This window comes from Heterodontus francisci, chromosome 19 (assembly GCF_036365525.1).
Source record: "Heterodontus francisci isolate sHetFra1 chromosome 19, sHetFra1.hap1, whole genome shotgun sequence".
In the NCBI taxonomy this organism is placed as follows: Eukaryota; Metazoa; Chordata; class Chondrichthyes; order Heterodontiformes; family Heterodontidae; genus Heterodontus; species Heterodontus francisci.
This window is the reverse complement of record NC_090389.1, coordinates 68,330,821-68,474,999: the sequence shown is the minus strand read 5'-3', so window position 1 is coordinate 68,474,999 and position 144,179 is coordinate 68,330,821. Positions and strand designations below refer to the sequence as shown.

At 43.4% G+C, this 144,179-nt stretch overlaps 1 long non-coding RNA gene and 1 pseudogene across 2 annotated transcripts; one reads left to right on the top strand and one right to left on the bottom strand.

The window, feature by feature from the left end:
* Nucleotides 1-29,007: 29,007 nt before the first annotated feature.
* LOC137380149 (uncharacterized) lies at nucleotides 29,008-119,706 on the top strand. 2 transcript variants are annotated; one of them, XR_010976986.1, is made up of 4 exons: nucleotides 29,008-29,140; nucleotides 37,202-37,314; nucleotides 44,501-44,564; nucleotides 119,371-119,706. It is a non-coding gene; the product is annotated as an uncharacterized lncRNA (long non-coding RNA). The 2 variants fall into 2 exon arrangements; XR_010976985.1 differs by lacking the exon at nucleotides 119,371-119,706 and adding an exon at nucleotides 50,895-51,544.
* LOC137380458 (U2 spliceosomal RNA) lies at nucleotides 78,626-78,786 on the bottom strand (annotated as a pseudogene).
* Nucleotides 119,707-144,179: the final 24,473 nt, after the last annotated feature.

The window sequence follows — 144,179 nt, the reverse complement described above, 5'->3', positions numbered from 1 at the left end:
GTTTTCTTCTCAATGTCCTCTCACAGCACTTATCTAAACTAAACACTGTGTGAAGTGGTTTAGTCACAATCAGTTAAGAGAGTTCAATTAATTTATCTGCAAAGCAGTTTTTAATGCTTTGTGGACTCCCCACCCCCATGGGTTTTGTTTCAGATCCACCAACCTCCATTTAACATTGACCAGAATCTTCCTGGCCCCTTGGAGGCGGCTTTGGAGGCAAGGGTCTGGGGAAGTAGTGAAAACCCCACTGTGACCTCTCCCTCATGCTGTCCCACCTCTGGGCGAGTTTCCCAGGGGTTGGCTGCCGGGGAATTGGCTTCCCGCTCCACAGAGATGTGCAGCCATTCTTTGCAATTAAGGCCCCACTTACAAGCCATTTTCCCATGCTGATGGAACTTTCCCAGCATTGTACGGGACCCACCCCCCCCCCACCCCCAGACCCCGAGACTGGAGCCCAGCAACAATTTGGAGGTGGGGTCTCCCGATGGGAGGTTGGAGAGCCATTGGTGCCTACCCTCCATGCTCCTATGATGGAGCTGCAAGGCTGAAATGGCCACAGCTGCGGCCAAAATCATTCTGGTGGAGGGGTTCACCCTCCACACTGATGGCCCTAACAGCTCTGGGCCTTCTTTGTTATGGAACCTTTAGCAGCCTTTCAAGAGTATCACCCTCTGACTCAGTATGGCCCACCTCTTCCAGTGGTGCTGCCAGCCAGCCAGTCCTGCAGGCCTTCTCTTGGGCCTTCCACATCCCTGTTCCACGCACCATCCTTAATTGGATGGCCAACACGGAGGCAGCCTCATGTAAAGTTGCGCTGGTGGATGCATGGGCTTGGTCCCGCAAATGGTCCCAATGTCAGGTTCCCAACAATTGAGGAAAATTCAACCCTTTATTTCTCTTTTGGCTTGCATTCACTTCCATTGCCACCTGCTCAAGACGAACTGGGAATGGGCAATAAATGTCAGCCTTGCCAGTGACACCCATATCCCGGCAGCGGGTCAAGAAATGATTCTGCCATTATTCTCAGTTGATAAGTCTCACTGACTTTTGGCAATAAAGTAAAGACACACAATATTGATTGGAGGTCTGTGAACATTGCACCATTGTTTAAAAAAGGTGCGAGGGATAGGCCAAATAATTATAGACCAGTCAGTCTGATCTCGGTGGTGGGTAAATTGTTAGAATCAATTCTGATGGACAGGATAAACTGCCACTTGGAAAGGCACGGATTAATCAGGGACAGTCAGCATGGATTTGTTGGGGGAAGGTCATGTCTTATTAACTTAATTGAGTTTTTTGAGGAAGTAATAGGGAGGATTGATGAGGGCAGTGCAATGGATGTGGTCTGCATGGATTTTAGTAAGGCATTTGACAAGGTCCCACATGGCAGACTGGTCGGTAAAGTGAAAGCCCATGGGATACAGGGGAACGTGGCAGGTCAGATCCTGAATTGGCTCAGGGACAGGAAACAAAGGGTAGTAGTTGATGGATGTTTTTGCGAATGGAAAGCGGTTTCCAGTGGCATTCCACAGGGCTCAGTGTTGGATCCCTCGCTGTTTGTGGTATATGTTAATGATTTGGACTTAAATGTGGGAGGCATGATTGGGAAATTGCTGATGACACAAAAATTGGCCATGTAGTTAATAGTGAAGGGGATAGCCGTAGACTCTAGAATGATATGAATGGTTTGGTTGAATGGGTGGAAAAGTGGAAACTGTAATTCAATCCAGAGAAGTGTGAGGTAATGCATTTGGGGAGGGCAAATAAAGCGAGGAAATACACAATAAACAGGAGAATATTGAGAGAGGTAGAAGAAGTGAAAGACCTTGGAATGCATGTCCACAGGTCCCTGAAGGTGGCAGGACAGGTGGATAGAGTGGTGAAGAAGGCATATGGATTGCTTTCCTTTATTGGCCGAGGTATAGAGTACAAAAGCAGGGAGGTGATGCTGGAGCTGTAAAGAGTGCTGGTTAGGCCATAGATGGAGTATTGTGTACAGTTCTGGTCACCACATTACAGAAAGGACATAATTGCTCTGGAGAAAGTACAGTGGAGATTTACAAGAATGGTGGCAGGGCTTGAAAGTGCAGCTATGAGGAAAGATTGGATAGGCTAGGGTTGTTTTCCCTGGAACTGAGGATGCTGAGGGGAGACTTAATTGAGGTGTACAAAATTATGAGGGGCCAAGAGTGGACAGGAAGGACCTGATCCCCTGGCGGGGAAGTCAGTTACTAGGAAAAACAGATTTAAGGTAATTGGTAGAAGGATTCGAGGGGACATAAGGAAATATTTTTTCACCCAGAGGGTGGTGTGTGTCTGGAATTTGCTGCCAGGAACAGTGGTGGAGGCAGAAACCCTCAATTCCTTTAAAAGATACCTGGACATGTACCTGAAGTGCTGTAACCTGCAAGGCTATGGACCACGTGCTGGAAGGTGGGATTAGATTGGGTGGCTAGTTTTCTTGGCTGGCACGGACACGATGGGCTGAATGGCCTCCTTCTGTGCCGTAATTGTTCTATGGTTCTAATATCAGCTCAGCTGCCTTTCAAACACTTCTCCCCTTCTTCAGTAGAGGCGTTTAACAGGTGTCTGATCTGATGTGGGGCATGTTACACTATCACCAAAAGTCAAAATGACCCCCAGTGTGTATTTCTCAACTGTCTCAATATTCCTGGAACTTGTGGAAATAACATGCATTGCACTTAGCCATCCTTTACCTTTTAGTGGTCAGACACTAAAGGGAGGCAACATGAGTTATCTAGGAACAGTGAGAGATGTTTCCTAATAATTCAGCTGTTTATGCTGCTCTATTCCATGGTCTCTGAATTTTGCTTGCTCCCCCACTGTAGTCACATCAGAGCATATTTTAAACTCTTGTGCACTGTCATTTTTGTCAGTCAGCAGTAATTTTAGGAGTGGGGCAGTGATGGGTGGAAATTGAGGGAAAACTGAAGGAAAGGTCTGAGCAGCACCAAAGCAAAGCTACCAGGTATTTTCCGATTGGGCAACTCTGGGGAACCAAGCAGCCCAAATACAATAAATGTGCAAGCCTCATGAGAAATCAAAAACAATGCAAATGGGGACAATTAGAAGACTGCATTATTGCTAGACAGCTGTAAAAACAGTTGTACATCATGGTGTAGACATGTGTTTCAAAATGCACAGCAACCTGGGGTCAGTAAGTAGCTATGCTTCACAAGCTAGGTGGATTTGCAATGATTTAAGGTGCTACGGCCTTGGAAGATCTGGGCAGCAAAGCTTTCAACTTGAATTTTTCATCTTGAAGGCAGAGTCTTCCTGAAGATGGAATATGATGAGATGTAAAACACTATCTGTAAAGTCATTTAAGAGCTAGGAATAGGCAAGGACTATTGTTGGAACTGGTAAAACTTTGTGACAAATAGTTTTTGACCTATTGATGATATGCATGATAATGGCGGGTAGTGTTTCTTTGCCAGGTTCCCATAAGTGGGCTCCTTTCGCAGGTTCTGCAGGTACTGTGCAGAGCATTGACCCAGCTTACCACCTGCTGCTGGAAATGGTGCATTGATGTCCACTGGAGAAGTTGCCTTGAATGTCTTATCGGGCACTCTCTTTGCATATATCCCATGTAGCTGCATATTCATTTAGCCATCCATCATTATAATGAAAATCAAATTCATATAACAGGAAAAAAAGATGTTTATTGGTTTGTAGCTTACAAGTTTTCAATTAAACAAACAAATACATTTTAAGCTCCCAAGTGTGAGAGTTGTATCTGCCAAACATTCTCACATTTTGAAGAGCTTAATTTAACACAAGCAAAACTCAAACACTTCAAATTATATCTTAGCAAGAATTGCATTTTTAAATATTAATACGACTTAAACCAATCACTGTCGAGGACCTGAATTTGCATAACCATGTCACTTTTTTGAAATGCAAAATTATGAAAAATATCATACTTAGCAAGAACGCGTTCTCCAGCTTTCGTTCAACTTAATAACTGTTACGAGGAATCACTGTCATCAATTAATTTTGCATTGTACATTTACAATTTTGGTGTTAATTTAGGTCATATCATAACTGCTGTGAATATGAATTCAGAAACCGAAATAAGTTCTGTTTGTACAGCCTAACAACAATCTCCAACTGATTTTTAGCAAAGAAATGCAACACTCATTGGTGTGTCACCAAGCTATTAATGGAAAATGCCTTGGTTTGTTTATAGAATGTTATTCATTTTTACAAGCAGGATTCCTTGTGTATTTGACAGGATATATAAGAGGTAACAAAAAGCGTAGGAGGACTTGGTTTGTATCCTTACTCAGCTGCGTGTGCGCATGTGGGAGGGGAGGGAGGATGACAGCATGGTGAGTCAAAACCTTTTATTAGCTTACATTCAATGGCCATGTGGAAGATCTTTCAGTATCGTTCAGGTCCAACAGCAGCTCCAAGTTTCTTAACGTTATCCAAATAAAGCAGTGTCAGTCCAACATTGAAAACTTTCTCTTACACAACAATCCCCTAAAGCTGCACCTTTTAAATATTGAACTAGGGAATGTGTTTGTCACCAATCTTATTATGATAACATAACCCCAGCCTTATGATCTCTACCACCATCACCACCTAGTTTCCCCCAAGTCATGTACAATCCTGATTTGGACATATAACATAATTTCTCCATTGTTGATGAAGCAAAGTCCTTGACTTCTCTATCAAACACCATTATGAGAGCAGCATTACCACTAGCAGTGGTTTAAGATGAAGAATCACCACCACCTTCTCTGGGTAACCAGAGATAAATGTGACCACTTCAAATCGCCTACATCCTGAGAACTAAAAAATAACTTTGGTAATTTGAAGGCCAGGTTTTGTAATATCAGGTATCATCGTACATTTGATCAAACCTGCCACGTAAATATAACAGTAACACAATCATCACCGCCCCATTCTGCTTGCAATTTACTGCTTCTCCCTCTCAGCATATACACTATATGAAGCTGATCCACAAATCTGCACATCCCTTTTCAACAGCCAGTCACTAACTCTCTACTTCCCTTTCAGCTGGAGAAGCTATCTTACAATAATAAGGAGGGGATCAGAATCGAAGGAGAGCAGACCCCCCCCCCCCCCCACCCAGTCAGTCCTTCATCTAGATGGAGGTGGAGGCCATAGGAAAGTTGGGGTGGGCAGAACAAGAAGCCTCAGCAATGACAAAGCTGGCAGCTATACTCAGCAGGGTGTCTACCTACTACTTGTACCCTTTCCTTTTCCTCAGGCAATTATTCAATCAGATAGCATGGCAGCTTAGTGCTACATTGTGCTGTCAACCATCTGTTATTGCCTCGCCTTTCCATACTATGCAAACTCTTATCCTTTTTCCCTTTCTCTTGAAGACCTGAAGAACAATGGAGGGGCATTCCTTCTGAACAATGGAACAGAGGAAATAGGAGCAAAAGTAGGCCATTCAGTCCTTCGAGCCTGTTCTGTCAATCAACTAGATTATGGTTGATCTTCTACCTCAGTGCCATTTTCCTGCTCTAACTCCATATCCTGTGATACCTTTAATATCTAGAAATCTATCGATCTCTGTCTTGAATATACTCAATGACTGAGCCTCCACAACCCTCTGGGTCGAGAATTCAAAGATTCACCACCTTCTGACTATAGAAATTCCTCCTCATCTCAGTCCTAAATGGCCTACCTCCTATTCTGAGACTGTGTCCTCTGGTTTTAGACCCCACAGCCAGGGAAAACAACCTTCCTGCATCAACCTTGTAAGAATTTTGTATGCTTCAATGAGATAACAGACACTCGCTCCGTCTCTCCCAAGCACCAGTACAACAATTGGCACCGCGAGTAGGGTGCATTGTTAAAAGGGTCTGTCCTTGGTAAATTACAAGTGAGTAGGGAAGAGGTCAGTGGAAAGGACATCTTAGGAGATGGCTTGTCAGAGGGCAAGCACATATCCTAGCTCTGCTGAGGAGGACAAAGGTACTGATTTCAATGGTCCAGCCTTCAGAAGAAAGCAACTTTCTGCACAAATGCAATTGTATGAGATATTGGAAACTCTGCCTAGAAGCTTTCGAACCATATCTAGAGTGTAGCGGTGTCTGTTTCCAGATTGTGTGCTCTCTGGTGCAAGTCTACAGCACTCTGCAGTCTGGCATGAAGTTTGTGGTCATCTCTATGAGTGCTGCAGAGACCTCCCACCATCAGTCTGTGTCAACAGCTTTTGCAACTTTGATTGATGTTCAAACTGGTGCCTCTCAGTCTCTGGGGGCTATACTGCAGAGAGAGCCCCAGAACTGTTCAGGTAACAGAATCATAGTTTGATAATCTGATTGTGCACTCTATGCCGGTTCTAGTAGTCCCAGGGCTTTTGTTCTATCTCAGTTCTGCAGGCATAGATTATGTGGAGATATCATGAGCAATGTGTGTAGAGGGTAAACCTTCTTGCCTAGCAACCAGCCTCTGACGTGCTGAACTAGGTCGAATAATGGGGCATATTGGACTGGTGCAGTATGAATGCATCGTGACAGCTGACAAGTAACTGAGCTCAGAGCTGTGTGATTTGGTGGATGTATTTACTCACCTGAACATCGATTGAGTAGTAACCTCTCCTATTCATGAAGCCAGCCTGCTCAGTGGGAGGTGCCCTCAAGGCGACATGCATCCAGTTAATGACAAACTGTGTTCGTGGGAAGCTTGCCTTTGCAGCAAAGCTTACAGTCGTTTTGCTGGCATTCATATACTGTAATTGTCAAAGAGGGCATCAGTGACGTGCTTGTTGTAGATATTGTATGGAAGATTGCCTTATGTGACATCTGTTGACATCTGCTGCAGCCTAGCATGAGCCCAGGGCAAAAACAAAACTCAAGGTGCAGTTACTCTGCCTGCTGTAGGCAATGCGTGACCAGTGGGAAGAGTTCATTACAGGTCTTGTAAGAGGTTTTGAGAGAAGGGAAAAGCATAGCCTCCTGATGCACTGCTCCTCAGGCAATTAAAGGTAATTCACTCTGGGCCTATAGATCCCATGGGGTGAGTAAGGATGCCTGCGAGCAGCCCTCAAAATATCCTGTGAGCCACAATGTTAGCTCCTTTTGGTTCCTCACCCTGCTGCATTTCCTGTTGCTTCTTCTGATGACCCCCCCCCCCCACCACCTTGACCCTATGCCTCTTGAAGGTGCAGAAGCAGAATAATAAAATGCAGCAAATTCCAAAGCAAAGACTCCTGAAGAAATTCAGGCAGCTTAATTGCACACAGACACCCATGATCTGAGAGCTTGCAAGTGAGTGCTCCTTTAAATACTAGTTCCAATTTGCCATTTCATGTCGGTGTCATCCAGTAGTAAGAATGGTGTCGGGGTCCTATTGACATCATAACATCTCAATTTACATACTTTAATGAAGCACCTGCCTACTTCAGGCTGATGCCTGGGCCTCCCTTGTGAAGGCCCCAAGCAAAATGGCAATGAGTGGGATTTAAGCAGGAATGGGACAGCAAGTACAGCACTTCAAATATTAGGGCACCTACCATCTTGTTCCTGCCAGACAACTTGGCCCTTTTAAATGTTAGATTTGCTGGACTGTTAACCCAACATGCTTCAGGCTTGAACTGGAGCAAAGCAAGTTTATGTCAGAGCAGTTTGATATTATTGACTTATCCAATTGTAGCGAGGCCTAGCCCAGCTGTGGGAAGCAACTGGAGGATGTAAAGAATTATCCAACTGACTGAGGTTGTTGATTGAAAAAAATTTTTTGAGGAACAATTTATTTTATAATTCTCACCTGCATACATTTTGGAACATTTAAAGTAGTTTGAAAGATGCCCCTGAATGGAAGGCTTGTAGGAAAATTGTCTTTTCCTGACACATTGAACTGACAATAGGAAAAATCCAATTGTTAGATATCTGAGTAGAAATTCAAGACAAAACAGTACACAGCTTTCACATGGAGTCATTTGTTTTTCTTGACAATCTCGCTGCTCTTTTTCTAGAAATAATCAATTTATATAATGAGTGGTGTAGCTTTTTTTAGACATACCAGGGTGCATTTAGCCTTGATTTGACATTGAATGCATCCCACGATAACAATGAACACCATCCATAACGTATCGTTTCTCTTTCTCTGTAACATAACCCATTCATATAAACCCTGTATTTTACAGTGCCTTTTCACATAGCAGAATTGGACCATCATTTCTCAATCTCTGTAAAGTGAAGGCCATTAAGGAGAGAAATGTCTATTTTTGCTTTTAGGCTGCTATTTTTAAACATGAATTTAAAGCACCAGAAGGCCACATTAACAGCTGATAGCTAGCTGCAATACCACAATACTGCTAAAGCATATTCTGTGCTCTGGGAACGTATATGAATGGAGCCAATGTCTCAGGTGCCTTGCATAGTATTGCACAACCGAAAAGATGTCGATAAATAAAACGGCCGATAAGAAATAATTGCTTATATGTATTAACATTTACAGAGTATGGGCCATTATTTGTGTTGGTGTCAACATTGACACTAATTACAACAATAACAGATATTTTCAGAGGCACAACACGATTCAAAGTCCTTCTATGTTCACATGCAAAGAACAATTTGCATCCATTTAATTGTGTCGGTGGATAGAGTCAACATGTTCTGTGTGGAATGTTAGGACAAAGGACTCATTAAAGTGCTGAGAACATGAGAGTGGGCCCTTTCTCCGCCCTCATTCTTTGTATTCATTTCATACTGTAATAGATATTTGATCTACTGGAAGCTGCAATTCTTTCTCAGCTGCTTTATTTGAATCATCGTCCCAATTTAAGATGCATTGGCATAACACTAGAGACTTTTGGCGGTGATTCTCATACATTGTGCAAACTGGACTAGTGATGGGTCTACTCTGCCTGCGCAATGATGTGGTCAGGTGGTTTGACTCATTTACATGAATGGGCCTTATTATAATATAATCAATGACCTGCTTGCTATATCTATATCCTCTATAAGCAGTTCACGGATTGGAAAAGCAGGAAATCAGGCGAGGCTACACTTATTTAAAGGCAGCAAGTACCTCTTAACAGGGAGGTGCACTTTTCATACGCTGGTGACTGGCACTCATTTTTCAGAATCTTTTTTTTTTATTCATTCATGGGATGTGGGTGTCACTGGCCAGGCCAGCATTTATTGCCCATCCCTAATTGCGCTTGAGAAGGTGGTGGTGAGCTACCTTCTTGAACCGCTGCAGTCCATGTGGGGTAGGTAGACCCACAATGCTGTTCGGAAGGGAGTTCCAGGATTTTGACCCAGCGACAGTGAAGGAACGGCGATATAGTTCCAAGTCAGGATGGTGTGTGACTTGGAGGGGAACTTGCAGGTGGTGGTGTTCCCATGCATCTGCTGCTCTTGTCCTTCGAGGTGGTAGAGGTCGCGGGTTTGGAAGGTGCTGTCTAAGGAGTCTTGGTGCGTTGCTGCAGTGCATCTTGTAGATGGTACACACTGCTGCCACTGTACGTCGGTGGTGGAGGGAGTGAATGTTTGTGGATGGTGTGTCAATCAAGCGGGCTGCTTTGTTCTGGATGGTGTCAAGCTTCTTGAGTGTTGTTGGAGCTGCACCCATCCAGGCAAGTGGAGAATATTCCATCACTCTCCTGACTTGTGCCTTGTTAACCAGGTGACTGTAGCCAAGGTCCCCTGATCTTCGGGTGGGGTGTTGGAGATGCTAATTGAGCATCAGGAAGGAGATTCTGCACCCCTATGGTGGGCACTGGATACCCAGGAAAATTTCTCATCAGCAATGGAGAGAGGTAGATGCAACATGGATTGTTCCCAGGACCTCACAACAATGCAGAGAGTAATTTAACAACCTTACCAGAGCTTTTAAGTAAGATTTGCATCTTTCTTGCTGTCTGCACAGCTCTGCACCACTCTACTTTAACTCAGCATAAGCAATCGTTACCTCAGCTGCTCCTCCAAACACAGCAGGGCCCTTCACTCCACCTCCTTTAGTTTGCACTTACACACAGAGGACCTGTTACATCCTTCACAATGACCTTCCCCTCTTGCTGAAGCTCTGCGTGCGCAGACAATTACAACAAAAACTTACATTTATATAGTGCCTTTAACACAAAACATCCCAAGGTGCTTCACAGGAACATTATAAAACAAAACATGACACTGACACACATAGGAGATATAAGGTCAGATGACCAAAAGCTTGGTCAAAGAGGTAGGCTTTAAGGAGTGTCTTAAAGAAGGAAAGTGAGGTAGACAGGCAGAGAGAAGTAGGGAGGGTATTCCAGAGCTTAGGACCTAGGCAACTGATGCCATACCCACCAACGGTGGAGCAATTAAAATCGGGGATGCTCAAGAGACCAGAATTAGATGGGCACAGATATCTTGGAGTACAGTGTTATGCATGTGGGCAGGACCTATGCTATGTACACTTGTGCCTTACAAGCAACCGAATTGAAGCCTGTGGTGTGAGAAAAAGAACTTGTTATCATCATTTATACTCCCTAAATGTTCACGGACAATGCAGCGAAGGTCTGGCTAAAGCAAATAGAGTACTTGAATGGATTATTGGCACCACATTCACCACCTTAAACATTCACTCCCTCCATCACTGGCGCACTGTGGCAGCAGTGTGTACCATCTACAAGATATACTGTAGCAACTTGGCAAGGCTTCTTTGACAGCACCTTCCAAACCTGTGACTTCTACCACCTAGAAGAACAAGGGCAGTAGGCATGTGAGAACACCATCGCCTGCAAGTTCCCCTTCAAGTCACACATCATCCTGACTTGGAATTATATTGCTGTTCCTTCTATGTCGCTGGGTCAGGAGCTCCCTCCCTAACAGAACTGCAGCTGTTCAAGAAGTTGGCTCACCACCAGCTTCTCAAGAGCAATTAAGGATGGGCAATCAATGCTGGCCTTCAATGATGCCATGAACAAATAAAATAAACATTGGATCCACAGGACTATCCATTACAAAACAAACCCTACCATTTTGTCCTTGTACAAGACCTTGGTTAGGCCTCAGTTAGAATAAGGGTCCGAAGAAGGGTCACTGACCCGAAACGTTAACTCTGCTTCTCTTTCCACAGATGCTGCCAGACCTGCTGAGTGGTTCCAGCATTTCTTGTTTTTATCTCAGTTAGAATACTGTGTACAATTCAGGTCGCCTCACCTGGTGGGTGATATTGAGTGTCATGTCCAGTACAGGCATGTCCTATTCATAACTTTAAGCATGGACTATATTCAGCATAGCATCTTCTGGAAGTGAATTTTCCTTTTGTTTGAAATGAACCACAATGGATATTAAAAGTGGACATGGGCTGCAAAGCTGGCCACTGAAGGTCATCTGACCTTTACTTGAGTATTCAAGAACTGACTCACTGTCTGAAAGGGCAAAAGAATACCTTCCAGACTAAGAAGTGTCATCAACGCCCATCCTGCAACCATCAGGAGACATTCCTGAATTGAATGGTTTACTCCTGAAACAAAGAAGGTGATTGTCTTAACCCTCCTCAGAATAAACCAGGATGGGGGCTAATCAACCTATCCCCCCTCATATTTGGAAAAGGAATGGTGAGAAGTCACATGGTAAACAGTGATCCCATAACCAACGGATCAGATCAACGCTCTGCAGTCCTGCCACATCCAGTCGTGAATGGCGGTGGACAATTAAACAGGAGGAGGAATCTCCACAAATATCCCCATCCTTGATGATGGGGGAGTCCAGCACATCAGTGCAAAAGACAAGGCTGAAGTATTTGTAGCCATCTTCAGCCAGAATTGCCGAGTGGATGATCCATTTCAGCCTACTCCTGAGGTCTCCAGCATCACAGATGCCAGTCTTCAACTAATTTGATTCACTCCACGTGATATCAAGAAACAGTTGAAGGCACTGGATACAGCATAGGCTATGGGCCCTGACAACATCCCAGCTGTAGTACTGAAGACTTGTGCTTCGGACTAGCCGTGCCCCAAGCCAAGCTGTTCCAGTAGTGTTACAACACTGGCATCTACTCAACAATGTGAAAAATTGCCCAGGTATGTCCTGTCCACAAAAAGCAGGACAAATCCAATCCGGCCAATTGTCACCCCATCAGTCTACTCTCAATCATCTGCAAAGTGATGGAAGGTGGCATTGACAGTGCTATCAAGTGGCACCTACTCACCAATAACGTGCTCACTGATGCTGAGTTTGGAGTTCCTCCAGGGCCGCTCGGTTCCAGACCTCATTATAGCCTTGGTCCAAACATGGCAGAATTCCAGAGGTGAGGTGAGAGTGACTGCCCTCAACATCAAGGCAGTGTATGACCAAGTATGGCATCAAGGAGTCCCACCAAAATGAAGTCAATGGGAGTCAGGGGAAAAAACCTCCACTGGTTGGAGTCATACCTAGCACAAAGGAAGATGATTGTGGTTGTTGGAGGCCAATCATCTCAGCCCCAGGACATCACTGAAGGAGTTCCTCAGGGTAGTGTCCTAGGCCCATCCATCTCCAGCTGCTTCATCAATGACCTTCCCTCCATCATAAGGTCAGAAGTGGGGATGTTTACTGATGATTACATAGTGTTCAGCACCATTCGCAACTCCCCAGATACTGAAACAGTCCATGCCTGCATGCAGCAAGATCTGGACAACATTTAGACTTAGGCTGATATATAGCAAGTAACATTCGCGCCAGGCAAGTGCCAGGTAATGACCATCTCAAACAAAAGAGAATCTAACCATTTTCCCTTGACATTCAATCACATTACCATCGCTGATTTTCCCCACCATCCTGGGGGCTACCAGTGACCAAAAACTTAACTGGACCAACCATATAAATACTATGGCTACAAGAGCAGGTCAGAGGCTGGGAATTCTGCAGCAAATAACTCACCTCCTGACTCCCCAAAGCCTGTCCACCATCTACAAGGCACATTCAGGAGCGTGATATAATACTCCCCACTTGCCTGGATGAGTGCAGCTCCAACAACACTTAAGAAACTCTACACCATCCAGGACAAAGTAGCCTGCTTGATCGTCACCCCAAACACCACCTTAAAAATTCAATCCCTCCACCACTGTGCACAGTGGGTGTGTACCATTCTCAAGATGCACTGCAGCAACTTGCCAAGGCTTCTTCAACAGCACCTTCCAAACCCGTGACCTCTACCACCTAGAAGAACAAAGGCACCAGATGCATGGTGTTACAAGGTTTTGTTTTTGTATTAAAAACTTAGAATTCTGTGTGTTTTAAAAAAAACTGAAAAAAGGATGTTCAATAGACAACTAAGATACCTGCAAATACTTGGAATTTCATTTAAAAAAAGCTGAACATTATGGGTGCTTTGAAAGGAAGTTGAACTTGTACAAGGACAGGAAAGCCAGCAATTTCAAGGAAACCATAGGGGTTTATCATTCCTTAGAGCAAATCTTTCGAATGACAAGGTAGACTCTATGTCTGGACATGTGACCATGTTCAGGAAGGTTTTTTCACTTTGGACCCTTTAAAAAGCCAGTGAGTTGGACAAAGAGCAGGCATTTGAAATCTTTGCTTTGACCTGCCTGGAGCAAGAAAGGAAGACCCAGAAAAGTGTTACCTTTCTCTGAAAAGGAACCCTACATCTCTTGAGAAGAAACCCTATATTTGAAAGGTGACAGATTCCTATTACCTCCTGTATTTGTAGAATCCCTGCCTCAAGAGTGGTTCCTGCTGCCTCCTGTGTTTTGGGAGATCCTGAAATCTCAAGAAAGCTTCTACTGCTAGACTGCTGCTTCAAAACCCAAGCAGACCTGTTGCTACACCTTTGCTGAAAGACCTGTGTGACGCCTGGTTCAGATAAATTGCGTTGAATGCCTAACCATCACAGACTGTTCAACAACCTCGCCTGGAGTGGCATCTGACTATTCGACTCTGGGGCACCTCACCATACCAAAAACATCCTACCAGAACTTGATAAACTCGATCATTTTATTTTTTCCTTTTTATTCCTAGGAAACAACTGTAAACCAAAAAAATCCTTTTACCCTGGTTAACCTTTTTTTCCCTAAATGTATGTGTGTGCATGAGGATTAAGGAAAGATGTTTTTCATATTTACAGATTTATCTCGTTAGTAGTTAAGACTTATTATTTATTTTTGAATAAATAGTTAACGTTGTTGTTGTTTAAAGAAACCTGGTTTGGTGTGCTTTATTCTGGGGGACAAATAGAGTGCCTAATTTGGCTATTCTTTGGTAGGTGGAGAACCTTCTTGATATGTTGTGACCTGTGGAGTAGTGGGACTGAATTAATAGTGCATTACTCCCAGCTTGGTCATAACAATGGTAACACTACAAGTTTCCATCCAAGCCACACACCATCCTACTTGGAACTATATCGCCATTCCTTCACTGTCGCTAGGTCAAAAACTCGGAACTCCCTCACTAACAGCACTGTGGGTATACCTACAGCACATGGACTGCAGTGGTTCAAGAAGGCAGTTCAAGGGTTTCGCAAGAGCAATTTGGGATGGGCAATAAGTGCTGGCCTAGCCAGCAATGCTCTCATTCCATGTACAAATGTATAAAAAAATGATTTCCCTCTGCATACAAAGCATCAGTGACCTCCCATGAACAATATTGGTTGGCGTACTTCAAAATGTTGGAGGTGTTGCCTACTCCAGACTGGAAGGAGCCCAATACAAAGAAGTTCAAGGTCACCATCACCTTACCTTGCACTGAGGCTGCAGGTCTGCCTGCAACAGGTGGGAGATCTCGGCAGCCAAAGTTAACAACGGCAAGAGCATGACCACCTTTGTGTGCAGCTGCATCAAGCTGTGTGTAGACCCCCAGTACGCAAACTCCAAGTGTCACTACGTGCTGAGGTTCTATCTGTCCCCGGTGTTGCGAAGGATGGGCCTGGTCACATTGCCGCGGAACGCTCCATTCAGTTGGACCGTGCCGTACCACCTATCCTTCGTGGAGTAGTTTCTGCAGGAAAACACCTTTGACCACCGATCCATCAGGCAGTGGTCTGCACGGAATGTCCTCAAGGTCCTACGGGAAAAGGTGGATCCTATCGGATGGTTCCCCGAGCAGACTGCCAAAGTCATTTGGCGGAATGCCTCATCACCAGAACTTTCAAACAAGCACCAAGATGTAGCTTGGCGGGTGGTGAGAAGAGCCCTCCCCGCCAGATCCTTCCTGCACGCCCGAATTCTCGCCCCCTCCGCGCAATGCCCCCGCGGTGGCTGTGGTGGGGAAGAGATGGTTGCCCACCTCCTCCTGGAATGTGTATTTGCAAAGCAGGTGTAGAAAGAGATGCAGTGGCTTTTGTCGAGGTTCATCCCAAGCAGCTCTGTAACACAGGAGTCTGTGCTCTACGGGCTGTTCCCAGGGACGCACACCGAGACAAACATCAACTGCAACTGGAGGACTATCAATTCGGTGAAAGACGCCCTTTGGTCTGCCCGAAACTTGCTGGTCTTCCAGCGCAAAGCGTTGTCCACCACTGAATGTTGTAGACTGGCACATTCCAAGGTCCAGGACTACATGCTGAGGGACGCACTAAAGCTTGGGGCAGCCGCAGCAAAGGCTCAATGGGGAAAGACCACAGTGTAAGGTCCCCCCACCAAGCTGAACTGAGGGGCTGGATCCATGGGAAACCCTTCGAACTGTATCGGGAAAATTTTCATTTGCTGTAAAATGTAAAAATGTAATTGGCATGACAAATGTGAAATGGAAGGGTTGTGAGGCAACTCATGATTGTAATGAAGCAAACAGACCTCCTTTGCACTGTTTGTATTTTTTGACTTGGTGCTGTTTGAAACTGGTAATGTAATTTTTACAGATTTTTATGAATAAAGCATATTTTGGAAATTTAAAAAAAATCTCTTTCATAAATCAGAGATATCACATACTGTTCCTCACTTGCATTGAGATAGGAGAATTTCTCTTTGAAGAGTCTGGGTGGATATGGCCTCCTGCTGAGAGTCTTTCTTCCTCTTCTAACAGCTTGTCCTCCTTTATGTCACCTCTGCTCTTTCTCCTTCTCATGCTAAAGGCCAAGGGGCATAGAAACTACAGCATCTGTCATAGACTGGAAGCAAGTGGTGTGAACAGAACGAAGGCCTTCACCATGTGCCACATCACTCCCTGTATATTTCACTAACTTTCAATAGCAGTGCAAATCTCCAAACATTTCTGTTAACTCAGCAACAGCCAGTAGAGCTCATCAGAAACAAATTTGAAAAACTAATGGGACTAAAGGCTGACAAGTCCCCGAGGCCTCATGGCCTGTGTCCTGGGATCTTAAAAGAAGTGGCTACAGAGATAGTGGATGCATTGGTTGTAATCTTCCAAAATTCCCTAGATTCTGGAAAAGTCCCAGCGGATTGAACAACAGTAAAATTTTTTTTTAGTTTTTAGAGATACAGCACTGAAACAGGCCCTTCGGCCCATCGAGTCTGTGCCGACCATCAACCACCCATTTATACTAATCCTACCCTAATTCCATATTCCTACCACATCCCACCTGTCCCTATATTTCCCTACCACCTACCTATACTAGGGGCAATTTATAATGGCCAATTAACCTATCACCCTGCAAGTCTTTGGCATGTGGGAGGAAACCAGAGCACCCAGAGGGAACCCATGCAGACACAAGGAGAACTTGCAAACTCCACACAGGCAGTACCCAGAATTGAACCCGGGTCACTGGAGCTGTGAGGCTGCAGTGCTAACCACTGCGCCACTGTGCCGCCCTAAATGTAGCATCCCAATTCAAGAAAGGAGGGAGACAGAAAACAGGAAACTATAGGCCAGTTAGCCTAACATCTGTCATTGGGAAAATGCTAGAATCCATATTTAAGGAAGCAGTAGCAGGACATTTAGAAAATCATAATAAAACCATGTTGACTCAACCTGATTGTACGAAAGGGAAATCATGTTTGACAAATTTATTAGAGTTCTTTGAGGATGTAACAAGTAGGATGGATAAAGGGGAACCAGTAGATGTAATGTATTTAGATTTCCAAAAGGCATTCAATAAGGTGCTACATAAAAGGTTACTACACAAAATAAGACCTCATAGTGTTTGGGGTAATATGTTAGCATGGATAGAGAACTGGCTAACTAACAGGGAACAGAGAGTTGGGGTAAATGGGGCATTTTCAGGTTGGCAAACTGTAACTAATGGAGTGCCACAGGGATCAGTGCTGGGGCCTCAACCGTTTACAATCTATATTAATGACCTGGATGAAGGGTATTGTAGGATCATGAAGGATGAAGTGTATTAGAGTCATAGAGTTATACAGCACAGAAACAGGCTCTTCAGCCCATTATGTCTGTGCTGGCCATCAAGCACCTAATTATTCTAATCCCATTTTCCAGCTCTTGGCCCGTAGCTTTGTATGTTATGACATTTCAAGTGCTCATCTAAATACTTCTTAAATGTTGTGAGGGTTCCTGCCTCTATCACCTCTTCAGTCAGTGCGTTCCAGATTCCAACCACCCTCTGGGTGAAAACATTTTTCCTCAAATCCCCTCAAAACCTCCTGCACCTTACCTTAAATCTATGCCCCCTGGTTATTGACCCCTCCGCTAAGGGAAAATGTTTCTTCTTATCTAACCTATCAATACCCCTCATAATTTTGTATACCTCAATCATATCTCCCCTCAGCCTTCTCTACTCTAAGGAAAACAACCCAGCCTATCCAGTCTCTCTTCATTGCTGAAATGCTCCAGCCCAGGAAACATCCTGGTGAATCTCCTCTGCAGTGCAAACACATTCTTCCTATAGTGTGGTGCCCAGAATTGTACACAGTACTCCAGCTGTGGCCTAACTAGCATTTTATACAGCTCCATCATAACCTCCCTGCTCTTATATTCTTTGCCTTGGCTAATAAAGGCAAGTATCCCATTTGCTTTCCTAACCACCTTATCTACCTGTGCTGCTGCCTTCAGTGATCTATAGATAAGTACACCAAGGTCCCTCTGACCCATTGTACTTCCTAGGGTCCTACCATCCATTGTATATTCCCTTGCCTTGTTAGTCTTCCCAAAATGTATCACCTCACACTTCTCAGGATTAAATTCCATTTGCCACAGCCAATTTGTGGCCAAATCTGCAAACAGTACAAAGATAGAGAGGAAAGCAAGCTGTGAGGAGGACACAAAGATACTGCAAAGGAATATAAGTAAGATTAAGTGAGTGGGCAAAAATCTGGCAGATGGAGTACAATGCAGGAAAATGTAAGCTTGCACATTTTGGCGGGAAGAATCAAAAAGCAGAATATTATTTAAATGGAGCGAGACTGTACAATGCTGCAGTACAGAGGGATGTCCTTGTACATGAATCACAAAAAGTTAGCATGCAGGTACAGCAAGTAATTAGGAAGGCAAATGGAATGTTGGCCTATATTGCAAGGAGGATGGCATATAAAAGTAAGGAAGTCTTGCTACAGCTTTACAGGGCATTGGTGAGACTGCACATAAAGTACTTTGAACAGTTTTGGTCTCATTATTTAAGGAGCATATACTTGCATTGAAAGCAGTTCATGGAAGATTCACTAGGCTGATTCCTGGGATGAAGGGGTTGTCTTATGAGGAAAGGTTGAGCAGGCCTATATTCATTGGAGTTTCGAAGAATGAGAGGTGATCGTATTGAAACATATAAGATTCAGAGGTGGCTTGACACGGTAGATGCTGAGAAGATGTTGGCTCGTGGGGGAATCTAGAACTAGACGACACAGTTTAAAAATAAGGGGTCTCCCACTTAAGACAGAGATGAGGAGCAGTTTCTTCTCTCTGAGGGTTGTTAATCTTTGGAAATCTCTTCCCCAGAGAGCACTGGAGGCTGGGTCATTGAATATATTCGAGGCTGAGTTAGACAGATTTTTGATCAAGGGAGTCAAAAGTTATTGTGGGGCAGGCGGGAAAGTGGAGTTGAGGCCATGATCAGATTAGCCATGATCTTATTAAAAGGCAGAGCAGACTCAATGAACCAAATGGCCTACTCCTACTTCTATTTCTCATGATCTTATGAAAGTGTTTGATGATCCCTTTAAATAGTGCTGCTGGGGGTTTCCTTCCTGCTGCTGAACGCATGGTCAGCTGTGTGAGATTAAGAGACGGTGTTAGCTGGAGCATTGAGGTTGAAAATAGCACAACTAGAATCAAATCAGCATTACACGCTGACTGATGCCACAATCTGGCTACGCTGCATACTCCGGTAACATTCCCAGCGTCCTCGCTAATGATCTCACCAAAATGGTGTTCGGCGCTGCCGGCACCAGTAGTGGCTGTGCAACTGAATTTTGCAGACAATTTTTTTATAAAGCCTTGGCTGAGTGGTGTCACCATTATGTATGACTTAGAGGGTTGTGGGTATTTGCCTCATTCCAGAGATTTGAGCACACAATCCAGGCTGACACTTCAGTGAATTATTGAGATATTGCTATATTGTCAAAAATGTCATCTTTCAGATGAGATGTTAAACTGAAACCCCCTGGGCAGAATTTTCATAGGGCGGCAGAGGCAGAAATGGAGGTGAGCGAACCTGGAAAATCACATTGTTTCCTGACGCAGTTTGACGTGCTGCGATTTTGGAAATAGAGCTGGGAAGCGGCAAAGCAACCGAAAATGGCGGGTCTGTAATTTGGCATGCAAACAAGCTAATTGTCAGTTGTTGAAGGGAAGTTTGCAATTTTTGAGAAGAGGTATGGGAAACACCGAGGGTCTCCAGCCCATCCATGAGGAGGAGGTGGCATCGCAGTGGAGAGCCAGTCGTAGATAAAGCTGTTAGTCAGAAAAATGCAGTAGGGGAAGGCTGAGGAATTACTTCATTGGCACACAGTGGCCATCATGTTATCAGTGCTCCCTGAGAGTTTGATTAGTGAGCGCTGGGACTGTTGAGGGTGGGAGGGGTGGGTGGGAAGAGCAGAGAGCCTGCAGGGGTCGTGGGGACAAAGCAGGGGAGACCAGGAGGTTGTATTAATCCACCTGGAGGCAGGTAAGGCCATTCCTGCAAATAAGGATCAACTACTCTGAATTGGAAACAAGCAGCGATGAGGAGCCGCCTCAGCAGCAAATGCAATCCCTTGGGCCATGAGGGTCACAAGGGTGAGGAACCAGTGGCTGGAAGACAACAAAGGTGATACCCTCACAACAGGATGTACTGATTAAGAATAAGTTTCCCACAAATGTCAGAGCATCAGTGCTGCAGGAGGATGCAGCTATCCAGGCAATTGGTCTCAGACCAGTGTGCCCGCCTTGAAGATCACTTCAAGCTTAGAGGTCTCATGGGCATAAAAGTCACAGTGGCTCTGAACTTCTTCGCAGCTGGGTCATTCCAAAGATTGGGTGCTGATCTGCGTGTCATTTCCCTCTTTCCACCACTAGCGCACAGTAGCAGCAGTGTGTACCATCTACAAGATGCATTGCAGCAACTTGCCAAGCCTCCTAAGGCAGCAACTTCCAAACCCGCGACCTCTACTGCCCAGAAGAACAAGGTCAACAGGAGCATGGAAACACCACCACCTGCAAGTTCCCCTCCGAGACACATACCATCCTGATTTGAAACTATATTGCCGTTCCTTCATTGTCAAGAACCTGGAACTCACTTCCCAACGTTACTGTGGGTGTACCTGCACCACATGAACTACAGCGGTTCAAGAAGACGGCTCACCAGCACCTTCTCAAGAGCAATTAGAGATGGGCAATAAATACTGGCCTAGCCAGCGATGCTCACACCCCATGAGAGAATAATAAAATACATTAACCACAGGCTTTTTGGTAGGCCTGACACAGCACCAAGAATTTCTGCATGCATACCCATCAGCCTTTTTCTGTCGGCCGCCCTATTGAAGTGCTCATCTGGGTCCTCTGGCGCAGAAATTGTGACCTCTGGCAAGGTGGCAACTGTGTTAACCTTTCCCCAGCCTTGGCTGCAGGACACTCATGCCCACTGTCTAACCACATACAGATCCTGCCTCAAAGATAGCCTCCAAAAGTACACACAGTGTCAGTATTTGAGCTGGCGGCTGCAAGTGTGAGGCAGAGTGACAGTGTTTCATCTTTATCACTGTCCTCGTACTCTTCTACCACTTTCTCTTTCATCAGTCCCTGGCCAGGTGATAGTTCTTAGATATGTGAAAGGAGAAAGGCACAAGTGTCGAGTTGTAGTGACGGGAGGTGGGGCATTGCAGTGGAGGTGCATGCTTACACCATCTGCAGTTTGTATATCAGAAGAGATTATGGGATGAGGGGGAAGTGGGATGTGAGAAAAAGGAGTAGGTAGAGCATACCGTCATTTTCAATACTTTCAGCCACGCCGTTGGTCGCCACCTCAGTCATAGCCATTCCAATGATGAAGAGCACTGTCTCCTCCTTCGGGATAAGGACCATGCAGCCATGGCTGCCCCCACTGGTTAATTCCTGTTGCCTCCGGTTGTGCGCTACCTAGTCCTGTAGGGGAGAGGGAAGTGTGTCAGTGAGTGTGGTGCAACTTGTTTGGATGATGTGGTTGTCTTGGTCGAATAGCTGTCAGTGTGTGCAAGCTGTGAGATGTGAGTGTGAGGCTTGCAGCAATGCTAAGTGTGTGTGAGTGAGGTGAAGTTATGAATATGATGTGAGCCGTGATTGCTGAAGATTGTTGGTAGGTGAGTGATATGGGTGTGGTGCATTGAGCAGTGTGAGGCTAGTGGTGCAGTTGGTAGGATATGGCATTTGAAGATGCATTCACTGGTCTTGACCACTTGTGTGGAGGTCATTGAACTGCTTAAGGCACTGTGTCCAGGACCTTGGACCCTGCTGCTAATAACCTGCATGGCTTTCTGCTCACATCGCATTCGCAGTGTCTGTCTGGAGGGCCTCCTGGTCCCCTGTGCATTGAGGACCTCTCTCCTCCTATCCACCACCTGCACCAAGGACTCCAAAGCTGCGTCGGAGAACCTTAGAGCCTGCTGTCTCCCCTGCTGTGGAATAGTCACTCTTCTTGCAGGTCAGACACTCTTCCCCAGCCACTTCCAGCACCTATTCCAGTCAAAATGCACTTCCCCCAACACCACCCACCCCCGACCACCATCCTTAAGAGGTGCAAGCTGGCTTTAAGTACTGCAGGCTAGCTTGAACTCATGCTAGCCATTCACGATTTTGCACCCCCTGCTCAAGTGTACTGGAAATACTCTGGTCTGTGAGTTAAATTTTCAAGCATTTACCAGCTTAAGATGCTATGCTATGTAAATAATTGAGACAAGGTAAAAACTTGGAATCTGAAATAAAACATAGAAAAAGGTGGAAGCACAAGGCTGAACTGACAGCATCTGTAAAGAGAAAAGACAGGTTAATGTTTCAAGTGTCGACCCTTTGCCAGATTTGTATAAACTGTAGAAAAGCATCATTCACTGAATGGTCTGTCAGCATAATTGCACCAAGTAATTTATCATCAAGTTTTGAGTGTATGCTCTTTTTCTGCTGGAATGTGGGTGTATATGTATCCGTGAATCTATCTTGATAAAACCTGACTGGAAAAATGTGCTAACCTATAAACATTTCCGTTCTTTTCCCTCCGCAAGGCCTGATTGCCTTTAAGAGTGATGTCCCTTGAAGATCTTAGCATGCGAATAAGCTACGTACCAGGATGTAGTCATGCGACTGCAAGCCAGAGTCACTCTGCAACTGTAACACCTAGATAAATGTTGTGTAAATAGTTTTCTCTGTACTGTAAATAATAGTTTAGCTGTAATAAAGCTGTTTGAGATCTTCAGCATGTTTGGACTACACACATCTTATTTATATTGCATCAGACAACAGAAGGAATCCATTACATGATGGCAGCAGTGATGAGAAGACAAAGTCTAAGTTGAAGACCATAGGTCAAACAGCTTTGAGAACAACCTTTCCTACAGGCACTAGAAAGAAAATTCAAAAGATATACAGGCCCAAAAAGCGGAAAGAAGAAAGAACCTGCCTCCAGCTGTAGAAGGCAGATTACAGAATGACAGGCTGCAAGTAAATCGGGTGAGTCATTATGTCAACGGTCACGGGATATTGTTTTTTAAAAAAAACAAGCTTTCAAGTGCTTAAAAAATTGATTTTTTTCTTAAGACTCCGTGAAAAAATGGGGAAGACCCAACTCCTCCCCCAGGTTGATTGAGGTCAGTGCCATTACAGGAGATATCCAATTTCAAAAGGCACAAGAAAACCCTGATCACTGCAGTGACTTTATCCATGCAGCCAAAGTTTAAAAAATTCATTAAATCACTTGAGTGTGAAGAAGAGCTTCCATTCACATGGGCTCTAACCTAGAATACTGAGGGAGGCAAGGGAGGAAATTGCTGGGGTCGTGACAGAAATCTTTGCATCCTCATTGGCTACAGGTGAGGTCCCAGAGGACTGGAGAATAGCCAATGTTGTTCCTTTGTTTAAGAAGGGTGGCAAGGATAATCCAGGAAATTATAGGCCGGTGAGCCTCACGTCAGTGGTAGGGAAACTATTAGAGAGGATTATTCAGGACAGGATTTACTCCCATTTGGAAACAAACGAACTTATTAGCGAGAGACAGCATGGTTTTGTGAAGGGGAGGTCGTCTCTTACTAATTTGATTGAGTTTTTTGAGGAAGTGACGAAGATGATTGATGAAGGAAGGGCAGTGGATGTTATCTATATGGACTTCAGTAAAGCCTTTAACAAGGTCCCTCATGGCAGACTGGTACAAAAGGTGAAGTCACACGGGATCAGAGGTGAGCTGGCAAGATGGATACAGAACTGGCTCAGTCATAGAAGACAGAGGGTATCAGTGGATGGGTGTTTTTCTGAATGGAGGGATGTGACTAGTGGTGTTCCACAGGGATCAGTGCTGGGACCTTTGCTGTTTGTAGTATATATAAATGATTTGGAGGAAAATGTAGCTGGTCTGATTAGTAAGTTTGCGGACGACACAAAGGTTGGTGGAGTTGCAGATAATGATAAGGATTGTCAGAGGATACAGCAGGATATAGATCGGTTGGAGACTTGGGCGGAGAAATGGCAGATGGAGTTTAATCCGGACAAATGTGAGGTAATGCATTTGGAAGGTCTAATACAGGTGGGAGGTATACAGTAAATGGCAGAACCCTTAGGAGTATTGACAGGCAGAGAGATCTGGGCGTACAGGTCCACAGGTCACTGAAAGTGGTAACGCAGGTGGATAAGGTAGTCAAGAAGGCATACGGCATGCTTGCCTTCATCGGTCAGGGCATAGAGTATAAAAATTGGCAAGTCATGTTGCAGCTGTACAGAACCTTAGTTAGGCCACACTTAGAATATTGGGTGCAATTTTGGTCGCCACACTACCAGAAGGACGTGGAGGCTTTGGAGAGGGTACAGAGGAGGTTTACCAGGATGTTGCCTGGTCTGGAGGGCATTAGCTATGAGGAGAGGTTGGAAAAACTCGGATTGTTTTCACTGGAACGACGGAGGTGGAGGGGCGACATGATAGAGGTTTACAAAGTTATGAGCGGCATGGACAGAGTGGATAGTCAGAAGCTTTTTCCCAGGGTGGAAGAGTCAGTTACTAGGGGACATAGATTTAACGTGCGAGGGGCAAAGTTTAGAGGGGATGTGCGAGGCAAGTTTTTTACACAGAGGGTGGTGAGTGCCTGGAACTTTCTGCCAGGGGAGGTGGTGGAAGCAGATATGATAGCGACGTTTAAGAGGCATCTTGACAAATACATGAATAGGATGGGAATAGAAGGATACGGACGCCTGAAGTGCAGAAGGTTTTAGTTTAGGCAGGCATCAAGATCGGCGCAGGCTTGGAGGGCCGAATGGCCTGTTCCTGTGTTGGACCGTTCTTTGTTCTTTGTTCACATAGCCACAGATTTAAAAATACCATTAAACCACTCAAGCATGAACATAAACAAACTCTAAAAAAAGCAATTGAACTGCCCAGTGAACAGCTGTGTAAACAGACAGACTTAAGTGCTGCAAGCAAGATATACACAGAGCACTATCAAACACCTGCTCCTCTCAATCCAAGCAGCTAGCTTAAACAACAGAGAGTTTCTTAAAGGGGAAACAGTACAGAGTCATAGCACAAGTCTTAAAGCAAGTTTTAAGTAAAAGAACAGCAGGAAGATGGATACCAAATTTTCCAGCGTGAACTGGAAGGCCATTGATATCCTATCTGAATTCAAACTTTTCAAACAAAGAATGCTGTTATGCTTCACTGACCAAGCGACAGTAGAACCAGAGAAATAGGCTGTGAAAATACTAATAGCTGTTGGAAAAGAGGGATTATACAGAATCAATACCTCTGGCTTACCTGAAGAGGACCAGAAATATCCTGCAAAGATATGGAAAATGCTGGGAGATCAACTCCGGTTACGAGTGAATTTTAGAACTCACCACCTGGCATTGATGAGCTACAGGAATCAATAGACAGTTCATCAGTAGTTGCCATAGTAAGGGCAACGAATGCGACTTCTCAGAAGCTGAGCTGTCGGACCGAATAGTGGAGCTGGTGATCATCTCAACGTCCATTGAAACGTTTGAGAAAGACCTCTTGGGGAGAAAGGTCAGAGCATTGATGTGCTGCTAGAAGATGGCAGGAAATATGAAGCCATTGTAGTTGGACAACAACATCTGCACGCACAAAGTGCAGCCAACAGTATCGGCATGATAACCAGGTTGAAAAGAGCAAGCAAGCTATGTGGTAAGTGTGGCTTGTCCTACTCACTACAAAGTTGTCTTGCATTTCAAGGCCTGTGCAAGGCATGCAGTGCAAAAGGACACTGGGCCTACCTATGCATGAAATCTGGCTCTGAAGATGCAGCCAGAAGTCACAGTAGAAAACAAACAAACAGAAGACAGGCGCAGCAACAGGGCAGCAGCAGCAATGAGAGATCCAAAGACCAGCATAAACGCAAGCCGATACACAAAGTCCACAGTGAAACAGACCTGAGGCAAGATTCAGAGAGAAGTAATTCTCAGTCAGAAGATGAACAGGCGTTTCACATTGTGACCCTGACACATCATATTGATGAAGTCAAACAACTGGAAGCTTTTGCTCCAATTAGCATCATGTGCCCTAGAAAGCTGGCAAACGTACACTCAGGATTAAAATTGACACTGGCACTAGTGCAAATATCCTACCAATCCGAATCCTGAAGGATATGTACCAGAATCGTTGTAAATCAGTGATACAACTGACAACTGCCAAGTTATCTGTGTGTAATGGGTCACCCATCCCGTGCAGTGGCACACTGACAGTGCAATGCAGCTATGGCAAGGAGCATGGAAATCACAAATATGTTACCTGGCAGACACGAGCAGAGCAGCAGTGGCAGTGGCAGGACTACCAGCGTGTAAGGATCTCAATGTCCTAACTATTCACGAGGTCACCAAAGTACCAATTAAAGTAGAAGAGACCAATGGTATCTGCATTGAGTCACAGTTCCTCCAGGATCTCAGTATTTCTGGTTTGGAAAGTATCAGCCCCTTATTGAAGATGCCACACCAAAAGAATGAAGAAGTCATCTTAAGAAAAGTAACAGAGTATATTAGCAAGCTGAAGGTAAAGCAACAGAAACTGAATGTAGAGAGGGAGAAACTTCAGAGAAAAACAACAGATGAGATGCAAATTCTGCAAACAAGAGTTATCAACCCAGTGAAACAATATATGGACTTATGAGCCTCTGCACTTGTAAATTTCACAATCCCTTTCCTCATACCTATAAATTTTATAATCTCTATCCTGTATAACTAGTTTTGATGTTTTCTAATGTTTTGTGTTTTAGCATACAAGACTTATCTTTGGAAAGAAATGGGATGTTCATTGTATTTAAGAGTGCCTATAATTACCTTTAAGAGTGATGTCCTTTGAGATCTTAGTATGCTAATGAGCTACGTATCAGGATGCAGTCGTGTGACTACAAGCCAGAGTCATTCTGCGACTGTAACACCTAAACGATGGTTCTGAAAATAGTTTTCTCTGTACTGTACATAATAGTTTAGCTGTAATAAAGCTGTTTGAGATCTTCAGCTTAATTGGACTCCACGCATCTCATTTATGTTGCATCTGAAAACATAAAGAACCCATTACAAGACCCTCACACTATCTGCATCTTACTTCAGCCCAGAGGTTAGGGGGTGCACCAACCTGCAACACACACACCAGAAGCAACACTGTGAGCTTTTGTTTCAAACCATGTAGCCAATTAAAGTAGCTATTAATTAGAAGCTCAATGCTCCAGCCGTATGGTTAGGAAGTGGAGCTCTTGCTCTGAATAAAGTATAGATCACAAAATGGATGCTTATTTTACAAAGTGCAAGACTCAATCTCATCCTACTTTACACAGCCAGTTGAACTTCTAATGAATTTCTGAATGAGTACATTGTTCTCTCCTAGTCCTTCCAGCAAGTTGAGATAACTCAGCTTGATGAAACAATCTGTCCGGGTCACTGACCTGTTGTTTAACTCTGCTTTCTTCACATCCTCACGGCTCACAAATATCATGTCAGAAAGTTTATTGTGCCACTGAATGTGACCAGGTCAAACCTTGTTAAATCTTCTATGGATTGGCTGAAAAACATATTTTAAAACTGATCTCGCCCAATCAAATGCCTAATTTCAACTTGTGTGCTGCTGGCTGTCCTAAGAACCCAGTGAGATACGTGCCATCCCAGAGTCTAATATGTTAGTTGGTGATGCCATTATAAGGGTTAAATACATTGAGAAATTCTCAGTTACATAAAGATAGGTTTAAACTATGCTATTGTTTCTGCATGATATACTTAACCTGGTTCTTTGAATCATTACCACACCAAACAGTGAGCTTACCCTGTCAGTCATTATTTATTGCCCATTCCTCTCCAGTTTGCCCCCGTCATCTCCTGAAGATGTACATGTTGAGACACACTTTCAGGAGCACCATTAGTCCTCTGAGGCATTAATTAAATGTTCCTTCTGTCTGACACCAAACACTGGTAGGCTATTCTCTCATGATTGGTATCACAGAAGTGATAATCTTAACTGCATTTTCTCCTGACCCTAGTGCAAGGACAGTGAGGGCAATAACAGTATACCAACTATGATTGAACCATGGACCTATCTGGCCTGTATGGCTTAATGGCAGACTAGGTAGTGAACTTATTCAATAAGCCATTCAGGAAGAAGAATTGGTCCCAAATACCCAGGGTTTCTTTTCAAAGTCCTGGCATCATCCTACCAGGAGTGCAATGGAAGTTGGGAGTTAGGTTGGGACTGATATATGCCTGTGCTAGTCTCATCATTGAATACCTTGGGGGGAGTGGGGGGCGGGAGGGGGGCAGGTGAACCCATTTGGAGTGGAACAAACATCCTGCCAATATGGCCCCCTATGTAACATTGGGACCTTGGCCTTGGCAAGCTGCTGATATTCAGGGAGAAACAAAGCAAACAGACCTGTTCACTGGAGGGTACGAGACCAACCTGGGAGACCACCCCTGTATCCTAGACATGTTCTTGCTGCATTTTCCTATATTACAATGAGTACTGCCCCTCAAAAGTATTTCATTGCCTGTAAAGTGCCTTTCAACACCCGTTCCATGACTCCATCCGATCGGTTGGCTGGTCATTCTTTCTTGTCAAAGGGGCTCAAGGCTGTGGCCATTTAAGGAGGAATTGCTCCTTTGTTAGTAAATCCCTGGCTCATCCCCAAGCCAAAAAACCAGGAGGAAATGATTAGTTTCCTTTTCCTGTTTTGATACAAATGCTAAACAATCTTTATAAAAGTAAAAAAATGAGACATTTTGAAGTGTGGTGCCTGAAGTGTGTCAAACGTAGTAAATGCCAAACTTTTATTTAAAGATGACAGACTCTGAAATTAAACCACAACATGCAAGGTTCAGGTGACCATGACATTAGTCTATCAGGCCACTGAACCTGAGTTACAGTATCTAAAAAATTTTAAACAGGATGTTTGCAAGAAGACTAAAAGGATGTGGAACAGGATGTTGCATAAAATATATTTTTACAGCTATTGAATAGCTCTGTGCAGAAGGATTGTTCAGGAAATTAGTTCAAACTAAATAACATCAGGTTAGGTTTGTTCAATCACACTATTTTTTAGCTCGTGGTTTAGAGAGTGTCCATATCAGGGAAATCCAGTGGTGCTGAAAAAAGTAGCAAAATAAGCAAAGACATAATATTAACTGGAACTGCCAAAGGCGGATTTTGCGTAAGTAGACCACCCATGTGAAATGTAAGAAAGAGTTATTGTTCTGTGTATAACTTTGGGGGTGGGTGGGTGGAGATTACCTTTGTCCTAGATTCCTGGTTTATGACCGATGATTACCAAAAAATACCTCTTGAACATAGCTTCGGGCTCCTCGGTCACTCAGAGATTTAGGAAATGAGGCAGATGTTTGAAGAGTGTCCCAGGCTGGATCTGCAGTCTGTGCTGTGTTAACTCATTTTAACTGGATACTATAATTGGCCTCAGTGCAGTTTGGTTAAGTAGGATCAAATTTGCCAAGTTCCCACTCTTGACTGATGTTCAGTAATCCTTGCTGGAAGGTGCATACATGTGGAATTGGGTCCAATCTGGATTGAACTGGACTAACTTTGAATAGCCTTCTGACACTGACTACCTGGCTCACACATGAAGGTTGAATACTTGGGTCCGGGACTGGGAGGCAACCCATGCCCATTAATGACCCATTATTTCTAGGTGCAGTCTCACCAATGCCCAGTACAGTTATAGCAAGACTTCCCTATTTTTATACTCCATCCCCCTTGCAATAAATGCCAACACTCTACTTGCCTTCCAAATTACTTGAGGCACCTGCATGCTAACTTTTAGTGATTCATGTACAAGGACACCCAGATCCCTCTGTACTGCAGCATTGTGCAGTCTTTCTCCATGTAAATAATATTCTGTTTTTGTATTCTTCCCACCAAAGTGCACAACCTCACATTTTCCCACATTATACTCCCTCTGCCAAATTTTTTCCCACTCACTTAACCTTATTTATATCCCTTTGCACAATCTTTGTGTCCTTCTCACAACTTGCTTCCCTACCTATCTTTATATCATCAGCAAATTCGGCTACAATACACTCGCTCCCTTCATCCAAGTCATTAATATAGATCGGAAATGGTTGAGGCCCCAGCACTGACCCTGTGGCACTCCACTAGTTTGCCAACATGAAAATGACCTATTTCTGCCAACTCTCTGTTTCCTGTTAGTTAGCCAATTCTCTATCCATGCTAATATATTACCCCAAACGCCATGAGCTCATATCTGGTGTAGTAACTTTTTATATGGCACCTTATTGAATGACTTTCAGAAATCCAAATACACTACATCTACTGGTTCCCCTTTATCCACCCTGCTTGTTACATCCTCAAAGAACTTAATAAATGGGCTTCAACTTTGCTGACAAGCCTGTTATCAGACTCCTTTTGAAAGTCCACATACACCATATCTACCACATTACCCTCTTCAGCCCTGACTGTTACCTCATCAAAAGACTCAATCATGTTATTTAACAATGATTTGCCTTTACTAGATCAGTCTTGGCTTTCCTTAATTAATACACACCATCCTGATGATTGTTAATTTTGTTCCAGATTTCATTTTAAAAACTTTTGCACCACCAAGGTTAAACTGTCTGATCTTTAGTTGCTGGGCTTATTCTCACACCCTTTTTTGAACAATGGTGTAACATTTGCAATTCTCCAGTCCTCTGGAACCACCTCTGTCTTTAAGGAGGATTGGAAGATTGTGGCCCGTACCATTGCAACCTCCTCCCTTACTTCCCTCAGCATCCTCGGATGCATTCTATTCAGTCCTGGTGATTTATTAACTTTATGTGCAGACAGCCTTTCTAAACCTCTTTGTCAAATTTTAACCCATCCAGTATCTTAACTACCTCCTCTATCATTGTGACTTTGGCAGCATCTGCTGCCGTAAAGACAGATGCTAAGTGCTCATTTAGCACTTCAGCCATGCCCTCTGCTTCCATGTGTGCATCTCCTTTTTGGTTCCTAATCGGCCCCACCCTTCATCTTATTATCCTTATTTTTAATTCATTCATGGGATGTGGACGTCGCTGGCCAGGCTAGCATTTATTGCCCATCCCTAATTGCACTTGAGAAGGTGGTGGTGAGCTGCCTTCTTGAACCGCTGCAGTCCATGTGGGGTAGGTACACCCACTGTGCTGTTAGGAAGGGAGTTCCAGGATTTTGACCCAGCGACAGTGAAGGAACGGCGATATAGTTCCAAATCAGGATAGTGTGTGATTTGGAGGGGAACTTGCAGGTGGTGGTGGTGTTCCCATGCATTTGCTGCCCTTGTGCTTCTAGTTGGTAGAGGTCGCAGGTTTGGAAGGTGCTGTCGAAGGAGCCTTGGTGCATTGCTGCAGTGCATCTTGTAGATGGTACACACTGCTGCCACTGTGCGTCGGTGGTGGAGGGAGTGAATGTTTGTAGATGGGGTGCCAATCAAGCGGGCTGCTTTATCTTGGATGGTGTCGAGCTTCTTGAGTGTTGTTGGAGCTGCACCCATCCAGGCAAGTGGAGAGTATTCCATCACATTCCTGACTTGTGCCTTGTAGATGGTGGACAGGCTTTGGGGAGTCAGAAGGTGAGTTACCCGCCTCAGGATTCCTAGCCTCTGACCTGCTCTTGTAGCCACCCTATTTATATGGCTACTGCAGTTCAGTTTCTGGTCAATGGTAGCCCCTACGATGTTGATAGTGGGGGATTCAGCGATGGTAATGCCGTTGAATGTCAAAGGGGGATGGTTAGATTCTCTCTTGTTGGAGATGGTCATTGCCTGGCACTTGTGTGGCATGAATGTTACTTACCACTTATCAGCCCAAGTCTGGATATTGTCCAGGTCTTGCTGCATTTCTACATGGACTGCTTCAGTATCTGAGGAGTCACGAATGGTGCTGAACATTGTGCAATCATCAGCAAACATCCCCACTTCTGACCTTATGATTGAAGGAAGGTCATTGATGAAGCAGCTGAAGATGTTTGGGCCTAGGACACTACCCTGAAGAACTCCTGCAGTGATGTCCTGGAGCGCAGATGATTGACCTCCAACAACCACAACCTACGTACTATTTATATGCCTTTAGAAGTCTTTTAAACAAGTCAAAGGGTATCATGAAGCCCCACAGCGCAATGATAGTACAAGTGGATTGAGGTACAAATGTATCAGTGAAGAAAATGGTGTATGAAACAGAGAGATTGATTTAAGAGCGGAAAGTACAGACTCTGCATCATCTTTACAAATCAACACCACTTCTTTGGAGAGGAATAAAAGAAAGATTTGGAATCTAATTGTATTTCAGACCTCATGCTTCATTCTTTATCCTGGTGAAAGTTGGACCAAGAAGGGAAATGTGAGCCACATTCTGGAAGCAGCTGAGACTAAAGCTTTACATTAGGGCTTCTGTGAAAGCATTTGGGAACAAAAGCAAATAGCACTGGGCATCAGGAGAAAGTTTGGGTCAACTGAGGTGAGAGACACTGAATGCTTACACATATGCTTAACAAAGAAATGACCATTTATCAAATTTCATTTGAAGTATGCGGATGAATTTTTTTTGGTAGTATTTTAGTGGGCCATGTATTGAAGGATAATGAAACAAGAAACCTGCAACTAGGAAACTATTAATCGATCTGCTTTAATATGATGCATTCCTCACTGAAAGGAAGAATGCAGAGATTAACTTTGTCTGCTTATTTTGTAAGCTATTACAAACTATTAAACAGTTAAAAAAGACTTTCATTTATATAGTGTCTTCCACAACCAACAGACATCCCAAAGCGCTTTAAAGTTAGTTAAGTATTTTTGAAGTGTAGTCACTGTTGTAATGTAGGAAACACGGCAGCCAACTTACACACAGTAAACTTCCACAACAGCAATGTGATAATGACCAGATAATCTGTTTTTGTGAAGTTGATTGAGGGATAAATATTGACCAGGATACCACTTCTTTGAAATAGTGCCATAGGATCTTTTATATCCACCTGAGAGGGCAGACGGCACCTTGTTTTAATGTCTCATCCAAAAGATGGCACCTCTGGCAGTGCAGCACTCCCTCAGTATTACACTGGATTTTTCTGCTCATTTCTTGGAGTGGAACTTGAATCCACAACCTTCTGACTCAGTGCCACCAACTGAGCCACATTATGCAGACTATAAAAAGAAAAATCACATATCAGCATAAAAACACTTCACATTACACTTATGGATGTTTATTTAGCAATAATGGATTGAGATTCAGATTGGTGTCTTCGGTTTTTAAGTGTGACCTAATTTGGCGCAATTAAAAGGGCCCATTTAAATCTTGGCTCACCAAGATATTTTGGACTGAATGAGGCAGTTCACTGTGCAATCAATTATTTTACTTCCGTGTAGAAGATATGATGATTGCCATTTTAATCACCACAAACAGAACAGCTTATTTTGTGTATTATATTACCATAACATTAACTATGTACACTTTTGCATATCTTAGTTCAGAATTACAATATCACAGCTTTAATTGAATTCACTGATATCAACAATATTTGGCTTTGAGGCTACATTTTCACCATTTATAGAGAAGTAACTATTAACATTTGTACTCCGACTTTTTCATCTTGGACTATATTAATTTCTGACCTCTTTGACCTGGTAACAGTTTAACTGCTACATGGAAAGAGTTCTGTTTTTCTCTGCAATATATTGGTTTCAGCCTCTGTGGTAGGCCTTCAACAAGATATCTGTAGCTCTCTTCCTTCCTCAATCATCTTCCTCTTCTACGTTCAGCTCACATTTTGCATCACTTTTACTGTTGCAATAGATTTCCTTGACCTTTTACTGTTGCAATAGATTTACTTAAACTGCCATGACCATTATGATGTACATTCTATTTTCTCTCCCTCAATTTCTACCTAAACAAGGGCTATATATATAGCATAGTCACTAATGGGTCCAATGCAGAGTTCAGGAGAAACTTTGTTATCCAGTCTGTGATGAGACTGTGGAACACAGTACCATATGATGTAGTTGAGGAGCACATCATAGATGCATTTAAGGAGAAGTTAGATAAGCACATGAGAGTGAAAAGAATAGGTTATACTAATTGGGTTAGTTGAAATAGGGCTGGAGGAGACTTGTATACAGCATAAAAACCAGCAGAGACCAGTTAGGCCAAAAGCCCTGTTTATGTATTCCGATGTAATTCTTCTGGGTGTTCTGGATGTTAAAATAACTTCTTCTAACTTCTGCTTTGAATTTTGACAATAAAATTAAAACTTTTAAAAATAACATGTAAAATCCTCTTTTTAGCTTATCAAGATAAAAACAAAGCCGTTCCACAGGCAAACTTTTTTTTATTCATTCCTGGGATGTGGGCGTCACTGTCTAAGTCAGCATTTATCACCTATCCCTAATTGCCCTTGGGAAGGTGATGGTGTAAGCTGCCACCTTGAACTGCTGCAATCCATGTGGGGTAGGTACACCGCCAGAGCTGTTAGGAAGGGAGTTCCAGGACTTTGACCCATGACGGTGAAAAAATGGCAATATAGTTCCAAGTCAGGATGGTGTGTGACTTGGAGGGGAACTTGCAGGTGGTGGTGCTCCCATACGACTGCTGCCCTTGTCCGTCTAGGTGGTAGAAGTCGCGGGTTTGGAAAGTGCTGTCTAATTAAAGGTCTAACGAAGACCATATACTATTTAAAAAATATTTTAATATGTACCATGAAAAATTAGCAGCTAGGCTATGCATTGTTGTAAGCAGGACCAGAGAAGTGGAACAGGTGAATAGGTCTTTCAGGAGCCTTTCACAGGGACGAAGGACCAAATGGCCTCCTCCTATGTGGTCAAATTCTATTAGTCTATGATTTTATCTCAGCTCAAGAACTTATATCGTCAATCACTAAGCCTTACAAAAGAAAGATTTTTATCTGATCATCAGGGTTGTTTTGAGGTCAACAGTTGACAACAGTCGATTCTAAAACCTTGTCAGCAAAATATTTGTACAGAAATTAACCCTAAATTGGTAGGTTGAAGCATCTTCCCCGACAGCAATAACCATCATTGAATAGGCCAGGGTTGTTTTTTGCTATGCCAACAGTAACCCAAACTCTCTGTGTTTGGAGTTGTACCATGTTATAATTTCTTTATGATTCCTACTCTCAGTAGGGTACATTTAAATCTCTTTGAGTGCACATTGTAATTATCACTAAGTCTCTTGCAAAACAGCAGATCCATTCATGCTCCAGAATTTTAACTATCTCATTCACCAGACTACTAGCAAGTGAGTGTTGTGTTCTTCCACATAAAAGAATCCATCTTATGGCAACCAGTATATCCAAGAATATCATTTTAATTTTGGCAAGGGCTCATTCCTCAAAATTTAATGGGCACTAAATCCTGATATTCTTCTATAGAAATGTCAGTATCTCCTCTAAGAACCTGGTGATTCTGGAGCATTCAGCAGGACATTGGGCTGGATTCTACGTTGGGCGGATGGGAGCTGGCCACTGATGTAAAAGTCGGTGACGCATCCGCTTCCACCTAGCCTGGGGATCCGTCCCACATTTTACGGGTCCCCAGACTTTAATTGTTCCGAGGCGGGACTTCCACCCTCTTGAGGGATGAAGTCACGCCTTATTGAGCTGCTGGCCAATCAGCGGGCCGGCTGCTCTTAGTCCCAGCAGCTCCACTGGGAGCGGTGGACACTGCTGGGACTGCAGCCCAGCCGTCGGCAGATAAAGACACGGAGCCAGGATTTCAGGTGAGTTTTGGTTGCCTCGCCGGGGATAATCGGTCGGGCCCCAGCGAGGCAAGGGTGGTCATTTGGGGGGAAGGGGGCTGTGTTGGGTCCTGGTGGTGATTGGGGAAGCTGGGGCAGCCCTCAATTGGTCACGCTGTGCCCGATTTTCAGGGCCCACCCCTGGGGCACTGAGAGGCCGCCAGCTTTTACCTGGCAGCTTTTCCCGGCTCCAGGACGCCCACTTGCCATGCATAAATTCCACGTGGAGGTGGGTAAAGGCCCTTAAGTGGCCATAATTGGCCACTTAAGGGCCTTGATTGGCCTGGGGCAGGCGACCCGTTCCCCGCCACCCACCCCCCCCCCAACCGCCCTACGTAAAGTGGGTGGAGGTGGGAGTGGGTCGGGAAGGCCTCCTGGAGCCTCCCACTCCATTTTATGCCACCCCCGCCACCATCTGGCTCATTGGGGTGGTGTAAAATTCCGGCCATTGGCATGCCTATCTCATTTCATATCTCAGACTCTGAGCTGTCTAATACCCCTATGTATACAAATCATTTGGAAATGAATTAGAACTTATTTAATAGCTTTTTAAAATTTTTTATGGGAGCTATTAAAGTAATTTCCCCTCTTTTCATATTTTCATATTTCATTCTTCAACTGCTAAGTCTAACACCGGGTGCCAAGAGGAAAACACCTGGGTTCCTCCCAGACTGCTACCAACAGCTCTTGCAATCTTTTTCTGGACTAGGAGACATCAGGGACCATCCAAAGCTCTTCAGTCTTCTCCAGTAAAAGCCTGCTTGGGTCTGCAAAAAGAAAACCTGACCCGAGCCTGACAGAACTACATCCGACCCAAGCCCGATCCGGCCCGAGTCCATCCATTTTTTCCCGCGCCCGACCCAACCCGACCATCAGTTAACTTACCTTCCTTTTTCATTTTGTTGCTGATCTGCACAAGCTTAAGGAAACTGTAACAAAAACACCTTTCTAGTCCAATAATTAAATTAACATTGGAGCCACTTACTTGTGATAGAGTGTGTCCGACCTGTCCAGACCCAAGCCCGAATGCCGGACCCGAAGTGCAACCCGACCCAAGCCCGAACCCGACACATGTCGCCGGGTCCCATCGGGTTCCAGTCAGGTAGCAGGCCTTTATTCTCCAGTACAGAACCCCACAAATTCTTGGTTGCAGGTACTATAACTAAGGACCTTCTTCATAGCTCTTATTTTTCATTTGCTGATTTAAAGGCCATGAAAGTTTTCTCAGTAAGAGTCAGCAGTGCATGCCCTCTTATTTTTCTCAATACTTATCAGTGAGCCCTCTATCTTAATATAATCTGCAATACATTGATTAGTTGTTTTTTATTGTACATTGACTACTCATCTCACAGTGCGAAGTAAACTTATGAATTGGCTGAACATCAAGGCAGAACACTATGAAAACTAGATCCTTAATTGAATCAATTTCCTCATGTTCCAGCACCTCCCTTTCCTTTCACTGTTACTTTTTCCATTTGCAGGCAACCAGGGTGGTCTTAAAGGACAAGAGGAAGGAGTCTCCTGCCAAATCAGTATTAGAATGGGCCAGTACCTAGCAGTAAAGTTCAGATGGCCAAATCTTCTCTCCTTCCAGGTATAGGAATTTAATTTTCTCTGTGCTTTATTTTTTAGCTCACTAGTTGCGACAATGCTGGAAATTCCAGTTTGGTTATTCTATTTTAATTAGTCATTCTTTTATTTAAAATATAAACTGGTTAATGACTACACTGGAATTGAGCAGACATCCTTGAGCCATTTAATTTAAAGGATTACATAGAAAAGGTTCATGCATGTTTGGCGAACGGACTTCAATGAATTCCCTGTCTTGAAATTCATCCAGATTTCATCACCTGCAAAGAGTTCTCTATAAATTCCTTATGATCAGAAAGGAATGGAAGATTACCTAGATATAGGGAGATCTTGGGGCTATTTGAGATGGACTAGGAACACAAAAGTCCGAGTGTATCAGGCCTGTGTCCTCAGTACCTTGCTCTACGGCAGCGAGGCCTGGACAACGTATGCCAGCCAAGAGCGACGTCTCAATTCATTCCATCTTCGCTGCCTTCGGAGAATACTTGGCATCAGGTGGCAGGACTATATCTCCAACACAGAAGTCCTTGAAGCGGCCAACACCCCCAGCTTATACACACTACTGAGTCAGCGGCGCTTGAGATGGCTTGGCCATGTGAGCCGCATGGAAGATGGCAGGATCCCCAAAGACACATTGTACAGCGAGCTCGCCACTGGTATCAGACCCACCGGCCGTCCATGTCTCCGTTATAAAGACGTCTGCAAACGCGACATGAAATCGTGTGAAATTGATCACAAGTCGTGGGAGTCAGTTGCCAGCATTCGCCAGAGCTGGCGGGCAGCCATAAAGACAGGGCTAAATTGTGGCGAGTCGAAGAGATTTAGTAGTTGGCAGGAAAAAAGACAGAGGCGCAAGGGGAGAGCCAACTGTGCAACAGCCCCAACAAACAAATTTCTCTGCAGCACCTGTGGAAGAGCCTGTCACTCCAGAATTGGCCTTTATAGCCACTCCAGGCGCTGCTTCACAAACCACTGACCACCTCCAGGCGCGTATCCATTGTCTCTCGAGACAAGGAGGCCCAAAAGAAAGGTTAATCCCAGTAGCTCCAACGTGAAACAGCAAGATAGCTAACTCCAATCCAAAGGGATATTAAATTACCTTTACTCTGATAAAAATGCAAATGTTTATGATACAGCATTTGGGTCCATCCAAGAAAGGATTAGCCAAATCCAAATCTCTTTGCGATCTGTCATTTTATTTAGTTAAATGTTTTTTTGATATGGAGGGAACAATAGTACCAAGAACATATGCTAGGACAATATCCAAGATCCTCATAGTGTTATTCACAGATACTTTTCTCCTTTTACAAAACCCTACCTATTGTGGATGGACTAACCAATATATCCAGCCTTGAGGAAAGCATCTTTATCATAATTTATAGCAAGAATTAATGAGTAAATTAGGCTGGTAATTACTACATTCCAAAGAATCTTTTCCTTTGGCAATGTTGTTCTCAGCATTTCAGGTAATTGTTTAGTCTTAGTCTGGTAATAAATACCCACACCCATGCACCACTTACAATTCCCCACCCAAGAGATTAGCTAACTAAGCTGTTTCCAGGCACATGCCTTTCTGTAATCAGTCACTTGCAGCAGAGGGAGAAAATATGGAAAGAGCATACAGGAGTCCCATTGTTGGCTCCCACTGAAGGCCTGTCTGAGGTTGGCGACTTGGTCTTCCACCTCTCCAAAGCAAAATATGTTCATACATCAATGCACAATGTGATTAAATTTCTTAACCTAGATAGTGCTGTTTAGAGAACGCTGTTGATAACAGCCATGGAGAGCTGTCCAAACTGGGCTATGTCATCTTCTCTGCTGTAAGGAAAACCCTTAAAGGCAATCTCCACTATTAGAAAACAATTAAAGAATGACCAATGCTGATTAAAATACCTTTCAGCCCATTGTCATAATTTACTTAAACCAGTGGGGCGTGAATCAAGGTTCCACTCACTTCACCACTGTAACTTTGGCAGACGTTTGGTGGTATTCGCATTTATGTACTCTTTTTTGGATCTAGTTTTATAACAGCAACAAATAACAGCTTCTTCATTTTTTCAGGATGATAATTGACTTCAAAACCTTGTGCAGTGATTGGCTTTTTTGCTGCATGGTTTTCTAATTTTTCTACAGACTGAAAATTTATGTTATGGTGTTCAATGATAATTAACTGCTAAATGATACAGAATTTTAACTTCCCATCTTAATATTAAGAGAACATTATGCAACACTGATGATGTGGAAGGTAATGTGCGATGATGCTGCTCATGAGAATTATTGATGTTGATGGACAACATTGTAAAGCAGGCTACTAGGGAACATCACAAATGCAGCTACGTTTACTGATCAAACCAGTGAAACCAATCTGAAAAAGTGGCATGTTAATGGCTGGATATATCCAGTTCAAATATTTTCTCATGATAGAAATAGAACCACATTATTCAAGTGTGACATTTAACATTACCTCAAGTACAACAACACAGTCCTGTTGTCTAAGTCACTATAATGCTCGACCAGATACAATATTGTCCAGTTCATATTCACAGTTCATGTACAGTGTAGATTATGACCACTTAGAACCTTCTGACCTACTGTCAACAAATTGCAGCAACCCATCCTTCCCAGCAAAATAAGCAAGCTGGTGGTCCACAAATTCCCAGCAAGACCTGGGAATTCACTCAAACCACAGAGGTAGGTTTTAACATGGGCTAAGATGTTATTGGTGAAACACGCATCTTGGATAGCAGGTGAAAGGAAAGATCGGTGTTTATTGTAAAACCACAGCTGCCAACCACATAAATTTTGCAAAAAACTGGATTTCCTCATTGCAAAGTTAATAACAACTACATGGCTTAATCACAGGGGGCCATCAGCAAAACATGGTTAGCAATCAATTCAGCTCTTTTTGTAAGCAACAGAAAATAAGAATGAAAACCCCATAGGTTTTATCTCTGACATTTTGAAAGAATTGGTTTGGAACAACTGAACTTTATGCCCAAGTAAAATTTCTGTTGAAACCTATTCACATTAGCAAGTGGCTTTACACAGCATGAAATCATTTTATCTTGTGCATGAAAACAGCAAATTGATATTAGTGTAGCAAAGTAGATTTATGTCAATGGCAAGAGTACAATAGCCATGTTAACGGTGCATCTATAAAGGAACACATAACATTCAGTTTACTGAAAACATTAAACTAACCACTGTCTCTAGTTTCTATTATATGATAAGGGTAAATGTCTATAGTGAAACACAGGGCTGAATCTTCTGAGCTCACCGCTGATGTCGGTAGTGGGCGAATAGAACAGTAGCCTGCCTGTGCGGGCCGCATGTCACGGAACCACCGCAATCTTCCGTGCGGTGGCTCATTTAAATAGCCGAGGGTGGGCACCTCCTCCCCCCACCCCCCCACCCACCCCCCCACCCACCCCCAGTCACATGGACAGAGCTGGCTGTCTGTCCCCGGCAATGACATCAGCTGCCTGTCCACAGACGCTGAAGCATTTTTAAACGGCTTTGAGCCCTACCGGTAAATTAAAATATTTAAAGATAAAGTAAATTTTTTTAAAAAAATTTCTTTTGCCCCAATCCCAATCCCCCAATAACAATGTGATTAATTATTTGCCCTCTCCCACCCCCAAAACACTGACCTTGTCCATCTGACCTTCTCTCCCAACCCCCAAACTGCATAAACCTTAACCTCAAACACTTCCCACCATCCCCTGCACCAATCATGTTCCTTTGACCCTGTTCCCCCTCCTCCCACACTGATAAACTTACCTCCTCCCCCCTCCTCACCAGTGTGGTGCCTCACTTCCCTGGAAGGGGATCCAAAGGCACAGGAGTGCTGGCCACCGGCCCGAAGAGTGCAGCGGGATATCAGGCGGCGGCGTAAGTATCATTAATTCATTAATTTTAATTGATTTAAATATTCAAATGGGGGTCTCGTTGCCAAGAGGCAGGGTGGCAGGGGGGGCGCCACGAGGCCTCGCTGCGACCAGTAATATCAGCCCGGGCCCTCCCGGCGTCGGTGTAAACGGCAGCCCTCTCCCGTAAGCATCTTTAGGCCCCCACCGCCCACCACGGACTCCAACTCCTGGGAGAGAACAAAATCCAGCCCACAAACTTTTTCTTGTACATTAGACATCACCGATAAACCCACAGACAATTCAATGGCAAAACTGCACAAGTCTATCCACAAGACTGCAGAAGTGCACCAGAGGCTGATAGGATGTAGATTGTCTTTTGCAATTCCTCACATCATTTAAGAAAGCTAGGCTGTGGTGTAGTGGTAGTGTCACTGGACTAGTAATCTAGAGCCCAGGCTAATGCTCTGGGGACATGGGTTAGAATCCCACCACAGCAGATGGTGAAATTTGAAATCTGAAATCAATTAAAAAAACTAATCTAATGCTGACCATGGAACCATTGCCGATTGTTGTAAAAACCCATCTAGTTCACTAACCTTAGGGAAGGAAATCTGCTGTCCTTACCTGATCTGGCCTACATGTGACTCCAGACCCAGAGCAATGTGGTTGACTCTTAAAATGCCTTCTGAAATGGCCGAGGAAACCATTCAGTTCAAGGGCTATTAGGGATGGGCAATAAATGCTGGCCTAGCCAGCGATGCCCACATCACAAAAACAAATAAAAAGGGACGGAAAAGTGGAGAGTGAACTGGTACAGTTCTGTCTGGAATTGGTTCTATATTGGTAAACAGGCCTAAAGAGAGGAAGAAAATGAAATATAAATATAAAGCAATTTGTAACATGCGGCAATTATGAAAAGATAGAAAGAGAAATCCAATGGAAAAAAATGACAAATTGATCCTATTTTCACATTTGAGTTATCAAATTCAGCTGAATTTTGGAACTTAATCAGATATGTAGCAGATCCTTAGTTACTAACTAACTTGGAGCTTGACACAAAGAATGTTTCACGGATTTTAGACTTATTTTAGAAAAGTTGTGTAACTGTCAACCCTTGCCACTCTTGGCGTTGTTTCTTCCATGACTTCATTGCAGAGGATCATAGGTTCAATTCAGAGCCTTTGGTCAATGCTGTTGATTTAGGGAGGTTCTGTAGCTACATGCATCATTCTGTACTATATTCTCTAAATATACCCACCAGTCTGAGAAGTAATTGTAATCCCCTGCCTTTGACCTGACAAACTTTTGTGCTCGTTAATACCCAGAAAATTCCCAACTGGCTCCTATTGTGTTTCATACTTCTTGTCTTGTCTGAGTACTATGTAAACTATACAGGAATGATTGAAATTTTAGTTGCTGCTACATTTGTGTTGCATTTGCAATGTGAATGTAAAAGAGTCCTACAGTTATTTGTTTAGAATGAACCTTTTTGAGTTTCCTGCCCATTTTACTTCTTACATATGTCATGTAACCAGCCCCTGAACGCTGAAACCTCACAGGTTAAAACCAGTTTGATCCTGTTTCTGTTAAATCCATCTTATCTCTAGCAGAGCGTACTTCCTGTGAAACCGCCCTCCCTCCCCAGTAACTTGATTGCTACATAATGATGCTGGGCCTTCGTCCAAGTCTGCTGCTGCAGCCTGCTGCTGCTGTCACGTGACTGTGTCTAAACTGTTCATTCATACTGAAAGAATCAATGAGATAATACATGCATGCTGGTCATGCTTTTCCCTGGCAGACTATCCTTAGCCGAATGAAAAACAGTAAGATCTTCAGCTGAATGCTAGTATTAAAAAGGCCATGTTCACCCAATGTGGCTGAAGTGTGGTTCTGTATGTTTCCTTTTTAATTTGTTAGCAAACACGATTGTTTTCATTCCTAATTTTCTCACCTATGTTCCTGTTTTCTCCTTGCCTCTGATGGAGTTACTCAGATCAGAAGGTATTGATGCTTTTGTGTCAAATAACACACAGGGGATTTTTGAGAATATTGAACATTCCTGGTCTATTCTCAACTTTCTGTTACTGTACCCGTATGAACACATTAATACATGGACAATCATATCTACCAATATATAAAATGTAAATTTTTTCATAAAAATCTTTTATTCACAAATATAGACATTCAAAAACACAGACTTTTCATGGGCTTTTCTTGTGGTAACTCAGGGTAATTAGAGAGACATTTCAGCATGCCACCCTCTACAGGGGATCCGGGACCTGTGTGAGTAGGGTGAGCAACAACATGTCTCTGAAACCAATCAGATTGAATAATCCTTACTGAGGCACACAGAATCTAAACCAGGAAGTGTAAGTTAGAATATTGAATTCAATGTAAAATCATATACAGAAAGCAAAATAAAGAGAAGTAAAGAAAGATGGGATTAAGTGAGAGATAAAAGAGCCAAAGGTAAAGTAAAAAAGCAATTAATTTTTAATGATTTTTTAAAAATATCTAACAGTAATTAAAATATAAAGGAATGCAACTCGACACTTGTAAAAGTAAATAGTCAGTACCAGTGAGAGGTTATTTGGTAGTAATTAAGACTTATCAGCAGCTTAGAATTTGTTTACACTTGAATCAACAAGCCCTAAATTTTTCTTGTTTGTTTAGTGGGTGTCTAGTGGGTAAGTTCTGGAACTTTACGCCCTTCATGTGTTTCAATGCAGAGTCCCTCGGTGAGGTATTATTATAGCAAAGCTTGCCGGGGAGCAAGGCAACACAGTCAGCAACTTCCTGACTTCCATGTTTAACTGCGCATGTGTGGATGCCAGAAGTTGCTGTCTGATTTACTCATTAATAACGGTGAGTGCTGATAGCATCACCATTATCCCTATTGAAAAATTTGAGTCATTAATACTTTGGATCTGATATATTCATAAAATAATATTGTTACTTATCCTTTACATCATGTAGACCCATCAGCAGTTATAATTGAATTCAGTTCTCATGTACGTTTTATGTTTAGATTTCATTTTTATCTGTAACATTCAGGTAAAAACTAAGTATAGTTGATGGAATTAAGAGGGACTGAATAACCCACTCCTGTTCCTAATGCTCCTATGATCCCAATGGTTTAAACAGATTTGGTACAACCTTCTAGTTTGCCATATAACTCAGTTAACTCTCATCAACAAATGCAAACCTACTGTCTATCCGAGGTAGCAAGCTGTGCACATATACTTACAGTAATGTTTTGAAAATAAGGTTCAATATTTCATATAATTCTCAGGGATTGTGAATCTATACTATACTTTTCAGGTTTGCCAAAATATGTTAAGGACACTGAATACAGTGAAGAATTTGCTTGTTTATAGCATTGCATGTAAGTATAACCCAATCAATGCACATGGAAAGGATAGACAAATGAAAGAGAGGAATTATTTTCCTCGTTGAAGGTATGTAAGCCTCCATATTCTCATTGGGCACATGCCCTCGCCAAGTGCAGTGTGTGTGCGAGAATCTGACCATTAGCTCTCTTTGTCCATCCATGTATCGTCAATAACTTAAGAAAAACATTTGAGAACACAAAGTACTATTTCAATAATTGAAGATTTCTCCGTGACCTTGTTGTCTTTCTTAATTCATAGAAATTAATTGAGTGGAATGAAGTCCAAAACCCTTTACTGAGTGAACATTTATCCATGAAAATATAGTTCGATTGACAGAGTATTGAAAGTTTTTCTCCCTCCCATGTTGGTTTCAATTATAAAGCAACAAGCTGCTTTGTACTATTTTTGTGCTATATTAAACCTTGTGAAATTAAGAGGAATAAAGAAGTACAAGGTAGTGAGTCAACACCATCTTTGACGTGGCAAAACTGGTTATTGGGAGGGACAGCACTGAACACTATAATCTTGTAAACAGATTCCAAGGTTTGCAAATGACTCATACTTCATTTGCAGTACAACCCATAGGGTGTACAACACAGGGTTAGAGATTATCATCTGAAAAACAAAGGTTATCAAATGGATTTCAGCCTTTGTTCAATTACACAAACAAGGCTAATCTTCAGATTGCATAGGTCCCATTATTCATATACATTCAAAGGAAGTACTTTTGCACCCAGACACAAATAGGCCAAGCTTAATGTTATTTTCAGTTAGCTGCCTAATATCAATATTCCAAGCATTGTTTTGGGCCTGAGATTTCCTCTGAGGGGTAAGGTTAACATTGCTGTTGAGAGTCTGCTATCAATAATGCTGGTGGTGATTGGTTATTGCCAGTGGCATGCAATTGGATAGACCAGAATGATTTGGCAGAACCTGATAATTTAACATTTTTAAACATAGATAGAGATAAGGCCAATTAAAGGGTGTTTTTGTCATAAGGTTCATCTCATGTCCGGTACGGCCGAAACCTGGGTGGGGTGTGGTATGTGGAGTGGTAGAGTTTCTGCTTTGGGCACAACTAGCAATCTGGGTGTCAATTGCACCTGAAATTTCACTGGTTTTCTGAAATGAAGTTAATGGTACAAGATTCTGCTTAAATTCATTGTATAATCACAAACGTAAAATCTTCCTTGAACCATCACAATCAGGCAGTGTAATTGTTTTTTTTTCCATTGCATAAAAGGTACTCCTATATAGGAGTGATAACCTGGTGCAGTTTTATTAATACAGCTGAAAATTGATTTCTTACAAAAATTAAGCATTTTTAATAAGAGTGTCTAGTCCATCACCTGTTTTTTTTAATTTAGAGATACAGCACTGAAACAGGCCCTTTGGCCCATCGCGTCTGTGCCGACCAACAACCACCCATTTATACTAATCCTGCGTTAATTCCATACCACATCCCCACCATTCTCCTACCACCTACCTACACTAGGGGCAATTTACAATGGCCAATTTACCTATCAACCTGCAAGTCTTTAGCTGTGGGAGAAAACCGGAGAACCCGGCAGAAACCCACACGGTCACAGGGAGAACTTGCAAACTCCGCACAGGCAGTACCGCACAGAACTGAACCCGGGACACTGGAGCTGTGAGGCTACAGTGCTAACCACTGTGCCGCCCCAGTGAGTTACCTGTGAGTAACGTGATTTTAATACACTGCAAATGACTGCAAAAACACTATACTGAACCATTGACTAGTTTCATTGGTGTACACTAGACAGTTTTTTTAGTAAATTGAATATTTCCTAATATTTAAAATATTTTAAAAGGTGCGTACTAGTGCCTATTCCCTAAAGAAACAAGTTTAACTTGAAGAGCCTTCTCAAACAGTCGCAGTTGGTGGAAACTCACCACACTCATTATTTTGATCTGAGGACGGGATCAGTTTTGTGGGTAGGGCCAGCTTCTGGTCCAATGTTTTTAAAGACAGCGTTAAAGTTTACAGAAACCCAAATTATGCTTGCACTTGAAAATCCCTCAATTATTTGATCGATTTCAGGCAAATTGTGCTAGCAGACTCTCAAGGCCCCTGACTTTAGTGAAGATTCAGCCATGTTCTATTTGAGGGAAGATAGAACAAAGTAATTACTGTGTTTGTAACCGATCCCTATTAAGCTCTTGAGAAAACTTACCACTTTCTTCTTACCATGGACGGTTGTGGTTTTCTGGCCTAATCACAGGTAGAAACTGCCAGGCTGTCATTTGAATGTTTAAGCCAGTGGAAAATGGAACAAGTATTCAGGAGGTAGAGATACTGCCAGCAGAGGAAGATCCAGGCTTGTGCCATTAATAGTAACTACATTGGCATCTTGGAGTGTTGAAATCTGCAAGTGGCATGTCTGTACTGGCAATGGATTATTTGTGGATGGTTATCACAAATAGAAAAGGCACCCATTTGGAACTCAATAGTAATCAGTAATAGAGAGAAATGGATTGAAAGAATAGAGATTCACACCATTTTAAAATATACTTTCTACTAATTCTTTCGCGAACAGGACTGATCGTCCAACAGCTATTTATATCCAGTACAAGTTAGAGTTGATTGTTTTGATATTTTATCTGGGTGTTTATATTTGTAATGCAGTGGTCTTCTACAGTCTGGCTGGTCAGTAAATTAATAATGCAAAGAAGGCTGGATACTCAAATATTACATTTGTTACTATGAAAATGAAAATAGTGAGCTTATGTAGTGTAACCAGGGCTTCCATCAATTATGGCAGTTATTCCAGTTATGGCAGGAGATTAGAAGAACCTCCAGCAATTCTGGATGCACTTACCTACTAGACCCATTCTTTCCATATACCACGTAAAATATACCCCAATCACTGACTCTCAACAGGAAACCATAAATATGCCTTGATCTCAGTAGGTACTCAAATGAAATACCAGAATTTTTATTCATCTCTATGTCTCCGCTAACCAAATATTGCTGGCTGTCATCTGACAAGTTCTCTTCTCCCAAGGCTCTGCCCTAGCAATACAGAAAGCATTGTATCTTGTGGAGTATTTGATCATCTCTATCTGTGTTTATCCTGATAATTCCCAACCAGACAATTATTTGGCTCTTTATGAATGAGTTAATCAATCCAGCACCAATTGCTTTTGTTGGGAGCTGCTCCATGCATCCACGATCCAGGGTAAAACAAAACCAAATTTCTCATCATGTAAAGTTTCTCAGCAAACCTGCACCCAATTGCTCAGTGAAGCTGTCATGAAAGTAAAGTGGCATACAGAGATGCTGTCTGTAAATCACTCTTATGAGTTATCAGCTCATGCTAATCAAGGAAATAGTTTTCACATTACACACTAGTCAGACAATGTTCTAAACTCGAACCACTGATGTGGGAAATAATCCATGAAAATACCTTCCACAGTTCCACTCGTGGAACATCAGCCGTTGTATCTGTTCTTATAGAAGCAAGCTGGTGTAAACATGTACATTTTTTCCTGCATTCATTCACAGACAGAATAAATAGGAATATTTGTGTTAGGGTCACACCATCAATAAGAGGTCCAGTGAAATCACACATGTTTATTATTTATAACACAGTCTTGCATGCACTTTAAGAGCCCAGGAAATAGGTACCTTTCACTCACAGCAGGAGTCAACTTAAATGTATGGTCTCAAACCCCAATTTTTCCTCCAACAGTTACTTGCATTTATATAAACATGAACAGGATGACAGGAAAAGATCATCAGACCGACCACATACATCATTGGATCATCCCCTAAGCATGCAATCGCCTGGGAGAGGCAAAAGCCCAGAGGAGGGGAAAAAAGCCTGCAGCCAGTTTAGGAAATTCTTCTCTAATTCCCTAAAGGCCAACCACTACCTTCTCTGGTCAATTAGGGATGGGTGATAAATGCGGCCTTGCCCGCAACAACAACATCCCAAGAACAAATAATAAAGAAGTCAATGAAGGCTGCAGGACACCACTGTAAACCACAACTCCTAAAAATCCCAGCTAACTAGCAAATTACCCTTTATAAGTGGAAATGTCTCTTCCCTCAAGTTCCCTTTTAAATGACTATAGCGAATCCATAAAAAGCTTAATCATATCCCCTCTAAGAAACCATTTTTTCAAAGTAAATAGCCTTAACTCTTTAGGCCTGTCCTGATAACTAAGATCCCTAAAGTTAGAATAAAAGCAAAATATTGCAGATGCTGGAAATCTGAAATAAAAACAAGAAACGCTGGAAATACTCAGCAGGTCTGGCAGCATCTCTTGTTATCTTTTGCCCCACTCCCGCTTTATTTGCTTAAAACCTATTACATTTCTAACATTTGCCAGTTCTGATGAAGGGTCACGTTAACTCTGCTTTTCTCTCCACAGATGCTGCCAGACCTGCTGAGCATCTCCAGCATTTCTTGTTTTTATCCCTCAAGTTAGATGTCATTCTGATTGTCCTCCTCACCTTCTCCTTCAGAGTCTCAAAACCCTTCACCATGAGTGTGGCCCAAAATGATACACAGTACTCCAAGTGATGACGTACCAAAACATTATGTAACCCAAGGATAGTCCTTTTTGTTGAATAGTCGATGACTTCAGCTATACAGTCAAAACTCAGTTTGTCATCCTGCAAATTAGCCTAAAAGCCTATATGCTTTCTCTAGATCTACCTCATTGCTTGTGCACTTTTCATGAATTCAGAACAATTATCCCCAGGTCTCTATCTTAACCTATATCACCTTTAACCTTCACAGGCTATCGCTGCATGATATAAACATACTTGTATTATACTGCATTTGTCCACATTGAAGAACATTTACATGGAAATATTAAAATAATTTAACCACATTACCATGCAACTTAATGATGTGGTCTGAATTGCTAAACTTTGTCTGCACTTTTGGATCATCTGTGAGTTTATGAATTGTTCCATTAATGTTCTCATCCAAATCATTTAGGAAAACAATGAAGACCAATTGTCTCAATGCAGTTCCCTTTGGAATTGGGCGGGGAGAGTGACTGCCCTTGACATCAAGACAGCATTTGACCAAGTGTGGCATCAAGGAACCCTATCAAAATTGATGTCAACGGGAATCAGGGGGAAAACTCCCCACTGGTTGGAGTCCTGCCGAGCACAACCTAAAATGGCTGTGGTTGCTGGAGGTCTACGAGCCTAGATTAAACCCAAGGATTTTCACCATCGATACAGTGCTTCATCTTTAAAATCTGAGGGCACAGCAGCTTAATGTTTAAATGTTTTCGCTGTCTGCCATGGCCAAATATTAAGCATGTATATAAAGGATGGTACACCTAACTTGGCACTTCTCTTAATGCTGCTGAACGCCTTCCACATCTGCTGCCAGGTTCAATAGTTTCTTTGCAAAACAGTCCATTCCACTTTAATGGTGAGCAGTTGCCCTTTAAGAGCTGCTACATCATCCTGCCAATTTCACAGTGAAAACCTGATTTTAATATGTTATGGGAAGAGGCCTGCTTCTCCACAGCAGCCCACTCAGATGCCACGAAACCCAACACTGTGAAAATGGTGGCAAGTGCTTGTATGGCGTGTTTGGGACGTGTTCCCCATTAAAAATTTGAAGTCTCCCCTTGACCCTCTCCTGCCCATCATGACAGGTTTAATATCGAGACCTATGATTCTATGAGCTGTACTCAGAATCTCAGCATAATTACAAGCAAAGGGTTAAAGAGGAGAAATCTTCAGAGTCACTGGTGGTTATGAATGTTCTGCCTCTGTAATTAGCTGGGGGTTGTACCCACCAGTTTGTTGGCCTAGTACAAAATAAAACACTAAGTACTGGACATCCTTTCTAAAGATTAGGTACAAAAACAGCGATTTAACAGAGGGCAGAAGTGCAGGAACAACTAGTTGAGTAATGATGGGTTGCTGCATTCCTGTGAACCAGTAATGTCAGAATGGTGAGGCTGAACTTTAAGGCCATGTTACTGTCTGGCATGACCTGTAGTTCTGAGTGCCAATCTGATTAAAATAGAACAACCCTTGTAACCACTAATGATATAATGGAAGATCTCCTACCCTTTAATCTGCAGTAAAGTACCCTCACTTCCTTGAGGTTACCCTAATTCCAGTTATTCTAATAAAAGCTTTTCTAAAGTGTATAAGTGGACGGCCTCTGGCAAATGAGCTTAGCGGCCACTTAATGAGATGGAAAATATTCATGGATCCTTCGCTTTTAACTTTAAATTATCTCTATGGTGAAACCTCATTATTTTGATCCTTGTTATGCTAAATAAAAAGAACTTGTTCTTCATATGTTCAACACATTTAGAAACCGTGGCAAGGACTTTCACAGGATTTCCTGATGAACAACGGGAAGGGCCTCCTACTGCCTGGTGCCTACCAGTTTCCAGGCCAATGGGAAACACATCTTCTTAAAGCAGAGTGCGTCTGTTGTTTTGTTTTCCTGTCTGCACTATTAAAATTCTGTAGAAAAACTCAGCCTGAGAGTAGAGTGAACATACCCTGACTATCAAGGCTATCACAGGCCTCTGCCCTCTCGAGCAGCTTTATATTTCATTAAAAGCACATGGATTCCGTTTATCAATTCAATGAAAAAGAGCGTAAAAACGGAGCCTTGTGCAAGCCAGCATGCCCAAAGAAAACTTGATGGAATGGGAGTCGCTGACTGTGTTACCCAAACCTTCTTTGTATGATTGTGATTCTGAGCTAAACTCATCTTCAAAGACATCAGCAAATCTACAGTATCTTTACTTTTGCTATTTGATCTTCTTTGTAACAACGAAAATGAAAACAATCCAATCCTTATTCTGTCAACGTGTCCCTTTAGGAAAAATGTGGAACTGTACTGGGAACAATTGCTGCTTCTAATGAGGAAATCCACCCTGAAGGAAAATCAATCAACAAGGTTTCATTTAGTGTATTAATATCACTCAGCTTGCCAGCACAGTAGATCTATTCTGTGCTAGGCTACAGGATCAACGCCCTAACCACCCCTGCACCACCACCCTCACCTCCCACAGCGGCATAAGAACAGCTTATTTCAGCTCAAGCCATGTCACTAGGAGTTATCAACCCGTACAACTGGTAAACTAAGAAAGTTGCATTTGTTCCCAGTGGGGAAGACGGAACTTTGAGGAGAACAAATAGAATCATTCGATATTAAGAAGGAGATGGAGAAAACTGATCCAGATAAATCGATCACACTGACGAACGGTGAAATTAAGAGTAAAAGGGGAATTTGGAAGAATTATTTCTCACTAAGGGCAACAAATCTATGGAAGGAGAAATGAGCAAAGGCTATTCAAGCAAATAGTAAAAATGGGTTCAGCAAAGAATAGAAATGAATCTGCAGAAAGATTGGATTAAAGATTATGGGCTGGATTTTACGTCAGGCAGATGGAAGCTGGCCACCAATGTAAAAAAGTTGGTGGCAAACCCGCTTTCGCCGGCCCGGGGATCCGTCCCACATTTTACGAGTCCCCGGGCTTTAATTGTTCCAAGGCAGGACTTCCACCTGCTTGAGGGAGGAAGTCCTGCCTGATTAGCCGGCAGCTCTTTGTCCCAGCAGTGCCACCGGGAGTGGTGGCCACTGCTGGGACTGCAGCCCAGCCGAGGACATGGAGCCAGGACAACAGGCAAGTTAGAGTTGCCTCGCCGGGGTAATCGGTCACGCCCTGGCGAGGCAAGGGTGGTTGTGTGGCGGGAAGGGGGGGGCATCTTGGGTCCTGGGGGTGGTTGGGGAAGCGGGGTGGTCCTCAATCGGGCATCCTGTGCCCGTTTGTCAGGGCCCACCCCTGGGGCGCTGAAAGGCCGCCAGCTTTCACTGGGCGGCCTTTCATGTCTCCCGGACGCCGGTTTGCCATAGGTAAAATCCCCGTGGAGGTGGCCGAAGGCCCTCAAGTGGCCGTTGTGGCCACTTAAGGGCCTTGATTGGCCTGGGGTGGGCAGCCCGTTTCTCGCCACCACCCACCCCGCAATGCCGGCCCACGTAAAGTGGGCGGAGGCAGGAGCTGGTTGGAAAGGCCTCCCGGAGCTTCCCACTCAATTTTACGCCACCACCCTGCCACCATCCGGCTCACTGGGGTGGCGTAAAACTCCGGCCTATGACAAGAAGATGGGGTTGAGATTAGCCAAAAAGTGGTGAACTTGTTGGGCTAATAATCTCTTCCACTTTCTAAAGTCTCTGGTGTTCATAAAGGTGCCGTTATCCTTTGACATACTAGAAAGTAGAAATACTCAGCAGCTCTGGCAGCATCTGTGGAGTGAGAAATAGAGTTAGTGGCCTGAATTTTAAAAGCTTGCCGCCAATCACGCCTTCAAAAAAGGCACGGCACAGGCACGGCCTGTGCGCCGCTGACAAAATAATAAAAATAATCGCAGAAATCTTTCCAGCCCCTCTCCCACTCCCTACCCCACCGATAGCCTAACAGATCATTCCTGCCCTCTTCCCCCCCACCCCCCAGCAAAATACCTACATTGAGTATTTGATCTTCCACCGCAGCACGGCACCCCTCCCACCATGACGAAGTTCAGAAACTTTTACCTTTATTCCTTTCCATCACCCTCTCGACCAATCAGGTAAGATTTTCCCTCTCCCCCCACCCCCCACACTGAATTACTTAACTCCTCCCCCCTCCCCACCAGTGTCCCACATCGGATCTCCATTCGGAGATCGGACAGCGTGGGCGTGCTGGCCACTGTCGATAATACGGAAGTGGAACGGCCAGCGTGACGAGGTAGGTAACTATTCCTTGATTTTAATAAATTAACATATTATAGAGATGGTTCCATCACCAAGCGATGGGGGGACTGCCACGAGGCCTCGCCGCTGCCTCTGGTAATATTGGGCAGGCCCGTGGCGAGCCTCTCCTGGAGGCATTTTCTAGGGCACCCCCGCCACAATCCCTGATGTCGGGGGGGCTGGTAAAACCCAGCCCAATGTTTCAAGTTGATGACCCTTCACTTGTACTGATGAAGGGTCATTGACCTGAAACGTTAACTCTGGTTCTCTCTCCAAAGATGCTGCCAGACCTGAATATTTCCAGCACTTTGTTTTTATTTCAGATTTCCAGCATCCACAGTATTTTGCTTTTGTACAAGAAACTGGCTTGAGCTTTGCCTGTTTTACTGGCATAAAGCTTGTGCCGATACGGTGAGTGGCATGCACATGGTCATTCTGTGCTGGAAGAACTCTTTGCATCCTCATTGGCTACAGGTGAGGTCCCAGAGGACTGGAGAATAGCCAATGTTGTTCCTTTGTTTAAGAAGGGTAGCAAGGATAATCCAGGAAATTATAGGCTGGTGAGCCTTACGTCAGTGGTAGGGAAATTATTGGAGAGGATTCTTCGGGACAGGATTTACTCCCATTTGGAAACAAACAAACTTATTAGTGAGAGGCAGCATGGTTTTGTGAAGGGGAGGTCATGTCTCACTAATTTGATTGAGTTTTTTGAGGAAGTGACAAAGGTGATTGATGAAGGAAGGGCAGTGGATGTTATCTATATGGACTTCAGTAAAGCCTTTGACAAGGTCCCTCATGGCAGACTGGTACAAAAGGTGATGGCACACGGGATCAGAGGTGAGCTGGCAAGAAGGATACAGAACTGGCTCGGTCATAGAAGACAGAGGGTAGCAGTGGAAGGGTGCTTTTCTGAATGGAGGGATGTGACTAGTGGTGTTCCACAGGGATCAGTGCTGGGACCTTTGCTGTTTGTAGTATATATAGATGATTTGGAGGAAAATGTAGCTGGTCTGATTAGTAAGTTTGCGGATGACACAAAGGTTGGTGGAGTTGCGAATAGTGTTGAGGATTGTCAGAGGATACAGCAGGATATAGATCGGTTGGAGACTTGGGCGGAGAAATGGCAGATGGAGTTTAATCCGGACAAATGTGAGGTAATGCATTTTGGAAGGTCTAATGCAGGTGGGAAGTATACAGTAAATGGCAGAACCCTTGGGAGTATTGACAGGCAGAGAGATCTGGGTGTACAGGTCCACAGGTCACTGAAAGTGGCAACGCAGGTGGATAAGGTAGTCAAGAAGGCATACGGCATGCTTGCCTTCATCGGTCGGGGCATAGAGTATAAAAATTGGCAAGTCATGCTGCAGCTGTACAGAACTTTAGTTAGGCCACACTTAGAATATTGCGTGCAATTCTGGTCGCCACACTACCAGAAGGACGTGGAGGCTTTGGAGAGGGTATAGAAGAGGTTTACTAGGATGTTGCCTGGTCTGGAGGGCATTAGCTATGAGGAGAGGTTGGATAAACTCGGATTGTTTTCACTGGAACGACGGAGGTGGAGGGGCGACATGATCGAGGTTTACAAAGTTATGAGCGACATGGTCAGAGTGGATAGTCAGAAGCCAGAAGGGTGGAAGAGTCATTTACTAGGTGACATAGGTTTAAGGTGCGAGGGGCAAAGTTTAGAGGGGATGTGCGAGGCAAGTTTTTTACATAGAGGGTGGTGAGTGCCTGGAACTTGCTGCCGGGGGAGATGGTGGAAGCAGGTACGATAGCAACGTTTAAGAGGCATCTTGACAAATACATGAATAGGATGGGAATAGAGAGATACGGTCCCCGGAAGTGCAGAAGATTTTAGTTTAGGCAGGCATCAAGATCGGCGCAGGCTTGGAGGGCCGAATGGCCTGTTCCTGTGCTGTACTGTTCTTTGTTCTTTGTTGTTTTGTACACCACCCACCATATTGGTTAGAGCTGCTTACTAGCCCTGCAGACCATGTGCCTGAAACTGTCTGGCCCATTGCATATGCAAATGGGGCGCCTAACACCTGTTTCAGTCACATTTGGCAAATTAGTTTGAAAATAATCTCAGCTTGCACCGTGCATGCTGTAGTCACTTTCATCAGCCGATCAGCAAACCAGTGGTCCTTAAATGGATCTCTGTAGGCTGCCACCGAAAAGGCAAGTTAACTGTTTTGTACTAAACTTATTGTAAAGCCAAGGGGAGCAGAGAGCTGCTCCCAGGTACACATATAGACCACCAGCTGCTGCCAACCACTGCTCATCACACCCATGTGCCCCCCCCAGCCCCTCTTGAGGGCCTCTGCCAGCATCCTTTCCGATTGATTTTTCAAAGAGCTGGAAGGGACTGAGCTGGGTGTTGCTCTCTTGGCAAGTTTTCTCCAACTGTCTTTTCAAACCTTTGTCCATATCCCAACTCACTGTTCAAAGCAAAACCATAAACAATGTCAGGAGCCAAGCTTCCTGACCCCTATAAATCTTGACCTGTCACTTCTCTGTAAACATCTTCCCCAAGTCAAACTCAACCCCTGCTGGATCATTATTTGAAGACAGGTGTCTTCCAGTAACTGTTTACAGTCCAGACCTCTCAGTGAGCCTTGTAAAAAAAAAATCCATGGAATCCTTTTTGGTTTTAAACCTCAAATCATCAAAATTTACCAAAAAAAAGGAAGCACTTGTAACAAGATTCATTTTTTCTTAATCAGCATTTTCTGTCAAATATCATATTGGACATGAATAAGGGAAGGTGTGTGAAACACGAGGATATCCACTACAGCCTAATTTGAAGATGAAAATCCATTTCCTACATGTTTATGAATGCTATACGTACTGAACAGTTACAGGGTGAAATATCCAGTACCCTATGAAGTGCTATATAAATAAGATTGTGCACATAAACCCCTCACAATTGTGGATTTGGACTTTACTAAGATATACTAACAGTGGTGGACAAATAAATACAATGGCTACACCAAGGTCAAAATGTCCATTTCCACCGAATCATTTCACATTGAATCTTATTCAGCAGAATTAATTTCAAGCTGATGACGACAGCATGGTTGCTATGGGCACCACTTGATGATAATGAGAATAGGAAGTGGGAAAATATGAGAAGAAATCGATCATCACATCTTGGAGCAAAGTGCTGTTTCAGTGCAACAGGATTTTCTCAGTAAACAACCTCCAGCCCACGTTTAGGCAAGCTTGGGTGACTCATTTTCCTCATAACTGAGCCAGTGTCATCAAAAGCCTTGCTGATTGAACATCTGATGCACAGTGACAGCTGGACCACTGCCAGGTCAGTATTATTTCATTCACTGTGCATTTCGTTGAACAAGGCCTAAAAATTTAAGTGCTCTTCTTTCACACAGTAGTAATTTTCTTCCAGTTATGGAATTGACCTGAAGAGAGGTTTTTATGATTTCCAGTAAGTCATTCAGTGAGTTGAGTGAGACACGCAAACTGTCACAAGCACACGTTAATGTTTCATGACTGTAAGTTGGCAGTCAAAATCATGGCAGTCACTATGGATATTACTGGTGGCAATATATAATCCAATAATTCCAATTTGTCTGAACCAAAAATAGCCTCCATTTTGCACCCACTGAATAAGAAAAAAACTAAGGTTTGAAAGGTGGTGCAGTAACATGACATTTCAGAGTGCCAACAGGTTGTGCATTGGGGTGGCATGAAGTGAACTCACCAGCATTGTTTGCCACACAAAAGACTTCAGACCTCAGCCATGCTGCATAAGCCAGGCATTTCCAAGGATAGGCAACTTCCTTACAGGGGAGGGATGGGGAAATCAAAGGTAAAGCCACCCATGAGTACTTTTGTGGCCAGCTCTTGAGTGGCTTTGGCAGAGAAGCAGCAGCACCCTCTTGAACTATTACCTATACTACCAGTGTCTGCACCACACATTCCTTTCCAGTTATAATTAGTTAATTAAGCCAATGACTCAGAAACCACTTAATCACCTGATGAAGAGAACTCTGAGGCCATCAATGAATGTGTGAAAAAAGAAAACATTTTAATTACATTTTTTTTAACACCGATTACTTATTTGTGGTATTTACTCCACGCTGAAATGCACAAATACTGCTCTATTTTTACACTCTTGAGTTTGTTCAAAGAAATGAGGAAACACTGGGCAGGCAATGTTTGAGCTTCATACCTTTCTGCATGCCAGTCCTTAGTGTATAGTACACTCATCCTTTGAAAACCTCAGTTGTCAAGTGACAACATGGCTTTTGAGTCATTAATTTTATTGGTTTTAATAAGGTGAATGGGAAAGAATATTTCCTCTGGTTGGGGAGTCAATAATGGGTCAATTGAAAATTGAGACTAAAATAGCGATGATAGATGTTAGGAGAAATTTCTTTCCTCAAGAACTTGTTACAGCATGGAATACTTAACCAAAGGGAATAGTTGAGGCAGAGCCATTGTATCTTTTAAGGGAAAAGTAGATAAACATTTGAAGTCGATGATGAGATGGGATATTGGACGAGAGCAGGGCAATGGATATAGTTTTGGATTGCTGTTGCAAAAGAGCCGGAACTACACAATGGGCTGAATGGCTCCTTCTGTGCTAACCTTGGAGGAAAATCTCAGGGTTTTTCACAATATGTTGTGTAGACACCTATGTGGCAGGTAGAGCTTTATCTTCACACTCTTCTGTATGTTGATTCAGTGGAGAGATTATCTACTGCTCGCATTGGGACCAGCAATGTGATAACATTTTGCCCCTTTCAAACTTACAGCCAGAAAATGGCCTTGTCCAAAACTCCAAGTCAGATGATACAAAGCTCACCCCCATGGATGCCTTATTGCAGGCTTTGAAAACCTGTAGACACCAGATCACCCATCCACAAAGTCCTGAGCAGTCTGTGTCGGCATGACTCATGTTGGACCCTCCCATGTTTAAGGTTAATGAGGCAAGCCGCTGAAGCCTGAATGCGGCCCACCTCCAAACAAAGCAGCCAGCATTCACTTCTCCACTGGTGATTCTCAGCAACTCTGGATAGAATCATAGAATTATAGAACGGTTACAGCACAGAAGGAGGTCATTCGGTATGTTGTGTCCATGCCAGCTCTCGGCAAGAGCAACTCAGCTTGTCCCACTCCCCCACCCTTTCCCTGAAGCCCTGCAAACATTTTCTCTTCAGATGCTTATCCAATGCCATTTTGAAAGCCATGATTGAATCTGCCTTCACCACACTCTCAGGCTGTGTATTCCAAATCCCAACCACTTGCTGCGTGAGAAAGGTTTTTCTCATGTCGCCTTTGTTTCTTTAGCCAATCAACTTAAATCTGTGTCCTTTGATTCTCAACCGTTCTGCACAGCTCTCCCTATTTAGTCTGTCTGGGCCCATCATGATTTGGAATACCTCTATCAAATCTCCTCTCAACCTTTTTTCTAAGGAAAACAGCTTCACCAATCTATCCACATAATTGAAGTCCCTCACCCCTGGAACCATTCTCGTAAATCTTTTCTGCAGTCTTTCTAAAGCCTTCCTCAAGTGCAGTGCCCAGAATTGGACACAGGACTCCAATTGAGGCCAAACCAGTGTTTTATAAAGGTTCGTCATAACTTGCTTGCTTTTGTACTCTAGGTCTCTATTTATAAAGCCCAGGGTCCCATATCCCTTTTTAACCACTTTCTCAACTTGCTCTGCCACCTTCAACAATTTGTGCATGTATACCCCCAGGTGTGTTTGTTCCTGCACTTCCTTTAGAATTGTACACTTTATTTTAATACCCCTCTGCATGAACAGATTGTCCATGACTACTGTTAGCAGTTTGTATGTTTGTATATGCAGCTATTACCTAATAGAGAGAAATCCTTTTTTCAATTCCCTTCAAATTTTGTATTTCATAGTGAAGCTCTAATATTCTTGTATGTATATCTCCTCAGAATATTGTGTCCATTTCACTTCTGTGATGATTGCTATAACTGCGACAGTACTTGTAAACCTATAAATAAGGATGACTTGTGATTTCTATTTGGATTTGGCCTTGAAGATTTAAAAAAAACAGCTTCCTGGTTTGGCTGTAGATGGTTTTCAAAGTTAGCTTGTGCATTCTCATATTAACATTGAAGTTATTTCATAGTAAGAAGTTGAATTTTTTTTCCTATGAAAGATCATTTTGATATTACACACTATAGTGATTCACAGTTCTTTATAGGTTTGTTTATTTGTAAAGAGCTTTCGAAAACATGTGGGAGGATGTATGAAGTAACAATAGTGTGGCGTTGCTGCTGGCTCCACAGTGCATGGATGCTGTTGCCAAGTATACCCACCCAGTGTCACATGTTTTCATTATCATGCCGTACCCAAACCAGAAAGTAAACACTTTGTATTTTTAAATTTCCTTTTCCCTCTGTGGTGGAGTCTAATATTGTGCAGTACTGGGTGGGGCTGGTGTACTCGGCCTGTCATATTTAGTGATTGTTAATTTATAAAACCTTGACAATTAATCATTTATAGAAGCCACCTTAACAGCCATCTTTACAATTGGTCCTTAAATACATGCTGATCAACAGCTCATCAGTAGGTTGATGTCAGAAGCTTGGTTGTGATGTTTAGCAATAGCTAGGACTATCTCATGAAGGCTTCCATTTAAATACTTCCATGTGGGAAAGTAGTCTAAATAGGCAAAATCTGAAGTCAACCAGAGCCTAAGTTCTGAGGGAAGTTTTGGTCGAATGACAGCTGCTTATAAATCTCCAGCTCCTGCATTTGAAGAGATTAAGTTAATAAGAGGAGATCTGCATGAAATGACTTATTTGTACTTTTGATTCTTTGAAGTGTGGCTCTTAAAATGTAAAAGATGCACACAGGATGCAAGACACTTATTGGTAGAGGGAGATGTTCTAAGTATTTCAACATTATTTTTTTAAAGAATGAAGGAAACATACTGAAGCAGCCATTTACTCAGCAGTGAGAACAAAACAACAACTTATATGTATATAGCGCCTTTAATGTAATAAAATGTCTCAAGGCACTTCACAGGAGCATTATAAAACAAAATATGACACCAAGCCATACAATGAGATATTGGGTCAGATGACCAAAAGTTTGGTCAAAGAGGTAGGCTTCAAGGGGTGTCTTAAAAGGAGGAAAGCAAGGTGTAGAGGCGGAGAAGCGTAGGGAGGGAATTCCAGAGCTTAGGGCCTATGCAACTGAAGGCACAGCCATCAATGGTGGAGCAATTAAAATCAGGGATTCTCAAGAGGCCAGAATTGGAGGGGCATAGAGACCTCAAGCTGGAGGAGATAACAGAGATAGGGAGGGGTGAGGTCATCGAGGGATTTGAAAACAAGGATGAGAATTTTAAAATCAAGGTGTTGCTTGACTGGGAGCCAATATAGGTCAACGAGCACAGGGCTGTATTGTAGAAATTTACTGCATAGAAGGAGGCCATTTGACCCATTGTGTCCGTGCTGGCTGACAAGTAGCCATCTAGCCTGATCTCACTTTCCAGCTCTTGGTCCATAGCCTTGTAGATTATAGCACTTCAAGTGCTTATCCAAGTAATTTTAAATATTATGAGGATTTCTGCATCAACCACCCTTTGGGACAGTGAATTCCAAATTTCCACCACACTCTGGGTGAAAAAAATCCCCTCAAATCCCTAAATCTATGCTCCTGGTTATGGACCCCTCAACCAAGAGGAACAGGGCCTTCCTATCCACTCTATTTATTTAGAGATACAACACTGAAACAGGCCCTTCGGCCCACCGAGTCTGTGCCGACCAACAACCACCCATTTATACTAACCCTGCAGTAATCCCATATTCCCTACCACCTACCTACACTAGGGGCAATTTACAATGGCCAATTTACCTATCAACCTGCAAGTCTTTGGCTGTGGGAGGAAACTGGAGCACCAAGTGAAAACCCACGCGGTCACAGGGAGAACTTGCAAACTCCGCACAGGCAGTACCCAGAATCGAACCCGGGTCCCTGGAGCTGTGGTGCTAACCACTGCGCCACTGTGCTGCCTCTTCCATTAGATCTCCCCTCAGCCTCCTCTGTTCCAAAGAAAACCCTAGCCTATCCAATCCTTCCTCATAACTAAAATTCTCCAATCCATACAACATGGGCGGCACAGTGGCGCAGTGGTTAGCACCGCAACCTTACAGCTCCAGTGACCCGGGTTCAATTCTGGGTACTGCCTGTGTGGAGTTTGCAAGTTCTCCCTGTGTCTGCTTGGGTTTCCTCCGGGTGCTCTGGTTTCCTCCCACAGCCAAAAGACTTGCAGGTTGATAGGTAAATTGGCCATTATAAATTGCCCCTAGTATAAGTAAGTGGTAGGGGAATATAGGGACAGGTGAGGATGTGGTAGGAATATGGGATTAGTGTAGGATTAGTATAAATGGGTGATTGATGGTCGGCACAGACTCGGTGGGCCGAAGGGCCTGTTTCAGTGCTGTATCTCTAAATCAAATCAAATCAACATCATTGTAAATATCCTCTGTACCCTCTCTAGTGCAATCACAACTTTCCTATATTGCAGTGACCAGAACTGCATGCAATACTCCAGCTGTGGCCTAAATAGTGTTTTATACAGTTCCAACATAATATCCTAGCTCATTTATTCTATGCCTGGGCTAATAAAGGCAAGTATCCAGTATGCCTTGTCACAGACTTGAAACCTTGGGCTGGATTTTTCTCCGGACGGACGGGAGCTGGCCACCGACGTAAAAGTCAGTGGCGAACCCACTTCCGCCCAGCCCGGGGATCCGACCCGTATTTAATGGGTCCCTGGGCTTTAATTGTTCCGAGGTGGGACTTACACCTGCTTGAGGGAGGAATTCCTGCCTCATTGAGCTGCCGGCCAATCATCGGGCTGGCAGCCCTTAGTCCCAGCAGTGCCACCAGAAGTGTTGGCCACTGCTGGGACTGCATCCTAGCCGAGGACATGGCGCTACAACTGAAGGTATGCAAGGGTTGCCTCACTAGGGAGATCGGCCGCGCCTGGTGAGGTGAGGGTGGTAGTTTGGAGGGGAAAGCGGGGCATCTCGAGTTCTGGGGGTGGTTGGGGAAGCAGGTGTGACCCTGTGCCCGATTGTCAGGGGCAGCACCACCCCCCCTCCCCCGACGCCCGCTTGCCACGAGTAAAATACCCGTGGAGGTGCGCGAAGGCCCTTAAGTGGCCACTTGATTGTCCTGGGGTAGGCCGCCTGTTTTTCGCCACCACCCTCCCCCCCACCCCGGCCCATGTAAAGTGGGGTGGAGATGGGAGCAGGCCGGGAAGGCCTCCCAGAACCTCCTGCTCAATTTTACGCCACTCCCCCACCACCATCCAGCTCACTGAGGTGGTGTAAAATTCCGAACTCCATCTGTCATTGTTCTGCCCATCTGATTAGCCCATTGAAATCTTCCGGCAGTCTACAGCTTTCTTCTTCCTTATCAAGCACATGGCCAATTTTTGTATCATCTGCAAACCTCTTAATCACAGCCCTTACATTCAAGTCCAAATCATTGACATATATCACAAAAAGCAAGGGGCCTAGTACTGAGCCCTGCAAAACCTCACTGGAAACAGCCCTCCAGTCACAAAAACACCCATCAACCATTACACTTTGCTTCCTGCCTCTGAGCCAATTTTGGATCCAATTTGCCACTTTGTCTTAGATCCCATGGGCTTTTACTTTTGTGATCAGTCTGCCATGTGGGACATAACAAAAGCTTGCTAAAATCCATATAAACTATGTCAAATGCACTACTCTCATCGACCCTCCTTGTTACGTCCTCAAAAAATTCAATCATGTTAGTCAGACATGACCTTCCCTTAACAAATCCATGCTGACTGTCTTTGATTAATCCGTGTCTTTCTAAATGAAGATTCATCCTGTCCCCCAGAATTTTTTCTAATAATTTTCCCACCACCAAGGTTAGGCTGACTGGCCTGTGATTACTCAGTCTCTCCCTGTAGTCAGAGAGGATTAGAAAATGATGTTCAGAGCCTCTGTTATTTCTTCTCTTGCTTCTTTTAACAGCCAAGGATACATTTCATCTGTGCAAGGGGATTTATCCACTTTCAAAGATGTCAAACCCCTTATTACTTTCTTTCACTATGTTAATTTCTTCTAATATTTCCAACTCCTCCTCTCTGATTGCAATGTCTATATCGTCCCACTCTTTTGTGAAAACAGATACAAAGTATTCATTAAGAACCATACCAATGTCCTCCACGTTACCCTTTATGGTCCCGAATAGGCCCTACTTTTTTATTTATTTAGAGATACAGCACTGAAACAGGCCCTTCGGCCCACCAAGTCTGTGCCGACCAACAACCACCCATTTATACTAATCCTGCAATAATCCCATATTCCCTACCATTTACCTACACTAGGGGCAATTTACAATGGCCAATTTATCTATCAACCTGCAAGTCTTTGGCTGTGGGAGGAAACCGGAGCACCCGGTGAAAACCCACGCAGACACAGGGAGAACTTGCAAACTCCACACAGGCAGAATCGAACCCGGATCGCTGGAGCTGTGGTGCTAACCACTGCGCCACTGTGCCTTTGGTTATCCTCTTACTCTTTATGTTGTCAGGAAAACATGCTCTACCAAATGAGCATTTTTAATTCATCGGGTGGAAACCTACATTAAACTTTTAAAAAGGAAAGCCGGGATCCTACATTTAACTTTTAAAAAGCTGCCAGACAAGATGGTCAGAACAATTAGAATTGAAATACCTCACAGGACATCGAATTGGAAATGCATGTCTAACGAGACTGCATCCAGGACAATAGCTTGGATCACTGAGTAGATTATCCAGTATCACTCTCATTATCAGGACATTCAAAACCATCTTGAAGCATTCATGAATGGATATATACCTTTGGGGGTAAATATTGAAACAATGAGGCCCAAGAGAGATTGAGAATTCCTAGACTTGAATCTAATTAAATTGCAAACGAGGACACTGGACAATCATGTGACCGCCTCCTCATCTGTGAAAAACTAGCAGCTTTTTGCTACAAACACACAAGCTCCTGAGACTTTGAAGCAGAACCCATGGTGGGGGGGGGGGGTGGGGGGGTGGGGGTGTCTATCTCTCTCTCTCTCTCCCTCTTCCACTCTCTCCAGGTGACCTTGGGGCATTCGAAGCTTGTCTGTTGGCTGGAAAAGGTCTAAGACAAAGACCCCTGGGAAGAAGACCACCCCCTCGACTGTCTCCAAGAGTGTCAGAACTCCAGATTCATCCGGAAGACAACTGAATTTACAGACACTGCATATTATTTTTATTTGTTCTGATATTTAATCCAACCCAGACTATTCCTCATCACTCTGACATCTATGTGAGTGAGTGTGAGAGAGAGAGAGAGAGAGTGAGAGAGTGATAGAGAAAATGAAAGTGTCGTGTAGTTTATTATTTTATTTAGATCGGGCTTTTGGTTAAGTATGGTATGGTCAAGTGAGGAGGGGTTGAAGCCTTCCCACTTTTTCCCATCCTTGTTAGACCACAACAGGTTTAATTCTTTCTTAAAGTGGATGTACTGGCCAATTTTGTAGATGTTTAATTACTTCGTTGCTATGATCATAACAAGAACCAATCGTTTTCTTGAGTTGAGAAAGAGTTTAACTTTATTGTATCTAAACTGAACTAATAAAATAATAATGCTCCAACTTTCACTCACAGGCACACACTAAAGGTTTACACACACACAAATACATTACAGAGTGGGAAAAGGTAGATTGGTTGAGTTAGAATTCATAAAAAGGTATACAGGCTGTGGAGTTTGGTGATTTGGCTGTCTTCTAGCTGAATTCCATGGTCCTGAGGCTTTTAGTTTGAAGAGATAGATGACTGGTTCGATGGGTCTTTTGGAGATAGTAATGCAGATGATTTCCTCCAAAGGGGTTTCAAATTGTAGACAGAATGTGCAAAGGTGCTCAGTCAACAAGCCGGATTTGAAAGCTTTCAGGCTGGAATGGAGGGAGAGAGAGAGGGACCCCCACTTAGGGTCTGCTCATGTCAGAGTCCAGTTGCTTCTCCTCTGCTGCAGAGAAAACACCAGTTTAAAACCACAGATGGGGAGGAGCTTGACACATGACAGTCACTCAGTGATTCAAACATAGCAGTTAGTGGTATTTCTTCTTGCTAAAAGAAAGAGAACAAACAGTTGCTTCTAACTTCCTGAGTCTTGGTTCTTGTTGGGAAATGTTGTCTCCTGCAACACAGTCCTTTGCAATATCAGATACAGTGCTGCAAACTGGGTGATCATCTTAAGCTGAAGGGATGACTTTGCCGACAGCTTGTCTTTTTAAAATATCTTTAAAAAATATAAATTCTGGTCTCCCGTCAGTGGACCAAAGAAAATCACTCAAAAAAACACATTGGCTTAACAAGTACAATAAACTCACCTCTTTCTTGCTTAAACTCAAGAAAACCTGTCTGATTTTAGTTTTTTTCACAAAAGTGAAAGGTAAAGCACTCACTGAAGTGGTAAGCACATCCACTGTTTGAAAAGGAATAAACCCTGTTGTGGTGAAAGAAGGAGACAGACTAGAGGGGAGCCTTGTGACCCCTCCCCACCTGATTGTAACAATGCATTTATAAAAATCTTTGCGTTTTTCTTGGTTCTACTTGCTAATATTTTTCATGCCTTCTCTTTGCTTTCCTAATTTCCTTTTTAATTTCACCTCTACACTTTTTATACTCCTCTAGGTTTTCTGCAATATTGAGTCCTCAGTATCTGTCATAGGCTTCCCTTTTTTTCTTTATCCTCGCCTTTAAGCCCATTGACATCCAGGGGGCTCTGGATTTGTTAGTCCCACCCTTTTTCTTTAAGGGAACATACTTGCTCTGAACCAGGCCAAATGGAATTCAACTTGGAGAAGTGTGAGGTGATACATTTGGGGAGGTCAAACAAGTCAAAGGAATACACGATTAATGGGAAAATACTGAGAAGTTTAGAGGAAATGAGGGACCTTGGAGTGAATGTCCACAGATCCCTCAAGGTAGCAGGACAGGTCGATAAGGTGGTTAAAAAGGCATATGGAATCCTTTCCTTTATTAGCCAAGGTATAGAATATAAGTGCAGGGAGGCTATGCTGAAACAATATACATCATTGGTTAGGGCACAACTTGAGTACTGTGTGCAGTTCTGGTCACCTCATTACAGAAAGGATGCAATTGCACTGGAGAGGGTACAGAGGAGAATTACGAGGATGTTGCCGGGACTGGAAAATGCAGCTGTGAGGAAAGATTGGATAGGTTGGGGTTGTTCTCCTTCAAATAGAGAAGTTTGAGGGGAGATCTGATTGAAATGTACAAAATTTTGAGGGGCCTGGACAGAGTGGAGGTGAAGGGTCTATTCATCTTAGCAGAGGGGTCAGTGAGTAGGGGGCATAGATTTAAAGTGATAGGTAGAAAGATTAGAGGGGAGATGAGGAAAAGCTTTTTCACCCAGAGGGTGGTGATGCCCTGGAACTCACTGCCTGAAAGGGTAGTTGAGGCAGAAACCCTCAACTCATTCAAAAGGAGTCTGGATATGTACCTCAAGTGCTGCAATCTGCAGGGCTACAGACCAAATGCTGGAAGGTGGGATTAGAATGGGTGGATCGTTTTTCGGCCAGCACAGACACAATGGGCCAAGTGGCCTCTTTCCGTGCCTTAAACTTTCTATGATTTTATGATTCTAACCCTAGCTATCTCTTTCTTGAAAGCTGATCTGGTACTGATTTAGTTTCAAGTAACTGTTCCCTGTCCACTTGAGCTAAATCACATCTCAGCTTAGTAAAATTAGCTTTTCCTCACTTGGACACTTTTATTCCTGGTCTATCTTTGTCCTTTTTCATAACTACCCTAAATCTAACTGAATTATGATCACTTCCATCAAAGTGCTCCCAAACTAATACCCCTTCCAGCTGCCCAGCTTCATTCGCTAAAACTATATGTCCAGAACCATCCCCTCTCTTGTTGGCCTTGCTACCTTGCCTTTCACACCAATTCTATCCCAGTTTAATATAAGGGTAGTTGAAATGCCCCACTATGATTGCCCTATTGTTTTTGCACTTCTCAGAGATTTCCCTACATATTTGCTCTTCTATCTCCCTCTGACTGTTTGGGGGTGTATAGTACACTCCCTGTAATGTGATTGCTCCTTTTTATTCTTCACGTCAACCCATATGGCCTCATTAGATGATCTTTCTACAATTGGCTGGATTTTCAATCCCAGGTTGGGAACTGGAAATGGGGGTTGATTCCGGGTCCCAACAGGGATTTTCAAATCTTTAGCCAATTAACAGCCAGGGAGTGGACTTGCCATTCAATCAGGGACAGCAGGCAAGCTCCCGACGCTGAAGGGCAAAGGGGAGGCCCTCCAGCACTCTGTGAGTGTGTGAGTGGCAGCCCCATCGGCTGAGGTGGGAGCTGGCAATCTGAAGATGGAGACTGCGAGGGACAAGAGAAGTTGTTACGACCAGATGAGAAGGTCTAGGGGTTCCCTCTCAGCCTTTGTCTGGTTTAACCGTAACAGGGTTTAATTCAAAAAACACCGTCTTTTTAGCTTCCCCCTCAGTGAATCCTTGTTCACTGCTCCAATTGTAAGGCAAAGAAATCAATTCAGACAGGTTTTCTTAGATTTTAAACAAGAAAGGTAGAAGCTTATTAATCTTAAACTCTAATCCGGTTACCCACTACGAATATGCGACACAACCACCATAGCTTGCATACACGATAAACACACAAGCAGATAGTGACAGAAAAGTAGAAAAGAATAAAGGGGAAAAGTTTGAGGCAATAGATGGGTTTCTATTTTACTGTCCTTTGAGTTTGCTGTGAAGTCTTTGGCTGCCAATCAGACTTGCAATTCGTTGGGGCCCAGTGCACGCTTCAACTTGTTTTGAGGTCGGAGTCTTCTCTCTGTTGAGAGAAGCTCTCAGATTTGTGGATGCCCCTTAGTGACTCCAGCTGCAGCTCAAGCTCCAAGATGTAGAGCTCGAGTTAGCTCTAGCTGGCAACATTTCCTGCACATGTGGTCATCCAGGCCTCAAGAAGCAACCAGGATTTCCCACCTGGCACAGGATGTGCATTCCATGGGGCTGAGGTTCCTTGCATGCCTTTACTTTCTAGACTATTATTTGGAAGCACTTACTAGGTGATAGGTAAACGGGACTTGATGCGAGTTAAGACACAGGCAGCAGTGTTTTGGATGATCTCACGTTTACGGAGGGTAGAATGTGGGAGACCAGCCGGGAGCAAGTTATTCAAGTCTAGGATAACAAAGGCATGAATGAGGATTTCAGCAGCAGATGAACTGAGACAGGGGAGAAGTCAGGCGACGTTATGGAGGTGGAAATAGGCGGTCTTAATGATGGCTTGGCTATGTCGTGGGAGCTCATCTTTGGATCAAACATGATACCAAGGTTGCAAACAGATTGGTTTAATCTCAGACTTTGCCTGGGAGAGGGATGGAGTCAATAACTAGGGAAGGGAGTTTGGAGTGAAGACCAAAAACAATGGCTTCAGTCTTCCTAATATTTAATTGGAGGAAATTTGTGCTGATGTTGGATAGGTAATCTGATAATTTAGCAACAGTGGAGGAGTCAAGAAACATAACTAACATTTAAATGACATCAAAAAACATAAATGAAAAGCTTTAATTTAATCTCTGATTTTGACTTAATATCTTGGAGGTAGTCTTGACTGCATTGATTCTTTTGGGGTGGCACCAGCACCATTATAACTTCAATCTAGCCTGTCTGCCAGGAACCTGACAATATCAGATCAGCTGCACAATTTACACTCCACCAGGCTGAGGGGGGGGACCTGATTGAGGTGTACAAAATTATGAGGGGCATAGATAGGATAGATAGGAAGAAACTTTTTCCCTTAGCGCAGATGTCAATAAACAGCGGGCATAGATTTAAGGTAAGGGACATGAGGTTTAGAGGGGATTTGAGGAAAAAAATTTTCACCCAGAGGGTGGTTGGAATCTGGAACACATTGCCTGAAGGGGTGGTTGAGGCAGGAACCCTCACAACATTTAAGAAGTATTTAGATGAGCACGTGAAATGCCATAGCATACAAGGCTACGGGCCAAGTGCTGGAAAATGGGATTAGAATAGATAGGCGCTTGATGGCTGGCACAGACATGATGAGCCGAAGGGCCTGTTTCTGTGCTGTAAAACTCTATGACTTCAATGGAAGTAAAATTGGACCAGCTGTAAAACAGCCGGCCAATCTGATCCTGTCAATTTCCCATGGACAAGTTAGCTTAAAATGATCCCTCTAATCTAGGCTGGTACTTTAGTTTAGTACTGAGGAAAAACCGTGTTGTCAAAAGTACTGTTCTGATGAAATGTTAAACAGGGGTTCCATCTGCCTTTTGTGATCATTCAGGTGGATTGCAAGGATCCCCCTAGTACCGCTTGATGAAGATCAGGGAGTTCTCCCAGAAACATTCTTCTGCACTACATTCTTCCCTCAAATATCTCCACAAAATAGATATTCATCTCATTCATCTGTGAGACCCTGATGTGTCCAAAATGGCTGCTGCATTTGCCTGCATAGAAACAGGAGCTGCACTTCCAAGTAATTCATTGTGCATTCATTTGGGGGCAGACTAAGAGATGTCATAATATGCAAATAAATCCAAGTTCCTTCTTTATCTTGTAATAGATACCGTTGTAAAACTGTGTTTATGTGGATTTTAGCTATGCTTTCTTTCAATGTTTTTTAGAATGGTGGCTACTGGTCTGCAATCATCTCCACTTAATCTCTTGGCTTGAATTTAGCGAAGAAGAATATAAACAGGGTACTTTCTGTTTAGCTTCTGTGACAGATCCTGAATTTGTTTATCACTGTTTGTGCTTGACTTTAAATTGTGGTTGGTAGAAATATAGTTTTGCATAATACTACAGTTCAGACATCTTCTATTCATGTCTAAGAGGTAGATCATAAGCAGACCAAGACGTCCATGAATTGAAATGTGTAACCTTATAGGTGTCTTTTGTAAAGTTAAAACAAATGCATTTATATAGCGCTTTTCACAACCTCAGCACGTCCCAAAGAGCTTTACAACTAAAGAAGTGTACTTTTGAAGTGTAGTCACTGTTGAAATGTAGGAAACGTGGCAGCCAATTTGCACACAGCACGCTCCCACAAACGGCAATGTGATAATGACTGGACAATCTATTTTAGTGATGGCGGTTGAGGGATTCCAGGACTGATTCCTGATGTGAGGTGGGTCTTGCAGGATACTCTGGTTAAGAATATACAATCCAAATTACCCGATTTTCCATTCATTAATTAAAATGGATAGAAATCAGGTATTGTGGGCACGCAATTTCCTGACCAGCACTCTGTCAGTGCTGCTTTGGACTCAGGGCTCTGATGGGGTTATCAGCCCTATGGTAGCATTTATCTTGCCGAACTAACAACAAAGCACAGCTGACTTCAAACTTCAGCATTTTTTTGGACAACTGTAGTAACATTAAAATGAAGACACTCTTTGTCTCTGCCTCTCTTTCTCTCTCTCCTATCATTACCCTCACCCTCCTTCTCTAGCCCCCTTCACAGTTCACAGAACATAAAAGCTATACCAGGTGTGTATTGAGAACACTGCCCTCTCTTTCATGCAAAGACACAAATGCAGTTTTGTTTTTTTACAAGACATGCAATATAAACTTTACCTTATAGCATTTGAAATTTGTCCTCTTGCTTTTTCAGAATTATTTGAAGAAAAACTACTGAGCAGAAAGTGCTAAGAATTAAAGAAAATATTCAATCAGTATGTCTGACTAGACAGTACTAATGCATCCTGGGAGATTTGGCACACTGCACATGTTCAAACTGAACAATCCAAATTCAGTTCACAGAGTCACAACTCTAGACTATATCAAGTCTAAGCCTATGCTTTTGGGAGTGTCTGAGGTCTTCAAGAAGAAACTTTAAATGAAAGATCTGAAGACTTAAAATACAATTTAGTTGATAAACTTGAGCATATTGTTGTGAAATATAAAAGTTTGACATCTTTTTGTTTAAACCCTATTTTCAATGTTAGGAAGTTCTGTTACTGAGAAAAAAAAAGGCAATTGAAACATTAGCAAGGATTTGAGTGCTTTGTGGGAATCTGAAAGCAAGATTATGCAATCACAGGGTAATATACTCTCACTGTAAGATAACAGTAGGGACAGTAGCAGAATGGTTATATTATTGGACTAGTAAACCAGAGACATGAGTTTAAATCCCACCACAGCAGCTGGGGAATTGAAGTTCAGTTCATTAAATAAATCTGGAATGAAAAGCTAATATTAGTAATGGTGACCATGAACTACCAGATACCTCATCCAGATTACTAATATCTTTTGGGAAGGAAATCTGCTGTCCTTACCTGGTCTGGCCTATATGTGACTCCAGACTCACAGCAATGGTGGTTGACTGTGAAATGGCCTTGCAAGCTACTCAGTTGTATCAAACCACTGCAAAAATCTCTACAAACTGCAGTGGTTCAAGAAGGTGGCTCACCACCACTTTCTCAAGGGCAATTGGGGACAGACAATAATTGCTGCCATTGCCAGTGATATCCATATCATGTGAATGAATAGAAAAAATTATGACAGTTAACATTGAAAAAGCCTATTACAATGTGATCGACAGAGTTACAATTACTTTAGATAATTATAATGAATTTTCAATGAAACACATTCCCCCACCTACCAAATTTAATACATAAGAGATTGTCACAAAACACTCATGCCACAACAGGTCGATGCAACTTGAATTGTGAAGTTCAATGACACCTATGACTGGAGGCATTTACTCAGCAAGCCCATTAATTAATTGACTCAATTAAGAAGCCTTGGGCAAAGAAATCATCAGCTAAATGGTAATCTGAGGTTCATCAACACAGGAAATGAAACATTGTGTTTAGTTTAGTTTACAGATACAGCACTGAAACAGGCCCTTCGGCCCACCGAGTCTGTGCCGACCATCAACCACCCATTTTATACTAATCCTACACTAATCCCATATCCTTACCACATCCCCAACTGTCCCTATATTTCCCTACCACCTACCTATACTAGGGGCAATTTATAATGGCCAATTTACCTATCAACCTGCAAGTCTTTTGGCTGTGGGAGGAAACCGGGGCACCCGGAGAAAACCCACACAGACACCAGGAGAACTTGCAAACTCCACACAGGCAGTACCCAGAATTGAACCCAGGTCGCTGGAGCTGTGAGGCTGCAGTGCTAACCACTGCGCCGCCACTGTGTTAATTGTATGACATTGTGTTTCATAATATATATATATATATATATATCATGAAAAAGAACTGGGTAGCAGGTACCAGAAGCAAGGGTGGGATGTGTACAGCCTCATTGACAATCAAACATTAAATACATCGCAGTTTCTTCAGCTAACTTTGATGCTGATCAGATCTTGTGACTAGCAGTCCCACTGTGAGTTAACATAGCCTCGCTCTGATGTTGACCTTCAAGCATGCAATGCACTCTAATTACAGAGACAGTTCTGGAGCTTACTCAATGTTTGGAAAGTATTTAGTGTTTAAGCCACTGTTTTTGCCACATTACACATGGTGTAAACATTTAATCAATCTCCGAAATAAAACAAGCACCATGGTAAAGGAAATTTTGATTTTTTTCAACTTGATTCAACTATTGTTATCATAATTTGTTTAATGCCACTGCTCGTTGGACAAATTTTAGCTTTCCCAGGCATTACCAGTATATTTCAATAGAACACGAGTGGATCTCCCATGTTGTTCATGGTAAATCAGAAGTTTTGCTGTCGCAAAGGGAGAGAGGAGTGTTTGGATGTGGGAGTATGGGTGGGATGCCCAAGTCAGTGAAAGAATTGGAAAGAGGTTTGTAATAAATATGCTTAGAGAGATGAGGTTTGTATTTTCGATTGGTTTCTGGAAGATAAATAAAATATGTTTTTGCTTAAGCACTTGGTGTGAATAAAGAAAATAAACTTGGTCCTGTCACATATCACAATTCTAAAAATCAATATACCTGTTCATGTGTCCTGGAGAAAATATTTAACCTCAAAACTAGGCATTTGGCCTTCCACACAAGTAGTCTGAGCTGTATTTCTGTAAAGAAAGAACTTGCATTTACATGGTGCGTGTCATGACCTCAGGAAGTCCAAAACACTCAAGTACTTATTTGAAGTGTTGTCACTTTTGTAACGTAGGAAATGCGGCAGGCAGTTTGTGCACAGCAAGCTTCCACAAACAGCAATGTGATAATGACCAGATTATTTGCTTTCAGTGATGCTGGTGAAGGGATTAATATTGGCCAGGACACTGGGGAGAACTCTCTTGCTCTTCTTTTATATTCATCTGAAAAGGCAAACACAACCTCAGTTTAACCTTTCATCTGAACGACGGATAGCTCTTTATACATATTTTCAGTCTACTAGCGCTTCCCTCTGTCTCTTACAGTTAGGCACAGGACCCTTGTTTCCCAAAAATATACTTTATTCATAAAAATCTGTAAAAAATGCATTACAAGACAGTTCCAAGTTGACATTCCAGAAAGTGCAAAAGAAATCAGTTTTCTTCAATACAGAACGTGAGTTGCCTCACAACCCTTCCATTCCATTTTACATGCAATGTACATTTGCATTACACAGCAAAACCATATTTTGGTGCATACAGCCCGAGGGGTTTTACACAGGTTCCAGCCCCTCAGTTCAATATGGCGGGAGGATCTTACTCAGTGACCTTCCCCCATTGAGCCTTTGCGGTGGCTGCCCAAGCTTTAGTGCGTCCTTCAGCACGTAGTCCTGGACCTTGGAATGTGCCAGTCTGCAACACTTGATCGTAGACAACTCTTTGCACTGGACGACCAGCAAGTTTCAGGCAGACCAAAGAATGTCTTTCACCGAGTTGATGGTCCTCCATCAACAGTTGATATTTATCTTGGTATACGTCCCTGGGAATAGACGGTAGAACACAGACTCCTGTGTTACGGAGCTGCTCGGGGTGAACCTCAACAAAAACCACTGCATCTCATTCCACACCTGCTTTGCAAAGGCACATTCCAGAAGGAGGTGGGCAACAGTCTCTTCCCCACCACAGCCACCTCAACGGCAGCGTGTGGAGGCGGTGAGATTCCGGGTGTGCAGGAAGGATCTGATGGGGAGGGCCAGCCAAGTTACGTCTTGGTGCTTGTTTGAAAGTTCTGGTCATAAGGTATTCTGCCAAATGACTTTGGCAGTCTGCTCGGGGAACTATCTGACAGGATCCACCATCTCCTTCTCCCGTAGGGCCTTGAGGACATTCCATGCAGACCACTGCCTGGTGGATTGGTGGTCAAAGGTGTTTTTCTGCACAAACTTTTCCACGCAGGATAGGTGGTCTGGTACAGTCCAAATGGATGGAGTGTTCCGCGGCAATGTGGCTAGACCTATCCTTCGCAACAGCAGGGACAGATAGAACCTCAGCACATAGTGACACTTGGTGTTTGAGTACTGTGGTTCTACGCATAGCATGATGCAGCCGCACACAAAGGTGGCCATCAGGATGAGGGCGATGTTGGGTACGTTTTTTCTCCCTTTATCCAGAGGTTTGAACAGCGTGTCCCTCCAGACACGGCCCATTTTGGATCTCCAGATAAAGCGGAAAATGGCTTGGGTGACCGCCACAGCGCAGGAGTGGTGTATGGTCCAGACCTGCGCCATGTACAGCAACAACGTGAGCACCTCGCACCTGATGACCAGGTTCTTGCCCGTAATGGAGAGAGAACACTGCTCCCACATGCTCACTTTATGGTGTACCATGGCTACTCGTTCCTTCCAGGTTGTGGCACACGCCCCGGCCCCTCTGAACCATATCCCCAGCACCTTCAGGTAGTCTGACCTGACAGTGAAGGGGACAAAGGATCGGTCAGCCCAGTTCCCAAAGAACATGGCCTCGCTCTTGCCGCGATTTACTTTGGTTCTCGAGGCCAGTTCGAACTGGTTGCAGATGTTCATCAGCCTGCGAATGGACAGCTGATCCAAGCAGAAGATGGAGACGTCGTCCATGTACAGGGAGGCTATGACCTGTGTGCCTCCGCTGCCTGGGATTGTCACTCCTCTTATGCCTGCATCCTTCCTAATGGACTCAGCAAAAGGTTCGATACAGTAAACAAACAAGGCAGGGGAGAGAGGACAGCCCTGTCTGACTCCAGATTGGATCAGGAAACTTTCTGATTCCCACCCATTGATTGAGACTGCGCTACTGATGTTTGTGTAGAGAAGTTTGATCCAATTGCAGATTCCCTCCCCAAACCCCATTCTGGAGAGCACGTCCGTCATGTATGTGTGTGATATCCTGTCAAAAGCCTTCTCCTGGTCCAAGCTGATGAGGCGAGGTGTCCACCTCCCTGTCCCGTACATAGGCGATTATATCCCTGAGTAGCGCGAGACTATCAGAGATCTTCCTGCCGGGTACAATGCAGGTCTGATCAGGATGAATCACCAGCTCCAGAGCAGACTTGACCCAATATGAGACAGACCGGCTTTTATGGATTTGCTGATCCTGAGTATGTCAGACTGCGATGACGTCACCGAGCCATCCTCTTCCTTCAGGCTGCTGATCACAGAGCTCTCTCTGTGTACCTTTTGGAAGAAGTAACGCGAGCACGTCTCATCCTGCTCAACGGAGCGGACTCTGGACCAGAAGATGATCTTGCAGGCCTCCGTGGCAAAGAGCGAGGCCTGCTGGCTCTTCACCTCATGGCGATCCTCCTTGACCTCGACCCCCATTGACTGCAGCTGGAGCAGATTATGCATTCTTTTCTGGAGTTGGGACATTTCCCTCTGTCACTCTCTCATCTACTGAACATCTTTGAGAATAAAGAACCTCTTGATGTTCACCTTGATCGCTTCCCACCAGTGAACTGGAGACTCAAAGAGGGGTTTCACAGTTCTCCAACCTTTGTAATTCCTTTTGAGTTCCTCAATGTTCTCTGGGGTCAGCAGTGTAACATTCAGTTTCCATGTCCCCCTGTTAACCCGCTGGTTGTCCTGTAGATGACAGTCAGCCAGTAGGAGGCAGTGGTCAGTGAAGAACACCTGCTTGACATCGGTGGATCTGATCGTGAAAGCATGGGACACAAACAGGATGTCAATCCTGGAATGGGCAGACCCGTCCAGTCTTGACCAGGTACAGGGTTGCTGAAGATGTCGTGCAGCTTGGCATCTTTTACTGTTTCCATGAGGAATCTGGACGTAGCGTCCAGTTTGCTGTCATCACTGCTGGATCGTCCAGCTGCATCAATGATGCAGTTGAAGTCACCACCTAGAATGACCGGTGTGGATATCGCTAGCAGCAGTGGGAGTTGCTCGAGGACGGTCAGCCGCTCGCTGTATTGGACCAGGGTGCACACATTGATTAACCGGAGCGGAGCACTATTGTACATTATGCCTGCTACGAGGAGGCAACCGCCCACCACCTCCTTAACTTCGGAGATGGTGAAGGTGCCTCCCCACAGCAGAATACCCAGGCCAGATGAATGGGAATCATTTTCCTCGACCAGATCGATGGCCCGTGGGACCACCATCGTGACCATTGCCTGTAAGTGCTGAGGTGCGGTAGCCCACACTCCTGCAGAAACAGTAGGTCGGCTTTGACCTTGGCAAGGTAACCCAAGGTCGAAACACATCGTGTAGTGGATTTAACGTTACACACATTAATAGAAGCAATCTTTATACCCATTTAAAGCTGGGTGTTGTTTACCATACCAGGTGTCTTTGCTAGTCCCAGTCCTTTGGTATGTTCCTGCATACCCATAGTGTGCACAAGCTGTTGCACGTGCGTTGGGCTCAGAAAACCCTTTTGGTGACTCATGGGGGGTTTGTTCAGCTGGGGTGATATCGGGGGGGGGTCTTGCAGGCAGCAAGATTTGGATTGTCCTCTGCTGGTGGTGGCTTTCCCCTCTGTTCCTCTTCGAGGACTTTTCTGCTCTCGGCTTCCTGGAGCTGGAGTGCGCTGGATGCTTCACTGCTTTCGGTCTCCCGGAGCTGGAATGCGCTGAGCATCTTGCTGGGTTCAGCGCTTAGGGGTTGAGGTGCGCTGGGGCCATCGCTGCTGCCAGTGCCATTGAGCTGGGGGGCTTTCTCTTCCAGAGCCTTTGCGTTCTGCCACTTCTTTTGCAAGCGCCTTCTTTCCGGCCCTTCCTCGTCCGATGAAGAGCAGCTGCCACAGTCTGTCTCAGACGGTTGCCTCCTCTTGCCACTGGTTTGGATGGTGACCAGTTACTTTTTTGGGGGCTTCTTCTTTGTGGTTTTCCTCCATGGATTCTGTGTGTTGAGAAGGAGTTTCCGGGCACGGGGTAGGTTTTGGGTCACTGGTTGCAGCTGCCACCCCTTTCCTCTCCCTCTCAGAAGGATTTTCCTCGCTGGGGGAGGGTTTCTAGTCTCCTTTGCAACATGATGCACATTCACCGTTCCTTCCTCCAGCCTTTCCTTGGACCTTGCCTCCTGTGTGTAACTGAGGCAGCATTTGGGGCAGGTCTTGTACAGGTGGCCTGCCCCACCATACAGGTTGCAACACTTACTCTGCTTACAGTCCTTTGTGTGATGGCCTTCCTGCTTGCAGTTCTTGCAGACGACTGTGCTGCAGTTGGCCGCCACATGACCAGATTTGCCACAGGTCCAGCAAATTCTGGGCTGCCCTGTGTAGACCAAGAAGCCTTGACTCCAGCGAAGCTGGAGGGAGGATGGATGACGGCTCCATTGGCATCAACCTTCAAGGTGACCTTGACCTGCCGCTTGCTAGTCCAAATCCCAAAGAGGTTCTTGACCTCAGTGCTGCTGCCGGCCACCGCGACATACCTGGTGAGGAAGATGAGCACATCAATGACAGGAACATGGGGTTGTAGAGGTGGATTGTCACCACCCAGTTGTATTGCGATGGCAGCATGAAGAGTGGCTCCACTGTGAGGATGGACAGCGGCGCCTGGTTTCCTCTCTCGTTGAAGACCTGCAGGAACTTGATGCATCCCCCCACATTCTTGAAAGTTACGTCGAAATATCCACTGCTGGCGATGTCCTGCAGGCAGAAGATGTCCGCAGCTTGGAATCCACTGCATTCAATCAGGATTTTATTAATGAAGAAGGCGCGGTCAATGGGTGCACCTCCTTTGCTATCTTTCACCGCCATCCTACCGGTGTTACGTACCCCCTGGCCTGGAGCTTTGGTGTTTGTTGCAGCCATTTTTTTGCTTGAAGCTTTCCTGGGAGAGGTACTAAAACCCCAATCAACAGGAAAACAATAACCACGATAGATCTCCAATCCCAAAGGGTGAAATGCCGTAAAATCGGCACTGAAACCTCCCCAAAAAAGCACAAAAACAGCACTTGCAGGATCAACGGTCACTGGTTATGATCTCTCCCCTGCCTGGTAAACTGATAAGAACAGATACTCCACTTGATCTTAGCCGAAAGGCCGAGAAGCAATAGTTAGGCACAGGACCCAACTCAGTGAGATTAAAATAACAACTTTTATTGAACCATTTAGATGGTTTCATTGAGGCTAGTCCATCATGTCAGTTATTATTTCAAATGTGCTGACTTTTTAGTAAATAGACATATTCTCAAGAAATAAAAGTCATATAAAATCGAATACAAATATCTATGTCTAACTTATAGTAGTGTGTCTACTTCAATGCCAGGAGCATCCGGAATAAGGTGGGTGAGCTTGCAGCATGGGTTGGTACCTGGGATCTCAGTGTTGTGGTCATTTCGGAGACATGGGTAGAGCAGGGGCAGGAATGGATATTGCAAGTTCCGGGATTTAGATGTTTCAGTAAGAACAGAGAAGATGGTAAAAGAGGGGGGGGTGTGGCATTGTTAATCAAGGAGAGTATTACAGCGGCAGAAAGGACGTTTGAGGACTCGTCTACTGAGGTAGTATGGGCCGAGGTTAGAAACAGGAGAGGAGAGGTCACCCTGTTGGGAGTTTTCTATAGACCTCTGAATAGTTCCAGAGATGTAGAGGAAAGGATAGCGAAGATGATTCTCGACAGGAGCGAGAGTAACAGGGTAGTTGTTATGGGGGACTTTAACTTTCCAAATATTGACTGGAAATACTATAGTTCGAGTACTTTAGATGGGTCAGTTTTTGTCCAGTGTGTGCAGGAGGGTTTTCTGACACAGTATGTAGACAGGCCAACCAGGGGCGATGCCACATTGGATTTGGTACTGGGTAATGAACCCGGCCAGGTGTTAGATTTAGATGTAGGTGAGCATTTTGGTGATAGTGATCACAATTCGGTTAGGTTTACCTTAGCGATGGGCAGGGACAGATATATATCGCAGGGCAAGAATTATAGCTGGGGGAAAGGAAATTATGATGCGATTAGGCAAGATTTAGGATGCGTAGGATGGGGAAGGAAACTGCAGGGGATGGGCACAATCGAAATGTGGAGCTTATTCAAGGAGCAGCTACTGCGTGTCCTTGATAAGTATGTACCTGTCAGGCAGCGAGGAAGTTGTCGAGCGAGGGAGCCGTGGTTTACTAAAGAAGTTGAAGCGCTTGTCAAGAGGAAGAAGAAGGCTTATGTTAGGATGAGACGTGAAGGCTCAGTTAGGGCGTTTGAGAGTTACAAGCTAGCCAGGAAGGATCTAAAGGGAGAGCTAAGAAGAGCGAGGAGAGGACACGAGAAGTCATTGGCGGATAGGATCAAGGAAAACCCTAAGGCTTTCTATAGGTATATCAGGAATAAAAGAATGACTAGAGTTAGATTAGGGCCAATCAAGGATAGTAGTGGGAAGTTGTGTGTGGAATCAGAGGAGAGAGGGGAAGCGTTAAATGAATATTTTTCGTCAGTATTTACAGTAGAGAAAGAAAATGTTGTGGAGGAGAATACTGAGATACAGACTACTAGGCTAGATGGGATTGAGGTTCACAAGGAGGAGGTGTTAGCAATTTTGGAAAGTGTGAAAATAGATAAGTCCCCTGGGCCAGATGGGATTTATCCTAGGATTCTCTGGGAAGCCAGGGAGGAGATTGCAGACAAAAACAAGAAATGCTGGATTCACTCAGCAGGTCTGGCAGCATCTGTGGAAAGAGAAGCAGAGTTAACGTTTCGGGTCAGGGTCACTGACCCGAAACGTTAACTCTGCTTCTCTTTCCACAGATGCTGCCAGACCTGCTGAGTGAATCCAGCATTTCTTGTTTTTGTTTCAGATTTCCAGCATCTGCAGTATTTTGCTTTTATTTTGGAGATTGCAGAGCCTTTGTCCTTGATCTTTATGTCGTCATTGTCGACAGGAATAGTGCCGGAAGACTGGAGGATAGCAAATGTTGTCCCCTTGTTCAAGAAGGGGAGTAGAGACAGCCCTGGTAATTATAGACCTGTGAGCCTTACTTCGCTTGTGGGTAAAATGTTGGAAAAGGTTATAAGAGATAGGATTTATAATCATCTTGAAAAGAATAAGTTCATTAGCGATAGTCAGCACGGTTTTGTGAAGGGTAGGTCGTGCCTCACAAACCTTATTGAGTTTTTCGAGAAGGTGACCAAACAGGTGGATGAGGGTAAAGCAGTGGATGTGGTGTATATGGATTTCAGTAAGGCTTTTGATAAGGTTCCCCACAGTAGACTATTGCAGAAAATACGGAAGTATGGGGTTGAAGGTGATTTAGAGCTTTGCATCAGAAATTGGCTAGCTGAAAGAAGACAGAGGGTGGTGGTTGATGGCAAATGTTCATCCTGGAGTTTAGTTACTAGTGGTGTACCGCAAGGATCTGTTTTGGGGCCACTGCTGTTTGTCATTTTTATAAATGACCTGGAAGAGGGTGTAGCAGGGTGGGTTAGTAAATTTGCGGATGACACTAAGGTCGGTGGAGTTGTGGATAGTGCCGAAGGATGTCATAGGGTACAGAGGGACATAGATAGGCTGCAGAGCTGGGCTGAGAGATGGCAAATGGAGTTTAATGCGGAAAAGTGTGAGGTGATTCACTTTGGAAGGAGTAACAGGAATGCAGAGTACTGGGCTAATGGGAAGATTCTTGGTAGTGTAGATGAACAGAGAGATCTTGGTGTCCAGGTACATAGATCCCTGAAAGTTGCTACCCAGGTTAATAGGGCTGTTAAGAAGGCATATGGTGTGTTAGCCTTTATTAGTAGAGGGATCGAGTTTCGGAGCCACGAGGTCATGCTGCAGCTGTACAAAACTCTGGTGAGGCCGCACCTGGAGTATTGCGTGTAGTTCTGGTCACCGCATTATAGGAAGGATGTGGAAGCTTTGGAAAGGGTGCAGAGGAGATTTACTAGGATGTTGCCTGGTATGGAGGGGAGGTCTTACGAGGAAAGGCTGAGGGACTTGAGGTTGTTTTCGTTGGAGAGAAGGAGGAGGAGAGGTGACTTAATAGAGACATATAAGATAATCAGAGGGTTAGATAGGGTGGATAGTGAGCGTCTTTTTCCTCGGATGGTGATGGCAAACACGAGGCGACATAGCTTTAAGTTGAGGGGTGATAGCTATAGGACAGATGTTAGAGGTAGTTTCTTTACTCAGAGAGTAGTAGGGGCGTGGAACACCTTGCCTGCAACAGTAGTAGACTCGCCAACTTTAAGGGCATTTAAGTGGTCATTGGATAGACATATGGATGAAAATGGAATAGTGTAGGTCAGATGGTTTCACAGGTCGGCGCAACATCGAGGGCCGAAGGGCCTGTACTGCGCTGTAATGTTCTAAAATATCTATCACTTAAACTAAGATTGCAGCTTCTTGTTTTAACCAACAGTTTTCAAGCCACAACTTAATTAATAATAACATTAATTAATAATTATTAACATTATTATTGTCTTTGCAATATCCTGCAAATTCAGTGGCAGGTCAGGCGCCTCAATATCAGTGTCCTCTCTCAAGCCAACATCCCCAGTATCGAGACCCTGGTCATGACTAGTCAGTTATGTTGGGCAGGCCACATCGTCCGCATGCCTGACACAAGATTCCCAAAACAAGCTTTCTACTCCAATCTCCGTCACATCAAGAGGCTACCAGGAGGGCAGAGGAAACCCTACAAAGCCTCCCTGATAAAATGTGACATCTCCACTGATTCATGGGAATCTCTTACCCGAGACTGCCCAAAATGGAGAAGAAGCAACTACGAAGGTGCCAGCCAGTTCGAACAAAGTCGACCTGCCCAGGCAGTGACCAAATGCAAACAACGAAAGGAGTGTTCAGAAATTTGAGCATCTCATCCACTCGCCTCATCAAACACCACCTGCCCCACCTGTGGCAAAGTGTGCGGATCCAGAATTGGACTATTCAGTCACCTAAGGACCCGCAACCCTGGAGCGAAAGAAAGCCATCCTCATTCCCGAGGGACTGCCTAAGAAGAAGAAGAAGAAGAACATTAATATTTTGTCTTTTATGATTTTCATGGTAGATATATAAAATAAAACATATTGAACAAAATAATGCAAATAGTAATTCACTTCAAAACAACTATTTACAGACAATATCAAATAGACTGTCCCATTGTTTCGGATGTAAGTTTTTATAGGGAGGCCAAAAAATCTAAAACTGAAGATGAGATCAAACCAATTTGTATATTTCCTTTTTATCGAGTAATTCTTCAACCACATAAGGGGAACAAGGGCATTTTTTTTTATTTGGTCTAAATAATGGCACTACAAATAGAATTTAAAATACTGCCACCAAACCAGCAAATAAAAGAATACTACCTTTTGGGCAAGTGCTTAATTTATTTGTGCATTGCTCTCATATTCATTCAAACATTTGGCATTGAACCGTTATCTAATGAAAATAATATGTAATGAATTGTTAAATATTTAATCCTAATACCAATGGGGCCTCCAGGGAATCCTGCCAGGCAATTTCAGCTGAGGCACTGGCACACTGAAAAATCATCTGGGAGAATGCTACTGAGATATTTATTGCTGGATAGCAATGAAATATTCTCTAATAAAACCATAGGGCTAATTCAGTGATGGTTCTGGAAATGCCTTCCTGAATCAGTCAAGTAGGCCCAAGTGCCTAATTCAAAAGGCACCAACTTCACTGAGTGCAAAACTTTCAAACTTTTTGGAGCCCTTGGCCAGAATGCCTTTAAGTCTCATGAGATGTCTGGATTTTAGGTAATCTTGTGTAAATTAGTAAGCTTCTTTATCTGTTCACCCTTTCAGTGCTGTTTCTAGGATTGCTACTCTGCCCTTTCAAAGTTTTAATCTGAAATGTGCTTTAGAATACCGTTAAATGTTTTCTTCTTATCTATATTTTCTTTGATATATTTTTGCTTGTTGATGTTTGTTCCTGTGCTTTTGCATTCTAATAACTCCTTTTGCAGGTACCTCTCCCACAGCACTGAGGCTGACAGCAGCTACTTCATTAGCAGAAACTTGCATTTCGTGGGCATAAAAATCTCTATATTAGGAGGTGACTGTGAAGCAGTGGCATTATCATTTGCATTAATCCCCATTTCATTTTACTTTGCTTTTAAATGAAATTGTTATTTGGCTTCTACCCATAACTCTTTCATGGCTTTGTTGCACATATTCTGTGCAATTGTCTCATTTGTGTGAAGTACGCATTATACAGACCTCCACAGAGTTCTTTGTGTGCCTTGGATTAAATGTCTAACACATCAGCACAGTTGGAGAGAAACCACAGGGAACATACAAATCAGCAGTAAATTATATTGCTCCTATGTCTGCCATTATTTCCAAACAATGCTTTCAAGAATCCTTTTCCACAAAAACCTCAGTCTGGATAGTAGCAAGCAAGATGGATTTCCATTCAGGTTCTCCCAATCACCTGCCATTACTTTAGCGGGAGAACTGCTGAACCCCCAGGAAAATGGGTTAAATGGTCTTCATGGCCATCCTGTTCTGGGATTTTCATGGCTCATCCATCAAATTTATCATGGACAATCAGTAGAATCCCCACGGATTTTAGGCTTTGACACTTAGGCCTTCTCCACAACAGAAGGGTCTTCCAGTCGTGACTGGTTCATTGTTGGATGTAGGAAAATCTAGACAATGGTGGCTCCCTTGCCAGATTACTCTAGTGTGCCTCAAATAAAGAGTAGTATTAGCAGCATAGATGTCCAAAAGCTGGACCATCTCACTCTCTTAACCAATGAGACTATGATAATTGTGAGTGATGTCAATTAATTTGGAGACAAAGAAGGGAAATAAGTTATGTTACAAACATCCCTGAGTGTAAAGCTGAGTATAGGTAAATGCGGAATGTTTTGGAAAATACTGTGGCATCTGACATGCTTTGCTTTGCAAAATTCCAAGGACTGACAAATGCATTGAAGTCTGGAATAGATTAACATGTAAATGGTTAGTGAAAATACAATGAGATCGCAGGCCAATGATTTTCTACCACTTCGTCATATCACTGTCTGAAAAATCAACATTTTATGTGTAGTACTGACAGTATCTTGGAGCTTTTAAAATTGTTTTACAAAAGTAGTGGTTCAGAAAAATAACAGATAATTGCAGGAAGACATTTATGATATATAAAATGAAATGCTATAATAAACAAGAAATCTGAAAGATAACATTACAAGCTGTAATCACTGCTCTTGAAGTCTGCTGAAACCCATCTGACCCTTCTATTCTACCACCCCTTCTTTAGAGCTTACAGATATATGGGCTGGATTTTGTTGATCTCCCGATGTCTGGCTGTGTGGCGGGGGTCGGGGGGCTGGTGGAAGATCAAAGCGTCAGTGGCCCGCCGTGGAGCCCGATGCCGGGAATGCCACGCCCGATCTTCCCGGTGGTGGAGAAGCTCCGGGGCGGTACATCTGCCACTCTGCAGCGTAACCCGATTTCAATATTCAAATCAGCTATTTAACTACATTTAAATGGAAGCCGGAGCGATCTTACCAGCAATTCCGGATCTTCCGAGCGAAGTGTGGCACTCCCGTGCCTTCACTTTCCCATGCAGGGAAAGCTTGCGCCACCGTGGCGGGTAAGGGGATCAAACTTTATATTTGTTGCAGTTGGCAGGGGTGGGGAATGGGGTCAACTTCCATCTGTCAATGCAGGCCTGGCAGCCCTTTAAAAATGGCGCCACGCCTGCGCAGAAACGGGCAACGCAGTTGACGGCATCACCGGGGCCGCCCCCGCCACATGATTGGGGGGTGGAGGGGGTGGGGGGGGGTGTTTGGTGGCCACTCAGCATATTATAATGAGCCGCCGGGCTGAAGATCGTGGCAGCGCGTGGCCCATGTATGCGGGCCGCCATTCTTTTCACGCGCCGCTGCTGCCAGCGGTGTGAAAATGATATTCGGCCCACAAGTTCTGCAAGTAATGCATACAATTCTACAGTATGTAGGTGTGTTACATTGTTAGGCACTTAGTGGCTAGGAAATGGAAAGTGAAAGATATTTAACAGAGCAAAATGAGGTCAAATAAATAGGTGTCAATGTAATTGGGAATTTTTTAGATGGTGATTGCAGAAATATAGAGATACGTGTACTGCAGTTGAATGTGAGAGTAGTTTTTACAAGGAAGTACAAAGCTAGAGTACTGTGGTTTCTGAATGTTAATGGATCAGCTTTACCTCAGATTTAATTTTCAAATGTTATTTTATTCTTTGATAACATACAGCTGTCATAGTAGTTTGTTCACAGAAGAAGCAGTCACTTAGCTTTACTTATCAAAAGCTTCAATTTTCTGTGCTGTGAATGAGTATCAATACATTTTTCATGATAACCTCTCTTCTAATAACTGGATTGAAGTGACTAATTGAATATCACAGTGCAAACCCTCGCTGATTATCTCACACTGGCTTCATCTCACGATTGCTGAAAAGAACGAGTTTAGGGATTTAACCTGCTATTTCTACTGAGTTATTCATGCCTCATTTGCTTCTGTTTGCTTTAATGTATCTTGTTAAATTGAACAAATTAGGCTATCAGTCCTGCAGTAGTTACCACAGTTATGAGCTTCAAAAGACAATTAAAAAAAAGTTTCTGCCTAAATTACTTTATAGATTTCAATCTCGCTTGGAATGAATCATCGATATCTCTTTGCAAGCAAGTTTAAGTCTGAGCCTGAGGAATACTATTCTGCTGGTCTTTAATAAGTTGTTCAGAATTTCAAAGTGGGTTAAACATTTGGATTCTACCGTGAAGGGAAGGCTTGGCAGTGATGTACGTGCTTTCGGACAAATTTAAAATCAAGACTGTCATTTCCTTTATTAGAGCAGGGGAAAAGTAGTATATTCTGTGAGTATTTTTGGACATGCAAACTAATAATTCCTGATGCAAAATAAGGCACCTTGTGGCGGCAGGCCACAAGAAAGTTGCAAACTTTTCAATCACATGGATTTGGAAGCGTTCAAAGAATGTGATGTTACAGAAACTTTCTAGATGAAAGTTCAATTGTTTGAAAATGATATTGAAAATATCCTGGTGGTGTTGCAGCTTGCCATCACGTTTGATTACTGCCGTTGCTATTAGCAATAACTTAGGCTGTTCTAAATTCTGATCACAGCAGGGCATCAATGTTCCTCTATAACATTTACTATTTTTCTAAATTGATTGGGAATAACACGATGGTGCTGAAGTTAGTTCAGCCCCTGTCTGAATTGAAAGGTCCGACGATCGATGGAAATTAGTCCTCGGGCCTCATTAACATACTTGTGGCAAGCTACTGGTGCTGGTCGTGCCTCCGCTGGCAACTTGCTCGAGTGAAGACATCACTGTCAGGCTGCCTGCCTTGCTAGCAGTGGCCCTCAGGTAATTCCCCGGAGGAGGGATTGCAGCTGCATGGGGTGATGTGGTGTGTGGGGGGGGGGGGGGTGGGGGGAGGTGGTGAGGCATGACTGTAACTCCTGGGATGGGCTTTTAAACCAAAGAAACTTTTTCAACTTATCCACCATTGGCCACTGAAGAATTCTGAGCTGGGACACCTAAAATAAGGCCTCCAGGAATTAAGCAGTGAGACCAGCGGCGGCACCGAATGCGTGCAGGCCATCCCACTCCCAAACTGGTAAGTGTTACCCAACTTTACATCCAAAAAGGTGGAACAGCATATTCCTACCCCAAATATCTGTCGGAAATGTGGTCCCTGAAATGAGAACAAACTACAAGAGTGTTACGTAGTTTCACTGAGTGAGAAATCAATGAACTTGTTAGGTGATGTTTGGAACACTTGGAGCGAGCTCCTCTATTTACATTGAATAATTTTGCATTGATTTCTTTTGCAAAACTCTTGCTTTAAGTTGTCATGAAGCAAGTTGACAGAAACAGACTATCCAAAGCAGCAAAGGTTCACCTGTGCATAGTTAATATGATGTAACGGAGGTACATCAAAGGATCCACATGTGAAACAGCTGTCGGTGTAAAATACTGTACTCGACATCCATTGGACCCACTAAAATCTTAATGGGAAAAGGATACCTGGGGCAGTTAGACATGTTTCTAACACACAGAAGAGCTGTTTGTCAATGTGTTCATCATGAAAGTATTGAATGATATCATAGAATTTGGGAATATGCCAGACATTTAGTTGAATGAAAGAAAGATTCTTGTGAAGAAGGTTTCTCATTCTTGAGTTGCTGTTTAAATCTGTAAGATTCAGCCTAAGAATTACTGAACATTACTTTATAACTTGTTTAATTAACTATTTACTTCACATCAAGAAAACACACAGCATATTCTTTAATCAGGAATTAATTGCACTTGCATAGGAATTTCCGCAGCATTTCTCTCCATTAGCTTTGGATGAAGAGCCAGGTTTTGTTGTCTCGACTTCCCACCATGCTGGGTTCCCCCAGCTGGGCGAGGGCACCCCCAACTGGTCGAGGGCACCCCCAGCTGGGTGAGGGCACACAATCTTTCATGGCTGCAGAGATTATTGCTACTTGAGTAAAATGAACTGGTGAATCCAGTCATTTTCTTCCCTCAAGGTGTCCCCTGGCCATTTAAAAGGTTTCCTGTTTTTCTTAATGAACTTTATTACACAACACAGATGGTGAGCAAGTGTGTAAAGACCTCCTCTGCTGCTGCTTCTTGTTTCGAAAAAAAATGTATTTAATTATTTTATTAGTGGGAACAAACTGTAAAATTAGCAAGGTTGCTAGTATGTACTTTTCTATGATATTGTTTTCCTAAATTTCTCTCTACCTGTCCTGACTTATGTTAGGATATTGTTCTATGGGAGCTATAGACTTGTAGCAACAGCCTGGAAAATGAATGTGGAAATCTAATAGTGTTATGGGGGCATCAGAGTTGAGTCCCAATCTCACGCTCTCAACCACAGTACATATAGGGACAATTTTAACCTGAACCGCCGGTTAGGAAACTGGTCGGATTGGGTGCAATGCTGAAATTACACCCTAGTTAACTTTGAACACAAGAATATAAGAAATAGGATCAGGAGTGAACCATATGGCCCATCGAGCCTGCTGTGCCATTCAAAACGATTAGGATCTTAGGATTTAACTCCATTTTCCCACCCATTGGCCATATCCCTCGATTCCCCGAGACACCAAAAATCTGTCAATTCCAGCCTTAAATGTATTCAATGATGGAGCATCCATCTCTAGGGTAGAGAATTCCAAAGATTCACAACCCTTTGAATGAAGTAATTTCTCCTCATCTTGCTCCGAAATGATCTGCCCCTTATCCTGAGACTGTACCCCCATGCTTTAGATTCCCCTACCAGCAGAATAATCTCTCAGTCTGCCCTATCTAGCCCCTTTAGAATCTTAGATCTTTCAATGAGATTGAAGTCAATATTGGGCAGAGAATTAGGTTAAAATTACCCCCATAGTCTTTCCTGGAAGGGTCACTATCTAATGACCAGGAGCAGGAACTTTGGCTAATTTTCCCTCTCCCTGTACAAGGGACAATGAGGTCCATTCTTGCAGAACACAAGTAACTACTCATTGACTATGGAAACAGAACAGTTGAGGATTTACAAGTCTTTACTAAATATTAATTGCAGATATATTGCTGAACATTTTTGAATATTACTATACCAAAATGATTTCTTTCTAATTAAAGTAGGCAGCAGATATTACTATTTTTTCTAATCACATCACTCGACACCATGAGCACTCTTGTCAGTAATTGTTCAAGGTGCGTGCACCAACAATATCTAGTGGAAGAGAATGGTGCCTGGGCCTCCATTTCAAGGCTCCAGTCAAAAGGGTGCTGAGCCCAATGTTGGTGAGGGTAATGTGGTAAATGCTGCACTGTTATTTCAAACCACCAACGCCCCATTCCTGCTAAATGAAGGGGATGAAAACCAGCCCCTATGGTCTTCTGTAACAGGTCTGCACCTATGTTTACAGCTCTTTACTGCTGCCAGCATCATTCGCAACTGATTCATTTTGGCTTGTTAAACTGGCACACCCAAAATAATTGCCTCCAGTCAGACTGTTTAATTTACCACAACGGTAAGTTAAGTGGAGTGGTGTTGAAAGTGGGGTGCAATTTTTATCAAGTGTGTGCAGTTCCCACTACAGACCTGTTTAACATGGCCAAATGCCAGCAGTCTGATAAAGGAGCCCCGGAGATGTGCCAGCTTCATCATGTATAGTAATTGAGTTCCCTCGCATGGTTAGGCTCAGTAACTCCTCCACTGGCTAAACCAAAGTATTTACCGAATTTGTCAGCAAGACAGACAGAAATAAAGAGAAAGAGGATAAAGTTAAGTAAAACTCTTCATAACTCTAAGAAAGAGCACCAATGCTGCAACTTGCACTTAGAAAATGGGAAATTTTCAAAGTCCAAAGTTTAACATATGGATTTTTTTTAGTCCTTATAAACAAGAGATAGATTGATTGCAAATGTGACCCTCTTTCAAGCTCTTAAGGTATTACTGGATATGGAAAACAGTAACTTCAATGCTTTTGCAGGAGTTAAAATAAATACATTTTCCAACTAAACTTCCCAAAGAGCAGATATCAAAATGAGCCAATTTTTTTTTAAACCAGTTATTCTACCTTTACTGTTCCAGTGCAACACTGCGCACATTAAAGCTTTTAGAATCAGCATATGATGTGATGTAGTTATGACTTTTTCAGGCATTTTATATCCTTAGGTGTGATAACATAACTGGATAGCTTTTAGTCTGAAAAGGACTCAGAAGAGTCACAGGATTTCACAGTGACTGGGAATAATTTTAACTATCTGCGTTATTGTAAAATGGGCAATAACGAATCGGCAACACATTTTGCATTTCTCTTCTGATTCTTTTTCCATTGACTTCATTGGAAATAAAAATAGGGGGAGAGTTAAAATGGAAAGCTGATTCGCTATTGCTCATTCTACATTTTTGCACAGAGTCAAGATTTTCCCTATGGAGCCATCTCAATAATATTGATGTCAATCACAAATGCTACTCTCAGAAACATTAAGCAAACAATCATACTAATGACTACAAAATACAAGTACAATTGATATGTTGCATTTTATTTTTTCATAGTTCTAGGCAAATAGCCAGTCAATGTCTTACAGCGCTGAAATATTCTGGCCTTTGGTCGAAGGATAAAAACATAAGGACTTGATGCAAACATGTTTGGAACTTTCAACAACAGCAGATATTTGCACAAAAATGCCTTGACCTTAATCTCCTCAAATAATAGCACATGTAATTCCTTTAACGGATGATGCACCATTCGAAACCAGTTAAAGAGCACATTTCACCATTGGTGTGCCTTTAAAAAATTGGCAAAGAATTTTCCTGTATTTTATCCTCCTTCTATTTATTTCTGCATGTCTATTAATTGTTCTAAATATTTTTGTTTATACAATGAGGATTTATGAAGTTTAACAATGCGAGGTAGCTGTGTTAGTCTGCACAGCAACACTGAGGTATGTATTTATCATTAACAGGTCAGTACCTCCATTGAAATAGCAGATTAGCTGTATTTAATACAAAAATGTTACACATTTATACAATAATATTTGCCAAATTTCAAGTACGCCTCAGGCCTCTGGCATATGTTTGCAGCCCTTCACCTACTTTGGATCCAGAAACAGGCCCAAACAAATTTCCACCCCCATAGATCTTATTTAGAAACATCTTCATCCTGCTCCTTCAGTTAACACCCACTGATGGCAGATTGGGTGCTGCTTTAAGAAGGTGTAGATAACACCAGTGGCAAAACTGGAACCTCACCAACACTTTCTCAAGGGGAATTAGGGATGGGCAAAAAATGCTGGCCTTGCCAGCGATGCCCACATCCCATGAATGAATATGAAAATAAACTCCAAGGGCATCATGAAATAAACAGTAAAATTCATGGGCCTACTTGAAGCTGCTTAACACAACAACCACCCACGCTGCACTTTAGAAATAAGAATCAATTTGGCCAAAATATCCAACCATGTGGCACCCATTTTACATCCTGCAACCACATTATGGGGCCATGTATTGAAGCCACATTAAGGCTGGTCCATACATGGTGTGCACTAGTCTTATAAATGTCACATAAAATGAAAGCACAGCAGCACTAGGGTGCTGATCAGCAGATTATCATATCCCATCATATTAAAAATTATTTCAGGGCTACTCAGTGAGGACAGTGACTATTATCCTCATTTGCGTAGCATTGGTCAGCGCTCATAATTCCTGGGAAAATGTAACTTCGATATTTTAAAAAAAAGTAACTTTAAGCCAGTTAATCTAAGATACATCTATTATACATTATAAATATTTGTATCTTCAGGAACTTCCAATGACATAATACTTCTTCCCTGTCACGCTTTTTCTGCCATGCTTTTCCTACCACAGTCACACTTGTATCAGGTCATCTGCTATTCTCTGCAGTTTTTCAATTGATTTTACTTCTCACTAATTGAGGCCTGAATGCTGGTTTCTCTGATGCTGTTGCTTCCCAGGTCTGCCTCTAGATGTTACTGTGGCAACCAGTTTCAGGGCAACTTCCGGATACTACTGCAGCCTTCAGGTAAGTTTTGTTTAGCTTTTCACATATATTTTTAATTCTTCAAAACAGACACATTTTCTTGCTGTGGGATTTTTTGCCCATTTCTGGGATGCTCTCTCACACTCCACTGGTTTCCACAAGCTCCACAGGCCCACACTATTTCTCAGGCTTTCCTGGAGCACCCCTGACCTTTGAGTCTCTGACCTGGGCAGCCCCACTGCCTACCCTCCCCTTGAACAGCAGCCCCCCCCCCCCCCCCACCCCCACTTCGCATTTACCTACAATGCTTCAGCTGTAGCCTACAAGAAGCACTTTTAAATACAAACAGCTGGTTTCATGGTAAGGGAATGAAGAAAAGATGCCAGAGGGAAAAGGGTGAGTAAGAAGAGAAGTGGGGGTGGGTATGAGAAAGCTGATGTTTCAGGAGTGGTGGATTAGGAAGGCAAAAATGCAGGGAGGAAATGGGAACTGGGGACAGCCAAATGTGCAGGTAAGCGTAATAAGCATTTTTAAACACAAAATGAACCAGTCTCCTAACTTACAATACAAAGGGCTGATTCCTCATCTGAAATTGATGAAGTGAAGCTGCTGGATGAGGGGAGGTGGAAGAGGGAGAGTGGATGGAGGGATGGAGAAGGGGAAAGCAAAGAGTGAGAGAATGGGGGTGGTGAGGGAACTGGTCTATCGAGGAGGCTGTACCCATTGTCATCAGGGAGCATTTCTCTTACCTGGTGGAGCTTCCTTTGTGAAATGCAGGCAACTCAGGTATTACTGCTCAGTGCAGACATTCTCAGGAGTCAAAATTAAGTTTTAAAAGTCATAAAACAGGCCCACAAAATGCCCAGAAGTTAACCAGCAGCTTAAAAGGACATGAGCCCTTTAAATAACATTGCTGAAGAGTCATTCCTACCTGTCTGCACAATGAATTTCTGAACAAGTTGATCACATGGCAGGTCGGGTGCCGAGGCAGCCCAATTTCACAACTGGACCAGCAACCTGATCTAATATGGCGGGCAGTGCATTTCTGGCACACAATGTGCCGGGTATGCCTCCTGCCATATCGGAAGCTTGGGCACCCATTTGGTGCCTGATGAACAGGGACAGCACCAATAAATTTCTAGGCCTTTCTCTCCTTTCTAGCATTTCAACCATTTCAACTTTCTGCAGCATCAGTGGGTGGAAGTCAGCTCAGTATGCAGCATACTGGTAAATAACCACCTGGAATTCCTCCTATTGAAGACATTCTTTAAAAGTGCCACCAAATCTTATATAAGCCATCTATTGCAGCCACCCAACAGCTGACTAAAGCCTTGTAGCACGTTTAATATTTACCTGCTGCTCCCCCAGCCAGATACTAAAATCTTTGGCCATTGTGGACTTTTTAAAGGTTGCACTTTAAATTTCGAATCATTCTCCCAGCGCGGTGAACCCATGGTGCATGGAGTTACACTTCACCAACCCCCGTGGATATGCAAAAAAGCTGACTCTGTGATTGATAGTAGGGTCAGCAATCTAACAGATAGATGGGAAGAAGTCCTGGCTCAGCTATGCATCATCAGGGCAATTGGCCACATGGAATATGTTTAAAAACAGATTCAGTTGTAACTGAGTGATCAACTGTGATTAGACACAAACATTTCAAATGGTCGGTGTCTCAATAAATGGTCCACAGAACTGTTCATCCAAGCGTAACATTTCCTGGCAGTCTAGTTGCATATTGATTAAGTTTCAACTGCATTATGTCATCAACTTACCATAGTTATGATCTAATAATGAGTTGACTGTATTGTATTTTCCCGACAGTATTATAAAGTCATAAATTGGCCCAATGGATAAAACACTGTCGTATGATTCAATGGAAATTCTGAAACACTTGGAAAGGCTGCACCAGCAACATCATTGGTTTTTAGGATTTTGAAAGGAATTAATGGGGTTGATAAAGAGATGTTTTTACGCTGATGGGGGACGCTGATAGTTTTTATGCTAGGACAAGGGGTCATAACCTTAAAATCAGAGTCAGGCCATTCAAATTGAAGTCAATGGGAATCAGGGAGAAAACTCTCCACTGATTGGAGTCATATCTAGCACAAAGGAAGATGGTTGTGGTTGTTGGAGGCCAATTATCTCAGTCCGAGGACATCGCTGCAGGAGTTCCTCAGGTTAGTGTCCAAGGCCCAACCATCTTCAGCTGCTTCATCAATGACCTTCCCTCCATCATAAGGTCAGAAGTGGGGATGTTCGCTGATGATTGTATGATGTTCAGTACCATTCAAAACTCTCAGCTACTGAAGCAGTCCATGCCTAGATGCAGCAAGTCCTGGACAACATTCAGGCTTGGGCTGATAAGTGGCAAGTAACAGTTGCACCACACAAGTATCAGGCAATGACCATCTCCAACAAGAGAGAATCTAACCATCTCCCTTGACATTGAACAGCATTACCATCGCTGAATCGCTCACTATCAACATCCTAGGAGTTACCATTGACCAGAAACTGAACTGGAGTAGCCATATAAATGCTGTGGCAACAAGAGCAGGTCAGAGGCTGGGAATTCTGCAGTGGGTAACCCACCTCCTGACTCCCCATAGCCTGTTCACCATCAAGGCACAAGTTAGGATTTTGATGGAATACTCACCACTTGCCTGGATGAGTGCAGCTCCAACAACACTCAGGAAGTTCGACACCATCCAGGACTAAGCAGCCCATTTGATCAGCACCCATCCACCACCTTAAACATTCACTCCCTCCACACTGATGCAAGGTGGCAACTGTGTGTACCATATAAAAGATGCACTGTAGCAACTCACCACACCTCCTTTGTCATCACCTTCCAAACCTCCAACCTCTTCCAACTAGAAGGACAAGGACAGCAGGCGCATGGGAACACCACCACCTACAAGTTCCTCTCCAAGCCACACACTATGGAACTTGGAACTACATCGCCATTCCTTCACTGTCACTGGATCAAAATCCTGGAACTCCCTCCCTAGCAGCACTATGGGTGTACCCACACCAAGTGGACTGCAGCAATTCAAGAAGGCAGCTCACCACCACCTTCTCAAGGGTAATTAGGGATGGGCAACAAATGCTGGCCTTGCCAGCGATGTTCACATCCCATGAAATGAAAAAAAAATTCAGAAGAGAAGTTAGGAAACACTTCTTCACATAAGAACATAAGAAATAGGAGCAGGAGTAGGCCATTCAGCCCCTCGAGCCTGCTCTGCCATTTAATAAGATAATGACTGATCTGATTGTGGCCTCGATTCCACTTTCCTGCCTGCCCCCCCATAACCCTCAATTCCCTTGTCAGTGAAAAATCTGTCTAATTCAGCCTTGAATATATTCATTAACCCAGTTCCCACTGCTCTCTGGGAAAGAGAATTACAAACACTGACAATCCTCTGAGAAAAGAAATTCCTGCTCATCTCCTTAAATGGGAGACCCCTTAATTTGAAATTGTAGCCCCTAGTTCTAGATTCCCCCACGAGGGGAAACATCCTCTCAGCGTCTATCCTGTCAAGCCCCCTCAGAATCTGATATGTTTCAATAAGATCACCTCTCATTCTTGTAAACTCCAATGAGTATAGGCCCAGCTTGCTCAACCTTTCCTCATAAGACAAACCCCTCATCCCAGAAGTCAGCCTAGTGTACCTTCTCTGAACTGCTTCCAATGCAAGTATGTCCCTTGTTACGGCCAGGTGAGGACGGGGTCCCAGGCTCCCCTCTCGCCCTTCCTCTTTGACCGCAACAGGGTTTATTTGTTTTTAAAAACGGTGGTTGTGCTTACCACCTCAGTGAGTGTTTTACCTTTCTCTTTTAATGTGATTGCAAAAGAACCAATCAGACAGGTTTTCTTGAGCTGAAACAAGATAGGTAAGTTTATTATACTTAACACTCTAACCTGATTTAAAAATACTAAAAATACGCTACACATTCATGCACACATTCACATGAGAATCACACACACACAAATAGATTACAGAAGGAAAAAATAGATTTGGTGGTTGGATTAAAGTCCAGAATAAATGGAACTTAAATACAGTCTGTAAAGTGGGTGATCCAGTAGTCCTCGGCTGATGCTGTGTTCTTGAAGTCTCTGCTCGGTCAAAGTGCACTTTGGCTTGCTTGCTTTGCTCAGAGTTTTCCTGAAAGAAGACTTGGTAGTTGGCTCTCTTCCCCTGGCTGCTGTCTGTAGTGGTCTGTAGGCTTGGAGGTCCCCAGTCGTAGACATTTTTTTCCCTTGTCCTTTTCTGGAGAGAGAGGAGCAGCCACCTTCTTCGCTGCTATATACTCAGTTACTGCTGTCTGTGTCACAAAACTTCTAATTTCTTCAGAGATGAACAGGCAGTCACATGGTTCTATCAATCCCCTTTGTTTTTAATGAGGTCCAAAGTCTAAAACCCAAAACTCCTGATGGGTGGGGTTGCCAGTGTTCACCCCCCTGGAGGGATGGCTCCACATGAATGCCTCAGGATGACTTTGAATGGCTCGTTAACAAGGATCATCTGCCTAATTGACTCAGTTTGCCAAAGCATTGTTCTGTCATGGCTTCTTGTTAGACTTTTTGTCTCCAGTTCAATCTCCTGGTATTTCAAATGTAAATTGCAGTGGCCATCTTGGCTGCTAGTTTTTTAAAAAGTTAACTTGTAGGATTTTTTCCATTAAAGGTCTAAGGTAAGTTTCCAATCGATGAAATTAATATGCCCCCTTTGGCATGTAGGGTTTTCCTGACACCCTCCTTAAATAAGGTGACCAAAACTGTACACAGTACTCTAGGTGCAGTCTCATCAATGCCCTGTACAATTGTAGCAATTCGTCCCTACTTTTATACTCCATCCCTCCTGCAATAAAGCCAACATTCCATTTGCCTTCTTAATTACTTGCTGTACCTGCATGCTGACTTTTTGTGACTCAAGTACAAGGACAGCCAGGTCCCTCTGTACCACAGCATTCTGCAGTCTCTATCCATTTAAATAATATTCTGATTTTCTATTCTTTCTGCCAATGTGGACAACTTCACATTTTCCTACATTATACTCCATCTGCTAAATTTTTGCCCACTCACTCAACCTATCTATATCCCTTTGCAGACTGTTTGTATCCTCCTCACAATTTGTTTTCCTACCTATCTTCGTATCATCAGCAAATTTGGCTACAATACAGTCGGTCCCTTCATCCATGTCATTAATATAGATCATAAATAGTTGAGGCCCTAGCACTGATCCCTCTGGTACTCCACTAGTTACAGTTTTCCATCCTGAAAATGATCCATTTATCACGATTCTCTGTTTCCTGTTAGTTAGCCAATCCTCTATCCATGCTAATATATCACCCCCAAAACCATGAGTTGTTATCTTGTCTAGTAACCTTTTATGTGGCACCTTATTAAATGCCTTTTGGAAATCCAAATACAGTACATCTACTGGTTTCCCTTTATCCACCCTGCTTGTTACATCTTCAAAGAACTCTAATAACTTTGTCAAACACGATTTCCCTTTCACAAAACCATGTTGACTCTGCCTAATTGAATTGTGATTTTCTAAATGGCCTGCTACTACCTTTTTAATAATGGATTCTAACATTTTCCCAATGACAGACATTCGGCTAACTGGCCGAAACTCTGGTTTCTGTCTCCCTCCTTTCTTGAACAGAGGTGTTACATTTGCAGTTTTCCAATCCGTTGGGACCTTTCCAGAGTCTAGGGAATTTTGCAAGATTACAACCAAGCATCCACTATCTGTGTAGCCACTTCCTTAAGACCTGTGGATACAGGCCATCAGGTCCAGGGGACTTGTTAGCTTTTAGTCCCATTAGCATTTGCATTACTTTTTCTCTAGAGTTAGTGATTGTTTTAAGTTCCTCCCTCCCTTTTGCCTCCTGATTTTCTGCTATTCCTGGGATGCTTTTTATGTCTTCTACTATGAAGACAGATACAAAACACTTGTTCAAAGCCTCTGCCATTTTCTCTTTCCCCATTATTAATTCCTCAATCTCACCCTCCAATGGACCAATGCTCACTTTAGCTACGCTTTTCTTTTTTATATATTTGTAGAAGCTTTTACTGTTGGTTTTTATATTTCTTGCCAGTTTTCTCTCATTCCCCAATTTCTGACTTTTCTTTTAGTTATCTTTTGCTGGCTTCTAAAATGTTCCCAGTGTTCCGGCCTACAACTATTCTTCACAGCATTGCATGCTTTTTCTTTCCATTTAATACCATCCCTAACTTCCTTAATTAGCCACGGATGGTGCATTCCTCTGGTTGCATCTTTCTTCCTTGTGTTAGAAGTGTGGAATTCTCTCCCACAAAAAAGCAGCAGATGCTAGCTCAATTAATATCTGAGATGAATAGGTTTTTGCTCAACAAGAGTATAAGGGGATATGGAGCCAAGGCAAGTGGGTAGAATTAAGTTACAGATCAGCCTTGGTCTTAATGAATGAAGAAACAGGCTTTAGGGGGTGAAAAACCTGCTGCTATGTTCCCACCTAAACCACTCTGGACTTTCAAATGGCAGATGATCCAGGCACAATCGGAAATACATTAAAGTTGCTTGTAAGCTGACACTAGGTGGCTTTTAAAAGTGTGAACATGCCAATACTTGCACAGTTAAACTGAGGCACTATAGCATGTGGCGTGGCTCTCCAACTCAAGAAACATAGAGCATGAATTGTACCCAGATCTTTGACAGCAGTATGATGTTAGTTAAGTAAAAATATAAAGGGGGTTAAACTGGTCTATGCCAGAAGCACTTAATGGGCTCATAGCGAATTGATAACTGATTTTTCACTGCATCCAATCTTCTTGCCGCTGAAGTTCACAAACTCTTTTTGGTGACTCATTTTCTGGTCTCACTGTCGTTTCTATTTGATTTAAAAATCTTGGCAATATTTTCCATGCCAATGAAAAACAAAAGCTGGCATGGTGAAAAAAAAAATCGGCTGCTGATTTGCTACAAGCCCGTTTCATGCTTCTGGCATAGACCAATTTCACCACCAAAATGTTGGAGATCTGATAGCTACCGAAAAGAGAAAGGACAGGACAACGTTTCATCAGAGCTCTGTATCTGAGACATGAATCTATCACATCTCATTTCTGATGTTGACTGATAGTATTTCTGACATTTTCTGTTTTAATTTCAAAATATCAATATTTGCAGTTGTTCTTTTTGTCTCTAAGTGCTTTTTATCTTGATATATTTTTAAACTAAGGTTCAGCTTGCCTCAGTTGGGAGCACCCTCACCTGAGTCAGGAAGGTTGCAAGTTCAAACACCACTCCAAGACTTGAGTACCTAATCAAATTCACTGCAGTATTAAGGGAGTGCCGCACTGTCTGAGGTGCTATCTTGCAGGTGGGATGTTGAACTGAGGCGTGCTTACCTTTTTCAGGTGCATATTAAAAATTCCATCGCACCATTGGAAGGAAGGTAGGGAGATCTTTAGGTGTCTTGGCCAACAATCCTCACTCAACCAATACTACAAAAAATATATTAACTAGTGATTCCTCTCATTTCCTATTAGTGGGATCTTGCCATGTCAAATATTGTTGCCACATTTTCCTATATACCAGTAACTGTATTTCAAACATCATTCATGGTTACAACACATTTTGGGAGATCTGACAACATAATAAGATGCTATATAAATGCAAATTCTTCTTCTGCAATAACTATATAAGGAATAAAGTATGACATGTTGGTATGATTTTTTTTATTCGTTCATGGATCACTGACATTTATTGCCCATCCCCAATTGCCTTGGAGAAGACAGTGGTGATCTGCCTTCTTGTGTCTCTGCAGTCCATGTGGTGTAGGTACACCCAAAGTGCTGTTAGGGAGGGAGCTCCAGGATATTGACCCAGCGACAGTGAAGGAGCGGCAATGTAGTTCCAAGTCATGATGGTGTGCAACTTGGAGGGGAACCTGCAGGGTGTGGGATTCCATGCACCTGCTGCCCTTGTACTTCTAGTTGTTAGAGGTCGCGGGTTTGGAAAGTGCTGTCGAAGGAGGCTTGACGAGTTGCTGCAATGCATTTGGTAGATGGTATACACACTGCTGCCACTGTGCATCGGTGGTGGAGGGAGTGAGTGTTTAAGGCGGTGGATAGAGTGCCAATCAAGCAGGCTGCTTTGTCCTGGATTGTGTCAAGCTTCTCGAATGTTGTTGGACCTGTGCTTGTCCCGGCAATTGGAAAATATTCCATTACACTCCTGACTTGTGCCTTCGAGATGGTGGACAGGCTTTGGGGAGTCAGGAAAGCAGCATTCCCCGCCTCTGACCTGCTCTTGTAGTCAAAGTATTTATATGGATGGGCCAGTTAAGTTTCTGGACAATGGTAACTTTCAGGTTGTTGATGGTGGGGGATTCAGTGATGGTCATGCTATTGAATGTCAAGGGGAGATGGTTAGATTCTCTCTTGTTGGAGATGGTCATTGCCTGGCACTTGTGTGATATGAATGTTACTTGCCACTGATCAGCCCAAGCCTGAATGTGGTCCAGTTCTTGCTGCATGCAGGCAGACTGCCTCATTCTCAAAGGAGTTACAAATGGTACGGAAGACGGTGCAATCATCAGTGAATATCTGACCAATATGAATATCATTGATGAAGCAGCTGAGAATCGTTGGCCCTAAAGTACCCTGAGGAACCCCTGCAGCAATGTCCTGGGGTTTAGATAATTGGCCTCCAACAACCACAGCCATCTTCCTTTGTGCTAGGTATGACTCCAACCAGTGCAGAGCTTTCCCCCAATTCTCATTGACTTCAATTTTACTAGGGGCCCTTGATACCTCACTCGGTCAAATGCTGCCTTGATGTCAAGGGCAGCCACTCTCACCTCACCTCTGGAATTCAGCTCATTTGTCTCCGTTTGGACCAAGGCTTTAATGAGGTCAGGAGCTGAGTGGTCCTGGCATAACCCAAACTGAGCATTGATGAGCAGATTATTGGTGAGTAAGTCCGCTTGATAACACGGTTAACACCCTCCATCATTTTGCTGATGATTGAGAGTAGACTGATGGAGCAGTAATGGGTTGGATTGAATTTGTCCTGCTTTTTGTGGACAGTGCATATCTAGGCAATTTTCCACATTGTCGGGTAGATGCCAGTATTTTACTGGAACAGCTTGGCTAGGGATGCAGCTAGTTCTGGAGCATAAGTCTTCAGCACTACAGATTGGATGTCGTCAAGGCTCATAGCCATTGGTGTATCCAGCGCACTCACTTGGAATGAATTGGATTGACCGAAGGCTAGGATCTGTGATGCTGGGGACCTCAGGAGGAGGCTGAGATGGATCTTCTACTCAGCACTTCTGGCTGAAGATGGTTGCAAATGCTTAAGCCTTGCCTTTTGCACTGATATGCTGGGCTTCACCATCATTGAATTGTTTAATTGTCCACTACTATTCCCAATTGGATGTGGCTTTGATCTGATCTGTTGGTTATGGGATCACTTAGTTCTGTCTATTGTATGCTGCTTCGCTGTTTGGCATGCACTTAGTCCTGTGTTGTAGCTTCACGAGGTTGCCACCTCATTTTTAGGTATTCCTGGTGCTGCTCCTGGCATGCTGTCTTACACTCCTCATTGAACCAGGGTTGTTCCCTTGGCTTGATGGTAATGGTAGGATGAGGGATATGCATGGCCATGTGGTTACAAATTGTAGTGGAGTACAATGCTGCTGATGGCCCACAGCACCTCATGGATGCCCAGTTTTGAGCTGCTAGATCTGTTCTGAATCTATCCCATTTAGCACAGTGTTGGGGCCACACAACACGATGGAGGGTATCCTCACTGTGAAAACAGGACTTCGTCTCCACAAGGACTCTGTGGTGGTGAGTCCTAGCAACACTGTCATGGACAGATGCATCTGCAACAGATAGATTTGTAAGGATGAGGTCAAGTAGATTTTTCCCTCTTGTTGGTTCTCTGATCACCTCCCTCAGGCCCAGTATGGCAGATATCTCCTTCAGGACTCTGCCACCTTGGTCAGTAGTGGTGCTACCAAGCCACTCTTGGTGATGGACATTGAAGTGACCAACCCAGAATACATTTTGTTCCCCTGCTACGACCAGTGCCTCTTCCAAGTGGTGTTCAACATGGAGGAGCATCAGCTGAGGGCGGGTAGTAGGTGATAATCAGCAGGAGGTTTCCTTGCCCATGTTTGACCTGATGCCATGAGACTTTATGCGGTCCAGAGTCAATGTTGAGGGCTCCCAGGGCCACTCCCTCCCGACTGCATACCAGTGTGCCGCCACCTCTGTGGGTCTGTCCTGCTGGTGGGACAGGACATACCCAGGGATGGTGATAGAGGAATAAAACATAAAGTGCTGGAAATACTCAGCAGGTCTGGCAGCATCTGTGGAGAGAGAAACAGAGTTAATGTTTCAGGTCAGTGACCTTTCATCAGAACTGGCCACATCCTGAGATCCACACTTAGTGCCATGCGCCAGCATATGTACACACTCGACCTCTCTTTCCAGCAGCACCGACTCACCCTATCTCAAAGCTGTCCTGCTCCACAGTTTCATTTCATCCTTCGTCATATCCCCTAGTTCTAATGAAAGGTCACCAACCTGAAATGTTAACTGTGTTTTTCTCTCCACTGATGCTGCCAGACCTGCTGAATATTTCCAGCACTTTCTGTTTTTATTTCAGATTTCCAGCATCCGCAGTATTTTGCTTTTATTAAGGTGATGGAGGAGTCTGGGATATTGGCTGTAAGGTATGATTCGGTGAGTATGTCAGGCTGTTACTTGACTCGTCTTTGGGACAGTTGTCCCAACTTTGGCACAAGTCCCCAGATGTTAATGAGGAGGACGTTGCAGTGTCGACTGGGCTGGGTGTGCCTTTCAGGATCATTCACAATATACAAATACAGTAAGGCATTTGACATTGTTTTTATACATGCTGTTCAAAGTATCTGTATTTTAGTTTCCAAGTATGGGTCAGAAATGATGAAAACTCATGAACTCAGTGTACCATAAAACCATGGGTTAAACCACCAGGAGGGAAGATTTCCTCTGTGCATTACAAGTAGTGAAACTCAAACACTTTACTAATGAACAAGTTTACATGAAGCATGTAGAGGAAATTTCCCTGCTTCTCTCGAAATCTACCATTCTATTGATAGTTTAAGATGGAAAATGATGTTGGAACTGAACCATGTCTCCTTGCAATGTACCAGCTCTCAAAATCTCACACATGGCTGCATTGCTTTCTCTAGCGTTAACTGTACTGCTATTAAAGTGGCAATCGCACTGTTAAAGAACATTTAGTTAGCTTCTACTCCCATCCCCGACTATAAGACATAGTAGGGCCAATTTTAACTACCGACAGAAAACAGACGGGCAGAATGCCCTTGGCCTTGTGAGGGCCAAGCCATTTTGTATATGGGGTTTCATATATATTCTGCTGGCAAGCTGTGGACACCAATGGACGTGTCACTGCAGCTTTCTGGTTCTGGGAGTGCAGGCAGGAAATCAGATAGCAGTCTGAGCCCCAGTGGGGAAAACAACCCAGTGGTGGGTGGGGGATGGGGGGGGGGGTGGGGTGCACAGGGTGGTTGAGGGGGTTCGTGTCGAGAGGTCATGGATGACTGGCACCTGCCCAGAGTTTTTTTGTGAGCCAAAGAGGAGCACTCCTGTTTCCCCTTGGGTCCGCCTAAAATTTCCAGGCATGTTTCTGAGTGGCCTCCAGCACTGCCTTTAATGACCACTAGGTAGGCCACTCAGCGCCCATATAAATGGACAGATCATCCACTGCACAGACTGCATCCATTTGTATCTCGAAACTGCAAGTAATGAGTCATAGGACCCTAGTGTGCCTATCACAGGAAGCCTCCCAACTGAACAAGCTAGCGCTCCAGACACCCAGCTCAGGACCTTACCCAAGGTAGCAGGATAAATAGGATGGTAAGTGATCAGACACTATTTTAAGCTGCTACTGTCTCCTTTATAAGGAGCGGAAGGTGTTAAAAAATCAGCCTCAGTTGCAAATTGCATCAACAAAATTCATTAGTAAACTGTCACTATGTTACAAAATTGTTGATAGATGATATTATCATGACAAAATTGTTGCACTTCCATTAGGCGGCCTTCATTCCCAAAATAGTGATGTTGTTCTTTTATTTTTTGTATCCAAGAATAAAAGCTTACATTAAGGCCACCCATCAACAGTCTAGTGGCAAGAGTTTTTTTTTGTGGCTAAAATTGTTTCTTCAACTATAACCTTAAATAATCTCATGTCTCTATTACTACTATAGTGAAGAATAAATAGAGACTACTTTAAATAAACAAGTCAACATAATCCTCAGATTGGAGTATTTAAAGCTGTAATTTTTACTTTATCTGCAAATTAGCTAATGTTTAGACACCAAAGACGAACGACTTTAATAAACAAATGAATCTTGCTAGAACATTTATTCTCCAATAATTTTAAATAAAGTATATATTAGAAGTTAGCATACAGTCACAACAAAATATTAATGGTTTAGCCAGCAAATATACTGTCAGTCATGCCCAAGCTCTATAGTAACACCATGGTGGGAAACGACTGCTTACCAAAACTCAGCATGCTGCTTAAAGGCAAGCTAACGATGAAGATTAGAAAAGTGCCAGGACACTGGTCCCTGGCAGTTTCTGGCTAGTGCATATGACTGGTGGAGCCAAAAAGGAGAAAGAAAATAATTCAAAATGGGGCAAAGCAAAACAGAGAGAGTTGAAGGAGAATTAATTGGTGACATTCTAAAAGAATAGTTAGAATCCAATTGATGGTAATCAGCAGTTAGAGTCAATTATTAAATATCCAGAGATTTCATTCTTTGGTCAGGAATGCAATGTATGTGGATCAGGATTTGAGTACAATTGACAGAACCACAGAATCACAGAATAGTTACAGAAGGAGGCCATTCGGCCTATCGGCTCTCTGACAGAGCAACTCCTTCAGTTCCATTCCCCTGCCTTCTCCCCATAACCCTGCACATTCGTCCTTTTCATATAACTGTCTAATTCCCTTTTGAATACTCCTTTAAATAATATATTGGAATTCTGCCTTGCTCCTGTTCAATTTTGTCTAGAATTAAATGCTCAGTCGCTCACAATGAGAAATAAACATTAAAAACAATATCAACATGATAAACATTATAATGGTTTATTTCTATTTACATACTGTTACAAAAATCCCTTCAATAAGATTGTTCAGTTGTCAGTGTGACTGCTGCTAACCTCTAGTAAAGTAACAGTAAACCTGAATGATATCAGTTGACTTTTAATGTAAAACACATAATATATTGCCTGTGTCTGTATCTTCTTGAACTGTACATTGCCTTGGAAAAGTAAGTGTTTGTACTTTGCAATTGTATTAGATACTATACAGAGGTGTGCAGCTTTACAGTGTGTGTGTGGGGGGGGGGGGGGGGGCGTGTTCTTTGTTCTTTTGATCTATTAACCAGCATCATTCCTTGCCTTAACTGCGTTTACCTAATGTTAAAATCAATAGGTCTCTACCAAGTAAATGAGAACATTTCTGAGCTAACCATATGGCGCCTAAACTTGTACAGTGTGTTAATGCATCTTCCTATTGCCTTCGTTGGGTTTTCCCAGAACATGATGAATCTAGAATTAGACATTTTCAAAAAGAAAGCAAATACAAATAGTGGTGAAGGAATCAGCATTGGACATAATTTCAGATGTAATGACTTGCATGTGTGCACCCTCTAGTGCTCACAGCAGACAGCACATAATTTTAATAAGGCAACCATTCAAAGTGATATAAAGCATGATAGGATGGCACAAAATACAATTTGAAAGAGTGACAATCACTGCTTTGTCATAAATTTAATGAATAAGAGGTAATAATTAAATGGTATTATGCAGAAATTAAGACAACTAATTTATTCATTTGTATGTAGAAAAACCTATAGGTAAACCAGCAGAAAGGAATCTTCGACTCACTATATAATTCTGAGAGTAATGTGTGACAGAGGATGGGCATGGGCTTGTGGGGGGAGGGGGTGGTGGAGGTGGAGATGGGGGTCTTGGTGAGGGATTTTGGGGGTGGTGGGGGGGGGGGCGGATAGAGGAAATGTGCAAAGTCCCATCCCAAACATCACCAGGTTTTGAGTGAACATCTATATTATGCGTATGCTCTGCAATCAACATTTCAATTATTCAAAAACTTTGTGACTTTAATGACTGGATTTTATTGTAAATGTTTGTTAATTATTGTTTTAATACCTACAGTGCAAATCACTTTTTTTCACATTACTATTTGCTTTAAGAGAAAATACTTAGAAGAATAAAAAGGTTTCTTTTTAAATATGAAACTTTTGGAAAGATTTGGATGGTGCAGGGAGTTACAACATTGTCATTTCATCTTTGGGATTTGAACTTCAATCCTTTATAAATTGATGGCATAAAAAGTTGCTGGCTATAAAATGAATTTGGGTAGACTCAATCCAGTTTCCAGCAGTTGTTAGTAACTGCAGATTCACACAACACAATACAACAACTATTGCTTGTATTTATATAGCATCTTTAAACAAAATAAAACGTCCCAAGGCGCTTCATAGAGGCTTTATAAAAACGAAATACGACACTGAGCCACATAAAGAGATATTAGGGCAGATGATCAAAAGTGTGATCAAAGTTTTAAAGTCTTAAAGGGGGAAAGCAAGGTAGAGAGACAGAGGGAGGAAGGAAATTCCAGAGCTTAAAGTCTTGGAAGATGAATGCATGGCTACCAATGGTGGAGCAATTAAAATCAGGGATGAACAGGAGGCCAGAATTAGAGGAGCGCAGATATCTCAGAGGATTGTGGGGCTGGAGGAGATTACAGAGATAGGGAGGGACAAGACAATAAGACCACAAAACACAGCTCTGCATTTGAACTTAAATCCCAAGTGCGAGAGGACACTGGCATACATGTTGCAACTGGAAGGCACCAAACAGAGGAGAAATCAAAGGGCTATCCTGGGTCTCTCTCTTGTATTTTCTAGTGGTTGATTGTAGAGTGGAATGGTGAGCATGCAAAAAAGAAATTCCCACCCATATTCCTTCTTTCCATTCCACTTGGAGTCCTGCCTTGAAGAAAGAGACTCAGGAAAGAAGAAGTGAAGACAATGCTTAAATAGAGAGGGTCCTCCCTAAAAATGCACTTGCATTTTCAAACCACTTAACATTATCAAATGACTTTCAATTATACTAATTGTATTAGCTATAAGTAGAATTTGTCTTACTTATTATTCATTTTATTGATATGGTTTTACTAGGATTCCTAAGTGCTTTATGCATCTACAGAAAATGTATGGCCATGAAAATGCAATGTTGCTCACTACTAAATCAGAATTTGTTTCAAAAGCAGGTGAGATTGTGATGGTAGAAAGTCAGAACCTGCAGATGAATGGTGATGCAAATTTTGTAATCCAGCTGCCTAATTTCATAACCTGTTGAATTGATTTTGTAACCTAGTGAAGTGAGTTTATAAGTTATTGAACTGGTGACATTATTCCAAGGCCACTCATGAATAGATGATTTTGGCCCAGTTTCAGCCATTTTACTTTGACTGTATCTGACTTTGTAATATCTTGTAATATTTTCTAATGTGGATGCTGAGAACACAAATAGTCATTCTGCCCACTTAGGCCATAGGTCTTTAAAGCCTAGGAGGTCAATGTGGGAATCCTAGAGTTCTGTAAGATAATTAGATTTCAGTCCATTGGAGACTGGGCATACCAAACAGCATAATCACAGCCCTACATGCCAACCTAGAAAACTCACAAAAGCTAATGAACAGCTTCATATTAACTGGCGTAATCCCATGAAAACTTGCAACCCAAAAAAAAGACAACTCAAAATCAAGGCAATATAATCCTATATCCAAGGCCTGTTCTTTAAAGTGACTGAACCTAAAGCCTTCTGACTCAGAGGCAAGACTACTACCCTCTGAGCCAAGCTGAACCTAAGGCAAATATAATTGTATGTAGGAGCACATTAGGATCCCTAGCTAGTAACATAATCTCATCTTAATTCAACACCCTGTCTGTCCTCCCAGGTGGACATAAAGGATCCCATGACACTATTTGAAGAAGAGGAGCAGGGGACTTCTCAAACCCATACTTATCCCTCAATTAGCATCACTAAAACAGATTACCTGGTCATTATCACATTGCTGGTTGTGGAACCTTGCTGTGCGCAAATTGGCTGCCACGTTTCCTACATCACAACAATGACAATACTTCAAAAATACTTAATTGTTGTGAAGTGCTTTGGCACATCCTGAGGTCATAAAAGGTGCTATATAAATTCTACTTAGTTAGTCTTTTCCTCTTTCTTTTCTTCTACACATCAGCAATCCTCATGGCTTCTTAGTGCGTGAGATTGCCAAATAATAAAGGGGGAAAATAGAAAAAGGAGCTATTTTGAGTGTAAAACCACAATTGTTACTACTTTAGCCAGATGTCACTTCTATCCCAACAAAACATGCATGAATCTGTAATGTGGAAGGTCTTCCCACCCACCCATTATTAGCACTGTTGCTAATGCTATTATCACTTTAATCCTCCATTCAATTTCGGCTTTGGGAAGGGGGAGAGGAATTCTGCAGGAACCACCTGTTTACACCTTAGTTCAGTTTGTTTTGCTTTTAGCAGTGACTGGCCATTCTGGACTCTTTTTCCTTTCACAATCCTATCTACAAAATGTATTACACTGTGGTTTTAAATAATAAATTAAATACTCTTTGGTATTACAACCCTGGAACATGTAAAATGTTTCAAGGATCTTTTAGTCCAGCTATGGGCCCTCATGTATATTTTGAATAGTTAGTGTTTCTGTTAGATAATGTTATACTATGTGATAAAATCACATTTATATTTGTAATTACTGTAAAATCATCTTTCAACATGGCCTCACGTGACATGAAATAATTTGTAGTTCAAACAATTTGCTGTGTGTAATGTACAGTGACAAATCTCACAAATTTCTGCACTGCGTGTGTAGTGTGATTTGTTGCACAAATAGAATAATTTTGCATAAACAGTCTTGAGACAATGTTAATTTGATTTGGCACCTTGTCCTGTATTGGGTCACTGGAGATGAATAATATTTTGGCCCCAATATTTTACAGGGAGGCAGGAAGGGTGTAGGGAAAGCCGAAAACAGCCAAATCCTGCCGCAGTTAATGGCAGGAATTCATTGTCAGTTTTAAATTTGTTTTCTACCTGGCAGCTAGCCAAACGCACAGCCTGGCTGGTGACCGAGAGGAAAAGCAAGCGGTAGGAGGCTGCAACCGGGGACCCTTGGAGACAGTTCCCGTCACTTAGAAGGGGGAAAGGTCAGCCTTTAGGGCTTTGGGAGGAATAATCAGACATCACTGTGGGGAGGGTGGGGGCAAAGATCGGACATTGCGTCTGGGCGGAGAGTGAAGACATTGGGGGTGGAGGCTGGCAATCAGGAGATGAAGAGAGGTGCCGCAATCAACAGAGGGAGATAGACACCACGATCAGCAGAGGGGCCTGGGGAGCAATCCCACTCCTCATGGCCACCAAGAACTGCTGGAAAAGGCACTTACTTTGTGGGGCTGGCAGCTCCCACCTTATCGTTCACTGCCTGGTAAACTGGGAAGAGCAATGAATTTTAAATCAGGCTCCCAATTGCATGCTGTCAGCCTGATTTAAATATGTTAATGAAAGACCTGTCTCTCCACAACACGATACTCTGATATTTGCCGCTGTATAAAGGGCCACAAGGACATGCGGGGCAGGTTGGGTTGCATTTCACCCCCACAACCATCATAACCGGGCTTAACATCAGGGCCTTAGAGATTGCAAGCCAATAAGACTCGAGTGCCGCACCAGCCCCACAGCATCAAGGGCTGAGCAGGTAAATGCTCAGCAAAAAGTCAGCAAGGAAAGAAAGTGACTAGTGTGAGGGAAAGAGGGTCACTGATACAGTTAGCTTCACGCTGAGAGTCAGCCTAAAGGCTTTGCAATTGCCCCTGCAGTTTTCAGCACTATTAGCCATGATATTTGGGATACTGTGCCTTCCATCTTTCTGTGAGAGATATTCTAGTTAATGATTCATGTCTCATTGGCTTTATTAATGCATCAGCATTTGAGCGATTTGGCTCTGCAGATTAGACAGCTGGTTGAACCCTGAGCTAATTTAATCTTCTAATCAACCCAATGGGACCAGTTTCTGGGATCAGTGTGCATCAGGCAGTTGAGAGCTGGAGCGGTCGCACCATGTTCCCAATGGCACCAGCCAAGAGGCCTGAACCAATTTCCCTGTTGGGCCTCCTTCGCATAACTTTGGTAGGCTGCCAGCACTCAATGAACGCCGACTCACTGATCGGGGCAGGCAGCAAGTCCAGTGTTTAGTCAGAAGACAAAATACTGCTGTTGTCCCTTAAACATCACTTTAAATAGATTTGATCTACAATATTTCCAGGCAGGCCTTTAAGGGTCACTATGTAAGTAAGTAAGCAAGCACTAACGTTACTCATTTGTTCCTGAAAATTGTGTTGGGTTCCACAAAAGACAGAGAACCTCTGATTTAAATACTTTAATAAGCCTGTTTTGGAGGCAGTGCTGACCACTCATTTCCAGGCCTGCTTGAAAATAGAGACGGGCAGACTTTGGGCAGCCAGTGGCCAGTGGGGTTTTAAAAATTATATCTGTCTGCCAACTGCCTCATTTTTCAGCATGAACAGATCGGTAGGTCAATGAAAGTAATCCATTATGTCTCAGATTCCACATTGTAGCCCACCTATTTATGTACAATAGGGGTACACGTCTGAATCCGTGATGTCGGCAGGGAGCCTCACCCACTAGAAACAAGCATCAGAAACTCGAGGATCCTGGTGCATGATTTTCCAACCATTTAAATTAATAGTCAGAAAATCACATACAGCACATGCCCAAGTTTCCAATACACACTGCTGCTCAGTGAGACTCTCTAAGAGCAGCACAAAGTCAGAAAAATAAGTCCTCATCTCATTAGATAAGGGACAAGAGTAAATCGTTCTCTTTTAATTTTAGCCCCAATTTTTTGCCTCCTCCTTTCCTGAAGGCTAATTCAGTACAGACCAGAGCTGGGAGCCGGGATCTCAGTCCACACTGTCTGAGCCATCATGGGAAACTCATCCAGTCTTTATGCTTCTAATCTGAGATGAATGGCTCAATGTGTATTGTCTCCTCCGTTAATGTCATAATGTACATCAGATATCTGCTAACATTGTAACAGAAAATTAGAGCATTTCCCCACTTTTAATCCACTCAGCACTGGAATCACTCAGTGGTGGTGGTGATATAATTTGAAGCCCTTTCAAAGGAATTATGGCGTGAAGGACACGGCCTAATTAACACACACAAGTAAGCTGCCACTCAGCCAGGTAATGATCTGCCCAAGTTGCATTGAATTTCTAAGCAAGAAATTAAAGCTATCACTCGCACAACTGAATAGACACAATGGGGCAGATTGTGCTATGACAGGATATGCTATTAGTTAGACTTGCCATTGCATTTTTGGATTTTTAAGTTTATTTATGTGGCATTTGCTGGAAGTGTGAGTGTTGCAGCGAGGGAAACCAGATATCTGGAACCTGAGTGAACAGGACAAGCAACTGTTTCTCTTCTTAACCAATCAAATTGAAGGGTTTTGAAATTAACACTGCAGGGACTGAGAAGGAAGTGTAAATTAAAGTGGACAAATTCAATCTCAATTCGGGTACAGAAAGAGAAATAAAGAGAGGGAAAGAAAAATTGGTTTAAGAAAGAGAGACAGCAAAATGCTGAAAGGAAAAAGAAGAAAAAATAATTTAAAATTTAACATTTTTAATATCTCCAACAACAATTAAAATCTGAAGGAATGAGACTCCACACTTGTAATGGTTAATTTTCAGAGACAAAGAGGTTGGCAACAATTAATGCTGATCACATTGTTAAAAGGGTACTTAGACTGGAATGGACAAGATTTGACTTTCTGTGATGTGTTTAGATCATATCTAGCATCACATCATCCAGTGCATTTCAGTGGTGAGGCAGCGGGCGAGAAGCTGTTTTCACCAACTCAGACAGTAAGCTCAGATATTTGCATTTAACCATGCATCTGCCCCTCACCTAAATTTACTGATACATTTGTACGTAAATAACAGAAAACACCATTAGCCTTTTTATTATTTTGACAGAAAAATCTGGGACAATTTTTATGATGTTTGAATTCATCGAAAGCATTCACATTCTATTAAGATATGTCTGTGACACATGATTGAAACTATTATCCAATTATTTTCAGAAGTAAGTGCTGCAAACATATAACCCAGCGTCTGGCCCTTAATCACTGGGAAACCTTTCCACCTGTCTCCTTTAAATGATGAGGTAAACGATTGCCATGAACTTGGTGCTGTATATACTGAGCTCTGGGAAATCTGGACTGACTCCTGTACGGAATATTGCAAAGGCAAAATTGGATAGCCCCCAAATACGGACATGGGAATCACAATACACGATTAACCCGAACCCCTTTAATGCAATGTAGGCAGCACACCAACTTTGTGCTGCTTGCTCTTTTGAGTGATTGCTGCGTGCAGCCAGCTCAAACTGTGCTGTTCATTGGCTGTACACATTGGCAGCAGGCCTGGGCCCAAAATAATTACTTCCTAGCACCAGTTAAAGCCAGTCTACACTGCTTTTAAAGCTATCGTGCACTTTAAAGAGGAGGTACATTGTGGCTTAGCAGGTGCTAACAGTTGTGCAGGAACAGAATGTGACCTGGGCAACAGTGAAGAATGGCACAACATGGGAGAGAGAGCGGCTCCAAGGTTTGCAGATGCTGCACTGGAGGCCTTGGTGGAGGAGATGGAAAGGAGAAGAGATGTCCTGTATCCACAGTGGGGGAGGTGGGTGAGGGGCGGCAGGAGTCCCTCCAAGCACACACCAAAAAGGCTGTGGGAGAAGCTAGCCAAACCTGAGGACCTGGATGCAGTGCCACAAGAAGTTTAATGACCTCACACGAGTGGTTAAGGTCAGTGTATGCATCTTCAAATGCCATATCCTGTTAATTGCCACCACAGTCCCATCACGCACCTAAGAACAGTCTCTATCAATCAAGACTCAGACCTGACATTCATATGCTCCACTGTACCCTCACACATATCACTGCTGCAAGCCTCACACCCACATCTCACAGCTTTCACATACTGCCAGCTATTCAACCATGACAGCCACATCAGCCAAACACATTGCATCACACTCACTGACAAACTTACCTCTCTCTTGCAGGACAAGGTGACCATAACTTGAAGCGACAGGAGCTAACCGAAGGAGGACAGGCATACCTCTGTCCTAATCCCCTTTATTGGGACACCTAATGCTGAGGCCGTGGCCAGCGATAACTAATTGTCCTTATCACATGCCTCTTCTCCCTCATTCAACACTCTATTCTGATTCACAAGCTGTAAATGGTGTAAACATACACCTCTTTGCTTTTCCCCATCCACTTACCACAACTTTACACTTGTGTCTTTCTCCTTTCAGATGTCCAAAAGGTGCAACCTAGCCAGTCAGTGAATGAATATCAAGAAGAGAGTGATAATGACAGCACGGCACTGTCACTTAGTTTCACACTCACAACCATCAGCTCAGATACTGACATTGCACATATCTTAGAGGATAGATTAATGGTGGGATTTGAACGTGGTAAGACACCGAGCACAAGTGGGCTGCAATCAGGGCAGGGGGCAAGGATAGCACAAGTGCCAGCTTGTTAGAGGGTGAGGTCACACATAGGTTCTGTTGCAGAGGTCTCAGATGAGCAGTTCGATGGGGTAGCCTGCAGAAGAACACAATGAAATGCATTGGGAAGCCTGCCAGAAAGCCTTTGGTCATTGTCAAGGAGCATGAAAGAGTCCAGCACCAACTTGATACAGGGTTTTGTGTATTGTTGTGAGCTCATCTTTTCCAGCATGGAAATAGTGGCCAACTTTTCTTACACATTTGTGGACCCGACCATGATTCAGCATCTGATGACCAGTCCTACAGATTCCAATGCAGTACAAGCAGGAGCCACCCAACAACTGAGAGCTGCAGTGAAAGCACAGACTGAGGCCATCATGGCTGTGGATTATAGTTTGCAAAGGGCCTTTCAGCATGTCATAGCAGCACAGCAATCTGACTTCTAACAGATTATTAGAATTGCTGAGGTGCCACCCTGGAGGAGTGGCAGTAGCTCCATGGAGCACGAATCTGCTGTCCATTCTCAGGAAGACAGCATTTGCACTCCCACCCCTGCTACTCTGCCAGTGCCCTTGCTGTTGCCTGTTAGTTAGCCAGCTCAGATTGTTGTCGCCTGTGTTGAGATGGTACATTCTGCAGCTGGGCCTTCTAGGGTCAGAGTTGCGTGAGGTCGTCTTCCAAAGCCATTTGCAGTCTCCTCCACTGAAAGTCATTGCTCTTTCACCAGGCATGCTGCAGCCAGTGGAGTCCCACTGTTCAGGAGCACTAGGACAAAATCACATGGAAGGCAGGCACTAAGGGAACATACAAGGAAGACTTTTGTATGCAGTATGGCACAGTTTCATTTATAAATTTTGTTTGGAATGTCTATTTTGTGGTGGCTTTTATTTTTGCAATGTGGCCAAACAGACACTTTGATGGTCAGTAATAGAGGGAAGGTAAGGTGTGGGACTGTTGGTGAGTGAGGAATTGGGTTTGTATTGACTGGTATCGCATTTGAGTTAGCTCTTCACAGATAGCCGGTGCAGAAAGGGGTGATCTAGGTTGTCCCCTCCCTTCCTCTTCCTCCTCCTCATAGAATTATAGAATGATAGAATATTACAGCATAGAAGGAGGCCATTCGGCCCGTTGTGTCTGCGCTGACTCTCGGTAAGAGAAGGTCAGCTAGTCCCACTCCCCTGCCTTTTCCCCATTGCCCTGCAAATCTTTCTCTTTTCAGGAGCTTATCCAATTCCCTTTTGAAAGCCATGGTTGAATCTGCCTCCACTACACTCTCAGGCAGTGCATTCCAGATCCTAACCATTGACTGCGTAATAAACTTTTTCTTCATATCGTCCCTGGTTCTTTTGCCAATCACCTTAACCCTTCTGCCAATGGGAACAGTTTCCCCCTATCTGCTCTGTCCAACCCCCTCATGATTTTGAACACCACTAAATAATTTCTTCTCAACCTTCTCTCAGGAGAACAACCCCAGCTTCTCCAATCTATCTACATAACTAAAGTCTTTCATCCCCGCAACCATTCTCGTAAATCTTTTCTGCACCCTCTCCAGTGCCTTCACGTTCTTCCGAAAGTGTATTGCACAGAATTGGACACAATACTCCAGTTGAGGCCAAACCAGTGTTTTATAAAGATTTAACATAACCTCCTTGCTTTTGTACTCAGTCTATTTATAAAGCTGAGGATCGCATATGCTTTATTAACTGTTTTCTCAACATGCCTTGCAACCTTTAATGATTTGTGCACATATAGCCCAGGTCCCTCTGCTCCTGCACCCATTTTAGAATTGTATCCTTTATTTTCTATTGCCTCTCCTTGTTTTTCCTACCAAAATGAATCACTTCACACATCTATGCATTAATAAATTTCATCTGCCACTTGTCCACCCATTCCACCAGTCTGTCTAAGTCCACTTGAACTTTATCACTATCCTCCACACAGTTCACAATACTTCCAAGTTTTGTATCATCCACAAATTCTGAAACTGTGCCCCGTGCACCAAAGTCTAGGCCATTAATATAGATCAATAAAAGCAGTGGTCCTTGTACCAACCCCTGGGGAACCGTTCACCACTACTCTCTGTTTCCTGTCACTCAGCCAATTTCATATCCATACTGCCACTGTCACTCTTATTCCATGGGTTTCAACTTTGCTGTAACAAATGCCTTTTAGAAGTCCATATACACCACATCAACTTCATTACCCTCATCAACCCTCTCTGTTACCTCATCGAAAAACTCAATCAAATTAGTTAAACACAATTTTCCCTTAACAGATCCATATTTGTCCAGGTGAGTGGTAATTTTATCTTGGGTTATCATTTCTATAGGTTTTCCAACAATGAAGTTAAACTGATTGGACTGTAATTGCTAGGTTTATCCTTACACCCTTTTTTGAACAAGTGTGTAACATTTGCAGTTCTCCAGTCCTCTGGTGCCTGACCTGTATCTAAGGAAGATTGGAAGGGCAGACCTGTATCTAAGGAAGATTGGAAGGTTATGGCCAGTGCCTGCACAATTTCCATCCTTATTTCTCTCAGTATCCTCGATTGAATCTGATCTAGTCCTGGTGACTCATCAACTTTAAGTACAGCCAGCCTTTCTAATACCTTCCCTTTATCAATTTTTAGCTCATCCAGTGTCTCAACTACCTTCTCCTTCACTCTGAACTGAGCAGCATCTTCTTCCTTGGTAAAGACAGATGTAAAGTAACCATGCCCTCTGCCTCCATGTGTAAATCTCCTTTTTGCTCCCCCAATCATCCCTACTCCTCCTTTTACACCCTTTTCCAATTAAATGACTATAGAAGCCTTGTGGATTCCTTTTTATTTTAGCTGTCTCTCCGCAGCTTATTTCTTTTTTCAATTCCCCTCTGAATTTTCTATATTCAGCCTCACTTGTTTTGGTATTCTTTATTGACTTGTGGGCGTCGCTGGCTAGGCCAGTATTTATTGCCCATCCCTAGTTGCCCTTGAGAAGATGGTGGTGAACTGCCTTCTTGAACCGCTGCAGTCCATCTAGTGTAGGTCACCCACAGTGTTTTAGGAAGGGATTTCCAGGTTTTTGATCCGTATCATGCTCCTGCTCCTCAGCTGTTCACCATACAGCTGATGCCAAGGGCTGTACCCTCATGATGGTGAGGTTGTGCAGCATGCAGCAGATCACTTCAAATCTTAACATCTGCTCTGCTGAGTATTGCAGGGCTCCTCTGAAGAGATTCAGGCAACCGAAGTGTTGTTTCAGCACGCCAATGCTCTGATCTATCACATTTCATGGGGCAGCTTGACTTTCATTGTATGCATGCTGCACACTTGTGTGTGGATTGTGCACTGAAATAATCAGCCACGTCATCAAAGGATAGCCCTTGTTGCCCAGTAGTTACCCTCTGGTTTGTAGTGGTGGATCATGCAACTGGCATAGCAGACTGCTGCACAGTGAAAGCATTTTGGGCAGAATTTTGTACTGCCCTTGGAGGTGGGCACAGAGGCAGGGGGAGCGAACAAAATGACAGGGGGCACCACTTAAAGGCCTCTGCATGTCCTCACCTCAATTTTATTGAAGACAGAGGGGTCTCCCGTCGCAGGGAGACACCACCAAGTAAAGCCTGGCGGCCTCCTAGCAGTGTTGGGGGTCCCTCCTTTGTGCACAATCTAGCACCCCCGGAGGGTCCCCAAAGGCAGTGATCTCCGCCACCCCCCTCCCCGCTGGGAAGACACATGCCCACCCTCACCAAACCCCCACCCTATCACCAGGGCCTGCCTGAATGGCCTTGGCGACCCCGACCCCACTCACCTTTCCCAGGGTCCCAGCCATCCTCAATGTTGCAGGGCCTCCTGCAGTCCTGGCTGTCACCACTGCTTCCAGTGGCACTACTGGTACAGCAGAGCTGCCAGCCTTCCAATTGGCCGGCAGCTCTGGAGGTGGGTGTGCTCATGTTTTAAAGGGACGGCATCCCCAATGGCAAGCAGTTAATTGCCTGCCTGCCGTCAAATGGCTTTGGGGGTCTGATGAAGGGCCGAGGTGGGGGTCTCCCCCCCTCAACCCCTTTTCTGGCCTTCCGCCAGGACCCCAGTTGCAACAATAAAATGCAGCCCTATGACTGCTTCCAAGATACTGGGCATTTATCTGAATGATTCTCTGCTTGTGGTCCCACAACTGCTGGAAGGTGAGGGAACGGAATTTCTTTCAGTTCCAGTACATGACAGAGTTGACATGCAACACCCACAAAGTGATGTGTGTGCATTCAATTGTACCCTGCACTATGGGGACGCCTGGAATTCTAGCGTAGCCATGTGCTCACTCTTGCTGCTTCTCTCTGGTGAGAGAAATTGAAATGTATTTAGCTTTCATTGAATACAGATCCTGAGTGATCTCCCTTATATAACAGTGGACAGCAATCTCCGAGATATTGCAAATATTTCCAGCTCCAGCCTGGAAGGAGCCAGACGCATAAAAGCTCATGGCCATGGTCACCATCAGAGCCACTGGCAATGCTGTTCTTGCCCTGCTCTGAGGTTGCAGTTGTGGCTGCAACAGGTGGCAGATTTCAGTGAGGACATCCTTACTGAAATGCAGATGTCAGACAGATTGTTCCTCGCTGAGGTTCAGGTAGGACAATTGCTCCCTGAACACCCTGGCAGATATGGCTTCCTGCGTAGAGCCCTTCTCCCCCTCCTCTTCGTCTTCTTCCAGTAGCTTTTCCTGCTCTGCGTGGCCTCTGTTCATTCTCCAAGTCATGCTTTATACCAAGGGGAATGCCTATTACTGCATCCATGTCTGGGAACAACTGGTTTGTGCAGAAACTTTAAAAGTTAGCAAAAACTCCTTCAGCACCTGCCACACCACTCCCTGTAGACTTTTGCAACTTTAAACAATTATAGAAAGCAGCAAACACTTATAGAATCATGGCAACAAGCAGTAGAAATCAACCTGCCACTAACCTGTAAGTAATTGATGGTCCCTTTAAATAACGCTGGTGGGGGACCTACCAGCCACTGAATGCATGTTCAGCTGTTGAAGGTTAAGGGAAGGTGTCAGCTGGAGCATTGAGCTCAAAAATGGCAGTGCTGGCATCAAATCAGCATTGCACGCTGATTGATGTCATGATCTGCCTGCTCTGTATGCCTCCGGCTCACTGCCTGCCCTGATGCCCTCACCAATAAGGTGTCCACTGCAGCTTGCTCCAGGAGCGTGCGCGCATGCCTTGTATGCTATAGTGGAGCTCTAAGGGCACTCATAGCACTCAAAAATGGGCAGAAATGAGCCCAATTTCTCACCCTGCAGAACTTGGTCAGAACAAAATTAGATTGGTCTCACAAGGTCAAATGTAAAAGAATATTAGGACTGTCTTCAAAAGGCAGGTGTTCATTCAGCATTTAAGTTTTTTACCTTGTCACTTTAAGCCATTCTTAATTCATCTTACTTTGTGATTTCAGTGCCCCATGTGCAATTTTTACATCCATAAAAGATCTTCAGAATATTTCCAGCTGAAAAAAAGAAGATTCAGCCTTGTGTCTGTGTTTCAAAAAGAAACAGGCTCTTTTCAGTTCTTGGGATGAATCACAGGATCAATTGTCACAGTTGGCACGACTTGTACAATGATAACTCAACACCTCACTCCATTAAAACCTGGGAATTAATTCTGAAATATAATCATTGTAGAGATCCCATTCGACAGGAATGTAGTTCCAGTTGAATCATTTTTGTATTTATTTTGGATGAATGTTTATGTCCTTTCTTCTGCTGGAAGTTAGGAATTTTGTTTTTAACCTTTAATACCATATAATTGTAAATTAAAGTTTTACTATTAAATTTTTTTAGCATTAAATCTTCCACCTATCTATGTATAAATTATACTTATGTTTTTTTAATCACATTTAGCACACTAAAAAATTTCTCTAGCACACTTGTACATCTCTGTGACCTCCTACATCCTTAAATCCCCAACCTACACTCTGTTCTGTTTCCATTTATTTTAAGTTTGTCCTAGTGCTGGGTGGTTGCCCCGTTACTTTATTCGGATTGTAAAACACAAATTATTACCTGGAACTGGAGGTTGCTTGGATTGAAAATAAATTTCAAATGACTTCCGATTACAAAAAACAAATCTCCATTAGCTATTAGTAAAGGCAATAGTAAATTGTACATCAATGTTAATATAGAGGAATTTCTTAAATCACTCATCCTCCTGAATATTCAATTAATCTTGTCTCCTTACTCCAATATGATGTTGATGGATCATTCAGAATAAGCCACTTTTCATTTATTTTAGTTAGCTCAGTGTGGAACCTTGCCGTACCAACCAGAGAAGTGCAAAGTTCATATTCCCAGTCTGTGCTTCGTTAGGTGATCTCAATCAGCATGTGGCTAGATGTGCTTGCTTCAGTGCTCCAGGCTAGGTAGGATAAAGATCAGCCAGAGTTCTTCATCCTGATAGTTATCCAGTGATTTCTGCTTGAAAACCCACAAATGTGGACTTGGATCGGTTCCTGCAGGCCCTTTCCAAGCTTGTCTTGCCTGTGACTTGCTCCTGTCCCTTTGAATTCCCACTAAACTGTTGATACCCTTGGTATCTGACATTGTAAATGGTTCCCTCTCCTCAGCTACTGCTTCCCCTCCCTTACAAACCTGCTGGCATCAACCCACCTCCTCAAAAAAATCCACCTTTAACCCCTCTGTCCTTGCAAACTGTCACCCCATCTTCAATCTCCCTTTCCTTTCCAAAGTCCCTGAAGGTGTTGCTGCCTCCCAAATTTGCAGCCACTTTTCTTGCAACTGCCTGTTTGAATCTCCCCAATCAGGTTTCCATACCCGCCACTGGACCAGCTCAGATTTGCTGTGCATGTACAGCTGAATCACAATTACAGCCAAAATCCTTCGGCACAGGCACAAGACAAAAGGAAATTGTGACAGAAACCACACCGGCCAAATAGAAACATATCAATTTTGTCATATGGAACACTATTTGAACTTTTACTGGACATTGAACATAACTTGTTTAAAAAGACCACAGAACTGAATGGCTAAAAACATGGCTGCACATTTGTATTCTGAGAGACAGTTGAATAGAGAGACAATGGGAGTGCTCACTGATTCAATTAGCAAAATGGGTCTTGACAATAGTGATGATCAAAATACATTGAGAGCCGTTGTCTCTGTAAAGGCCAGCACTCCACCCCCCCTCCCCCTCACGGAGTGTGACTGGAGAACTTTTAAAATCAACAATCCTCGCAATTGATGCCATTTCAAACAAAGAGTTGGTCACATGATTAACCTGCTGGCCAACCTGGGGACTTTTTGAATTGTGCCACACAGAAAGGGAGACTGCAATTGAACTTCAAGAAGAAAGCACCGGTCTCTCCCTCTCTCGCTCCAGCAAAGTCCCAGGGACCCACGGAAGCAACTTAAGCCCCAAAGACAGAGGACCTCTTCAACCTTCTGGTACCAGAGAAACAAGTTTGAAAGTGTGCATTGGGCCCCAACGAGAACTGCAAAACCTAACTCCAATCAAGAACTTTACATCTATACTTAGACAGTAACTAAATTCCATTTACTACTCCAACCCCCTGCTCCCTTTTAGTCTTTCTCCCCCTCTGTCTATTTGTGTGTATGTGTTTAGCTTGTATGCATGCTACCGTGGTTGCTTCACATATTTTAGTAATTTTAACAGAGTTAGAGTTATATGGTTAATAAACTTATATCGTTCTTAATTAAACCTAAGAAAGCCTGTCTGATAGGTTCATTTACAATTACAATTAGAGAGCAGTAAGCAAAGACTCACTGAGGTGAAGCTAAAAACACTGTGTTTTAAAAGTTAACCCCTGTTATGGCCAAACCAGGAAAGGAGGAGCCTGAGACCCCTTCCTCACCCGGTCTTAACAAAATCATTGTTTACTTGCGTCTCTTTAAGAATGTAACAGGTTTTTTTATCTGTTACCTTTTCATTCTGTTTTTTAATTGCTCTGTTACAATTATGGCTTTGGAGGATTCTTTTTCCAAGGGATTGCTGCTGAATTACTACCTGGTAACAGGTACAGTGAGGGCCACCAGGTTTGAAATTGAAAGTGCTTATAGAATGGTATGAGTGGCATGATGGCAACATGTCACTGATTGCACCTTCTTCAACTAATTTTTAAATATGAATTGTAAGCTAAGGGCAGGAGTGGGAGAAATGGACAGCAAAATATACCACCTACTGCAACATGACCTTATCCTTGTGGTCACCCATGGAACCTAGCTTCTCTTAAATGCTCTGCTCCATTTTAATAGCTTCTCGTCAGCTCATGGGAACATTAGCCAAACAGACCTTATATCTGTAACTGTAAAAACAGATGCCGAGTGATTTTTTTTTAAAGTACAATCTTTAATGAAAACCAGGAGGTTAATGATACTGATGGGAGATTTCAAAATGCAGCTCAATGGCACAAAATAAGATCCAGTTCCCATATTCGTAAGAAATGCATGTCGTATAGTTTACTGGAAATCCCCAGTTTGTTTTTTGTACTGGTATTATGTTTGAGTTATTCACTTTATGAAGAATAAAGAATCACCAAGACCCAATGACAGAAAAACAAAAAACACTTCAGTTGATGATATCTGCAACAAACTCTTGTTTGGAGATCTAATTTTTTCTTTTAAAAAAGGCTGCATTCTAAATGCAATTTGAAAAAAGAATCTTGTCAGTGTAGCAATATCTTCATGAATTTAAATAGTCACTGGCCAAATTTGGAGACTTAATGAAATTAGTCAGTTCTACTTCTGGTAGCAGGGGGTTATCACAACAAAATAATGTGAGTAAGATTGCTGCTTAGTCTAAATGACTTAATGCAGGCTGCATTGCATTTTATTAAAATTATTTTAGTTTATTCCCTTTGTCTCAGTGTTACATTTAGTCAGAACTTTTAAAGAAAACAATTACAATCGTGTTGACCATTTTTGGAAGCGGCAGCTAGTTAACTTCTTAAAAGTGCTTTCAGATGGGTCTGTGCCTTTGCCAACATTTCCTCACTTTTGTACATCTGGATCCTCTTAATATTTTCAAGTAAGAACTGTCAGACGCCAACAGTCAATTGCTAGCCAAAGACTAATATGGACCTAGTATTACACCAGCAGCCCTTGGTCAGAAAGTAAATTCTGGCTGGAGTTATACTGCATGAAGTGCAAATTTAAATGACTGCCAGAAGATCTCTTGGATGAAGTCTCACATCTTACATCTTTAGTCTCCTCACTATTCTCCTGAGTTACACATCCATTTTTGTGTTGAAGCACACGCAAAACCATTTGATATTGATGAAAATGTCGCTGTATATTTGTCCCCTTTACCCCACTCCAGTTGCCTGAGACACTTCAGACACTTGAGCACAAAATCTAGGATGACACTTCAATGCAATAGTGAGGTAATGCTGCACTGTTGGAGGTGTTGTCTTTCAGATAAGACATTAAACAGAGGCCCAGTTTGCTCTCTGAGGTGAACATAAAAGATCCAATGACACTATTTCAAAGAAGAATAGCAGAGTTCACGTTGGTGCATCTTGGCCAATATCTATCCCTCAACCAATATGACTAAAACAGATTATCTGTGTATTGTCACTTGGCTGTTTGTGGAACCGTGCTGTGTGCAAACCACTGCTGTGTTTCCTACATTATAACACTTGGCTGTAAAGTGCTTTGGGACATCCTAAGGTCCTAAAAGGTGCTATATAAATGTTAGTTTTTCTTTCTTCCTTCATTCTCTAGAGGTGCTGATTCATGTTGGAGTATGGTTTCAATGGTGCTCGCATCTGACTTTATCTTCATGGTAGCCCCTACATAGTAAGTCAGCAGTGATGGCATTACAGCTAAGTCCAGACATATTTTTACCTGATATACACACAGGGGTTGATTTTAAGTCTCCAAAATCAGCATTAGTGGAATGGTAGCTGCTTCAAAATGGGGCCAGTTGACTTATTGTCTGTTAATGCTAAAATTGGGCCATTGCCCAAGGTTTTCACGTGGCCAGCGCATCTGCCTGGTTCAAATGATGGCCTGCTTTACCATGTAAACTGGAGTCTTATGACATAGTTAGGAACCCGATTGTAAATTTAAAAGACAAACAGGCAGAGCATGCACTGTGCATGCTCCGCTCATGTGTCCAGGCCTCTCAAGGCCTAAGCATCAATCCTTAAAGGGACCTCTATGACCACTCCAAAAATGGGCCACTAAACATTTTGCAAATTATACTTTTAATGGAACCTGTAGGAACAGGAGTGCTCGGTTGGCTCCACATAAATACTGCTGGCTGCTACTAGCCCTGGCTTGTATCCTGCTGCATTTTTCTCCCCTTCCCCTTCCCAAGATCATGGCCTTAGAGCTGACCAATTTTCAGGTCCCAAATTGGATCTGGTTTGCCCGTTTGGCAGCCATAGTTCAACTGGTTCAAAAGCGTAAGAAATAGGAGCCTGAGTAGGCCATATGGCCCCTCAAACCTACTCTGTCATTCAATATGTTCATGACTGATCTTCTACCTCAACTCCACTTCCCTGCCCTATCCCCATATCTCTTAATTCCCTCGTGTCAAAAAATCTGTCTACAACATTCTTGAATATACTCATCAACTGAGCATCCATAGCCCTTTGAGGTAGAGAATTCCAAAGATTCACAAGCCTAAGTGAAGAAATGTCTTCTCATTTCAATGCTAAGTGGTTGACCACTTATCCTGAGACTATGACCCCTCATTCTAGACTCCCCAGCCAGGGGAAACAGCTGCTCAACACTTAAGTTCTATTTAAATGAGGCCTGGGCCTCAAAATGGCTCAGGGATCTATGCTTCTGGAATACACACTCCACCGGCTAACTGCCTAAAAGTTAAAATCTAATTGATGCACTTTCCAGCAGGGACTACCAGCTGGCAATCAGAAAAGAGAAACAATAAATGATTTTACCCTCCATTACCAGGGTCACTGAGGTCAGTTGGATCATTCACCTACTGATCCTTGTTTAGCACAGTCCAGTGATGAAAGCAAGGAGAGTCTGGTCTCTATAACTACAGCACTCTCTATTTTTACCCACAAGCCGTCTGGATAGCATTTTTGACATGTTTCACTTTTGTAACCAAGCTCTTACATTCAGCACCACCAGGTACTGCATCTTGAACTTCTTTTTCTTTGAAATAAACACAGCATCATTTGTTATACTGTGGTTGCAGTTTGCCTTTCCATACTGCGCTCTTATAAACCAATCATTCTGAAGCTAAAATGGTTAATCCTGTATTCCAGTGTGGGAGAGGTTAGTTCCCACTAGGAGCTGTTACTCACTAGGGACTAGAATGGAGCGTGGCAAACTATAATTCACTTTAACAGCTATGAGTCACATGGCTATATAACGTTCCTGTCATACCAATGGTATAGGGTAAGTGCTGGCTCCCAGTGATACATCTGCATAAGTAGATCAGTGGAAGATGAAGTAGTTATACTTTTGCCATATACAGTGGCACCTGCAGGTTTCCTAGACAACCCCAAATTTATGTGATGTCTCACAAATATCTGTAATACCATTGGCAGCAAGAGAATCTGACAAATACAAGGAGGAGGTTAGCTCAATGTCTTCCCCCAAGGGCCTAAAGTGTTTCCTTCCTTCTCTCTCTGCAAGGTAATAGTCAGTTTGATTGTTTGATAGGTGGAGCTCTGAGCCCACAGTGCAGACTTGTTCGCTACCTCTTTTTGTAATTGACTGATCCAATGTTCTTTGCTTACATTTTCTGTTCTAATTTCATGTCTGCTGCAACTGCAGTTATTGATCACATTCTTTCATTTTTCGTTATTTCTATGTACATGGATCTCGCTCTTGTCTTTTCATACCTTCCCCCCAGTTTAAACACTATCTTTTTTCCTTTCCTGATAGCTGCCTTGTCTCACTGATGATCTTTCATTGCACCTGTTCCCTATAAGCTGTTTGAGCTCATATATACAAATATATGAATTAAGAGCAAAGTAGGCCATTCGGCCCCTCGGGCCTGCTCCGCCATTCAATAAGATCATGGCTGATCTGTTTCTGCTTCAAATTCCACACTCCTATCTGATAACCCTTGATTCCCTTGCCCAAGAAGAATCTATTTACCTCCGCATTAAAAATATTCAATGTCCCCACCTCCACCATCTTCTGAGGCAACGAGTTCCAAAGTCGCACAACCCTCTGAGAGAAAAATTTCTCCTCATCTCTGTTCTAAAAGGCCGACCCCTAATTTTAAAACAGTGTCCCCTAGGTCTGGATTCCCCCGCAAGAGGAGACATCCTTTCCACATCCACCTTGTCAAGACCGTTCAGGATCTTATATACTTCAATCAAGTCTCCCCTCACTCTTCTAAACTCCAGTGAAAACAAGCCCAGTCTGTCCAACCTTTCCTCGTAAGACAACCCAGTCATTCCAGCTAGCAATCTAGTAAACCTCCTCTGAACCACCTCCAACGAATTTACATCCTTCCTTAAATAAGGAGACCAAAACTGCCCATAGTATTCGCGATATCGTCTCACCAATGCCCCGTATAACTGAAGCATAACATCCTTACTTTTATTTTCAATTCCTCTTGTAATAAAGGATAGCATTCCATTAGCCTCCATTATTACTTGCTATACCTGTATACTAACTTTTTGTGACTCCTGCACTAGAACACCTAAATCCCTTTGCACCTCGGAGTTCTGCAGTCGTTCTCCGTTTAAATAATACTCTGCTTTTTTATTCTTCGTGCCAAAGTGAACAACTTCACATTTTCCCAGATTATACTCCATCGGCCAGATTTTTGACCAATCACTCAACCTATCTATATCAGTCTGCAACCTCTTTATGTCCTCTTCACAACATGCTTTCCTACCTATCTTTGTGTCATCTGCAAATTTAGCTACCATGCCATTGCTCCCCTCATCTAAGTCATTGATATAAATTGTAAAAAATTGAGGCCCCAGCACAGACCCCTGCGGTACTCCACTCATCACATCCTGCCAATCAGAAAAGGACCCATTTATGCATACTCTTTGTTTTCTGCCAGCCAGCCAATCTTCTATCCATGCTGATATGTTACCCCCTACACCATGAGCCCATACTTTGCACAATAACCTTTTATGTAGCACCTTGTCAATTGCCTTCTGGAAATCCAAGTACAGTACGTCAATGGGCTCCCCTTTATCGACAGCACGTTACTCCTTCAAATAAGTCCAATAAATTGGTTAAACATGATTTCCCTTTCACAAAGCCATGCTGACTATACCCGACTACCTTGAAATAAAAACAAGAAATGCTGAAAATACTCAGCAGGTCTGGCAGCATCTGTGGAGAGAGAAGCAGAGTTAACGTTTCAGGTCAGTGACCCTTCTTCAGAACTAGCAAACATTAGAAATGTAAAAGGTTATAAACAAGTAAAGTGGGGGTGGGGCAAGAGTTAACAAAGGAGAAGGTGTAAATAGGACAAGGTCACAGAAAAGCTGACCAGAAGGTCATGAAGCAAAGGCAAACAATATGTTAATGGTGTGTTGAAAGACAAAGCATTAGTACAGATAGGGTGTTAATGGACTGATAATTGAACAGCCGCAAGTACAAACATGTAAAAAAACAGTGGGTAAGCAAACTGAACATACTAAGATGAAATAAAGTAAAATAAACACAAAAATAATTTTTTTTAAAAGGAAAAAGAAAAATATAACTAAAAATAAAAGTAAAATGGGGGGCCCATCATGCTCTGAAATGATTGAACTCAATGTTCAGTCCGGCAGGCTGTAGTGTGCCTAATCGGTAGATGAGATGCTGTTCCTCGAGCTTGCGTTGATGTTCACTGGAACACTGCAGCAATCCCAGGACAGAGATGTGAGCAGGGGGGAGTGTTGAAATGGCAAGCAACCGGAAGCTCGGGGTCCTGCTTGCTTACTGAGCGGAGGTATTCCACAAAGCAGTCACCCTGTCTGCGTTTGGTCTCCCCAGTGTAGAGGAGACCACATTGTCAGCAACGAATACAGTATACTAGATTGAAAGAAGCACAAGTAAATCGCTGCTTCACCTGAAAGGAGTGTTTGGGGCCTGGGATAGTGAGAAGAGAGGAGGTAACTGGGCAGGTATTACACCTCCTGCGATTGCAGGGGAAGGTGCCATGGGAAGGGGACGAGTTGGTGGGGGTAATGGAGGAGTGGACCATGGTGCCACGGAGGGAACGATCCCTTCAAAATGCTGACAGGGGAAGGAAGGGGAAGATATGTTTGGTAGTGGCGTCGCGCTGGAGGTGGCGGAAATGGCGGAGGATGATCCTTTGGATATGGAGGATGATGGGGTGGGAAGTGAGGACAAGGGGAACCCTGTCGCGAATCTGGGAGGGAGGGGAATGGGTGAGGGTAGAGGTGCGGGAAATGGGCCGGACACGGTTGAGGGCCCTGTCAACCACAGTGCGGGAGAATCCTCAGTTGAGGAAAAAGGAAGACATATCAGAAGCACTGTCATTGAAGGTAGCATCATCAGAGCAGATGCATCGGAGACGGAGAAAATGGGAGAATGGAATGGAGTCCTTACAGGAGGCAGGGTGTGAAGAAGTGTAGTTGAGGTAGCTGTGGGAGTCAGTGGACTTATAACGGATATTAGTAGGCAGCCTATCACCAGAGATGGAGATGGAGAAGTCGAGAAAGGGAAGGGAAGCGTCGGAGATGGACCATGTAAAGGTGAGAGAAGGGTGGAAATTAGAAGCAAAGTTGATAAAGTTTTCCAGTTCGGGGCTCACCCGATTACTTTGAGTTTTGCTAAGTTCCCAGCTATAGCCTCCTTAATGATCAATTCTAATACCTTCCCCACAACTGACGTCAAGTGTGCCCGGGCAGTTCCTCATTCTCACAGGTCTCCGTGACTAGGAATGAGAAATTTCCCATTGCCTTCTTCTTGCAGAGTGGCCTTTTCAAAAACAACTTTGACAGATTTGGGGTTTTCTGACTTTTTTTAAAAGCCTGCTGGAAAACCCCGAATCTGTCCGATGTTGGGAAGCACGTTCCTACTTCAGCAGCTGTCAGCTGTGAAACTCAGTGCAATGTTTTTCAACAAACTGACTGAGCACAAAGCTGCTGTGCTGAACGCTCCCACTCGGTGTAACTGTCAGAGAGGGACGGGGGTGGGGGGGTTGGTGGCAGAGAGAGAGGGGGGAACAGAGAGAGAGGGGGAACACAGAGAGGGGAGAACACAGAGAAAGAGGGGACAAAAAGAGAGGGAAACAGAGAGGGGGGACAGAGAGAGGGGGACAGAGGGTGGGGGAACACAGAGCGAGGACAACACAGAGAGGTGGGAACACAGGGAGAGAGATGGAGACAGAGAGAGAGAGATCAAGATCACTCCTCATGGATGGACATCTATCCAGAATACTCTGCATCGCTACATCAAATGTGCAGGCAGAGATTGACTACTTATGCAAGCAAAAACAATGCCAGCTATGTCACTAAATCAGTTTTCAATATAGTGACGAGAAAGTAAGTCAATAAATTAATCTTCTTATTTAAAGCTTCTTCACAAAAATGCACATTTGTTGTTGTTTTTATTAGTAACATTAAATTTTTAATGTCTTTATCTTTTGAAATTTGCTCACTGGCATCCTGGGCCGAGCAAAAATTGTATTGTGATCCTCCACCTGAAAAGGTTGGACAACCCTGATCTAACACTACCGCATAACCTTCTCTTCATTTGTCCCTCCTATGTCTATCTAGCTTCCCCTTAAATGTATCTATGTTATTCACCTCAATATTCATTGCAATGAAAGGCTTTTGTTTAACACCATAACTTGCATTTATACAACAGAAAACCATACCAAGGATATTTACAGAGGGGGTAAGCAAGTGGGTGGAAGGTTATCGGGGGTAGGTGGAAATGTGGAGTAATCAGTTCAGCCATGAACTTATTGAATGGCGGAGCAGGTTCAAAGGGCTGAGTGGCCTACTCCTGCTGCTAATTCATATGTTCATATGAGGGGAAAAAGATAAAAAGGAATGGATGCTGAGTCATCATGGAAGGTTAAATAAAGTGATCAAAAGCTTGGTGGGAAACTTGGATTTTAAGAAGGCTTTTAAAGCTGGAAAAGAAGTAGAGAGGTGGAGGTGTTTAAAAGGGGAATTCGAGACAGTGGAGCTGAGGAGGCTAAGGGCTCTGCTAGTAATGATGAGGTGAAAAGAGGAGAGATGCATGGCAGACCAGAGTCAGAGGTCCAAAGGATGCAGGTGGATGGTCTGCAAGGCCAGACGAAGTTGCAAGGGTAGGATTGTAAGGCCATGGATAGATTTGAAGATGTGGATTTTAAATTCAATGCATTGGGGATAGGAATCCAATCCAGATCAATGAGGATAAGGATCATGGGGGTCAATGCAAGCCAGGAAGTAGGCAACTGAGTTTTGGAAGAGTTGGAGTTTATGGAAAATGAGAGGTGGGCAAGGAAGACACTGTAGGATTTGAGTTTTGAGGTGACAAAGTTGTGAATAGGATTTTGGCAGGTGAGGGTGATGGTGGCAATGGGTGACGTTGCAGAGGTGGAAGTAAGCAGTCTTGATGATAGGTATGAGTGTTTGAAACTGAACTTTGGCTGCAACATAACAGTAGGGTTTCACACAACCTAATTCATTCTGATGGTCAGGGTGGGTGATAGAGGCAGTGAAATTTCTGTTCTGTAGCCAGGCTGCGCTTTATAAATACTAAACTCTGGAGTACTTATAAACTCATCTTAGATTTAATAGTATACAGAATGTAATGTTGTGACATAAGCTGTGTAATATTTGGCACATACTCGCTCTTCATCTGGCTTGTCTGAATGGAAACATTGTTGAGGCAGTGGCCAATGGTGCACTTGAGGATACTTGGATTCTCAGAAATCACCGACGTAAATAAGAATTGTAATCTAATCGCTTAAGTTCAAAACACGCTGATGAGAGACAAAGCTGCTGCTGGATTTGAGACAGTCATTTTGTAGAGACTGGGCTGGTCGATGTGTACTGATTTTCGTTGGTTAGTTTTGTTCCCAGTTTGGTTAACAATATCGCAATATTGTAATGCGTATTGCAATAGTTTCATAGAATCAGCACAGGAGGAGGCCATTCAGCTCATCGTGACTGTGCCAGCTCTCTGCAAGGGTAACTCAGCTAATTCCACTCCCCCATCTTTTCCTCGTAGCCCTGCAAATTTTTTCTCTTCAGATAATTATCCAGTACCCTTTTGAAAGCCATGATTGAATCTGCCTCCACCAAACTCCCAGGCAGTACATTCCAGATCCAATAATAGATATCCATCATTCTCCACAACTGGAGTTCCCACCCTGTGCAGGGGAAGAGGTACAAAATGGAGTGGAGAGACTGTAGAACAGGAAATTAGACGGTAAATCGCCCTGGAACTTTTCCATGAATCTCTCAGCGGGTTAACTTTGGTAGAGGCCTTGATGAATTTGTTTGGATGCTTTCTCTGGCTAGGAAATGGTAGGTTTCACTAGGGGATACTAAAGAGGAAAGTAAAACAAAAATCTGGAGATCTACACAATAACGAAACTTCTTCTGACCTTCTGATGTAGGAAAATGTCACAAAGTGGCACCCTTCACAGGAAAACTACACCAACTTGACACTTCATGCTGTGACCACTGCAACAGTAATAATATGACATGCATAGAATTTGGAACTAGGTGGGTAGGTTCACTAAGAAAACAGAAATATCCACTCAACTTTAGGGGGCCAGACGTGCTGTTGGAGGAGCTGACGGCGGTGCTGTCCAAGGAACTGGGCAAACCAAAGCAGTACATCACAGTGCACATCGTGCTGGACCAGATGATTCAGTTCAGGGCTCCACTGAGCCTTGTGCTCTTGGATCCCTCTCCAGCATTGACAAAATTGGCAGCAAGCAGAACAAAACCTACTCCAAAATTCGGTTTGAGCTGGTCAACAAGCACCTGCACATTTCTCCAGACAGGATGTACATCGTGGTCCAAGACCTCAATGCTGCTTCTGTTGGCTGTAATAACACCACCTTCACTTAGCTTCTGATCCAGAGCATTGATAAATGATCACTTCTGAAGTTACAACTCTTAGAACACATTGTTATGAGTTCTTCTATTTTTTTGTAAAATATGTTTTAAGGACTTAGAATTGAATTATGGACATTGATTCATCTGGAATCTTGAGGAGATGCTGGACTTTGTGTTTTTTTATAAAAGAAATCACCAGAAGGTTCCTGGACTTGGCTTGTAAACAAGTCTTACTGGAAGGCACCTCTCTGTAGATAATCACCCATCGGGGTTGTTTTTCACTTGGGGGATGTTTACAAAGAAGTGACAGGTCAAGATTTATAGAGGTCAGGAGGATTGACTTCTGGAATGTTTTTTGTTTCAATTTGAATTGTTACAAAAGACAGTTGGTTTTTGCCTTTCAAGAAGACCCAGCTCATCTCTCTCTCTCTCGAAAAGAAATCCTGCATACAGTGTGTCAGTTTCCTATTTTCTCCTGTTTTGGAGAAACCCCGTGTATCGAATGTATGGGAACGGAACCCATTGTTGCTGAATTTCTGCTGGCGGACCTATCTGAAGCCTGTGTAGCTGCATTTCTTGGAAAGCCTACCCAAACTGATCTTCAATATCGCCTGGAAAGCACTGTTCTAGGAAGATCTCAGTGACAGCCATCTATACGCATTTGGGACGCCAAACCAAAACAAAGGACATCTTTCCATATCTTCTCTTTCTTCTTCAGGAATGAGCAAGTATTCAGCCTAAGTAGGTTTTCTTTGTAACAGCGCTCTGAACAAAAATCCCTTTTATTTTTCTGGCCGGATAATTTTATTGTTTATTAAAGAAACCTGGTTTGTGTGTTTTATTCTAGGATAAAGATAGAGTCTATGATTGACCATATTTGGTAAGTGGGAAAAAATGGAAATATATGTTGTGACCTGTGGATAAGTGGAACTAGAATAAACAGTGCACTCCTCCCACTTTGGTTGTAACAACATTGGGCAAAGACGTTCTCTTTGTGCTAGGTGTGACAAAAGGCATCGAAGTAATTAGATTAGATTAGATTAGAGATACAGCACTGAAACAGGCCCTTCGGCCCACCGAGTCTGTGCCGACCATCAACCACCCATTTATACTAATCCTACACTAATCCCATATTCCTACCAAACATCCCCACCTGTCCCTATATTTCCCTACCACCTACCTATACTAGTGACAATTTATAATGGCCAATTTACCTACCAACCTGCAAGTCTTTTGGCTTGTGGGAGGAAACCGGAGCACCCGGAGAAAACCCACGCAGACACAGGGAGAACTTGCAAACTCCACACAGGCAGTACCCAGAATCGAACCCGGGTCCCTGGAGCTGTGAGGCTGCGGTGCTAACCACTGCGCCACTGTGCCGCCCTAAGGAGATCTAAGGAGATTCTATGATCCAGCCCCTCAGGGTGCATCTAGGAGGTGCATTAGAATAGATGAAAGAAAGGCATGCATATGCATGCGGGGAAGCATGGTGTTAAGATATTGCAGATTGAATTGTGTTTACTTTGGATACAATGTGCACTGACATGATGCTTCATTTTTCATAGAGTTTACAGTCATACAAGAACTAGTGCACTCATTTCAGAGAAACATAGAATGGTTACAGCACAAAAGAAGGCATTCAGTCCTTTGTGTTCATGCTGGCTCTCTGCAAGAGCAACTCACCTAGTCCCACTCCCCTGCCTTTTCTCCGTAGCACTGCAAATTTTTTCTCTTCAGATAATTATCCAGTTCTCTTTTGAAGGCTATAATTGAAACAACCTCCACCACACTCTTAGGGAGTGCATTCCAGATCCACACCACACACTGCATAAAAAAGACTTTCTTCATGTTGTTGTTGCTTCTTTTGCCAATCACCTTAAAACAGTGCCCTCTGGTTCCAGATCCTTCAGCCAATGGGAATAGTTTCTCCCTATCTACTCTATCCAGACCCTCACAATTTTGAACACCTCTATTAAATCTCCTTTTAATCTTCTCTTCTCCAAGGAGAACAGACCCAGCTTCTCCAACTTATCCACGTAACTGAAGCTCCTCATCCCTAGAGCCATTCTTGAGTGATGAGATTTTTTTATTCGTTCATGGGATGTGGGCGTCGCTGGTAGGACAACATTTATCGCCCATCCCATTTGCCCTTGAGAATATGCTCTGATGCCCCTTGCAGCAATAACTGAGGAAATCCACTGAGTGGTGGCCATCATGATGTTCTCTTCCATTTAGTTCTGGATCCAGTAGAGAAGGAGCTTCCTCTCCAGTAATATCAAAGGCCAGCCTTCTTGAATGGCAAAGTTGTAAAGGGCACAACAGGGTATTAGTAATTGTGGTACACAACCTGAAGCATATTTCAGAGCCTTCTCAATCTGTCCACTTGGTGAAGATGTGCCTTTTAGACACCAATAGTCCTCTCAATGACCCTTCTAACAGAGGTATGTTCTTCCTCGATTCAGCCATATTATTAGGGTCATTACCCATGGGAGCAGAGGTTACGCTTTGCCACCCAGAGCCTTCGGTTGATGTAATTTTCTTCCTGTAAAGGTCAGGGAGGGCTGGATTTTGTAGCATAAAGACATCGTGACGACTGTGAATGGTCTGACTCCATCAGAAGCAGCTGCAATTGTCGGTGGATAGACTGGCAATCAAAAATATTCCCCAAATTATCGATACCAGTGGGAAAAAAATACAATGCATTTCATTGAATGCTGCATAATTTATACTGCTTGCTACAAAAGCAAGGAATGAGGAAGATGAATATTCAATAATAAAATATAGATGAATCTGCCCCCATGCTTTTCTAATACCATAAAACATCAATTCATTCTCTGTGTAATAGTGCACTAATTATTCAAGCTAATGACCCAGTAAAGAATGTAATGAATCTTCTTGAAAAGCTGGGTTTTAATATCCTCTAATACTTGTTCAGTGCAGTTCTAATAGGAAAGAAGTTGGTGTGTTTTCTAAAATGGATACTGGGATTGTTCAAAGCTTTGAAACCAGGTTGTCACTACCTTTAATACCTATGTGTCATACTGGCTCTAAGGCCTCTCTAAGCAGAATGAATGAAATTAAAGTAACAATTAGTTATGTCAATAAATGGGAGGCTTCATTTCATTGAGCGCATCGCTGAAATAAAAACAAAATTAAATTAAAGTCACCACTCCAAGTGGTGATGGGTTTTGTTGATTCTACAATGCAGCACAGTTGGATTTAAACGTTCTGTTACTTTGCTTGTGTAAATATTTTAGCGCTGTGGAATGGTGCTGTATTATGAAAATTATAATGGAGGGGGTAAAAATTGGTTTAGGGCCATTTTCGGGTCTGAAATTCCATGTTTGAATTTCTCCAATTAGGTTTCCACCCCTGCCACAGTGCCAAAACAGCTCTTATCAAAGCCACAAGTGGCATCCTATGTGACTGTGAAGAAGGTAAACTACCCCTCCTTATCCTTCTCAACCTGTCTGCAGCCTTTGAAATGGTTGATCACACCATCCTCCTTCAGTGCCTCTCCACCATCAACCTGCTAGGTGGAATTGCACTCACCTGGCTCCATTCTTATCTATCCAATCATAGCCAGAGAAGCACCTGCAATGGCTTCTCTTCCCATTCATATAGCATTACCTCTGGTCTCCCTCAAGGATCTATCCTTGGCCCCCTCCTAATTGCCATCTACATATTGATCCTCGGCAACATCATCCAAAAACACAGGGCTGGGTTTTATGGGCCTCCCCTGAGGTGGGGTTGGAGGTGAAGTCCCATAGAATTGCGACAGGAGGCCACCTAAGGGCCTCTTTCTCCCTGCTGCTGAGATTGAGCCTTGTAATACAAAGCACCCTCCCTGCGGGCTTGGGGGTGGTCCCTCCTCTGTGGGCAATCTATGGCCCACAGACGACTCCTGCTGACAAAACCTCCACCTCCATGCAACCCCTCCCACTGGATTTCACGCCCACTCTCCCCTTTCCCCCTCACCGGAGTCTCCTAGACTGGTCCCAACGGCCCCGCCTCACTTACCTCTCTCCATCCCTCCATTGTCTCTACGTTATCTGACAGCTTGAATGACATCCAGTTCCAGATCAGCAAACTTTCCTCCAACTAAATATTGGGAAGACCGAAGCCATTGGGCTGGATTTTTTTTGTTCTGCCATTGGGAGTGGCAGTGGATGCAGAAAATGGTGGTCGCCCCTTACAGGGCCTGAGCTGCCGTGCCGCTGCGAATACACGGCGGGCGGTCACTTAACATTTTGATGGCAGTCGCCCCCCCCAATCATGTGACAGGGCGGCATTGGCAACGCCATTCACGCATCACCTGATGCAGGAGCACGTGCTGGCACCATTATTAAAAGGCTGCCAGCCCTGCAAACAGTTTGAAATAATGCAGAGTTGACCCCTTCCCCACCTCGATGGTGCCAGCTTCTCCTGGACGAGAAAGTGAAGGCGCATGAGTGCCACATGACGAGCTCAAGATTGGGAACTGAAGGTAAGATCGCGGTGAATTAAATTTAAATTTATGTTGATAGATATTTTAAATATTTAAAGTAGGGTCCCATCGCAGTGCGGCGGAGGGGCTGTCATGGAGCTTCACCTCCAGCGGGAAGATCAGGCTGGGCAATCACGGCATTGGGCTCCGTGGTGGCCACTGCTGCTCCAATTCTCCAGCATCCCAACTTCCCAACCCCCGTCACAAAACCCAATGTCGGGCTGAGAACAAAATCCAGCCCATTGTCTTTGATCCCCACCACAAATACATTCCCTAGCTACAGACTCCATCCTTCTCCCTGGCAACTGTCTGATGCTGAACCAAACTGTTCGCAACCTTGGCTCTGTGGCCGTTTCTAAATTAAATCTTTTTACCTGGTCTTTAGAGGGTGTCTCTATTGTGAGGTGCCTTCTCGCTCCCTCTTTCTGTAGGCATCGGCAGCTCCTACTTGGATGGTGAGACTGCCAATGAGTCATGATTGGAGGACCTCCTATTGGTTCTCCAGCCTCGGGAGCCTTCCCATCATCCTTCATTGGACGGCGAGCATGCCCTCTGGACCTAATTGGCCAGCTCGTCAAAATTTGTGTCAGTTGTGTTGTGATATCACTTTAACAGTTTGAATACTTCACATATCATCACAGGAAGTGATGTCATCCAACATGTGGCACAGCAGTTGAGATGTGCTAATCACCTAGTCACATGTGTATGATAGAGCTCTCTTGTTAATTTGTTACTTCACAATAAAGAACCCATAATTTAATTACCTTTCAACTCAAGATTGTCTGGTACCTATTGCTGAAAAGAAAAAACATAATATGGTGACAGCAGGTGGTTTGCGAAGGCTTTTGAGTTCTGAACACACCATCTCTATATTGTGGCAACAGTGGCAGCGATGTGCATTCGAAGACCACAGATTAGAGGCAGCAGAACACATCGAAGTAGCATCACTGCAGACAGGCTCAGTAATGTTGTTCAACAGGAACAGTGATCTCGAGCGAGACATTGGGAACAGCGATTTCTCCCATCGGAGTCTATCGGGAACAGGACAATATGACACATTGTCGGAGGCAGCAGCGGTAGCACGACACTGTCAGGTTTGACAGCCATCGGCTGACAGCCAACAGAATTTGGTGTTCAGGAGACTGTGAGAACATGAAGGGAGTTGTCTCTATTGACAGTGGCCGGCAAGTAAAGGCAAAAATCGGCAGAACTGAGCTCAGGAAAAGCAAGCAGAGTCTGTTCACGTTGGGGTTGCAGAGTGGTATTGCCATTACATGCAGGTTGTTTTCCCACCATAATCACTTCATGGGAGGAGTTTCCCCGATTGCAGGCAGAAAGCCCGAGCTGCAGGCACTGAGTTAAGAGCATGGCTGAAATCCGACCTGCAAACCTGCAATTTCTTTCCCTTCAAGGAAAGCCTCACGAAAAGAATAGGGAAGGAATCATTTAAAGGGGAAAGCTCCAGGCAAGGATTCTTGCAGATCAAACATTTGGTACCATGGCTACCAAATACCTGCCAATTAATTGGAAAGCCCAAAATCTCCTGCACTAATTCCAGCTCTTCAAACAACACGTGGAGTTGTGCTTTCTGGAACTCGCTGTCACAGAGCTTGACAAGCAAGTGATCAAAATAAAAATCGCAATCGGCAACGAAGGGCCAAGAACACACGATCAAAATGGATGTGGCCTGATTGAGTCCATCCAGGACTTGAAACAAATGTACCCAAATCATTTTGATACTGTGGGAAGTTTCAAAGGAGATGCTACTGTGCATATGAGAGATGACGCCAGTCCTTCTATAGATCCACCAAGGAAATCTAGCATCCACATCAAGGACAAGCTCAAACCGAGCTGGATACTATGGAGAGGCAAGGAATTATCTGGCATATTCTGCAGCACATGGACAGGTGCAGCTCTATAACAGCTGTGATCAAAAAAGACAGCATTAGTGTATGTTTAACCCCAGAAGGCTGAACTGGGCATTAAAATAATGTCCTCATAAATTCTCTATCTTGGAGGAATTAAATCCAAAGTTTGCCAAAGCCAGATTCTTTTTGAAACTACATGCAAAACACAGATACTGGTCGGTCCATCTCTCTGAAAGTTCGCAAGAGCTGACGACTTTCAAGACTCCGTTTGGAAGCTATTGTTTTTCACACTCACAGTAAGCCAAGATTTATTTCAACAATGAATAGATCATCAGACGGAAAATGTTCCAGGGTGTGTCTCGATTGCAGACAAGAGAACAATAATGGGAGGCACAAAAGAGGAGCATGGCAGAAAAATCCAGCCCCTCTTTTTTGTATTCATTTGCAGGAAGTGGACATCACTGGTAAGGCCAGCATTTATCACCCATTCCTAATTGCCCTTAAGAAGGTGGCTGTGAGCCATCTTCTTGAATACAACTTAGTGGCTTGCTAGGCTGTTACGAGCTCACAGGACAACAGTCTTGCTTATACTGTGTCTTTATTGAACTGAACGTGTGATGGCTGCCTGCAGTGAGTGGCTCATGGTAGAAGTCACATGACTATGGTAAGCCAGGAGGCACATTAGTACAGTTTTGCATTTCTATCCCAAATATCCCCCTTTTCATACAGAAAAACCACAAAAAAATTTGCATGCATTATCATTTACACTGTGAGTTGCCCAAGTTACTCACTACGCACACAACTGTTCTTATGCATTAACAGTTCGTTATTCGTGTCAGTCTCAGCACATGCATTCCACACATAGTCTTTAAATCGTGCCATTCTCTTAATGGTGCGCATGTGCGTTGTCGTTGGCTGTTCATCTGGGTGATTTTCCTTCTCCGGGGAGCGTTGTTCCCGTGTCACTTGTTGGTGCCGCAGTAACTGTTGTTCCATTTCCGTTGTTGAGGTGCAGTGGACCTCTGGGACTAATGGTTGATCTGTGGACTGTGCAGATGGTGAGTTCACATCATCCGGATCGGCCACCTGCTGTGAGGGAACAGCTTCTCCAGTTGTGCGTATGTACCTGGGTTTGCGACGGTATATCTGGTCGTTCACTTCCACCTTGCACGATCAAGGCGGCAACTGCTCTACATAGGTCTCAAGTTGCCACTTGGGCTGACTCTTGTTGAGAGCATTGAAGGTTTGTACCCTGACTAGCTCTGCAATGCTCAATTCTGACAATGGTTTGGCAGTTTTGTCAAAATGAAATTTGGCTTTCTGCTGTTTCACTTTGATTTTGTCATTCACGACTGTTACTACTTCTGGCTTCAGTAGCTTTTTTGCTATTGGAAGAGTAGTTTTGGGTGTGGCATGACATTAGTCTTTATACAGGACTACTTTCCATGCCTTCGGTAGGTGTGTTTCTCCACTTGAGGATTGCCTTGTATACATCTGTGTTGGATTTGCTTGATTTGTTTCTGATTTCTTTGGCGATTTTCACTGCCACCTCAGCCTTTCCATTTGACTGGGGATAATGTGGAAATAAAGTATGGTGTTGAATTTCCCAATCCTTTATGAAGTGGCTGAATTCTTCACTCATAAACTGAGGGCCATTGTCACTCATCACAACATCTAGAATGTGCAACGACCGAAGAGTATTTTCAGGCATTCTACAAACTCACCGGTAGTCATTGAGGTCAGCTGGTCTACCTCCCAGTAGTCAGAATAGTAGTCTACAGTGACAAGAGAATTAGTTCCTGCAAGAGTGAAGAGGTCTACTCCCAGCTTCATCCGTGGTCTGTCTGGGATGTCATGTGTCATCAGCGGCTCTTTAGCTTGCTTAGCTTGGTACTCATTACATGCACTGCATTGCCTGTTTGGTCCTTGATTTCATTGCTCATATTTGACCAGTAGAACACTCCTCTTGCCTTTCTCAGACACGACTCAATTCCTTGGTAGCTTGCATGGACGAGCTTTAGCATCTTTCCTCTCAACTGGGTAGAGCAGGGGCAGGAATGGATGTTGCAGGTTCTGGGATTTAGATGTTTCAGTAAGAACAGAGAAGATGGTAAAAGAGGGGGGGGGTGTGGCATTGTTAATCAAGGAGAGTATTACAGCGACAGAAAGGACGTTTGAGGACTCGTCTACTGAGGTAGTATGGGCCGAGGTTAGAAACAGGAGAGGTGAGGTCACCCTGTTGGGAGTGTTTTATAGACCTCCAAATAGTTCCAGAGATGTAGAGGAAAGGATAGCGAAGATGATTCTCGATAGGGGCAAGAGTAACAGGGTAGTTGTTATGGGGGACTTTAACTTTCCAAATATCGACTGGAAATACTATAGTTCGAGTACTTTAGATGGGTCAGTTTTTGTCCAGTGTGTGCAGGAGGGTTTTCTGACACAGTATGTAGACAGGCCAACCAGGGGCGATGCCACATTGGATTTGGTACTGGGTAATGAACCCGGCCAGGTGTTAGATTTAGATGTAGGTGAGCACTTTGGTGATAGTGATCACTAATTCGGTTAGGTTTACCTTAGCGATGGGCAGGGACAGGTATATACCGCAGGGCAAAATTATAGCTGGGGGAAAGGAAATTATGATGCGATTAGGCAAGATTTAGGATGCGTAGGATGGGGAAGGAAACTGCAGGGGATGGGAACAATCGAAATGTGGAGCTATTCAAGGAGCAGCTACTGCGTGTCCTTGATAAGTATGTACCTGTCAGGCAGGGAGGAAGTTGTCGAGCGAGAGAGCCGTGGTTTACTAAAGAAGTTGAAGCGCTTGTCAAGAGGAAGAAGAAGGCTTATGTTCGGATCAGACGTGAAGGCTCAGTTAGGGCGCTTGAGAGCTACAAGCTAGCCAGGAAGGATCTAAAGGGAGAGCTAAGAAGAGCAAGGAGAGGACACGAGAAGTCATTGGCGGATAGGATCAGGGCAAACCCTAAGGCTTTCTATAGGTATATCAGGAATAAAAGAATGACTAGAGTTAGATTAGGGCCAATCAAGGATAGTAGTGGGAAGTTGTGTGTGGAATCAGAGGAGATAGGGGAAGTGTTAAATGAATATTTTGCGTCAGTATTTACAGAAGAGAAAGAAAATGTGGTCGAGGAGAATACTGAGATTCAGGCTACTAGGCTAGATGGGATTGAGGTTCACAAGGAGGAGGTGTTAGCAATTTTAGAAAGTGTGAAAATAGATAAGTCCCCTGGGCCAGATGGGATTTACCCTAGGATTCTCTGAGAAGCTAGGGAGGAGATTGCAGAGCCTTTGTCCTTGATCTTTATGTCGTCATTGTCGACAGGAATAGCGCCGGAAGACTGGAGGATAGCAAATGTTGTCCCCTTGTTCAAAAAGGGGAGTAGAGACAGCCCTGGTAATTATAGACCTGTGAGCCTTACTTCGGTTGTGGGTAAAATGTTGGAAAAGGTAATAAGAGACAGGATTTATAATCATCTTGAAAAGAATAAGTTCATTAGCGATAGTCAGCACGGTTTAGTAACGGGTAGGTCGTGCCTCACAAACTTTATTGAGTTTTTCGAGAAGGTGACCAAACAGGTGGATGAGGGTAAAGCAGTGGATGTGGTGTATATGGATTTTAGTAAGGCGTTTGATAAGGTTCCCCACGGTAGGCTATTGCAGAAAATACGGAAGTATGGGGTTGAAGGTGATTTAGAGCTTTGGATCAGAAATTGGCTAGCTGAAAGAAGACAGAGGGTGGTGGTTGATGGCAAATGTTCATCCTGGAGTTTAGTTACTAGTGGTGTACATCAAGGATCTGTTTTGGGGCCACTGCTGTTTGTCATTTTTATAAATGACCTGGAAGAGGGTGTAGAAGGGTGGGTTAGTAAATTTGCGGATGACACGAAGGTCGGTGGAGTTGTGGATAGTGCCGAAGGATGTTGTAGGATACAGAGGGACATAGATAGGCTGCAGAGCTGGGCTGAGAGATGGCAAATGGCGTTTAATGCGGAAAAGTGCGAGGTGATTCACTTTGGAAGGAGTAACAGGAATGCAGAGTACTGGGCTAATGGGAAGATTCTTGGTAGTGTAGATGAACAGAGAGATCTTGGTGTCCAGGTGCATAAATCCCTGAAGGTTGCTACCCAGGTTAATAGGGCTGTTAAGAAGGCATATGGTGTGTTAGCTTTTATTAGTAGGGGGATCGAGTTTCGGAGCCACGAGGTCATGCTGCAGCTGTACAAGACTCTGGTGAGACCGCACCTGGAGTATTGTGTGCAGTTCTGGTCACCGCATTATAGGAAGGATGTGGAAGCTTTGGAAAGGGTGCAGAGGAGATTTACTAGGATGTTGCCTGGTATGGAGGGAAGGTCTTACGAGGAAAGGCTGAGGGACTTGAGGTTGTTTTCGTTGGAGAGAAGGAGGAGGAGAGGTGACTTAATAGAGACATATAAGATAATCAGAGGGTTAGATAGGGTGGATAGTGAGCGTCTTTTTCCTCGGATGGTGATGGCAAACACGAGGGGACATAGCTTTTAAGTTGAGAGGTGATAGATATAGGACAGATGTCAGAGGTAGTTTCTTTACTCAGAGAGTAGTAGGGGTGTGGAACGCCCTGCCTGCAGCAGTAGTAGACTCGCCAACTTTAAGGGCATTTAAGTGGTCATTGGATAGACATATGGATGAAAATGGAATAGTGTAGGTCAGATGGTTTCACAGGTCGGCGCAACATCGAGGGCCGAAGGGCCTGTACTGCGCTGTAATGTTCTAATTCTAATTCTAATTCTAACTCCTTAGGGATAATGACTCTATTTCCTTTGTACATGATGCCATCTTGGGCTGTCAATTAATCTCTGTATGCCCAATGCATTCTTGTGACAACAGGAGTGTCCTTGATGCTTTCAGGCCATCCTTTCATCACTACTTCTTGCAATACTTGGGAGAGTTGCATCTTGTTGGGTAGTTCACTTGATTTGAGTAAGGAGCTTGTCTGTCGGATTCAATGTCTCTGCTGGGTTTATAATTTCCACAGCATGTCAAGCTGCAGCTTCACATTGGATAGAAACATAGAAAATAGGAGCAGGTGTCGGCCATTCAGCCCTTTGGGCCCACCATTCAAAAAAGGTCATGGGTGATTGTTTAATTCTGTACCCTGTTCCCGCTTTCTCCCCATATCCCTTGAACCCTTTGGCATGAAGACATATATCTATCTCCTTCTTGAATATATTTAATGACTTGGTCTCCACTGCCTTCTGCGGTAGAGAATTCCACAGGTTCACCACCCTCTGAGTGAAGAAATTTATCCTCATCTCGGTTCTAAATGGCATACCCATATCCTGAGACTGTGACCCCTGGTTTGGGACTCCCCAGCCATCAGGAATATCCTCCCTGCATCTAGTCTGTCTAGTCCTGTTAGAATTTTATAGGTTTCTATGAGACCCCTTTCATTCTTCTAAACTCTAGTGAATATAGGCCTGGTTGACCCAATCTCTCCTCATACGTCAATCCTACCATCTCAGGAATCAGCCGAGTAAATCTTCTTTGCACTCCCTCCACGGCAAGAACATCTTTCCTCAGATAAGGAGACCAAAACTGCACACAATACTCCAGATGTGGTCTCACCAAATCCCTGTATAACTGCAGTAAGACATCCTTGCTCCTGTACTCAAATCCCCTTGCAATGAAGGCCAACATAACATTCACCTTCCTCACTGCTTGCTGCACCTGAATGCTTGCTTTCAGTGACTGATGTACAAGGAAACCCAGGTCTCTTTGCACCTCCCCCTTTCCCAATCTATCACCAATCAGATAATAATCTGCCTTTCTGTTTTTACAACTAAAGTGGATAACCTCACATTTATCCACATTATACTGCATCTGCCATGCATTTGCCCACTCACCCAACTTGT